This window comes from Dermacentor variabilis, chromosome 7, assembly GCF_050947875.1.
Source record: "Dermacentor variabilis isolate Ectoservices chromosome 7, ASM5094787v1, whole genome shotgun sequence".
Classification (NCBI taxonomy): Eukaryota; Metazoa; Arthropoda; class Arachnida; order Ixodida; family Ixodidae; genus Dermacentor; species Dermacentor variabilis.
The window spans coordinates 81,723,351-81,845,246 of NC_134574.1; the positions used below are offsets into that span (position 1 = coordinate 81,723,351).

The 121,896-nt window shown below is 46.2% G+C and overlaps 3 protein-coding genes across 7 annotated transcripts; 2 read left to right on the forward strand and 1 right to left on the reverse strand.

Moving 5' to 3' along the window:
• Positions 1–47,717: 47,717 nt before the first annotated feature.
• LOC142586875 (cystatin-2-like) lies at positions 47,718–67,883 on the forward strand. Of its 2 annotated transcripts, XM_075697751.1 has the most exons (4): positions 47,720–47,908; positions 49,123–49,371; positions 64,636–64,731; positions 67,728–67,883. In XM_075697751.1, the coding sequence occupies exons 2-4, from the start codon at positions 49,129–49,131 to the stop codon at positions 67,872–67,874; spliced, it is 486 nt and encodes a 161-aa protein (XP_075553866.1). In that variant the 5' UTR covers positions 47,720–47,908; positions 49,123–49,128; the 3' UTR covers positions 67,875–67,883. The 2 variants fall into 2 exon arrangements, with proteins under 2 accessions (XP_075553867.1, XP_075553866.1); XM_075697752.1 differs by lacking the exon at positions 64,636–64,731 and having other exon boundaries at positions 47,718–47,908.
• Positions 67,884–75,741: 7,858 nt separating this feature from the next.
• On the forward strand, positions 75,742–91,938 carry LOC142587569 (uncharacterized). The gene is made up of 5 exons (XM_075698675.1): positions 75,742–75,918; positions 78,546–78,679; positions 79,852–80,068; positions 86,518–86,625; positions 91,703–91,938. The coding sequence occupies exons 2-5, from the start codon at positions 78,591–78,593 to the stop codon at positions 91,904–91,906; spliced, it is 618 nt and encodes a 205-aa protein (XP_075554790.1). The 5' UTR covers positions 75,742–75,918; positions 78,546–78,590; the 3' UTR covers positions 91,907–91,938.
• A 3,834-nt stretch (positions 91,939–95,772) lies between these two features.
• LOC142587570 (uncharacterized) lies at positions 95,773–116,057 on the reverse strand. Of its 4 annotated transcripts, XM_075698677.1 has the most exons (7): positions 115,841–115,983; positions 112,388–112,500; positions 108,965–109,101; positions 108,827–108,894; positions 103,487–103,573; positions 101,191–101,319; positions 98,134–98,671 (listed from the first exon to the last, which is right to left on the reverse strand). In XM_075698677.1, exons 2-7 carry the CDS (start codon positions 112,436–112,438, stop codon positions 98,355–98,357), a joined length of 789 nt encoding a protein of 262 aa, XP_075554792.1. In that variant the 5' UTR covers positions 112,439–112,500; positions 115,841–115,983; the 3' UTR covers positions 98,134–98,354. The 4 variants fall into 4 exon arrangements, with proteins under 4 accessions (XP_075554794.1, XP_075554793.1, XP_075554792.1 ...); XM_075698679.1 differs by lacking the exons at positions 98,134–98,671; positions 112,388–112,500 and adding an exon at positions 95,773–95,907 and having other exon boundaries at positions 115,841–116,040; XM_075698676.1 differs by lacking the exon at positions 112,388–112,500 and having other exon boundaries at positions 98,248–98,671; positions 115,841–116,047.
• Between the last annotated feature and the right edge of the window lie 5,839 nt (positions 116,058–121,896).

Genomic DNA, 121,896 nt, shown 5'->3' on the forward strand with positions numbered 1-121,896 from the left:
TGCACTACTGGTGGTCATATCATTCGGCACCTTATTTCCAGGAATAGAAGGAAAAGTCGTCAAAGCATTATCCATGCTATGCTCACACTTTGCGAAGCTATAAAAGAAGATCGGTGAGTTATTCTATAATATTTACTGTTTTTTATCTCTGAATTGTTGGTGGCATCCCTAACATATCCTCAAGAATGGCTATCTCATGTGCGACACTTTCAAAAAAGCGCAAGGCACGCTTTTTGCAGAACCATTTTTTAACGTATCACACCACTGCTGTTATGTCGAGGCGCAGAGGCAATGCTTGCACTGGGAATTGTGAATACCGACGGTTTCCGGTTGGTTTCGTGGAGAGCAGCATTAACACATCATCTATCAAGAAGCGGCATTTGCAGCACTGGAGCGTGCTAACTGCGCAGGTTATTCTTCATAGGCATTCGCATGACGCCGCTGGTGCTTTTGTGCGATAGTCGCGAGTTCGTGATGCTCAACAAATTGTTCAAACAGATGCGTCCCGGTGTAGTGGATGGATGCTATGAGCGTCCCCTGTACAACGGCGCCCCGGTGGCTTGCGCCACCAAGCTCTCTTTCATTTGTCGGCAGCTCGGTTTAGCGGAGGCAAGCCATGCACGTTTTGAGAGGTTGAGAACGGAGAGCCGACTGGCTTCATTCCACAGTAAAAGCAGGTTTCCCAACTGGCTATGATGGCGCCCCGGTCGGGCAGCCACCTCACTTCCAAGAAATAGCAGGGGGAAATGACCCCGCGTGGAGGCCAGGCGAAGTAAGTGGAATTCCCAGAAGTGTGGACTACGTGTAGTGGCGGACGGCAGCTACAAGGGTTCCCACCCCTCCCCCTACAATGCCAGAGGCATGTCGGAAGGAATGAAGTGTTAGTTCATGGTAGGCTGGTTTCACGAGGTCGCACGACATTGTCTCTCCTATGCCGCGTACGTCAATCTTCAAGGTTTTCTCTGAGCGCGAATCTACACGAAAGGGGCTGACTCGTTCCTTCATTGAAGGAGTCAACGGTGGCTTGATAGAGTCGCGCTGCAGAAAGACGTGCGTGGTTGTGTTCATTGTCGGGAAACTAAACACAGGCTACCCGCGGGTGATACATGGTAGTGTAGGTCCAAACTATTCGAGCCAGGAATGTAGCCTCTCTAAGTGCTGTGCGGTCGCTGGCGGAGTGCCTTGTTGGGTGCCAAAAAACTGTCCTGTAGCACGGACTCCTGACCCATAGACCATCTCGGACGCGCTGACCCTGAGGTCATCCTTGATTGTTGTTCGCAGCCGCAGTGCTACCAGGGGTAGCCTTTCCATCCAGCGCTGTCTATCTAACGTGGGACGCCTTCAGTTGTCGGTGGAGACGCTCGACCATGCCTTTGCTCTTTGGGTGGTAAGCCGTGGTGTTATGGGGACGCGTGCAGAGCAGAGTCGCCAGGGCAGAAGGAAGTGAGCTTGAGAATTGCCGGCCTCGCTCAGGAGTTATGCACAAAGGACAACCGTACCGCGACACCCATGTGGCAACAAATGCTGTTTCGGTCGTGATGTCTTGTAGAGGCGCCGCCTCAGGCCACCTTGAGTACCGGTCGACATACGTAAGGAGGTACCTGAAACCTTGGCAGGGCGGAAGAGACCCCGCCTAGTCTGAACGCACGTGATCAAAAGGCATCTTTGGTTGTCGAAACGGCTGCACCGCTGAACGCGTGTGCCGGTCACTTTCATGGTTTGACAGGCTTGGCAGCTTCTTGCCCAACTTCGAACATCTTTGTTGATCCCTGGCCAGAGGAAGCGTTCTGTGATAAGCCACTGTGCCACTCTGATGCCGGGATGGCTTTGCCCATGCAGTGAATAGAATACTGGCCGTCGAAACTGATAGGGCACGAATGGTAGAGGAGCTGCCTGGTGATGCGTCGCACGTGACCAGTGTTGTTGTGCAGAAAGGCGGCACCTCTTCAAGCGGGAGCGACGAGCTTTTTTTCCGCAATTGGTGCAGCTCGGGGTCGTCCATCTGGGCGGAGGCTAGAGCCTGGAAATCCACAGGGCCAGCAGGCAGAGCGCGGATCCGCGACAGTGCGTCAGCTGCCTGATTTTAGTTCCTAGAAATACGTTAGATGTCTGTACAAAAGTCGGAGATAAAGGAAAGTTGTCGAAGCTCACGTTCTAAGTACGAAGAAATGTTTTTCTTTAAAAGGTAGTTTAACGGGTGGTGTTAGGTCAGAGGCTAAAAGCTATAGGCACTGGGTGGCCGTCGTGCTGGCGAACAGCGCTGCAAAGGGCAGAAGTCACAGCACTGGCATGTGAAGCAGACGATGGGACGAAGGCGCTCACGGTGCTTCCAGTGATTTTGCACTGCGGGTTTTAAGGCCTGACGTACCGGAAAACGCATTTTCGTGTGCCTGCTTTTGAGAAAGGTCGCCACTTGTACCAGGCAGGCCATGTTCATGACACTAGGTACCATACAAGGTAGAAAGCTAGTGCAAATTGCGATGCAAATGGACCCCGCCAACAGAGCTCGGCGCGGTAAGCTAAGAAGTGGAGCTCCAGAATTTAAATGCCAGATGGTATTTTGCTGCGCACGTAAACATTGTCGCGTACTTGATAATTTAAATAGGGGAAGGGTACACACACACAAAAAAAATTTCGGCGACGATGTATGAGAAATGTATAAAATACATATCATTCGCTTGTATCACGTGGCCGCTGGGTATGTGCCCCAGGGGCCAACGGGCATCTGCCGCTCTTCAATGAACCTTTTCTGACGTTAACTTGGGTCACTGCAAGTATCACAACCTCACACCCGCACGGTGACGTTCACGTAATGCGATTTTTCTGGCTAATGAGGGTCGACGTCGTGGTTATTTTTTGACTAAAAAAAACGCGTTCTTGCCAAATATGACCTTCAGCATCGTGTTTGTGCTGTTTAAAAGGTCCCTCACGAGGCCCCATAGGAAATTTTCGTTATATGCTCTAGGGAGCGTTCTGCCGCAAAAATTTTTCAAATCGGCTCATTCGTAGCCGAGATAGAAATATTTCAGTGCGCCGTACCCATGATTTCAGCAAGCGGGCTCCACTGCCAAGCAAGGCGCTCTCTCCACTCGCCTCGTCTAGCCTTCGCAAGCGAAATTGCTTCCCTGCGTTTTCCCAAACCGGATCTCGAGGGTCGCCTGACGCACACGTCACAGGCCCCGCCTTCATTTCTTTTTCGGCGCTACGCGCTTCCGCTGACGGCGTCGCGCGCGAGCTGTTGTCTGGTTCGCGAAGCGCACCATTTGGCGCGCTGTGCACAAGGAAACGTGACTAGCAATATAAGTCAGTGCTACACGAATACTAAGGCAGAACAAGCGGATCGTAGAGCATGATTACGCGCTGGAACACGGTAGAAAATGGCATAGTTTTGGTACCTGCACACGTGACCGCACAACCGTGGGAACAAGCAGACGAAGCGGCAGTACATCTGTCTTGCCTCAGTGTGAAGTAACACAAAAGAAACACGCCGATATTCCGTTTGTGTGTTTTATTATTTCTCTAAACGTCAATTCGTCAATTGAAGCAACAGATCGAAACAGATAACAGATGTTGTGTTGAAGAATTTCCGAAGTCGCGTGTCACCGCGAGCGACGTCACACTGTGGACACCAGTACGTAGGAGCAGGCACGTTAGTACGTCATCCTTCGGAGTGGAGCTCGACGGCCGCGAGGAGAAGGAATGAGCGAATAAAACCTTTGTTTTAAGCAAGGGGACGGCTCTAAAAAAAACGGCGTTCGATTTGAAATTTCAGATCTTTCCGCGGCGCGTAGCGTTGTAATACTTTGCACACACGATCGTCATCGCGCAATACATGTTCTGCGCTTTTCAGCTCAAATTGGCCAGGCCTGGTGAGAGGCCCTTTAACGGGATACTAAAGGTTACTATTAAGTCAACGTGGACTGTTGAAATACTATCCCAGAAACCTCGAAACGCCTGTTTCGTGCCAAGGAGAGACTTATTTTAAGAGAACACGCGTTCTGAAGCGTCCGCGTACCTCTAGCGCAGTTCAAATCGCCCGCCCTCCTATCGAGGAGTACTGACATCATGGTCTCATAGTGGCGTTGCGCCATCGGTGAGTAGAACGGCGTCCGCAGACGGCGCTACGGCTTTTCTGGGCAAAACGCAAACGCGCGGCCGGAAACGGAGCCAGGACAGAGCCGTCAGCAGAGCGAATGCTGGAGTATGGTGGCTAGCGGAAGGAGAGACGTGCGATCATAAGCTGGTACTTCATTCTATGACGCAAACTTCGACGCTCGTCGCAATGGACCCTGACAACGACAGATTGGCTCGCGATGGTGGGCTCAACTTCAGCGATTTGAGCACTGACGAGCGCCACCTGCTGCTGAGGGCTCGCGCTGCCGGCGTCGTTGCGTACTACGACGGCGGCATCGACACCGGCTCTCCGGAGCGGGAAAGCAACGAGGGCTTTCCATGACATCACATGGACGTGGCATTCTCGCTGCTTGTTCCAAATGAAAGTTTCGCGAGCCAGCAGAACCCTCACAGCACGACGCGATAACGAAACTACTGAAACTCCAAAGCGTGCGCGGCGCAGAGTCGAGCACGCAGAGTCGAGAGAAAACGAAACCTTTCGACCACCCATATTACTGAAGGGTAATGTCAAAATGGTATTTTTTCTTAGAATCGAATTGACGTAGACATGTAGTATTTTCTGCTCTCTTATAATCGAATGAAATAATATTTTTAATACGAGTAGTTGAGTATTAGTAACACAAATTATGAGGAGTGCTTTCGTCATCGGGCTAGTACCGGAATGTCGCTGGGGGGTCTCAAATCGCGTCATGCATTTAACTCAATTTGTCGGTTACTAAGGCTCTGTTCGCCATTATATTGACGCCTTAGACGTTCTGGAACATTGCTCTACCACTTTAACTTGAGTTTCTGGTAACGTTTAGTGTCCCTTTAAGGGGGTTTGCATGGGAAATATTGAGCTAAGAGTCTTTCCTCGCAAACGAAGTGGTACAGAAGCCTCTTGTGATTTTCTCATTAGTCATACAATGACGAAGTATTTGTCAGAAGACTACAAAGATTACTAAAGTGACTGCGGTGGTTATGAGTGATAGCACGTAGGCTTGTGAGTGTGATAGTTGGCTCCAATGGCAGTGAATGACCCGTGGGTTCCCCGGTGGGTTCGAAACCCTGACGCAACAGAGACAGCAGCACGATGTTCTAGCCGAACTAGTGCTTCTCTCATACTGACGCCGACTGCAGTCGAGCACCGTTTTTTAGAACGGAATGACCTATTCTTGTGTGAGCTGTACGCTGATCGACCTTTAGAATGTATTGACCTGTGTATAACAAAAGATTCCGAGTACAACAAGCACTTGGTCATAAAGGCGTTCGACAGTGTTACACTTGTTTTACATGACTGGAACGAATAGGTCGCGTCCCACATAGCCCGAGCTAAAGCACTTGTGTGTACTCTAGCTTCTATTCGGCCAATAGAAATTATGACTTTCTTCCTTGCATCCAGACCGGGAGCGTGCCAGTTTGTCTCATTTTCGTCAATGCTAACGCTTTGGGACAGTGTGTTAAACTACACACCCGTCTTCGGGGTTGGCTCTTATTCCCCAGTCCTCTCCTCGTAGGACGACAACACTACGAACATGCTGCGAGACATGTACCACTTCGGATTTGGCCCAGGTGGTTTTATTTACTTATGGAATAAAAAATTCGCAGACGATTACGATACTCCCTATGGCGAAATCTATACGCATTTTCATTTCATGATGTATTCGCTGGCGTGGACAATCTGTCTCATGCGGCCCATTGCAAACGGAGCAAAGTTTGGCTTGACTGCCTCGCTAATCGTGAGATCGCGAGAGGCAGCGCCTGGGTGAAGCGCGGGCGCGATTCAAGGCAGCCGCCGCAGACAGACCCCGGCTCATGCAGCACTTTATTTCCATATGTGGTATGGGTCGACGCGCTCTCCGCATGCCACCGGTGAGCAGACGACAGTGCACTACTTTGGCGCCATCTTGTAGCAGCCGTCGCCTTAGAGCCCATTTTGCGCGGTATTGCGCCTTTTTTTCTCACGCTTTCGCCATAGACGAGGCAACTTAATGTTTGCCCGCGCGGCACCAGCGCCGGATGCTCCCCTAGCGGAGCGAGGGAAGTTTCGAAGGTCGTCGCTGGGCTAGCGCGCGCCTCTGCTCTGTACGGCGGGAGCGCTCTTGCGCTTAGCTTTTGCGATGGCGAGTGCTACCTCATGAGCCAGGAAAGGTGACATGCAATACTGCGGTGTTGTTGGTTGCCACAGCAGCCTCGAAAACAAGAAAGGTCGAACGCCGCCCGTGAAGTGAAGTGGTAAGAGAAGGACAGACGACAATTATGGATAACTGCAGTGCGCCGAGTCAAGTAAGTCTCATACTTTCGCATTCGCGTGCAATATCACGGCCGCTCCATGAAAACGGATTAGTGATATGCCTGTTTCTAGCGCACGGCCGTTTGTTTAGCCGTGTCGCGTAGTTGAATTGCGGTGACAAACGCCGTTTGTTAGCGGTTAATGCATGCGTGTTGCGCCGCTAGGCTCGACGACGCGAGCTCGATTCCCGGCCACGGCGGCCGCATTTCGATAGGGGCGAAATGCAAGAACACCCTTGTTACCACGTGCTTTGATTTTTGTGCACGTTAAAGAACCCTCCAAGGGTAAAATTATTCCTGAGACTCCCCATTACGGCGTGCCTCATAATGATTTCGTGGTTTTGGCATGGTATTGGCACTTAAAACCGCCGAATTTATTTGAATGCACTGTGCCTTCCCTCGCAATCGGTATGGACGAGCTCAAGAGAATTATTTCCCTTTTCCAAACGCTGCAACTTAATTTACTAGTTGTGCAGGTAACGAAAGGGGCCGCGCCCTACTTTTCTGTGGTAGCAGGCCGTATTTAAGCAAGTTGCGGTCGTCGCGTGCGTCGGTAAGCGGCAGATCGGAAAGCAGCCGATCAAGACGTGCGCGTTATGTTTGTTGTTTGGCCATGCTTTTTAAGTTCACAATATCCAGGCATGCTTTAAGGTAATTACCACCTTTCACATTCCTCCTGGTTCACTCTCCTTGCCAAAAATCGTTTCCTGTAGTAGCCAGCCATCGGCGCGACCTTACTTCAGCTGCTCGCCCGACGATGAACTTGATTTAACTTGAATTACTGCCTTAGCTTTATAATAATGCAGTTCTCTCCGTTCCATGCAGTGATGTTATGTGACAAGAAATAGGCAGCACAAGTTACAGGCATCTCCGAATCACCATATATTAAAGGCATGTACAGTTTGCCAAAAACATCTTAATTTGTGATTTGCCTGAACCTAACGCTGAGAGGGTATAAGGAGCTATAAGCTAGGCCACGTTGCTGAAGATGGGAAGAGGGTCTTTCTTGTTAGTATAGTGCCATACTTATTGGTGCCTAATGCATGTGTTCTTTCTGTGCTCGCAGTGTTGATGACACTCTCTGGGAGCCATCAAAAAGCACGCGAATTTGCAGCATCCATTTCGTTGGCAAGTGCAAGAGTGACCTTAGTCAGCACCCATCATAGATTCCTACCATCTTCCTGCCTGTATACAGAAACAAAGCACCAGATCGAGAAAGGGCGAAAAGGTATGACTGGCAGTGTGCAAGTATCATAACTTGTAGTGGTAACACTCTTGCAGAATAATATATGCACACAATCACAGGAACGTTACCTTTGCAAACATATTATTGGGAGTAATTTAATTCCAACAATAGATACGCACACATATTGTCTCATTTCTATGCGATGTAGATGGGTGCGGCGTCTAACGCACCAATGACAATCACAGCAGTCTTCTCCGCAGTCAGCACCACCGGGACATGTGCTTTCGTACTGCAGCGACACAGCTCTTGAGCAGCAGCAAGACACATGTGAAACAGACTCCAGAACGTGCCTCTCTGAAGTGACAGAACCGTCAACAAGCAGCCCACTGGATCTGCAGTCATCGAGTAGTATGACAACAGAAGTTCCTGCTGCCAGAGTGACTTATGTTGTACTTGAAATAAAAGTGGCTAAATTTCTAAACTTGGTGCATACCTCTAACTCGACGTCGTATACGATCTTGTCGGACACCTGTGGCACGCACTTGGCTTTCACTGTCACATCACCGTCCACAATTTGTTCAACGCCGTACACGTGCGGAAGCAGACGATCCCCTTTCGTGAGGTTGCCGCCACGAAAAACGCTGTCAGTGTCGGCAACCTTCTTGAAACCGCACTGCAATCTTTGCATCTCTGTTGCGCAAGCAAGCGGTCTGCCGCCGTCGAAAACGGAGCGCCGTGAGAACGAGCAAATCCAGCTTTTCCGGACACGTACCAACTAGCGCCCCAAGCGGCCCCGGCACGAAGCTAGCGCGTTTTCAATGGAACGAGCGGGTTTTTCGCGAATAACAAAAGCTGCAGGCCGATCATTGAAAAAGGCAGGTGACACACGTGTTCTGGAAGACAATCCACACGAGCCAAATGCAGTGATCACTCTATGGCACGTAAGAATTTTGTTCCCACAGCGGTTAAAGTTTTAGCAATGGAAGCTTATGGAAACGACGAAAATTTGTGCGCCATTTTTGACGCAAGAGCGATGACTGTAATAAAACTATCCCGTCTATCGTAATACGCAGTGCAGCGTATTGTCACGAAGAGAGTGTACCGCGGCCCTCTTTGCTGTCTTTCGAGGAATTTTGTGGGGTCCTTGACGCAGGGCAAACCTTTGTTCATAAATGACCTCGACGGCGCCGCGGACAGTGCTGCCGCGCGGCCGCCGCGCCTGACGTCACACCTGCACATGTCGCGTCGTCTGCCCACGCTCGGCTGTCAAAAGCTGATCAGTTATGGTCAGAATGCTTTTGTGTAAGGAGTGTTGACGCGACCATTTCTTGACCCCTTGAACTCTGCCGCTTATTGGATGATGTCGGCTTGCCTGATTGGTCGGAGTAACGAAGTAGCCCATTGGAGGAGAAAAGTGTCTCTTGGATGCTGGGGAAACTTATTTAAGGAATAGTTTGGGGTAGTTGTAAGAGTGAGCAAGTAGACCGCAGCAGACATGGCGCAACTTCACCAGGGGAGACCAGGCCGGTCAGGCCGGCCGACGACGACGGGTATGACATCGTTCTGTTTGTAAATATTTTTGTACAGTTTAAACTTACGGCAGATGCCAAGTGAATAAACCTAGTTATTTAAATGTTACTCTTCGTCGTCGTACCTGCGGATTTGGACTTTCCCCTGTCAGAGCTCATCCCCATTCTTCTTCCGTCTGCCTGGTGAGTTGATGCGTCTGATATTTCACGGCTGCGTCACTTCGCTACAAAGTGGTGGAGGTGCGGGGTACCGAAGTCCACGCTCTAATATCATGGGCCATGGCAACAAACCCGAAGAACCTACCTCTAACAGCTCGACTATGACCAAACCCCCTACTGTCCTCGCTACCATGTCCACCCCTCCAGCGGAACCTTTCATCGGACCGCCAGTATTTAAAGGCACACCAGAAGAGTCAATATCCGAGTGGCTGCTTTGCTACGAATACGTAGCCTCCCTCAACAACTGGGATGAAGGGACGAAAGTAAAATTTTTATATTTGGCATTAGAGGGCAATGCGAAAAAGTGGCACACCACGCAAATTTTAACAGGTGCCCCTAATACATGGAAAGAGTGGACGACGCTCTTAAAAACGTCTTTCACAAGTCGCCACTCAGTTGAGATCGTATATTTGCGGCTCCAAAACCGAACGCAGCTGCCATCAGAATCTCCCGAAGATTATTATTATGATGTTGTGCAGCTGTGCGCCAGAGCCAATCCATCTATGACGGAAGAGGAGCGGATGCGGCACCTCATGCGCGGATTGCGTCCGGACGTGCTGGAAAAAATTCTTATTGCAAACCCGGACAGCTGCTCTGCTTTCCTCGAAATTTTACGCCGAATTGATTGGGCAGCTTTTTTGATGGTGCGTGCGTCGCAACCAGAAGCGACCGGCACCTATTTCTCTGCCGGCCTGCAGTCGTGCTATCCATTCGCCTTGGCACCTGCCGCCGGAGTGACACCCGCTGGAGCAACAGTGCAGCCGCCTCCAACATGTCTCGCCACCTGCGCTGCGGCAGAGCGTCACTGCCCGCGAGAGGCCACCGACCGCGACAGGGACTTGAGGACGATCGCGGACTCTATAGCCTCATTATTTGACCGCCTGAAAGGTATCGAACAAGATGTACGTCGTCCTCCAGTGCCCTGGCCAGCGAGAAATACCCGTGACGACGACGAGCGACCACGCTGCCAGCTATGCGACCGCATCGGCCACGTTGCGCCCCAGTGCCGGCAATGGCTCCAGGAAAACGGACCCCAGGGGAAGGAGCAGCGCTCTAACTTTGAGCAAAGGAACTCCCGCATGCTTTCCCGACTTCCCCATGATTCCGCGCCAGCAAGCGACGAAAATCCCTTACCGTTGCTCGTGCTGGATCATGTGGACATCGGCGAAAGGCAGAGAGAGGATTCATGGATGCGAGAACTAATACAACACCTAGAGCAGCCGAGTGCGCCCGTTGCCAGAAAAACGAAAAGAACGGCACGGAGCTTTCGCTTGATCGGTGGTGTCTTATATAGAAGAGCGAAAGGCTTTCAAGACGGTCGCACGGCACTTGTTGTCCCAGGGTGTTTGAGGTCGGAGGTGTTACGGCACTGTCATGTCGATAGCTCAGCGGGCCACCTCGACGTCAGGCGCACCTGGGGGAAAGTTCGCCGCCGTTACTTCTGGCCCAAGATGTTTTGCCACGTTAACCAGTATGTCATCTGCTGCTCTGACTGCCAGAAAGAGCCGCTCGCCCCCAGAAAGCCAGCCAGTATCGCCTCCTTTGTGACTTCCAAAAATGAGCCGCTACTTCAGGTAGGCCAAGGAACTCAACGCGAAGCCCAGGACGCCAAGAAAGTGGCCCACCGAACAGAGCCTCCTCAGATTTTGCTCGACCAAACCGGCAAAAAACGCGACGCTTTTAATGTTGCGCGATTAGAACCCTGCCACGTCAGACAGTGCTCCGATGATGACGACGCAGACGGTGAATCTGATAACGAACGTCCAAAGAACAAGAAAATGTGTTGTGTTCCTCGCGTTGTTCCCCAATGTAGTTCGCGTGGTGACCGGAGGCATGCCCCGTGTAATCGTGTGTGTGAAACGTCGACTAGTGATCGAGGACAAACCAAGAACGCGGACCTGACTGAACTTTACTCCAACTGGAGTACATTTAACTGGAGGTCATTTCATAGGGAGGCTGAACCTCTAACCATCGCTCCGTACGACACGGACACTCATGTGTATTGCAGCGCAAGCGAATAATCTTCAGTGTTAATTTTCTTGTATAGCGCGCGCGAATGAACTTTGATGTTTCTTTTCTTGTAAATTTTGTTTTCCATTTTGTTAAGACGTGTTTTGTTTTATGTGATGTTCAATTTTACTTATGGATACTTCAGTTTTTTATATGAATCCCTAATGTGCGCGTTTAAGTTCTTGAGCCATGTTTTATTTTGTAGTAATGATTTGTAACGAGTGGGACACTCTTTTTCGTAGGGGGGAGGTGTCGCGAAGAGAGTGTACCGCGGCCCTCTTTGCTGTCTTTCGAGGAATTTTGTGGGGTCCTTGACGCAGGGCAAACCTTTGTACATAAATGACCTCGACGGCGCCGCGGACAGTGCTGCCGCGCGGCCGCCGCGCCTGACGTCACACCTGCACATGTCGCGTCGTCTTCCCACGCTCGGCTGTCAAAAGCTGATCAGTTATGGTCAGAGTGCTTTTGTGTAAGGAGTGTTGACGCGACCATTTCTTGACCCCTTGAACTCTGCCGCTTATTGGATGATGTCGGCTTGCCTGATTGGTCGGAGTAACGAAGTAGCCCATTGGAGGAGAAAAGTGTCTCTTGGATGCTGGGGAAACTTATTTAAGGAATAGTTTGGGGTAGTTGTAAGAGTGAGCAAGTAGACCGCAGCAGACACGGCGCAACTTCACCAGGGGAGACCAGGCCGGTCAGGCCGGCCGACGACGACGGGTATGACATCGTTCTGTTTGTAAATATTTTTGTACAGTTTAAACTTACGGCAGATGCCAAGTGAATAAACCTAGTTATTTAAATGTTACTCTCGTCGTCGTACCTGCGGATTTGGACTTTCCCCTGCCAGAGCTCATCCCCATTCTTCTTCCGTCTGCCTGGTGAGTTGATGCGTCTGATATTTCACGGCTGCGTCACTTCGCTACAGTATGTAGTCCGGAGACTCAGCTTTCGATTGATGCCTATCTCGACTCTCCACATATGGCGTAAGACTGTTCCCGAAAGCGATTTGTGTAACACTGTCGTGAAAATTCACGTGGTATGTATAAAAACAGAAGCGTTCCTCTTGGCGAAGCCTCGGTAACCGTGGCCATTCCACTTCCGGCTTTCAAGCGAAACGGTCGCGGGATGGCTTGCTCCCATGGAGCGGTTTCGGCGGCCCAGGCGGGCCGCGGTAACAGGTTTTTTGCTTCTACTGCCGAAGATTATCAGGTTATTCTGCCCAATCTGCCATCCGGACGCATCGTCGCGAACACCGTTTTCATGCACGGCGACCCAAGAGCTCGGCTCTACCGTGTCGAAGACTACCGGGACACTTTGGCCAATTTAGGTGCGCTCCCCGACGTTTTGGCATTGGGGGCGTATCAGATGACCCACGTGTGGGCTGTAACAATGACGAGTGCTGACGCCGCTCAGAAATTGCTCACCGCTGTCAACGTGAAGGTAAAGGATCGCCCATGTTCGCTCATCGATCCAAACAACCAGGAGGTTCGCTTAAAGCTACACTGGTTGCTGCACGGCGTGACCGACGAAGACATTCGTGTGGCCCTGACACCCTACGGGAAAGTGTTGGAGGTGACGCGGGAGAAGTGGCGTGTGCAAGGCGTCACTGAAAAGGGCTCGACGACTCGCTCAGTTGGACTGCAATTGCATGGTGACGTCAAAGTCGACGACATTCCACACCAGCTCAAGATAGCCGGAGAGCTGACTCTCGTCGTTGTTCCAGGCCGCGCTCCGCTCTGTCTGCGCTGCAAGAGCACCGGGCACATACGTCGGGACGGCAAAGTGCCTCGCTGCAGTCGTTGTCGCCGCTTCGGCCATGAGGACGCGGATTGCCCAAAGACGTACGCCAGCGTGACCGGATCAGTCCAGGCAAACGATGAATTGGACCACCTTATGGATGAGGCAGACTCCGAGGAAACATCAGGAGTGTGCCGAAACCCGACTACCCAAGAGGGTACCCCGAACACTCCACAGGACGCCCTCCTTGAAGCTCCAGGTAAGCCCGAAGCCGGGCTTCTGCATGAAGCCGTGGAGGACCGGAGTAAGAAAGCTGCTCCAAGTAGTACCGGCCACACTTTTTCCGGCGGAGCTGTAGAGACTACTCCCGAGGAAGTGCCGATGACAGGCATCGATAGCGACAGTGCCAGTGCGACCGCAAAGCGGCCCCACGAAGCAGGCGAAAAGGAGAAGGGGCCCAGCGCCGTCGCAACGGACGAGCCGCCTGCGAAAACGACTCCCGTGCGGCGTCTTTCCCTTCGGCTTCGGCCGAACACTTCGACGGAGCGCAAGACGGCGGAAACGCCGCCTTTGCCTCCCTGAGGACTGCACCGGGACAAGGCACCCAAGAAAAAAGCGCAGTAGTGAGGTGAGTGACATGCCCCCGGGTTTTCACCGCCTCGCAATGATGTCTATGGATAGGTCATTTCGTGTGGCAACTTTAAACTTACGTGGGCCTGCCTTAAGGAGGAAGCAAAGTCAACTCTATCGACTAGTTAGCGAACATGACCTGGACATTCAAGCAGTACAGGAGACGAAAGTTGAGGGCGATGACGAAACCGGGGGCATGGTGCGTCAATTCTTAGCTCGATACGGTGTTATAGTGAGCCATGCTGTGGGAACTTCTTCCGGGTGCGCTTTGTTCATCCGACATAGTCTTGGAACAAAAGTAGAAGCTGTGACGTCATGCCCATCAGGTCGGCTTATTGTCTGCGATTTTTTATTATCGTCATTGGAATGGCGTGTTATTTGTTTGTACGCGCCGACTGTCGCTGAGGAAAGACGCAGATTTTTCGATCAGCTAAAACAGTATACCCAGTCTATAAGCTCCTCATTATTGCCGGTGATTTTAACTGTGTTCTTTCAGCCCGTGATAAAACTAGCGCCCGACCGTACAAGGATGCAAGCACCATTGCCCTAAGCGATATGATAAGGGACGATGGTTTGGAAGACATGGCTGAATATCTCGGTGGTGGGAGGACTACGCAGTACACCCACTTTCAGGCAGCCAGCCACGCCCGTCTTGACAGAGTGTATGTGAGCCTTGATTTGATAGCCCTTTGTAAGGAGTACCATGTGAGCGCACTTTCATTCAGTGATCACTGTTTGGTCAGCTTTTTAGTAGCAAGCACGAAAGAAAAGAAAAAGGGCTTCGAGTGGCAAATATGGAAATCTAATTCGAAATTACTAAGCGACGAAATGTTTACAGCGGATGTAACGAAGCAAGTTAAAGAAATGAATCCTGTTGATAACACGACATCTGGTGAAAAATGGGAGAACTTCAAGCAGGCGGTTAAAATCAAGGCTTTAGAGCGTGCGAGCGCTATATGCAGAGAAAAAGGAGCAGAAGAAAAACAGATGCGCAGGAATTTAGAAAAATTGATCAGTGAGGAATCTAGGATGCCCGGCATGTTCATGGACGATATTCGCGCACTGAAACATAAAATAGAACAGTTCGATATCGAAAGATACCGCGGTGCTTTGGTGCGGGCAAGGGCCGAAAGGCTGATAATGGGGGAAGTACCGTCGAAAAAAGCGTTAGGCTCAGAAAAGTGGCATGCGCGCCGCAATCAGATAGCGGAAATCGAATATTGCGGAAAAGTTAGCGACGCTGCAGAAGATATCGAGCGTGCTTTTTTCGAGCACTACAGTGGTATATTCACTTACTGCGCAATCGACATTGATCGTTTTAAAAAGGACTTTTTGTCGTTGATGCCAAGGCTAGATGAAAGTACGAAAGAAATATTGGAAGAACCAATTTCGGAAGAGGAAGTTAAAAGTGCTATTGAAAGTATGCATCCGGGAAAGTCCCCTGGCCCTGATGGTCTAACCTCAGCCTTTTATAAATATTTCAAAGGTGCGATCTCACCAGCCTTAGCGGATGTATATAACGAAGCATTCCAGCTCAAAGTACTACCCCCGTCCTTCTCATCTTCCCACACTATTCTTATACCCAAGTCAGAAGATCCTGTTGCATTGCGAAGAGTAACTTCTTACCGCCCAATTTGTCTCACTAACGGAGACTATAAGATAATGATGAAAATCTTAGCAAAGAGGTTGCACACTGTCATTGCGAAGCTTGCGGGGCCGCATCAAACGTGTGGCATTAAAGGCCGAACTATCTTCTCAAATATACACGTAGCACGCAGTATCCTCGAATGTTGCGATGCCATGGGTGCACGAGTGGCAATGCTCCAAATTGATCTCGAGAAAGCGTTTGACCGGGTGCCTCATGACAATCTTTTGTGTATTCTAGATTATGTGAATTTGGGTAGAATAATTAGAGAGGGGGTTGCCATGGCGTACCGGGACTGCTCGACGCGGCTTATTGTCAACAAGGTGGTGGGAGCGCGAATCCAAGTTAAGCGTTCGGTGCGTCAGGGCTGCCCTCTCTCGCCGCTGTTGTTTTGCTTGTATATTGAGTCTTTTTGTTTGAGTGTCATGGAGAATGACTGTGTCCGCGGGTTCAAACTGCACGAGGTTGAAGTCCGCCTGTTGGCTTATGCAGACGATATTGCTGTGTTTTGCACTGGTTCGGACAGTATAACGCAGGCTGTCAAAAGCGTTAAAAGTTTTTGTGCTGTAAGCGGCAGCGCGGTAAACTGGGGTAAGTGCCTGGGATTCTGGCACGGGGATTGGCGTGGGGCCCCAGACACTTTTGCCAACATGAGTTTCGTTACGACTCCGGTGAAATACTTGGGTGTTCCCCTTCAGTGCTACAAAGACAGTGAGTCGTACTGGAGGAGTGAAGTGGATAACCTTCGTGACAGGGTAAACAAATGGAATGGCTGGAATTGGTCTATGTTTTCCAGAGCCATAATTTGCAACATATTTTTAGTGAGCAAACTTTGGTACATCCTCCAAGTCTTGCATTGCTCAAGGGTAAACATCCAAAAAATTCACCAGGTGTTCGCAGTGTTTGTGTGGGCATCGTCTTGGGAGAGATCAAGTCGCACCAATTTGTTTCTTCGAGTTCGAAATGGAGGACTTCGACTGTCACATTTGTTTTTGAGACAGGTAGTCAATCGCTTTATTTTCTTCAGGGACGCAAAAAACCCGTTTTTATACAATGTCTGCCAACTCCGCCTGGACAAACACTTGCCCGAAATGCTTCTCTCAGCGGGCAGTTGGCCAGGGGGTGTTTATGGTTTTCTACGTGAAGTTGTGGTTTCATGCAGGTTTTTGTCAGCGCGTTTTTCACTTCAATAATTGAGTGACGTCAACCGGAAAAAACTGTACAAGGACCTGTGTGATGTTGTTCTTCCCGTGCCTTTATATCGGTCTCTCTACAGAGCTAGCCATGGGCACAATGTTATGAAGCGTGTTAAGGCGATGCTAGTACCGTCAGGCGCTAAGACGTTCTTTTTTTAAATTGCACTCCGGAACGCTGACTGTCAAACCGTGGCTGGCTGAAACAGGTTTCTTTGTTCCTTGGGGCACTCATTGTACAATTTGCAAGCAGGAGGAGGCAATTGAACATGTTTTTCTGCATTGTTTGGATGCCATTTTCCTCTGGGATGTGCTCCAGCGCACAATCAAAAAAGATTTCCCCCTAGATGCGTATGGGATTCGCTACTTGCCAATAGAAAGTGATGATGGTACCCCATTCGATGTGATCATGCATATTGCCCTGCATAGCATTTGGAAATGTAGAATGGCGGTAAGGCACACCGATCTCGATGCAAGAGCGGCTCGCCAGTATTTCAAAGAAAGCATACGGAACTTTGTAGAGGAACAAAAGTTGCTGGAGTGCATCCCAGAGTGGTTGCCGCGTGTGGAATTATTATTGGCGATAAAGGAATTTTAGCACAAGCGCAGCCGCACAAGTTCTGCGGTCGTTTTTAACGTATTGTGAGTGTGCCTTTTGATTATTTGTGAATGTGTATTTTTTATCCGGGCCAATGACCGGAAATAAAGAAAAAAAAATAACCGTGGCCGAGTGGTAGAATAGCGAGCACCTTTAGTCCCGCATCACGGTGGCCGCGGTTTGATTCCCGCTTCGCAGTTTTTTCTTAAACCGCATAGGACCTAGTTTTGTAGTCTCTCACGAGATGGCAGAATCACAAAACTCAAGATTTGCTTTCGGTTCTGGTTTTCCAGTGGTGCTCTTGAAATATTATGCTTCCTATTTTTCCTTCATAAAACGTAGCAGTATCGTGTTCATTTGCTAAGTCATCGCTTTTATGAAGGTTTTATTCATCGGACATAACTAGAAGCTTGCGCATGGCTTTATGTTATGAAAAAAAAAACTTTCGTGCTTTGTAGCGTGGAACCTGGGAGAACAAAATAGCTATTCTTATTGCGTTCTTATGGAAGGTCCGTTTTCTTCGACTTTCGGCTGTCCTTAATGGCACACACTCCGAGCGAATCACGTCCACCTGTGCCACAATGCCACCCGGTGGTCAGTGCCATTCCTATGCAACATTCGTGTGGAACAAAGGGTCTGCTAGGCTGAGTCGCTGCCCGAACGTTAATTATTTCGAAAGATTCATCCAAATAAGAAATGCACCAACTAGGAGAAGATGTGCAGCGTCTGGATTAATAGCTACTGCTAATGTGTTCCCTACAGCCAAGTGGTATCAATCCGTAGGTGTGGCTGTAAAAAACCATTGGAATAAATGTCCCGTGCTGTGTCTGCCCCGGTCGCTCTACAGAGAAGCTAGCTTGGCTAGCCCTCAGCATCTAGGATCAACATATGGTGTCCTTCGTTCGGTGCATTTGCTTTTAATGCGCAGCATTCTTTGGCGAGTACCCCAGCAGTTTGGTAGCAAAATCGTGCAAAATCTTGACTGTAACGCCAAAAGCTTGACGCATTTCCCATATAAATATATAGGTCTTCATAAAAAGGGTTGGGGTGGCCAACTTGAAATTGGAAGTGGCATCAGCATAAATTTGGGCGTGATACAGAGGTGGGTCAAGCTGAATTTGGTAGTGATATGGGAGTGGCCCTACCTAAATTTGGGGTGAAATGGCAGTGAGCCAAGCTGAATTTGAGGCTGATATGGGGGTGGCCCAACCTAAATTTGAGGTGATATAGGGCTGGGTAAGCCTAAGTTTGGGGGAATATGGGGGGTGGGCCAGCCTGGATTTGGGGATGATATGGGGGTGGGAGAACCTACATTTGAGGCTATGGGGGTGGGCCACCCTAACCATGGGCGTGATATGGGGCTGGGCCAAGCATAATAGGGGGGGGGTAGGGGGGCTAACCTAAATTTGGGAGTGATTTGTGGTGGGCCATCTTAATTTGAGGTGATAGAGGGGTGGGCCAGGCTAAGTTTGGGGCTGATATGGGGTGGGCCAACCTGGAATTTGGGGCTGATATGGGTGTGGGCCAACCTAAATTTGGAGATAACATGGGGACGGGCTAACCTAACCATGGGAGTGATGTTTGGCTGGGCCAAGCTGAATTGGGGGTGGGTGATAGGTGGACTAACCTATATTGGGGGATGATTTGCGGTGGGCCATCCTAAATTTGAGGTGATCGAGGAGTGGGCCCACGTTAGTTTGGGGCTGATATGGGGGTGGGTCAACCTCGATTTCGCAGGTGGCATTGGAGTGGGCCAATATAAATTTGGTGGTGTTGTGGAGGCGGGCCAATCTGTGTTTGGGGGTGATATGGGGTTGGTCCTACCTAAATGTGGGGGCAATCTCGGGGTCGGCCAATCTGAACTTGGGGGCGATATGGGGGTGGGCCAACCTAAATTGAGGGGTGCGCCAACTGGAAATTTGGGGGACGATTTATGGAATTTCGTGGGTGGACTAACTTGAAAATTAGGGGTGGCCCAAATAAAATTGGGGATTGGGCCAACTCCAAGTTTAAGGCTGGGCGAAAAGAAAATCGGGCTTGGCCGACTTTAAATTTGGGGGTGGGCCAATGTAAATTTGAGGGTGTGCCAACTTGAAATTTGGGCGTGGGCCAATTTAATGTTTGGGGGTGGGCCAATTGAAATTTGGGGGCCTGTTTACGAATAGCTAGACAACACCAGTGGTGTTTCTGCATCTTTTTCATCATCGAAAAGTACGTATATTAATAAGTGTTACTTAATAAGTGTTACTCCTCAAGGTGAGCTACCACTCGAGCCTTCCCAGCCCACTGGACTAATAATGTCACAGAAGTAGTCTCATCGTGATAACTGCGACGTTCAATGTGGCGATCACAAGAACAAATCGCAGACCGAGCTGACCATTTTCACACCAATGTCATCGCTAACACTACTCGCTCGTGCTAGAGGGAACACAAGCTTACAACGTTCATAATTCAACTTTCACTCGCACGCTAGTCGACACGCCCTGAGTGCACAATTTCGCCAATCATTGGATAGAACCTTGCTGGATGTTTTACTGTCATGTTGCGTCGTTTTTCACGAAGGCCGTCTCCCGAAATGAGAATACATTTTTGAGATTGACGAGGCAAGCTAGTATATAACTCATACGAAGCAAGTGTATAAACGATTATAGTGATTTTTTCAAAAATGAATATAAGTGAATAAGATTTCAGATGGTATTGTTTCGACCGGGCATGACAATGAGTTTTTCCCGCCTGTCACAGTGCTTTGACCAAAAACCTAATCATTTTGCTCAAACGTGTTGCCCCAATACTAAATGTGCTAAATGTACAAAAGTGCGGTGCGTGGCCACAGCCTCAAAGCCAGCCTATTTTGTGTACTGTTGTTAATATTGTAGTAATGTGGAGTTTTCTTCTTTATAAGAGCACAAAAAGAAAAATATAACAAATGTGAGCTAAGCGCAATTTACATTGGAAGATCTGAAATCAGCAATTATTTTTAATTTAGGGTTGGTCTTCTCCGCCGGTAGATCACTGCCCGATCACTTCAAAGAATTTTGTTTGTGTGCAACTGCAGCAAAAACGAAGATACTACCATTTCATTGCCAGAACCTTTATGCCCTCCACACACACAAGAAGGACACCAGATAATTGGCAATATCAGTTTAAAAACTGACATTCTTTTGCTAATTTCAGTGTAGCTTGGTGCCTGCGGACGGAGTATTTTCTTAGTATCAGTCCAGTGTTAGCAGTGAGAAGCAGTTCGGTCTACAATTCCCATGAGGGCATACTAGCCATTGTAGCGCTTTACTGTAGGACAAGTTAAGTGCTAAAAACTTGGTGTGCCTTGTCCTTTCCGCAGGTCGTCCATCCATTCTGTTATGGTGACGATCAACGTTGTGTCCGTCAGGCCTCCTCCTCATTTTTAGCTTCACCATCGCGAGAGTGGACAGAGAAAGGAAGCTTTCTTCACAATCAGCCCCAGCGGGATTCCACCACTCGTAACTGCTGCAATTTGCATTCAGTGGCTGGGAATGCTAACCACATCCTTAGTTTCAAAATGACTAGAGTACGCAGAAAAAGTAGAGCTTTGGTCCCTATCACTACCACGAACTCATGTCAATGCAGATATAAGTACGTGCAGGGGCTGGGTATGCTAACTTCTCTGCTACCACCTGCTTCCACCACCTTAGATTTTCCAGGCATACCTGCTTCTTGTTTTGATCGCAGACGCATGCAGGATAAACGCGGATAACTAAAAAATCTCAGTGCCCTTCCACTCTGTGAAGAAACATGACCTGCAAAGCTGTGTATGTGGGCCCCTTAATGGCGAACTGCACCTCCACCGTATGTCAGCCCCGCATTGCACTGTATTCGGGATCGGCCCACGTATGGGGAGTGCTTAACACCTGCTTCATCTCCGCCGCGGGTCTCCCCGGCATGGCGTTACATTCGGGATCAGCCCATGTATGGGGAGCGCTAAACGCATGCTTCACCACCACTGCGGGTCGGGCCGGTATTACGCTATCTTCGGGATTTGGCTCTACACGCGGACGCGATAGTGGGGAAAGTAGCCCTTAAGAGGAAGCTTTAGCTGTGGCGGTCCTGTCTAAATAAACGTAAAAAGAGAATTCGTTTTTCTCGACAGCCACTGCATATAATTTGACAAGGTTTGTTGCATTTAAAACAAAAACGTAAAATCTAGTGTCTGTTGGTTTCGAATACTTGATTTAGGTCATCATTTGTTTATTCAAAATTGTCAAAAATCGCAAATTTTAAGAAAACGAAACCATCAAGTTTACAACTCTCTTTCGGCAATGAAAACTAATATCAAAATTATGTACATTGCATCTAACAGCACATCTAAAGCAGACAAAATTGATGTATTACGCATGAATCTCAAAAAAAAATTAGTAATATGGAAATACAGCTTTTCCACAACCCTTGTTCACAACGTAACGACTTCACGTAAGATATAAATCGGCATATTGGATTTGTCCGGTTTGAATTGTCTATGGATGCTGTTTACAGAATCGCGATCTCTTCGTGCTTGTGTACTTTTCGCACTTTCGAATTTTTGAATATCTTTTGACTAAATTCAGGCCCTAAATAGAAATTCCGCTTCCGATAGTCACTAGAATTTACTTTTCTCTCCCGAATCCAACAAATTTCATTGAAATCGGCCCAGGGGTTATCTAAGAAAAGCGTTTCGGTGTTTTACATCTATTTGAACAGGCCTAGTCGGAGCTTCCTCTTAACGACTTCGCTGTAAAAAATAATAATAATAAAAGAATAAAAGAAAAAAAACGCTGCAGCCATCAATATCGCCGCCTCAGATTTCGTCATGATGGCACCGTCACTATCGGCACGGCTCCGTGAGCAGCTACCTAGCTGTTCACTTTCGTTATCTTGCTTCCCTTGGCGGTCGCGCATTGTCTTGATGCCAGCGACGCGCTTAATCTGCACCATCATTCCGTCCTGCATCGCTTCTGCGACCAAGCAAGCTTTCGGCGGCACACGTACACTGCCGCATTGAGACCAAAACTTTAAACTGCTTGCCTTCGAGAAAACAGCCCGAATAAAAATGGAACGCGGCTATAAGGCCACGGGGAACATGTTCGCGGGGCCATACTCTTGATGACAGCATCCCAAAAGGCTAGATGTGGTCAGGTTGACTTCACAGGTTTGGAAGGAATGACTGACGGTCTAGTTGCTTCATTATCACATAAAGAACAGCGCTTGAAGTTGTAGGCGCTGTTTGTGTGTGGGTTCCTCCTTTGTGTCCCGTCGTGAACTGCTGTTCTTTCTGTGGCTTTACATATGTTCCTTTTCTGCGTCAGTTACGCCTTCCAAGAGTGTTTACTTGGAAAATTTTTCTTCGCATGGCTCTTACAGAAGCATGTTTAGTCGAAAGTTTTTCGCTTGGCTGCATAATCTCGAGGACGGGCTCCAAATTGCTCATTTTCTTTAGCCACGTAAGAACCATTACTGAAAATTTAATTAGCGTAGCTTTGTTAATTACGCAAACAACTTCTCAACTTACTCCGCATCTAGAGATTACCAATCTGAACACTCGAATGATAAAATGATGTTAACATTGTTTGTATCGTTTCAATAGTTTTGTTTCGTGCAGTTAAAAGCATCCGGCATATTGATGGTGCTGTAGACTTCTTATAAAGTAAGTGTGAAAGCTTGGACAGGTTATCTTGGCACAAATCAACTTCATGAGCTTAAGCACATGTGCCCAACCTTGCACGACTGCCTTTACAACCGATTCTCATACATTATACAAGAAGCACCTCAGCGGTACGGTACATCCCACAAGATGTGCGAGAACATTGTGCGTGCTCCTGATTAGGTTTCTGAGCGTCGGTGGCATCAGGCTCTGTTTTCTGGCATCATAATGAATAAAAACAGCTGCCTGGAGGAAAGCATTGGGTACATTTTCAGTACTTTGTAACATATGGATCAGCACGGATATGTACGTTAGAACGAAAAGTACTGAAATATTGAGATCAGGATTTCGCTGGATGTATTTTAGCTGTCTAATGATAAGATCTAAAGAAAAAATATTGTGATTTTGTGACAATTAATGCTGACATGAAATATGAGCTCCGACACAGTACCCGTGGTGGAACTGGCCCCGGGACTACTGGGCTACATTGAACCACGATACGCTGGTTTGATGAATACCAGTAATTGGAAAGTGGTTCGCTCTTGAATTCCCTGTATGTCGGCACCGCTGTGCAGTGTTGGAGGCCCTTTTTAAACCACAAGCACTATTTTTCAGCTAATATTGAAAGCACCTGTATTCTTCTTCTTTTTTTTTTGGGGGGGGGCTTTCTTTAGCGTCTAACCACAGTTACAAAGTTATCAGTTAGCTCAAGATGCGCCTGCATGTGTTTCTAATATCCAGTATGTTGTCACGGATTCAATAGCGAAAGAGCGTTATCTTATCAGATTGCACGCGTGAAGCAAATACTGGCGTACATTCTCCATCTCATTTGAGGACCCTAGATTGCGCTGCAATGTACGAGCATTTGAATCTGACGAACTGACGCCTTGATCCGTAGATCGGAATCAGAGGAAGCACTTTGCGCGCAGCCATCGTTGCGCTTTGAGCGTTTTTTTTTTCCAGCGCAAGCTCACCTTATAATGAGTTATATTCGTGACTCACTCTTTTGGAAGTCTTTTGTTCTTGACATCCCTACAATGTGAGAGTATAGAGGCGCTCCATCTTCATTGAGTGAATACTGGGAAACGGACTAGGCCTTTTCTTGCGTCTGCGTTTACACATTTACCGCACCAATTTATTTTTTATAACCTAATTTGGAGGCTGTAAAGCACAGCAACCTTTTATTAACAGGAGGTTTTAATAACACAGAAAATTTAAATGCTTCTTAGTCGGGTTTCACCTCATGGTAGGGAATTTCAATAAAGATATCCTTATGATAATTAAAAGCCTATCCTCTTGACAACGTTTAATCTGAGTTCCTCTTTGCAAGCTGACACAGACCTGCAGGTGGTTCGTATAGGGGGCTATCGACATATGTCTAACTGTCAAAAAAAGAGTTATTCCGAATGTTTCATTTCAGGAAGGCGTGTTACCCTCCTGTCTTTCATTCCCGTTCGCAAACACCCATAAGACGAAAGTGCTGCATGAATAGCGTCGTTAGTCCAAACCAACGAGCAACCGTAACTCACCTCGCTTATGTCGCTGTCATTTAGGCTTATATAAGAAATATATATATTTTAAATCGACGCATCCCGAATCTAAAAAGAGCTGTCCGTGACCAGCCCAGCTAGGTTTCTTTCATTTCGTACTTCGTAGTAGCGGCTAATAGTAGCTCACGAAGCAGAGCACTGAGTGTGGATATGTCAGGGAAGGTGTTCTATATACTGTCTCGCCACCCACCGAAAATTGCCCGCCGTGCTACTGGCCATTCCTAGAAAATTGTATATGTGGCGCCCAGCCATTTGCAACACTGCAACTTTGTTTTGCGATTGGAGAGTCCAGGTGAGAGAAAGGGTGGTTATGGAGATAAAGACACGCTATTTTCTGCAGTAATTTAGGAATGCATGAATGAATGCCTTCATTTATTGAGAAAAAAGAAGAGCAAGCATCAGTGGAAGCACGTCTCAGCAGATTGGGAAAGAAGCGGGGGACAAAGAGGAAAAGCTGGAGCCCGGGTGGCAGGCGAAGTCGCAGTTTAGGGGCGAGAGAATATAAGCAAGAGTTGGTGAAACCAGTTGAATTCCAGTGTATATAGATGTGTGATGTGGCGAGTAAATGATTGGAGTCACCGCCCAGCATCCGTCCTTTGCGGTAGTATAAGCACCCGCCGTTCTTGGTTACAAACGTTTACTGAAAACCAATCTTCGCAATTAATTATTCGTCAGCCATACCTCGCCAAGTATTCCTTAGTGGCAGGGCCAGTGGATTTCAACTACGCTATCGCGACAAGTTACGACCATAACGTGACGCTTGCGGTTACGGTTGCCATACTCGTGACTCTTACTATTGAGCGAATGCTATAATCATGGGTTTACTGCACAAGTTAGTGAACAGACATTTTATAACCGCATTTCTTACCTTACATACGCTCAACGCAAGCACCATTGCAGCATGTTACGGTGCGCGTCCTTTCAAGACAGAGACGAAAACAAAAGAACGCGTTAGAAGACAGGGTACCGACTTGGGCCCGTGCCAAACATATCCAAGCCAACAATATTTATTTTATTTCAGTACCCTAAAGGCCCAATGCGGGCGTTACATAGGGGGGGATTCACCAAAGAAAACTTAACAATATACAACACAGAATATAAGCGGCTGAAGACAGGAATTAACAAGTTAATAAACCAGGTACAAAAATGGCTAGAAACAGGTACTGAAAAAATGCACATGTAGCAAATCCCACAAAACAAAACAAAAATCGCACCTTCAGAAGTTACAAAACATGTCATCTAACATTCCACGGAACGTTACGGCTCACACGCACACACTGAAAAACAAAACGAAAAAAAAACGCACATCATTCTGCAGTGGAATTCTCTAAGTATGACCAAAGAGCTGTTTGAAATGATGTTCCAGCAATAGCCGCAATGCTAGAAGGAAGCGAATTCCACTCTTCAATAGCCAGGACCAAAGGTGAGTATTTGTATTGTTCTGTCCGAGCGAAAATGGGTTTAGTCATCTTCATGTGATATACACGAGCCCATGTGTGCGGCACCGGGAGATGTGAACTTGCGAATGGTGTGTTGCTGTGGTAGAGAGTATGGAAAAAAGATAAACGGCTGAGTTTTCTGCGCATGACCACAGGCGAGAGATGGAGCGATATTTTCAGTGCTGTTACACTTTGATACCGAGAGTAACGGAAAAGGATGAATTGAGCAGCCTTCTTTTGTATAGATTCCAACATGTTAACAAGATAGGTATAATGAGGGTTTCAGATCACGGACGCGTATTCTATCACAGGCCTGATTAGCATGTTGAATGCGTGTAGTTTTGTGTCCTGGTTGGCTTGGTGTAGTCGGCGTTTAAGAAGACCAAGTTTTTTTAAGTCTTTGGTAGTAATCAGTTCAATATGAGTGCTCCAGGATAAATGCGAGTTAAAATTTACACCGAGGTATTTTACCGATGCTGAAGTTTCAATGATAGTATTAATGACTGTTTAGGCATTAGGAATCGTCTTAGCAGCGGAATTAAACTTGAGATGTATAGTTGTGTCTGCGTTAATTACCATCTGCCCTGCCGCACCAATGAGTTACCTCATCAAGATCAGTCTGGAGAGCAATGATGTTAACAATCATGCCGTCGTTTCTATGCAAAGAGGTTATGCATTTAAACTTCTGGAGTGACAGTCCAATCCGCCACGTACGGGAGCGCGTGAAGCCGCCGGCGGCCATATTGTTAGAGGAAAAGGAGCACAGCTGCAGTACGTGGCTGCGGTATACGCGCGACGCAACTGTGCTTGCGGTTCTGCGATGAAAAATAAAATGAGACCCCTTTAGAAAGTATATCAGTCCGGCATTGTGTGTCGCTGTTGTAAAAAAAAAAATGTCATGGTGGTGAGTGCCTTGTGTTCTGTGTACAATATGTTGCGAGAACTGAAAAACAGTAGTTTCCTGTTTTCTTTGTTCAATAACCTGCCGCGTGCATCGGCACTGTGATGCCCTTTCGTCGATACGTGGTGCAGGGCCGTATTGACAAAACATGACCTTGAAATATAGTATCCTTATGCCAATTCTTAAAAAAAATCACTATTTGTGTAAATGAGCGTTTTTTCTTTAAACCTAGAAAACAAGAAAAATATTCAACGGTAGGTCTCATTTTTGTCCGGCCTTTCAGTTCTAGCTGAAAAGAGCTGGTGAAAGCAAATTTACAATAAAGCTAAGGCGATCCACAGTCTGCACGAAGCCGCAAGCCTACATGCGCTCCAATGAGGGTGACCTGCCAAAGTTAAAGTCATGCGTCACTGGCTGCTCAAGCAATCTTTACTTTTTTTTCGTTTCTGCATCCGTTCTTCCTGCATCTGCGGCAAAAACGAGAAGTGAGAAGGCAGATAAACAGAAATTGGTGGAGGCAGGTGGTAGCGTAATGGTTAGACTGCCCATCTCCCAAATGCAAGATGCTGCATTTGGGAGATGGGCTCGAATTCCGGTGATTTGTTTGGGAAGACAGCTTTTTGTGCTCTCTGGTGACTGCGACGCTCAGAATTAGGCGGCAGCCTGACGATAACGGTCGCCGTCAACGTAACAGAATAAGCGGGCGTGCAAGGTCACACTTAAAGCCGAAAGTACATTCAGAGGAAATACGCTATGCTCTTGTCGACAAAAAAAAAAGTGATGAGTAACGAGCGGTGTTGTTGAGCGAAGCTGTAGCCCGATAATGTCACCATAGACAGGACCACCCTCCAATCCCGGTGCTCAATGGAAATATAAGTCGACAGCATGTCAACTATATTGATACTTCATTAAGGTCGTTGCGTGTTTGTGTTCTGTCTAGCAGGAGCGAGTAGTATAGGAGATGACATTGGAGAGAAGGCGGTGAGCGAAGTCCGCGAAAAGTAATTGAGGATAGCCATATTGAACGTCGACGCCGTGTTGAATAAAGCCTGCGACTTCAGTTGCTCAGCCGCCAGAAAGGCTTGAGTGGTAGCATACCGCTGGGCGTGTTTGGTAACCACAGCGATAAACACACACTTTGCGGAAGTAAACAGAGGAAAGGGACGTAATGAGTTGGCCGCCCTTTTCGAGCTCTGGCATAGCTTGAAAAATGAATGTGGCGAAGTATGACGCACAAAATTGTATATGTCAACCCAAATGAATCAGCGTGGTCATACCTGCGCGACACGCCATGGTGGCTTGCCACCACGACATGAAGTTGCAGCGATGAGAGTTTTCATTGGGTACTTGAGAATAAAAACGAGCACATCAGAGACGTCCGAGGGACATTTCTAGGGTTCAAGAGCACATCGCCCCCCCCCCCCCCCCCCAAGAAAAAATCACGAATATAAGCTTACGAATAGCGACATCATAAGATCCAGCACTACGGCGCTTGTTGACCTTGTTTAGGATGATGTCAGCATTTCATTCAGCGTTTATTTCTGCGAAAGTTAGTTGAAGTTCCGTTTATTTGCATCACAATGGCAGGCGTAATCCGGCAAACATTGACAGCATTTCATTAGAGTGTGCCTGTCTACTCTGTGGAGATTATGTATGACAATGACAACAAACACAGAAAGCTTTGCTTACATCGATTCGCACATACATGGGACCAGCATAATTTTTTGCTGTTTTGCTGTCAATTTATATGCTTAAGAATGGCGCTCATTAACGCATTATTTCCAATCATAGTGAGCGAAATCGGCCGTCGTATCCACAGTAGAATTGATTTAAATGGCTTTAATCCAATGGACATTATATCTTTGCCAACTTCCGTGGGATTGGAGTCGTCAAAGTGGGATACAGTTGACAGGGAAATCAGGAGGTTGATGAACGGCAAGAAGGCGGAAGCTTGCACAAGACCTCAGGGATATTAAATGGCTTTTTGAGCAGCTTGGTGAGGGGGCCACGCAATGGTTTCCACGTGTAATAAAGATCGTCCGAAATATGAACAGAGGCCGACAAAAATGCGGGCATTTTGGGAAAGGTGAAACCGCGGGAAATTTCAGGACAGCATTATTCTAAATATAAAAGACGACTTAAAAATAATAAGCCGTAACGTTGACAGGTTGGCCAAATTTTGGCACAAATACATTGACTGTTGAAGCAGTTCAGCTGAAACGCAATGGTGCGAAATAAGGCGAGAATGTCGGTAAGAGTTGAACAAAGGTCAAGTAGGTCCTGTGGCCGACGCCAGCGCTCGGCAGCTGTCAAGCGACTGCACGTATTAGCCAGATGCCTGGTCGTCAGTAGTTACAGTATGATTCGGGTCTGAAATATTGGACGCGGACTCCATCACATTGAATACAGTGCATTCTACGGTGTCACTCTTCGACAGCTGGCACCGATTCTCGAGCAATGAGGATGGGAACAAATTGTCTCACGTGCCGGCTGTCACCTTCCTCGAACTGCCAACTTTCCTTGTCCTCCGTAGTTGCTTAGCTTTTATTGGGTTCGGCTGCTAATCACGAGGTCTCGGGATTGAATCCCAACCACGGCAGCCGTATTTAAGTGGGTGTCAAATGCGAAAACACCCGTATACGTAGGGTTAGGCGCCCGTTAAAAAATCGCAAGTGGTCTAAATTATTCTCGAATCCTCAACTACGGCGTGCCTTATAATGAAATCGTGGTTTTGGCAAGTAAGACCTCATACTGTGTTATGTAACATTCGTTAAGGATATCCTGGGCAGTCGCACAACTCCTGAGTACAATTAAGTGTCAGGAGTTGTGCGCCAGGTCTTTGAGTATGTGGATAGCCTTTATGGCGTTCGATAGCTGCGAGTCTACGTTGCGGCGGAACGGTAACATGGTAGAGAATGTGGAGAACATACACATCCCGCATTTATTACTGCACAATATTTTTAAATAGCGTTCTTGCTTCACGCACGTGGATAACCGTCATTGGAGACTACTTTGGAAACTAACTGCAAGTATTGTATATGTAATACCCAAAGGTGTACCTGGCCTGGTGGCCAGTAAATGTGACGTAATATTGCGAGCAGCTTCGGCCATAGCGTGCTAACGGATGACGACACAGACTGAAGTGACTAGCGCAAGAGTGGACAGGGGACACTAAAGAGGCTAGAAGGACAAGCGCCCAGTCGGAAGTTTGCGCTTATCCTTGTCGCCTCTTTAGTGTCCCGTGTCCACTCTTGCGCTAGTCACTGCAGCATGGAATACCAACTAGCCCGGTCTCACACCCTGCGACGACACAGGGACAGTTTGCTGAATTATTGGGTCGTGACTTTTGTGCCAAGGTGAAAAACCAACATATCCATGTATATGTCTTAATACTTAAGCACATCTAGATGTGCAGCTGCGGCGGTAGCCCATGAGAGCGCGTTGCAAAGTCGCTAGTGAAATAATTGTGTGCACCTTAACGAAATCGATAGGCGAAAATCAAAATCCGTCCACGACGGCGTCTCTAGTAAACGCTGTGCGATGTTCGGACGTTCACAATGCGTGCCGACTGACGAAAGGCTGCCACTAAGAGCTTCTGACGGTTGGCCTAGCTTCTTTACTACGTAGAATCAAAAGAAAAAGAAAAAATAACAAGAAAAAAGAACCGTATCAAAAGCCCAGAATCAACCATTGCTCGGCGCGACTAAACGCTCTCAGGATGGCGAGTAATTTCCAGGCGACGAGCGGCTACGCTTTATCAAGAACAGTGATAACGCCGGCGGCACAAGCATTGTGGCGAAGTTCAATGCGCAGGGAAAGCTTTTAATTATTTTAGTTTTGTTTTGTTGACGTTATCACGCGTCACCGCGGGAAGTTTGAAAAGCTTAAGGTCAGTACGCCATGTGGTGGCACTCACGCGAACTAAACCCTTGTGTCCAGAAAAGCTGGATACGCAGTGAAGAAAAGCGCGGACGAAACAAAGCGGAGACTGCGCCACGGCACGACCGCGCTGCTTGACGTTTCCACATTGGGAGCGCTGTCAGGAGGCGCAGTAGCGCCGCCTGGCCATGGTTTTCTCGTCTATACCCTCGTCTTCCGCTTTCAACCTCGCGCTCTGTTCGCTATCGCCGTCTTTCATGCCACGCTCCGCGTTTCCTCTTTCATTCTTTAAAGCGCTCGTTCGCTCGGTTACGCTGACGCCGACGGTCAACGCAAGCGCGGGTGCTTAAGAGCTGAGCTCTAAAATTATGAACAAAAAACGGAGACATAGCTCTCCCTTTTCGTTTCTTGAGCTTCTTCGCCGATCACACATATGTCGGTAAGTTCCCGTTCTCTATCCGTTGCAATTAGTTTTATCATTGCAATGCTTCATCATTCTTAATGTCTCAGAAACTAGCTCGATCACCAGTCATGGTCCATTCATTCCACACAGCTTAGCGCCACGACAGCCACCGGTGGCGGCAGTGTGAACACGCCGGTGCGTTTTCGCTCGCCGTCAATGCACAGCAAATATTCGTGCAGCGGACGGAACTAGCGCTGGGCAGCGCGGGGAAGGAAAATATGCCCTAAAAGGAAGAATGATGCACGGATACGGCGGCAAAACGGTGACTACAAATTTGAGCATTCGCCTTAGTAGCCCAAGCTCCGGAGCTCTTACAGCTGCGGCGGCGAATTTAGGCTCCTTTAATAATGTTAGAACTACTAGAGCATGGCGAAGCGGCTTATAAAATGTACAGTGCTTCGCGATTAAAACGCAGTAGTAGTAGCGGGCGACTGCTACCGTCTTTCCTTTTTTTCTGTGCTGCGGTTGAGCTCTAGGTGATCGCCGTGGGACCAAAAGCAGTCACAATGAGGCACAAAGGTTCTCGGTCTCCTCCTATACCACGGTGCATCAGCTCGGCGTCCGCAGTGCCTGCAGACGCTGCGAAAAGCGCCGGCGACCATGTGCTTCGAGTACATGGTCGCCGCATCTCAATCGTAGCGCATCTCAATCGCTGAGCACGGCACGTACTATGGCCTACAGACCATGCGTATCCAGTTTTTCTTCGTTCCATTTGGCGAGGCCACGATGAAAAACGATTGAAGTGAATAACCTAAGCAGCTACAGTCACGTTTCAATTACTGTTCGCACACCCAAGTGCGCATGTTTGGTGAGATTTGGTTTCACGTGCTATTTCGCCAACGCAAAACCGCAAAAAAAAAAAGAAACAAACGACGGAGCATATTAAATCAACGTAGCTGGCGGCAGTGCTTGCTGAGTCCGGTCCGGCAGGCACATGGCATTCGTGGCGCCACCGCATGAAGGCGCCACCGGTCCTAACTCATCCCACGCCCAGTGCCTATAGCCTTGAAAAAAAAAAAACTGAAATGTTTGATAGCCAACATCTTCCTCCCGAAGGCGTTGTAGCGAGCTTCTGTGGCTTCGCCCAGCGTCGTCCATGGTAGTGTTCGAAAAAAAAAACGTAATTGTCCCGGGTTAACCATAATTACCTTGTTTAGCGCAAAACAATGAACACAAGAAAGCGCTAAACAAAGTAATCATGGATTCGCACAAACTAGCCCGCCAACGCATTGTGCTGAACTATTCTGGGTTACCAGTTGTTGGGAGCTCGGTTTAGCGGAGGCAAGTAATGCGCGTTTTGACAGGTTGAGAACGGAGAGCCGACGGGCTTTATGCCACAGTAAGAGCAGGTTTGCCCAGTGGCTGTGGTGGTGCCCCTGTCGGGCAGCCACCTCACTTCCAAGAAAGAGCAGGGGCAATGACCACCACGTGTAGGCTTGGCGAGGTAACTGGATTTCCCAGAAGCGGTGACACCGTGTAGGGATGGACGGTCGCTACGCATTATTTTGTCGATTGTCTCACCATCTCTTACTTTTTTACACATAAATATTCCATGCATCAAACTTCCTGAACCATTATGGTGAACTTGGTTTTTGTGCGCCTGCATTGTTTATGGTCTCCCTACATTTCTGACACCAGAACTCGAATCGCATTTACTAATCTACCACCAAACGTCGTGGGTTCAACTCCCACCACATATCGTAGGTTCGAGTGCCTTAATTATGTACATCTAAATTACATGTGTCTTAATTAACTTCGCATTAATTACCACCAAAGGTGGTAGGCTCGACTCCCACAAATAGTCTAGTGTTCGACTCCCCCCCAAAGGACGTGTGTTCGAGTGCCTTAACTATATCTTAATTAATTGTGCCTGAATTAACTTAGCCTTCATTAACACCAAAGGTTGTGAGGGTCGTGGTTCGACTCGTACCAAAGGTCGAGAGTTCGCAGCCTTAATTAACACCAAAGGTCGTGGGTTCGACCCCCACCAGAGGTTGAGGATTCCTAACCTTTTTGTACTTTTCGTGCCGTCGACGCCTTTTCGTTCAAGGACTTTGAAGATTGACTGACTGATGAGACATATAATGGTTTCGCCTTAATGAACAAAAAGAAAAGAAAGCTATGTGGGTATCTAAGCCATTCTGGTGTTGTGCAAATGTGAGAGCATTACTTGCCGCTGAGTTTAGTGCTGCGCTACGTTTCCGAGTGTAATGCTGCTGCTTGCGAGGCCGCAATAAGGCAAGACAGCAAAGCGGCCATATTGTGATCTGTCAGCTAAGTTTTTCTTGCGAAGTTTTCTTTGAAATAGCGTTTCACGCACACTGCGCGGAGTGTTCTTTCTCGATGACACCAGTTTTCAGCACGATGACAACCCTTTGCCGATCGATGACAGTACTTTTTCGAGCGGCACCATGGGGTTGACACTGCTTTTCGTCATCGGATTTGTAGGCGAACTCCCCCTTATGCTCTGGGGGGATGTCGTAGTGGTCGTCTGACGGGTACCTGAAGCGCGTTGCATCTTATTCGTTGCATTTTATTGCAGCTTATGGGATCCGGCGACGGCGTCTGCGGGCCCTCGCCAACGCGAAAGGCAGAGCGAGCGGCTGCAGCTTAAGGGGACAATAAAGGCCGATATTAAGTCAAGCTTACGTGATAGATTAGTGCTTGAGAACCTCTGAGGCGTGAATATTATTGCGTACAGGGCCTTAATTATCGAGAAACTGGGGCAAATGCAGACCGTGATTAGACACTCCCCCGGGACATTCAAGCACTTGCCCGATGACGAAAGCACTCCTCAGTTAAATTATGTCAATACCACTAAACCAATCGTCATAAGAAAATATTGTTGTATTGTATTATAAAACGAAATAAAATGCTGCTTATCCAGTTCTATTTCATTTTCAGAAGAAGGAAGTCATTGAAGTTATCCTTGACAACGACGCGGGCGGTCGAAAGGTCTCGTTTGGGCTCGACTCCGCTCCACCCATGCTTTCGCGTTCCAGCAGTTTCGTTATCGCGTAGTGCTGCGCTGGTTGTGCTGGCTCGCGAAATTTGAACAAACTCCATGTGGCAGAGAATTCAACTTCCATGTTATGTCGCGGGATGCCGGAACGGTTTACGCCACTTGATCAAAAAGGAGCTGCAGCGGCGAATCCACCGCTCTGTCTTGGCTTGGTGCCGCCGTCTGTAGGGCGCCGTTTTACTCACCGAAGGCAGCAAAGGGCGGTGATGACGTATCCAACGTCACCACTCCCTCGGTTAGGTGGCGGGAGATTTGAATTTCGAAAAATGTATTCGGACCCTTCAGATGCAATTATCTCCTAAACCAAGTCCTTTCTTGGCAAGAACCAAGCATTGCGAGGTTTCTGGAAGAATGTTTAAACAGTCCACGTCGACTTATTAGCCGCTGGGTCTGCCATCTGGTGAATCGCTCGCCAGACAGAGCCCAACCACGTGCACAGGCTCAAACATATTCCTCACTGTCGTTGTTGCACCGCTGGCGCAATGCGACGGTGGCGCAGTGGCTAGCGCGCTGGTTGCGGAGCGCCAGCTGTGGCGGTGGGGTAGACGACTCGGTCATCACCGTGGCCCCATCTTTTGTTTTAGTTAGGGGAAGATGACGTAATCTGTGTGCCGTTTTTATGCCACGGCTTTCTGATGACGGCGGGGCCGCGCACTAAGCAAAGTAATGCTCTTGCAGTAAATGATATTTAAATTTACAAGCCCTGCGGGAACCGATGTTGTATGCAACGCATGTTGACGAAAACTCTGCAAGAGCATGTGACCCTGCCCATTGAACCAGTCGGGTCAGTGGCGTTGCTCCGATCCACCAGAATTACAAGTTCGCCTGACGGCAACAAATATGCAGCACGTTTCGGTCAAGGAAATGTTGTGTACCTGGTCACCAGGGGGCCGCAGGAATCAGTGCGTAAGTAGGGTCAGCTATGTTACCTCAATGAGCTCCAGATGGATTATGAGCGTGTCCCGTTTCATGTTGGTGCGGCAAGCAGCCACCGAATAAAGGTATATTTCGCCTGGTGTGTGTCGAGCATCTAACATATTGAAGATAAGAATGACCACTTTGAACTGTTTGTTTCGATATTTATATTGTTTGTTAGCTTCTTATGACTAATAAAAATCAGGCCTCTTAGTTTCCTTTCTAATCGTTCATATACATATATATGCATCCTACAGACAGTCCTCGGTGTAATTTCGGCCGAAAGGGGACTTTTAAACACTCTCAATTCTAACCATACCAGTCGCTGATCCTCGGGAGTAAGAAAATTTATCCACAGCAGTTAATGTCAACTAACGCCAAACTGCGACTCGAAGGAAGTTCAACCGCCGTTTTGTTCCCTCGCCGTGCTCTCGTGGAATGGGAGCTGTCGTTGAAATTTTGTTGATAGCATTTGCCAGCGCCTACTCAGCAGAATCGACTTATGCCGGCTGCGTGGATCACAATCCTGCCGATGCCGCATCATTTCGGACTGCATTTCGTATTACAATAACTAAAACAAAACATGGTTTCTTAAGCACGTATTGGAAAGTGGTACGGGTCAAACTCAAGGTACGATAACAAAACTTAATGAAGGCAGTGGCAGTGGAATTGATATTGACCCCTCTTTGCTTGATTGGTCTGGGAAATTAAGGGAGTTGGATTTTGATTCCATAGGGCTGCACAATAGACGAAAGAGAACTGCACCAAAGCAACATTTATACGAGGGTAACTTGCGTAAATGTTCATGTTTTGAAGGATTTACGCGAAATAGTTCTTCAAACATTTCCGGTGATGCTGTAATAAAACTAGGTACTGATGCGCTGTCGTACCGTGTTTTGTCAATGCCCACATGATTCTTAAGTTCAGAGGACAAACCTGAACTTAAACTTTCACAATATGAAGCGTTGGAGCAAGATTGTTCTCTTCTTAAGTCTTTTTAGACGCCTCCATAATTTCAGTTTCGCCCTGGAAATGCACGGCACATGTTTGGCACAAAACGCATGCAGCTGTTCAACGCTTAAATGAGTTCGAACGGCGGAAACAAGACGCTGCACCCAGACTCACAGACTCTCGCTGTCCGATTTTAAGATTGCGGAAATTGACGACGGCTGGGCGCGGATTCCGGGCAGCAAACACGAGCGCTGAATTCGAAGTGCTTTGAGGCCCTACACTTTGTGACGCTACGGGAGAGCACGAAAGTTTCTGCTGAAAACAAAGGGAATAAAGCATAAAATAAACGTAGGCTCTGCAGATCGGGAATGTGCGCTAGGATTCAATGCCCAAGTTTACAGCGCGGTACCCACACAGTTGAACATACCCGTCGACCCAAAGTGAAATCCAAGAGGGTCATGGAAAGGTGGCACGTACCTTGTTTCACGTGCCTAATAATCCAAGTTGGCATGAACGAGGTTCATTGAACGGTGGCAGGCAAGTTGTAGCACACGCTCAGTCACATAAGTTGGCAGAAACACGGCACATATGCAATGTCAGACTCCCGTGGTCCAAGTTGCCCCGACGATCGCCTTCCAATGCGGTTCCCTGATATCACACAGCAGCGGGGTGCTGTGAACCACTAGACCATAGACTGTCCAGTGATCCAAGTTGGCGGGAAAGCGGTGGAGACACAGACAGGAAACCAGGCAGCCATACATACAGACAGCACGGGGAAAGTGGTTGAAGGGCCCTAAATAAGATAATCACAATTAAATTATAATCGCATTGAAACAGGAACGCAATGATGCCACCGACAGGCACATATACCTCCACGGACTATGATGAGATAACCAGCTTCGTGACAAGATGCGATGAACGCTTCTTCCTTCGAATATGGGAGGTGGCGGGTTCAAACACCTTGCGGTGTACATTGTGAACCCACTACCGGTGAAACCGTGATTACGTGCAGCTGTACTTGGCGTCTCTACGTGGAACGCGTAATTAGCCGCACGGCAAACTAGCCCTGTAGGCAGTTAGTGATAGTGGAGGCTGTTCGACACGGTGTCACTTTGATTCCGGCTGCGGAGCCGAATCTCGGCAGAACAACGTGCGTGGCATTAATATGGGCAGGAGAGACTTGGGGTGGGAAAAGGTGTTAAGGGTTTGGTGCCGCGCAAAGGACAAACGTCTCTGTTGAGAAAAAGAAAGACGCAACAACAAAATAATTTGGCACGCTGGTTCTCCCTAGCCCCGCCAGCGACACACAGGCCAAGTTGGTACTACAGTGTTCCAAACGCGGCCTGTTGGGGTGGTTCAACAAATGAAGAACTGCACCCTTTTGTTTTAATGCGGTAGCAGGTACATTCAGGTGGTATGTGTGTGCGCACTTCTTACTTTCTTTGTTTTGTACACTTCGGAGGCCACACGACGGTTTGGCAGCGGCAGCTTTTGTGCCAGATACCGACAACGGTTGTAGGGAAACGCGACAGAATAGTCTCGCTGCAGTACGCACCTCATCATACATAACCCGTTCAGACGATGACAATGCGTTTTGTCATTAAAGTATCCCAATGTTAACGCATTCCCATCGACCGTCATCACAGGATGGGTAGCACCGCATATTTTAATGCGAGATCATTACGTGGGTCCTTACGCGGATAATCCGGCGTTGACGTGGCTAGGCCATGCTCCAAAAAGACTACGAACCTTTGACCAATGGTGGAACTCGAACCTACGACGTTTGGCGTAATTAATGCACAGGTAATTAAAGTCGAGTAGGCTCTTGTGTCGAAGTGGGCCGCTGCTCTGCGCAGCTCCAACTTCAAGACGCAAGCGTGGGCAGTCCAGCGGGCCCGAGAGGCGGCGACGAGGCAAGGCCTCGAAGTCCCCTCATGGGAGACCTGAGCGCGGGTCGTTATACTTTGCAGGATTTAAAATAAAGTTGTTTCCATCCATCCATTAATTAAAGCACTCGCAGCCACAATCTTTGGTGGGAGTCGAACCCATGACTTTCGGTGTTCAATAAGGCGAATATAACTAAGGCACAGTTAATTAATGTAGAGTTAATAATGGCACTCGACCCATGCTCTTTGGTGGGAGCCGAAGTCGAAGAACCCCAGCTGGTCAAAATTATTCCGGAACTGTTCACTGTCCCTCAGAAACGACTATCGAATTTGGGAACATGAAACTCCACTATTTAGTCATGCATTTTTCACATGCTGCAACAAATTAAATAAAAAATAAATACTACAGTGGAATTGCTTGGCATCGATCCCAGTAACTCTCGCATACTAAGCGAGCGCTCTACCTCCTGAGCTACACCCCTGATTTTTTTTCGTTATTTTTATTTCAGGTAATCATGACAAACGCGAGCGCTTAATTCTAAATAAGTTTTTTTCCCAAGAGGGGATATGTTATATAAGGCGTCGCTGCCTACTGCAGCACCATTCGAAGACGCGTGCTTGGATCCGCATGGAAAGAAGAAAAAGAGCATGGATTAAATTAATGGAGAGGGACTGAGTAATGGCTCCATTGATATCGTACTGAGTACTATGCACGATATAACAAGAAGCACACTTAAGTACCACGAGGTTTTGGTCTCTCCCGAGAAATCTCAGTCGCCGCCAGTCCTCACCCGTCCGTCGTGACCCTACGGAGTACTACCCAACACCACGACGTGCTCCTGCCGATCCGACTGCGCCGTTCGCCATCCCCGCGCCGTCGTCGGTCGCCTTCCCCGCCGCAGCTGGGAAACTAGCTGGCGAGACCGATGGAGGTGCGGTCACGGGACAGTCAGAGTCGCCGATTCCTCTGTCTGTTTTCATGCTTACGAACACGGTGTGCGTGTGTGTGTGTGTGCGTGTGTGTGTGTGTGTGTGTGTGTGTGTGTGTGTGTGTGTGTGTGTGACAGTGTAAATACTACTGCTCTTGCAGGTTCATTAAAGACTTCGCCCAGCTAGCTTGTCCACTGACTGACCTGCTCCACAAGGACACTCCCTACGTATGGTCCGCTCAGTGCGAGATTGCTGCCCAGCGGCTGAAGTTTTTGCTCCCCTCTGGGCCACTTCTCCGCTATTTCGATCCGGAGGCGTTCACCGAACTGCGCACTGATGCAAGGGATGTGGGCATTGCTGCTGTGCTCGTCCAGTTTCATGAAGGACGCCAACAGGTAGTTGCGTACGCAAGTCGTACTATGATGAAAGCAGAGAGCAATTATACAGTCGCGGAACTGTAATGCCTTGCTGTTCTTTTCGCCATCCACAAGTATAGATCTTATTTGTATGGCCGCCATTTCAAGGTTGTCACCGACCAACATTATCTCTGGTGGCTCGTTTGACTGCGTGACCTAGTTGGGCGGTTGGCTGGCTAGACAGTTCCGGATAGTTCCGGAACAACTTTGACCAGCAGGAGTAATTGTACTCGACTTCGACTCCCACCAAAGGGCATGGGTTATTAGAGTGCCTTAATTCACTGTATCTTAATCAACTGTGTTCTAATTAAGCTCGCCTGATTGAACACTAAAGGTCGTGGGGTCAACCCCTACCAAATATCGTGGATGCCTGTGCTTTAAGAAAACTCGACTTTAATTAACCGTTGCTTAATTAACACTAAAGATTGTGGGTTCGACTTCCACAAAAAGTCAGGATCGCAGCCTTTTTGGAGCATGGCGCAGTCACGCCAACGACGGATTATCCGCCTCATGAGTCCCTTCAAGGGGTGTTCGGTAGCGCGAATAAAAGACGGGACTAAAGAAGACAAACGCGCAACTCTACACCCCTTGAAGATGCATTACCAACAAGCCCGCATAGCAAACCTCATGAGCTACGTAATAATTTGACATAAAAATATGCGGCAGAACCCATCGTGCGACGACGGTCAATAGTAATGCGTTAACATTGAGATATTTTAAGGATAAAACGAGTTATGAATGAGGCGCATACTGCAGCGGGATTACTCTATCGCCTTGCCCTATAATAGTTGTTGGCGTCTAGCACAAAGGCTGCCGCCGCCAAACCGGTGCGTCAACTCCGAAGTGCGCAAAAAAAAAAAAAAAAACAAGAACAAGCGTGCGCACATGCATACATACCACCTGTAAAGTAAATGAAGCACCTAAGAATACTACAGGGGGCAGTAAAACAAAAGGGTGTAGTTCATTTGCTCAACAACAACAAGAGGCTGGGTTTTGAACGTTTGCGTACAAACTTGGCCTGTGTGTCGCTGGCGGGGCTTGGGAGAACCAGCTGGCCAAATTATTTTGTTGTTGCGTCTTTTTTTTCTCAACAGAGACGTTTGCGATTTGCGCGGCACCAAACCCTTAACACTTTTTCCCACCCCAAGTCTCTCCTGCCCATATTAATGCCACGCACGTTGTTCTGCCGAGATTGGACTCCGCAGCCGGAATCAAAGTGACACCGTGTCGAACAGCCTCCACTATTATCAACTACCTCCAGGGATAGTTCCCCGTGCGGCTAATTACGCGCTCCGCACAGGGACGCCAAGAACAACTGCACGCCATCACGGTATCACCGGTAGTGGGTTTACAATATACACCGCAAGGTGTTTGAACCCGCCACCTCCCATATTCGAAGGAAGAAGCGTTCATCGCATCTTGTCACGAAGCTGGTTATCACATCACAGTCTGTGGAGGAATATGTGCCTGTCGGTTGCGTCAGTGCGTCGTAGATTGCGACAACCCGAATGCACTAGTAGAAATGATCGGTGACCTTTGCAGGACAACCTGTATAGTTTCGCCTGTTGTGATTAGAGACGTGGGAGGGCCGGACACAACGTGTTCCTGTTTCAATGCGGTTATAATTTTATTGTGATTAGCATTTTTAGGGCCCTTAAAGGGAAGCTGAAAGCTTTTCCAGAAAGAATGAGGGAAGAGCAGTATGTCGTGGTTTTCAACTCTCTGAATTCGAATATCGCATCGAAATTGGGCGAAACAAAGCGCAAATATACTTTATTTCGACCAAAAGTGCAGCAGCAGACACGCCCAGCTCGCGCGCCTCGTTTTCGCCTGTGATTAGTCGGGCGCCTCGTGACGTCAACAATGGTGTTCGTCCGGACCGACTGCTGCCGCTACACACGAAGCATGGTTCAAGGCAGTTTGGTGGTGTTTTGCTGAGACGGTCATGGAAAATTTCGAGAGCTTGCGTTTCTCTGAGGAGTTCGGCGTTAAGTCCAAACTCCACGAGAGCGATTTTGCGCGCGACGGTGAGGGGCGACGGCTTGTGGCGACAAAACGGGCCGTCGCTTGAACAGATTGCTCAATGCTGTTGTTCGATCGCTCGTTTCTAGAAATGTAGAACTCGTCGCTGGTCGCCCGGAAATTCTATGAGCGACTAGCCAATAATGCGAAGCCGAAAATGGATGTACATAACTCAAATACTACTGTTTGTCGCACGGAGCGAGCAAACTATTGAATTTTACACGTGCAAAAATAGGAACCCAGTGCAAGACCTTTAGAAATATTTTATGCTCCTTCTTCAGTAAAATACATCAACTTACATTGATAAAGCATGCGCCACGCTAGTTTCGGCGCGTATATTGCTGCCCTCATACCGGGAAGTCGTCGCTCAAAGCCGTCGCGCGCGTGGAGTTCGGCTTGCAGGCGACGAGTGAACGCGACAGACATCGCCTCGCTTGTCGCGCTGTCGCTGTCGCGTGCAAGATCACTTGTAATGGGTTCATATTTTACTCCCTACATGTACGAGCCGATTGCGAAGAGCCGGCCTCTCCAGGAAGCAAAAAATGCTGGTGCAAGCACAGCTTTCCACGCGAATGAAGGCGAAGTGTTAGCATCTCCCTGTGTTGTAAATGTTCTTTGGCGAGTATGTCTTTTGCTAAGCTGCATTTAGTGTTCCAGTGAGTACGTTTCCGGGCAAACAACTGTAGTGTTATGTTCCTGCATGCCTCCTCGTAGAACGTAAGTGGTTATGCGATCTTCGGCATTTGTGCGCTGCCCCAAAGATGTCGGCAATCTACACAGATGGTTTAAACGCGGGAACAGTTTACCGGCTGTTGTAGCACGTGTAGTATAGAACCTTCATCAGCGCGCCATCCGCACGCTACTCGTAACCGGCGAATTCCGTCGGCTACGTGAGATGGTCTGTTTGTTATGTGTGCGAGAGAAGGGAGAGCGCAGCGTCCTGGCGTGAGCAGGCTTTCCAACACATGCAAACTTTACGCTTGCACTGCGTTATGGTAGCTGCATGCAGGCTGTTTCACAACACACGTGCGAATAGAAAATTCGCGGCGCTGGGGGATGAAACTTGCGTCAAGGGTGGGAGATAAACATGCACCTTCCGTTCAGCGTGCTAACTTTTTTTAGGAGAAAGCAAAGCACGCATTATTGATAAACTCCGGTAGTAATCGTCACGGAAGAGGTTAGAACACAACACTTGTTCTTGAGCGCTTGAAGTTGTTTCGCTTCACAGCAGCCTCCCACTTAGCTGAAAGCTTCTTGAATTGCAGGAACTAATGGAACATCGAAACGTCGTCGCGGCCGCTGGTGTTCGTTTAAGCGTAGGCTGCACAGAACGCCGGCATGATCGGCCTACAAGTTCAATTGATGCTGCGCATGTCAACTACCACTCCTATATACACACAAACAAAAGAATGTAGGGTCGAGCGAAGCAGATTAGGACGGCACGCACGCAGAAATAAGCCCGGTCAGGCAAGGTCGCGGAGACTGCGAAGGAGCGGAACACCAATGTTGACGTCACTACGGCGCGGTGTCTGGTCTCCGCTCGCATCGTCAGCGTCAGCAGCAGCGCACGGCGCTCGACGGGGGGCGGAGCTACAGCGCAATTTTAACCGACGATTGCGTCGCTCTTAAGTGAAAAATCCCCCCCAAAATTTTACCTTCATGGTTTATAAGGTTCCCGCAACCATATATGAGCGTCTTATTGAATTCGACAGACTCTTCAGCTGCGCTTTAAAGCACTTTCCACGTGCTGTCTGTATGTATGGCTGCCTGTTTTCCTGTCTGCGTCTATACCGTTTTCCCGCCAACCTGGATCATTGGCTAGTTCATAGTCTAGTGGTTCACAGTATCCCTCAGCTGTGTGATATCAGGGATTTGAAGGCAATCTCCGGGCCAACTAGGATCATGGGAATCTGATATTGGATATGTGGTGTATTTCCGCCAACTTATGTTAGTGAGCGTGTGGTAAAATGTACATGCCGCCGTTTAATGAACCTCGTTCACACTAACTTGGATTACTAGGCACGTGAAACTAGGCATCGGCCACACTTCTGTGAGCCTCTTGGATGTGACTTTGGGTCGACTCGTATGTGCAACTGTGTGAGTGCCGCGCTGTTAATTTTGGCATTGAGTCCTATCGCACATTATCCATCCGCAGAGCCTTAGTTTATATTACGTTTTATCATCTTTGTTTTCAGCAGAAACTTTCGTGCTCCTACGTGGCGTCATAAAGTCGAGCAACTCAACGCACTTCAATTTTAGCGCTGGTGTTTGCTTCCCTCAAAGCTCGCCGAGCAGTCATCCGTTTCCACGATTTTAATATCGGACAGCGAGAGTGTGTGTGCCTGGGTGCAGCTTCTGTTTTCAGCCGTTCGAACTCATTTAAGCGCTGAACAGCTGCATGCATTTTGTGCCAGACATTGTTAAGAAAACAAAAGTAAGAATCCATAGTTTTCCACTGAGAAACTGAAATTATGGAGGTGGCTAAAGACACTTAGGAAGAGAAAAATCTTGCTTCAACGCTTCGTATTGTGAAAATATAATTTAACATTTGTCAGAATTTAAGAAACGAGTGGCCATAGACAAAATACGGGGAATCACTACCTAGTTTTATTACAGCATCACTTTCAATATTAACGGAGAACAGGTAGCTGATTTTGAAATAATATCCAACTCATTTACCGACCACTTCAAGTTTGTTTTTCCTAAAGATGATGGTGCCTTCCGTTTTGTTTATGTCTCCTTGCCAAGTATGCCATACCTCGTAATCTCAGAACAAGGTATCTTCAATATGCTGTTAAAACTGAATATAAGGAAATCACAGAAAACAACTCAAATTCGTTTCTTAAAAAATTATGTCGAGTCGGTGCCTAAGTATTTGCACGTTTTATTTAATAAATCATTATGTGACGTTGAACTATCGAATGACTGGGTTACAGCCAGAATCAAGTCGTTGCATAAAAGTTGAAGCAGAAACAACATTAACAACTACCGGCCGATTTCATTAACATCCACAACTTGCAAATTACTCGAACACATTATACTTAATAAAATACTATGTTTTCTTGCTAATAATAATTTTTTAACCAAGTATCAACATGGCTTAACAAAACGATTCCCGACGTGTACTCGGGTGATTGAAAGAATCCACAATTTTTCGATGTCAGTTAACAATGCCACACAAATTGACACTATGTTCATGGAGTATTCAAAAGGATCTGACGCAATTCCTAACAAAAAACTACTCTCTAAACTGCATAATGTTCTAAAAAATAATCAGCTAACTGAATGGACTGCTGCATGCCTAACCCGCAGCAGACAGTTTGTTTCCACTCGTAACAGCGTATCTGCATCAGTAACGGTGGATTCTGGAGTACCCCACGGTTCGGTGTTAGGGCCACTTTTGTTCCTCGTATATATCAAGGATATTGTACGAGATATTCTAGTTAATGTTAAACTTTTGCCGACGATTGTGTCTTGTACTCCGAAATTATTATCAAATCGGACCAATTATTGCTGGGCAGTGTACTTCAGAAAATTGCCTCTTGGTGTCGAGAATCGAAGATGGTGGTAAACGTTGAAAAAAGCGGTTTTGGGAAGCATAACACCTACAAAGAAATATTTACGCTCTGATTACAGTATTAATAAAACTTTCCTCTCTGAAGTCGGTAACTGTAAATATTTTCGGCTTTGGATTTCGAGCGATCCCAACTAGAACACTGATATTAATTCTGTCTCTGCAAATGCGGATCTAAACTCTGTTTCCTGAGGCGAGCACTTAAGCTTTCCTCCTCTTCTGTTCACCCCTTGACTTATAAATCAGCTGCGCTGCTCATTTTAGATTACGCTGCAATGATATGAAACTCTATTACAAAAACTAACACCGCCAAACTAGAGCAGCTACAAAGAAGAGACGAGCGTTTTTATTTATAACACATTTACGAGAACTTCCTTTACTGAGCCTTTAAAGAGGGCCAATCTTTCTTCGCTGGCACAAAAAAATTGTTGTTCGCGACTGAACTTCTTATATCTACTAATAAAGGACCATTAGAAGAATGGCATAACGGAAATCGCGTCCATCTCGTCCGGATACGCTACTCGGCAAAGACAGAATTTCACTATATCTCACTTCTCCTCACGTAGCAACTCGTTCAGGTATTCATTCTTCCTGCGTGCAATAGCGGACGGACTGGAACCAGCTAAAAAATAACGTCATCTCTGCGCCTACATTAACTGCCTTCTTATTATGTTGACAGTGACGTCATATTGTTAGTATCATGCTTCCAGTGACAGTGTTTTACTTCTTTGGTGTAAACTTGTGTGTGCCCAAGCTGTATGTTTTGTATTGATTTATGTAATAGCTTATTAACCTGTGAGTTTTCTGTACATACCATTGTATATATTAAGCTTGTATCACCCTGCTAAAATCACCGCATGGTGATTGCAGTATTCATAAAATGAAAATAAAAAGCGATGAATACACTGATCCAATTGCACTCATTTTCTGCCATACTATTTCATAGGTTTATAGTCATTGGAATGCATAGCCTATGGAAAACAAACATGTTGGATCAAAATACCGAGTCTCTAATTTCGTCAGCAAATTCCTCTGTTCAAACGATCGTCGAAATCATACGTCTAAACAAACAAATCGAATTTGGTGCAGATTGGTATTCTGTATTGGTAAGGGGCTTATCCTTAGCCCCATATTAGTGCTGCTTGTGAAGATTTACCACGACCTGAGCAGCGCATTTCAATATTGAAGGATTCAATCCTTGAAGCATTCGACCTTCTATCTGAAGGGGCGAGAACTTGAGGGTGCAGCACATGGGTTAGGGGTTGTGCAGATGGGTCGTTGTGAACAAAAGAGAGGGAGACTATGACGAGGGGGAGACGGCAGGAAGGCGAGGGAATGTTGCGTGCTGGAGGAGTAACTCAACAGAATTCTAAGGGATTTCAAGGAGGCTAGAGTTTTGTTCGACGACCGTTACCATTGTTTCTGCCAAAATTTCACAATTACCTCCTAACTATGATTTTTTTCTGTATAAAATTTAAAGCCCAAGGAATGTAGAGGTTTTGAGCAGAGAATTTTGAAAAAGAAAGAGAATAACCGTGCTGAAGACACAAGAATATGGCTTGTTTGCTTAGATTTCATTAATTAGCAAAAAGAATAAGGGGATCCCAGGCGCTGTATTTTCTTATTAGTTATGAACCATACAAAAAAAGAGACAATTAACACTTGGTTGCTTATTTTGGTATCCGGTGTATCGCTGTGCTACTTGACTATCTGCCAGGTGCCTCTATTGAAATGAACAAGTACGACGGCGACTGCCACGACGATAATAACAATTTGTCGTGAATCGAAGTAGTGGGTGGCGAACGTTCGCCTTAAATTATTTGTCTGCATGTTGAATTCTGTCGACTACAATATGAGTGAACCTTGTTTGCTAAGCTTTGGCTATGTGCGCTCTACATTTCCCGAACCTGAGAGCTTTGGTTATGCAATATTCGCTTTTAATAATAGCACCACTATATGAAAAGGAGCAGCCATCGCCCTTATAGGGCGACCCAAACTCTCTTTTACTTTAATTTTCGTTAAAACAGACTACAATGACAAATGGAAAAACGAACACGAGAAAGAGAGCAGCAGTGGCAGCAGTAACAATATTACCGGAATAACCAATTTGTTATTATTCAACGAGGCACTCTGCCTCGAGAATTCGCAAATATATATATTTTTATCACTTTCACTTCTGATTAAGTTTCACTTTATCCATTGTCTGTTGCTAATAGCAGAGTTCACAAACCACGAGATGAGGTAAGATTAGTGCAGTAACATATTGTCCGCTACTGCTGTGCTAGCTCACCAAGCATCAAAATAAACTACAAGGGATCCACAATATTTTTGAGTGCACGAAGATCATCCGCAAAGATTGAAACTCACAGGTGTGCCTCTTATCGCCACATGCACCTCAAGTAAATAATCAGGGTCACGTACGTGCGTATGCTCTCGTTCAATGTATGTTTTTCTTTTTTTATATATATGAAAAGCCGAGGCAGTTTTTAGGCCGAAAAACTGTCAAGCCCTTGAATGCGACCAACAGCATGGAGACGAATCAAAACGCCTTTTCCTCCTTTCTGAAAACGCGCTATATATTCCTGAATAATATATTCATCTGTGGTATGCGAATTGCGCATGAGGTATAGAAAAAAGATAAAGAAATACGAGACCCCTTGCTCGGCATCGCTGCCAGTCCTGTGGGGCCCGGATCTTCCGCTGAATGCAGCCACGCGTGGGTTCCCCAAATAAAGCTGGCGAGAACACGCCTGAGCGTAATAGACACGCCCGCACGTTTTCAAGTGTCCATCACGAGGCGTGAAAGTTCAGCGCCTCCAAACAGCGAATGGGTTACTTCTCGCGTCATGACTTGGAAGTGTCTTCAGAAATTGAGCTTTCTTCCCAGAATTCAGACGTACGCCGACGAGCCTTGTCGAGCTGTCGACGTAAAATTGTCGCGCACACAGCCTAGTACTTCTCGCCCCATACACGTGAGACGTACAGCTGGGGTGGAACCAAAAAATACACTGCGCCAAATTGTGCACTCAGGGCGTCGTTGGCTGCTGCACGCGATCGCTGGTTGCGCGGGCTGAATATATACACCGACGTCGGAGAGATATCGGAAGAGTGTGCATCCCAGCCTTTTTGGTGCGTTCCGGTCCAGAGCGTTCTGGGTAAGCAACATTGGAAGGACTAACTAAGGCTTAAATTGTGTCCGCGCCTAGGGTATGCTCATACTTTCAAAGTGGTATAAATGTCGTCGTAGCGCCACGGCACTAATATCTTTGTAAATCGCTTGCAGGCGTTAATTTTGTTCTTCTGCTCTAGTTAATCCATAACACTCCGAATGCTTGCGATATCAGTTTTATCTGCTGCATGAATGTTTACGTTGGGGGGTTGTTTGTGTATTGCAAGATTACACTAAAATATACTGCTTGCGAGGCTCTTCTGCGCCATGCTAAGTATCCGTAAACCTAAGGAGACAAGGCAGTTAAAATTTGCATATAGAAGACACCAAGAAAAACAGGGGTAGGGTGGGAGATGGAAATTCAAGACAATGAGGAAAACGAGAACAAGGTGAAAGTAGGCTCCTGCTTTCACGAATAATAAAATTATAATTGCCCCGTCAACAGTCGGTTAGCAAACAAGTGGGCATGTGTATACTTGTGCCTTATGTATCACGTAAATACGCGCGCTCTTTATGCGAGCGCCGCGGGACTAGCACAAGAGTGCATAAAACATGAAGGTATTTTTTGGATGGTTTCAAAGACGAATATTACGCAAGTTGAGTTTAGCTTAGCAATCACCACACCATACGCAGGAGTACTTAACGCAAGACTAGCAATAATAATGCTATTCAGTTGTCCCTGCCGTATGCTTGCTTCTCGACCTGTAATTGGGAAAGTGTTTGTTCATTAACAGACTGAGTATAACAGACACACTATTCATATGATCAAAAATTAATTAGGCAGTTTTGTGCCTCAAAAACCACGATCTCATTATAAGACACTCCGTAGTGGAGGCGGGGGGGTGGGGGTGGAGGGGCGCTACGCATTCGTTTCGACCACCTGGGGTTCCTTAACGTGCACCCATTGCACGGTACACGAGGGCTCTTGCATTCCGCCCCACCAGAATGCGACCGTCGTAGTGTGCATCGAACTCTCGACCTCGAGCGCAACTGCGCAACGCCACGGGGCTACGGTGGCGGGCGCGCACAGCGTTCGCTGCTATTACGATTTCCCTGAAAAATTACAATTACTTCCTGCGGTCTTTGAAAAGTTCCTTTCGTCGCAGTTGAAACGGGTGCACGCGTGATACTACGAATTACGTACGATGTTATTCATTTTAATACTCGCCCTCTCGTTTCTTTCTTTTTTTTTTCTTGCAGGTAGGCATGGGGAAATACGAGCATGGCCGTGGTGCACCTCAGTTCCCCACATTTCTCCTGCTTTTACTGCTGACGTTCGAAGCGACGCGTTGCGTCGGGTTCGCGGATCGATCGCTACCGGGTGGATGGGTGGAGCAGGACCCAAGAGACCCAACCTTCCTTATCGCGGCACGTTTCGCTGAACGGAAGGCTGCGGCGAAAGGCGGTCATCGATACCGCGTGCTGCGGGTCACGTCCGCGTGGACCCAGGTGAGACCACTTCTCTATGCGGCGAGCTTCTCGGAGGGCTGAGGGTTTTTGCTGCTCTTATTGAAGCGAACGGCTCTTAAGTGGGACGCAGTGAAATTCATTTTTACGAGGTGACCTGTGACCGCGGAGAGTCAACGTTTTCGTGCTGTGCAAGACGGAAAAGGAGACACAGACAACGAAATTAAGCAGACTCAACTGCAGCAGACATGTGCCCACATTGAAGCAATAACTTCTCAAGCATTCGAAACACTCGGACTAATGAGAGGACGCTTACGTCAGGCTATCCCGAACAAAAAAAAAATTACTGCATAAATCTGTCTGGTTCGCTCTGAAAATACAATATGCGTCATTGATTTGGAACCCACATCAATATACCTGATTAATAAACTGGAGTCTGTTCAGAATAAAGCGGCCCGATTTATAACAAGAAATTACTTACGTCATTCCAGCATCACTAATACTAAAGCATCACTAAACCTGCCATCACTAGAGAAGACTGCTGGCGATATTATCTAATTTTCACTAGCTTTATCATAATCACTCGTCATTCGAGGCTTCTCACATAAAGCCTACCCACCGCATTTTCTGTCGCTTAGATCACCTTTTCAAAGTTGTAAACCAGCATCCACGTACAAACCGCTTAAAAAAACTCGCCACTGTTTGGGGCCATCCGTCGTTGGAATAATCTCCCACACGGCGTCGTGTCTATAATAAGTCATACCAGATTTGTACATATGCTGAATAGTTCGCTGAGGATCCCCCAATAGTTGTGTCTGAATCCTTATGTCTACAAGCTTGTAATATTTTTGTATACGCGGGTGTCATTTAGTGTCGGTTTCATTCATGTCGCTGTGAATGACTGTTCATCTGTTTTCTGTAACCCCCTTTGTTTACTGTAGCACCCCCTTCCCACCCAGACCTATCTAACGCCCAGAAAGGCCCTTTGGGGTATTTCACGGCGGCCGCATTTCGATGGGGGCGAAATGCGAAAACACCCGTGTGCTTAGATTTAGGTGCACGTTAAAGAACCCCAGGTGGTCAAAATTTCCGGAGTCCTCCACTACGGCGTGCCTCATAATCATAAAGTGGTTTTGGCACGTAAAACCCCAAATATTATTATTATTATTTGGGGTATTTGAAAAAAAAAACAACACCCGTCACGTGGGCGCGCTGGAATTGTCCGTGCGAAAGAAATTGCCTTGTGCGAGCAACCCGAACAAAGCAGGACTATACTCGGACGGAGTCTCGGCCCTTTAAATGTGCAAACTTAAATCTAGAGCAAGGATACCGGACCTTTGATGCAACGTTGCTTCTCAAGAGGCCCATGATGTCATGGATAGCTGTGAAATTCAACACACTTGCATCCGCGGCACAAAGCTTTTAATTCGGCTAGTAGTAATGCAGGATGACTATCCAAACTGCAGTTTCGTTCTTTTTTATTGGCTGCTTTTTACAAGGCTCCTTCGCGAAACGCACCATACCCGACACACGACAAAAAAAAAAAAAAAAAGAAAGGAAGAGAAAACAGAAGAAGCTGGATTAGTGACTTGGGCAAGAATGGTTCGCAGCACAATATCGACGCTTTCGTGCAGAGGTCGAAGTGCGGAAATCGATAGTAAGGCTTAGAGCTGACGTTCGAGCTCATCGGACGATGTTACAACAGGCGCGGACGAACCAGCATGCCAGGCCCCTCCTGCTGCGCTGAGCAACGACCAGGGCCACGACAGCTACCTCGGTGGTGCACACCAGAAGCGAGGGACCATCGGCAGCAACGTTACTTCGCACGAGCGCAATTTGTGCAGCAGCAGGAACACAGATGCCGCACTGGGTTCGCTCCGGAGCCGACTTAGCGCAACGCGAGGGGTTTCGACTTTTTCACTACTAAGCACGCCGCGGGTCTCTGAGGACTTCTAACCCTCCACGTGCCGTCGATACCGCGGTACCATAGCGGCGGTGATCGCGAACAGGCTTCCGGCGTCCATATAGCCTAATAATAATAATAATAATAATAATAATAATAATAATAATAATAATAATAATAATAATAATAATAATAATACAAAAGACTTGTTGCGAAATGGTAGATTGCTGTTCAAGATCGCATAATGCATGGTTAGCATCCAGATAGAATACTACAGATATTGTATTAGATATTAGGATAGAGTTAGATAACTATTTGTTCTGTTATAAAGAAGCAATGCGAGCGAAATCAAAAAAAAATATTCTTAGGTAAAAGCTGAGTGTAAATGTTGTACAGTGTTTCCGAAGTCACTCCTTTTTTCTATACGTCCTGCGAATGTTTACATCTTGAAAGTTAGGCGTAGAATCACAATTGTGCTGTTGCATTTGGCTTACCGGACTAGGTTGTCGTGCTTATGTGCGAACTCTCTTACGGTTACTTTTGCTGCGTACGACAAAAGCAGGATATTCATCAAAATTACGAATGAACGCTTCGCACAGTCGAAACAAAGCTGTTTTGAAATATTGCTTAAAACCAGTCTAATCGTGCGATACATACGCTAGGAATATTTTCTGAAGTAAAACGGATATTGGAAATAGGTCTGTACATACGATGACCTTGATTCAGAACCACGAAAAGCCAATTGAAAGAAAGCGACGAAGAGGCTAATGTGTGACGAGTAATGATAAAGTGACGGCTTGCTGAAGACACGGTCAAAAGCACGGTCACCGGGCTCTTATTCCACGTCGCGACGTCGAAGATTGTAGCGTCGGCTGTCCGTCATTTGCGGTTTATCGATGCGCAGGCGGGTGAGTTGTGGTTCTTCGACGCGCTGAAGGTAGGCGTCGGCGTCGAGGTTGTCTTTGTCGGTGACTCGTGGCAACATTGCATCGATAGTCACCCTCGGGTTCTTTCCGTTAACAAGACTGAAAGGCCTGATCCGCGTTGTTTCTTGCTCTTGTGTGTTGTAAGAGAATGTTATGTACAGAAGAACTGCGTCCCCAAGTCTTGCGTTCGACGTGGACGTAAATCGCTAACATGTCGGCGGGGTCTTGTTTAGGCGTTTCGTAATTCCGCGGTTGGTAGGCTATGGTCCTGCGGTGTCTTGTGTGGTTACATTGCAGGATGGCTTGAGTAAGCTCTTCTGTGAACGCCGTTTCTCGGTCGGTGATGAGGATTTCTGCGGCACCATGTCGTAGCACGATATTTTCGACAAAGAATTTCTCCACTTCAGCCCCGTACCTTCGGGCAGGGCTTTGGTATCGGCGTAGCGGGTGAGGTTGTCGGTGGCTATCACAGTCCGCTTATTCCCTGATGTTAATGTCGGATAGCGCCCCAATAAGTTCATCCAGATCAGCTGAAAAGGTCCGCGAGGAGGCTTTATTGACTGTATCAATCCCACTAGCCTTGTTTGTGTTGTCTTGAGTCGCTTGCAGTCTCGGCAAGTCTTGACGTAGTGAGCGACGCTGGCAGCGAGGCGCGGCCGGTAATACTCCTCCTGCATCCTAGAGAGCGTGCAGGAGAACCCAAGGTATCCAGCAGCCGGGTCGTCGTGCAGGGCGTGGAGGACTTCCGGCCGCAGTGCTGAGGGTTGTTGGCTTGGGGTGGTGAAAAGTGGTTTTTCACAAGGACGACATTTCGCAAAGTAGTCGAAGGCAATCCTCGCCTACATACCCTTTCAACAATGTCGATTTTGCCTTCCAATTACTCATCAAGGCTTCTTAGCTCCGCTGCAGTTCGGCGTAGTCGTCAGCGCTTATTGTTCCCTAGAAGGTGTTCTCCTCTTCACCATCTTCTCGTGGCTCGTCCAAGAGGGGCAATAGGCATCACAGTGGTTCCGTTCCGACTTGAATGTCACGATGATGTTAAAGTTTTGCAGTCTTAGGCTCCATTGTGCAACCCTTCAAACTTGCCAGCCAACACAATGTGTGGTGGTACCTCAAGACTTTGAAAGGCCTACCGTATAGGCAAGGCCGAAATTTCGCAGTAGCCCAAACGATTCCAAGGTATTCCTTTTCCGAAAATAGAATAATTGGCTTCGGCTTTCGACAGCGAGCGACTAGCGTAAGCTATAACTCTTTCAAGTCCGTCTGTCCTTTCGACTAACACGGCACCGAGGCCTACGCTACTTGAGTGGGCGTGAATTTCAATATCAGCTTCTTTGTCAAAGCGTGCAACTTCTGACGGTGACTACAGGCGTCGTTTCAGTTCTTGAAATGTTTGGACTTGTGGCGTTCCCACACTTCAACTCGGTGTTATATTTCGTTAGAGTAGTAAATTTCTCGTCGATGTGCGAAAAGTCCTTGACAAAGCGTCTTCGATTGACACACATACCAAGGGATCTGCGCACTACCTCCTTGTCGATGGGCTGCTGAAACTTTGCAATGGCAACTGTCTTCTGTGGGTCGAGAGTGACGCCAGACATGCTGATGACGTGGCCCAGGAACAGCAGCTCTTCGTACTCAAAGCGGCGCTTTTCCAGTTTCAGGGTAAGTCCAGATTGCTTGATTCCGTCTAGTACTGTTTCGATGCGCTTCAGGTGTTCGAATAAAGTGGCGGAAAAATTCATGACGTCATACAGTTATAGAAGGCAGATCGGCTACATTTAGTCAGCCAACACTATGTCTATGATGCGCTAGAACGTGCGAGGTGCTGAGCAAAGCGCGAACTGTAGAACCTTGAAGTCGACGAGACCTCTCGGCGTAATAAACACCGCCTTCTCTCGATCCCTCTCGTTAACTTCAATTTGCCAGTGACCAGTCTTGAGATCGATCGACGAAAAATTACTTTGGATATCAGAGTCGATACAAGGCGTCATATACCCATGGAAGAGGATATACGTCTTTCCTCGTGATTTTTTTTCAGGAGACGATAGTAGGCGCCGAAACGCAGAGTTCATTCCTTTTTCTTCACCAACACTACAGGTCATGCCCACTGGCTTTTAGACAGCTTGATGATTTCTTCGTGCAGCAGCTCGTCGAGTTGTTGCTTTACAGCTTCATGCTCTGGGGTCGAAACTTTGTAGAGGCTCTGATGTAAGGTCGATCACATTATTTGGTTATTATGCGATGTTTTAAGACTCGTGTTCGTTGCATTCTTGAATACGACGCAAAGGTGTGCGTGTATTGCAGATGGAGACCTTTGACTTGTTCTTGTTGAGGCCTACGAAGACTCGGCTTAATATCGAAGGATGGTTCCTGAACACAGCCGTCGTTGTACGTTTGGTAGAACACAGGAGCAGAAGCATATCGCTTACTGCTGCAACATGTCCATATAAACAATCTTCATGCCCTTGTCCAAGTCCTTAAATTCAAGTTGAAGTTTGCCATCAGTAACAACGCTCTTCATCTGCGCAATTGCACGATTCCCCTTTGGACGCCAATTTTTCGGTCGAACAAAAGGTGTTGTTAACTCTCGATGATCGCTTCTATGTCGGCCGTGTCTTCTGCGCTGACGGAAATCATCACGTGGCACGAGGCGGCATAGTGACTTGATCTACCAGCGCAGTCAAGGCACGGTGACTCGGAGAGCTCTCCGGCAGTATCACTTGGTCTTCGGTAGCGTTATTGATACCGACTTCAAATTGATGAATGCACTGTCGGTTCACGAAGTCTATGCCGACAAGACGCGTCTCGTGAGCATTGTTGCAGGATAATGAAGGTCGCAGGGTAGGTGCTGTCATTAAGGGTAATTCTTGCTGCGGAGATTCGAATCGGCGTTATTAGGTGTCCTCCAGCTGTCCGAATTTGAGGGCCTTCCCGTGCAATGTTAACTTTCATCAACTGGGTGGCGAATGACCCACATGAAACGGAGTAGTCGAGATAGTTTTTTCGGTGTCTTCACCAGCTGGGGGGGGGGGGGGCAAGGGATCTTCGGCATTGCGATGAACAGCAACCGCACCTTCATCAATTGTTGATTTTAGTTTTGCGGATGTATGCTGACAGACCAGCCATGGGCTGGACCAGTGCATGGTTGGCGCTGCGGCGACAGGCAGCGTCCTGATGACGGCGAACGGGAATACTGTTGAGGTTTCCGCTTGTTGCTTCCAGATGGTGGGCGATGTCAAGAGGGCGGTCGTCTAGCAGCTGGTAAGACAAAATGACAGCGAATCCTCGTGGATCCATCTAGCGGAATGTTCAACGACTGTAGACATGGCCTTCTTCACCCCAGTGATATCAAAGCAGGCGGTGGTCGGGGATGCGCCAATGCCCGTCTTCAGTGGGAAGGTATGCGGGGCAGCAGCTGGGCGCGCTGGCTACTGCGGTGGTGGCTGGCGACAGAATGGCGGCGTTACGGGGCCTTGGCGCGGGCGCGGCGGGGAAACCTGGCGGCGTGCGACGGCGGCATAGTTCAAGGTATCTGGCTGTGGCTGCAGTGGTTGCGAAATTCTAATTGATTGCTGGATTTCGTCATGGACAATGTCTGCAATTAAGAGCACTTGAGGCTGTGTCGAAGATGACGACAATGAAGCTGCGTTGAAGGCAGCAACTTCTTTGGCTCCTGTCGCAGGATCACTCTGATCGTTTCCAGCAGGCGTTCGGTGTCTAGTGCTCCAGCTTCAGCGTAGTTTCTATTCGGCGTACGGCAGTTGTATTTCCTGTTGCGTATCTCCAGAATTAATTTGACGCCGGTGGCCTGAGAAAGAAACTCTTCGACGGTCTTCAGCGGGTTCCACATCATCCCGGCGAACCCTTCTTGCTTAGCAACTACGAAGCGAACTTTGTTCTCTTCGGACCTGCTGAGGTCGGCGTGGCGAAAGAGCCGAGTCACTTCTTCCGTAAAAATTGCAGTGCTCTCATTCGATAGCTATGATCGGGCTTATAGCAGAACTTCAGCCATTTCCATGCGTACAACGTTGGTGAACGTCTTCAGGGAGTGGTTTTGAAACATGTCCCATTTCGCTAATGTAGAATCCCAATTCTAGAACCAGGTCGTCGTGGCGTCTTGCATGTAGAAATACACGTGGTGCACCTAGTCTTCAGAGTCACAGTAGTAGTAGTAGTAGTAAACGACTTTATTGGGGTCTTGTGGAGCTAAGCGGGGGCCTGCAGGTCCCTACTCAGCCGTTGGCTAGTCCCATGTCGGTACAGAGAGGCCATACCTCCCCGCTCGTTCACGGGCCCTCTGGATAGCCAGGAGCTGGACGTCTTGTTTCGGGTCTGTGATGGCCTTCGTCCAGTCTTCTCGGTTAAAATCCTGTAACACAGGGCACTGCCAGAGCATGTGATTTAATGAGCTAAATTCAGTGCCACAATCTGGGCAGGGTGGATCAATGTCTGGGTGGAGCATGTTCAGAAAGCCCCTAGAGGGGTAGGACCCCCGTCTGGAACATGCGGAGCGTGCTAGCTTGTGACCTGTTGAGCTTATGATGGGGGAAAGGAAAACTCTGCCTATTCCCTCTGTAATGAGACGTGAGGTCCTGAAAAGTAACCAGTGGATCACTGTGCACGAGCTCTCCCGAACTCACCCGAGACACCATCCCGTCGCGGCATACGAAAACCTCGCGCACGGTCGTGAGCTATCTCATTGGGGTTCAGGTGACCCGGTAATACGTCTGGTCCCATGTGAGCTGGGAACCAGGCTATGTGGTGAACAACGTCAGAGGGCTGTTTGCCGTTCAGAATCCTGGCTGCTTCTTTGGCTATCAATCCCGATGCGAATGCTCTAACGGCTGCTGGGGAGTCTGTGTACACCGAAGTGCGTTTTGAGTCAAGTAATGCGAGAGCTATAGCAGCCTGTTCCGCCACATCGACCGAGGAGGTCTTCAGCGAGGCTGCCGAGAGGAGTTATCTCCTGTCATTGAATATGGCTACGGAGAACTTGTTGGCACTGGCGTGTCGCGCCGCGTCAACAAAGGCCTCTGTTCCGGATATGCTCTTTAAGAAAGTTCTAGCCCTCGCCAACCTTCGACCTTTATTGCGTAGGGGGGTGGACATTTCTTGGAAAAGGGTCTACGATAAAGGAGTTCCTTGTTTGAATATCAAACTGCGTGGTATTTCCCTGATTGAAGCTAGGATGGAGGCCTGCCGCATCCAGCAGTCTTCTGCCTGCTTTGGAGTTTGATAATCTAATAATTTGTGCTGATCTTTTTGTTTCTATTAATTCCGAAGTTGTGTTGTGTACTCACAATGTCATGAGTTTCTTTGTGCTAGCCGTGATTGGCGCGCCCATCACCCTTTTGATACTTTTGCGCATAAGCGTGTCTAATTTTTCCATTTCCGTTTTCGTCCAATTGAGGGCCGCGACTATGTAAATGACATGGCTGATGAGGAAAGCATGGTGAGCCCTAAGGAGTATATCTTCGCCTATGCCGTCTTTCTTGTTGGACACTCTCATAATTAACTAATAATGTTCTTAGTTTTCGTGGTCATTTGGGGTATAGTCTTAGCGTTGCATCCCTTTGAGTTTATTGGAAGCCCTAGTACTTTCATAGAGTCTACTCTCGGGATGGTGTGCCCATCTCTGGTACGAACGGTAATGGGCACCTGATCGAGTGGAGTGAGTCCCCTAGCACCTCGTCTAGCCTGTTTGTACAGCAGGAGTTCTGACTTTCCAGGTGAGAGACCAGTCTCGTACCTTCCAAGAGAGACTTTGTAACATCCAGAGCCTCCTGTAGAGCTTGTTCGACCGTAGCCTCCGATCCTCCAGGACACCAGATTGTAATATTGCCAGCATATAACGCATGATCTACGTAAAGAATTGCTGCAGGGCTTTCCGACAACTTGCACATTGCTATATTAAGCAGAAGTGGTGGGATAACTGCCCCTTGGGGAGTACCCCTTCTTCCGAGTGTGAAATATTCCGAGACTGATTGCCTCAACTTTATGGCCGCTGTCCAGCTCTCGAGGAAGGATGCAACGAAGGAGAAGAATTTAACTCCCAAGTTCAAGGCCGATATCTCCTGAAGGATATAGTCATGTGCAATTGTATCGAATCCCTTGGATAGATCCAGTGCAAGGATCCCTTTTACATCTTTGCTTTGAGAGTCGATTATATGTGTTTTGAGCAGGAGCATGACATCCTGCTTTGAAAGCAAGGGCCTGAAACCAACCATATTACACGGGAATAGTTCGTTGCGCTCCATATGTCTCGATATCCTGTTATCCACTGCATGTTCCGCTACTTTGTTAATTCAAGAAGTAAGGAAGATAGGATGGAGGTTCTCCAAGCTGGTTGATTTACCTGGCTTGGGGATTAGGACCACTGTGGCCTTCTTCCAACTCTCCGGTGCAACGCTCTCCTCCCATATCTCATTTATCTCCTTCACTAAAGCTTGAATTGCTTTGTCGTCCAAATTTCTTAAGAGTCGGTTTGTAACTCCGTCGGGGCCTGGGGCGAACTTTCCGTTTAAATTGTGCAGCACTTCCATGATCTCAGCTTCCGAGAAGGGGACATCCAGCTCTGGGACAGGCGTGCCCTCATACAGAGGGGGGGGGAGGGGGAAAGAGAACCTGGACTTTAGCCAATTGTAAGGTATTTGTTGGCTGGTTTCCGAAATATTGAGGCTTCTGAGATGCCTTCCATTTTTCCTTATTAATTAATTGGTCTATGACTAGTCTCTGATTACATTTGGATTTTCCATCGTCTAAGAGATGTTTGAAGAGGGTCCATTTGCCTCCTTTGCGCATTTTTCCATCCGCTGCCGAGCAGGCGTCTCTCCATTGCTGTTTATTAAGTACGGAGCAATGCTCCTCAATGAATTTATTTAGCTCCGCGATCTTTTTCCGTAGGCTGCGATTGAGTCTTTGTGTCTTCCATCTGTCGAGGAGAGAGCGTTTGGCTTCCAGGAGGTGCGCTAACCTTGCGACCATCCCTGGGGCATCAAAATCTGTAACTGCTTCCCTGGTGGCCTTCTCTACATCCATCCAGATCTGTACAAGCAGTTCAGTGAACGTGTCGTATACTGCCTCATCTTCACCTCTTATTTTCCTAAAGAGGTCTCACTCTGTGTATGTATAGTTTAGGGAGGAGCTGCTATTATTTCCATCCTGAGTTCTATTATGTAGTGGTCGCTCCCCAAGTTCTCCTGTAAGTTGGACCACGTGGTCACCGCATTTCTAGTGAAGCTGAGATCAGGTGTCGTGTCTCTGGCGACCGAGTTTCTCAGCCTCGTGGGGAAACGTGAGTCCGAGACCAGCGTTAGGTGTCTGTACTCACTGCAACTAGGTTGGCCCCTTTCTTTGTTCGTGTTGTATAACCCCAAGCCGGGTGGGGAGCGTTGATATCTCCTGCGACTATTAAGGGCTGCGATTTCGCAGAGGTTGCCACCCTATTTAGTAGTGAGCGGAGATTATGCTTATAAGCGGAAGGAGAGCTGTACAAGTTGAGAATGAATATGTTACGTCGGATTTTTCCGTGGGGGATGATTTCAATTAACTGTGCCTCGACACCGGATTTCTTATCCGAGTTACAAATTTTGACTTCGTGCTCCTGAAAAGAGGTGTCTTTCCTGACGAATGTGGCGATACCTCTGCCATTTTCTCCTTTTTGACTAACTAAACGGTAGCCCGACAAATTTACCTTCTCACTAAGTGTTTCTTGCAAGAGCAGGACGTGCGGCATTATCGCTTGTGCTTTGATGAGCTGCAATAGAGCAGCCTTGCGCCTTAAGAAGCTGGCGCAATTCCACTGCCAGGCAATTAGGTTTCCGGTTTGTCCTGCCATTTTGATTTCTATTGAACTAGCAGAGCTTGCAGGGAACTCGTGTTATCGGGATCCTGCTGTACTTTCTTAGCTTTTGCAATTGTGCCAGTGGTGATGCTTTTGATTTTGCTAGAGTATCATTTTCATTTTAGACTCAAGGATGCCAACTCTACGTGTTAGGTGGGAGATGTTACCGTCCATGCTCGACAGTGCTAGATTGAATGGCTAAGGCCTCTCTCATCTGCGTGAGAGATTCCTCAATTACCTTCATTGACGCGAGTATGTTTGGCTCTGGCTTAGGGCCCTGAGCGGGGGACTCGTCAGTTTGCATGGGCTCTCTTTCCGTTGTCGCGGGGGGGGGGGGAAGCTTTGCGCTTATTCGACCCTTCTGCTTGAACTGGGATGGGTAAGGCTACTTCGCGGGGTTCACGCGAGTTACGGAAGAGCTCGAACTCAGACCTCAGCGTTCGTAGGGCCTCTTCTAGCTCTGCGTTTTCTTTCTTAAGCATTAAAATCTCAGATTGCTCACTGTTATGCTCCAGCGAGATGCCCTGTGTTACCTTTTCGTCGCTTGGGATGTTCATCCTGGCCTTGTCCGCCCAGGACATTGGTTCCTGGATTCGGACCCTGGAACCCGATCGTCCTCTCGAACGGGAGCGTCTGCTGCTACTGTCGCGCCCTCTGAAGCGAGAGCGCGATCTGCTGCCGGGGCGCCCTCTGGATCGGGAGTGGGAGCGTCCTCTCGATGCCGATATGTAGCGGCGGGGGAGTAGAAGGGTTTCTCTCCCGCCATTGCTTCTCCGCCGCTAGCTGTGTCGAAGCCACGTGGTCGTGCCGCCAGCTGCGCGTGCTGTGCGCGCCGCAGGCGAGCACAGCACTTTGGCGCACGATGTATGGCACCTGAAATCCCTGTTTGCACTTGCGGTCTGCCGTTTGTCGTGCCCCACCACAGATGGCGCACTTGGGGTCACATTGATGATCCTCTGATGGTGTGAGCATGCCACATCCGCGCCATTTTTTCTGGTCTTCGCCCTTCGGGCAAACGTCGGCCCTGTGGCCCCATTCTCCACACGCATAACAAACGTCTACTTGCCTGCGATACAAGGAACAAGGGTAGCGAACACCATCTTGTGCCCGTCGAACACGATCACTGTTGGTGCCTTCTTGATTCTTCGAACCCCCAGAGCGCCGGCGTTTCTCCGGTTGACGATCATCTCCGTCAGTTCTGCGTCACTGATGTATACGTTGATTCCGCGGATCACTCCTTTGCATGTGTCGTCCGACGCAGCCACGTAGGCCACCACTTCTATGACGACACTTGCCATACAAATCTGTTGAACCTTGGCGTAGGCGCGCGCGTTCGCCTCTAACGGCGTGGCAACCACCAGAATGTTCTGTAAGGGGTTCGTGCGGAACGTGTCGTCGAACACCTGCTCGGCTGTTAGGGAAGCCGCCTTGGCGAGCGCACGTTTGAAATTAATAAGGTCCGTCTTCTTAACATCCAGCCCTCCACGAGGCCTTATAATGGTCTTAACGTGATTCCTAGGAAGGTTCGCGATTCTGGAAGCTTCCACGACTCGTCCCAATACCTTCTGTGGTGCGGCGGTGCGGGCGCCGTCATTACCGCTTCCTTTCGCTGATGTGGGCGCAGTGGGCACGTTAGGATGACACCGCTCGGCAAGTTTCTTCTTCTTGCTCACGACTTCAATCCAGCCTGAGCACTCCGCTTCCTCCGGATTGATTTCCATGTCTTCTCCAACCGAGGTATTGGGGTTGGAGGCCATTTTCTAGTTCGACGACGCGTTGGGCCTAGGCTCGACGCCTGCCCGACCGCCCGTATAGTTTGGCTGGTTAGGCGTAGCTGCGCGCCAACGTGGCTTGCGGTGGAAAAGTCTCGGAAAAGTCCAAAAAATCTACCCACCGGCAAGATTTCGGTAGCCGCTTGTTCCTTGGAGCAAACTGCGTCGATTGATGCACAGTTCCTGTGGGTTGAGGCAAGAAACCTGGCCCAAAAGGTTTGCAGAAACGGGAGCCGACGCGCTCGCACATGTGCGTTCGGAATCGTCGTCTTCTTCCCTCCAGAATCACAGTTGCTGAAGGTTGAGACCCTTTCGTATTTCTAGGGTAAGGTCTGTGCACCGTAGAACCCATGAAACGATCCATCTATGCTCCGGAGAACACAGGTGTTTCCCTGGGTTGCTGCAGTGCGATGGGTGGAGGCGATGCTCGGTTCTTCATTGTTGTGGTTGACTTGGCCGCGATCTTCCTGGTCGTCTCATGTAGAAGTCTGCGCTTCTGGGACAGGTTCTGTAGCCTGCGGTTAGCTCGAATAGTTAAGGGCGAAGTTGGTGTGATCTTAAGGGTTTGCGCTTGACGGGGGCGTCCAAATTAAGAAGGCGAAAGCAGCTCTGCCAGATGTCCCCGTTGTAGTGACGGTGTACAACAAAAGTGGCACAACGCTATTCACGAAACTAACTGTTTGTTTGCCGGACCTGTGGCCAGAAAACCAAGTAACACTCAACACATTGAGACCGGTATGCAAAATCACCAATCGTCGAAATCTCATCTGCGGACAGAATGCATTAGCCATAAAGTTTCCCACAGTAGTTACTAGAGGGTACTTCGGCGCTGCGATTGTTCAGCCGCTACGGAAATAATGGGAAGTGCATGGATTTGTATGGTCTTCGCGGTTGTGGCTTCAGACGGTCTTACGCCTTCGTTTATACTCAGAGCAACAAACAGACAGACAGACAAACAGACAGACAGACGGACAGACGGACGGACAGACGGACAGACGGACAGACAGACAGACGGACAGACGGACGGACAGACAGACAGACGGACAGACGGACAGACGGACAGACGGACAGACGGACAGACGGACAGACGGACAGACGGACAGACGGACAGACGGACAGACGGACAGACGGACAGACGGACAGACGGACAGACGGACAGACGGACAGACGGACAGACAGACGGACAGACGGACAGACGGACAGACAGACGGACGGACAGACGGACAGACAGACGGACAGACGGACGGACGGACGGACGGACTGAAGTAGCACTCCTCAGTATTTGATCCTGAGGAGCTTCCGCGGGGGCCCCTATCGCGGACCCGCGGAAAGTGCTGGCCGCGTCTAAGTTGGGGCAGGAATACCGTGATGTTCCGCCCTTTCTTGGGCCTTGTGGATTGCCTATAGTTGTATGTGGAGCGATGGGCTCCGGAGTGTCTCTTCCTAGTTGGCTTCGCTGGATAGAGGGCCGTTAAGTAACGCGGGGCATTGCTAGAACATGTGCATTTCCTTAACGGCAGAAAACTCTGCAAACACACACAGCCACTACTAATCGCAGATGTACAGGCTGTTAAGGTAGCCAAATCGAAACGTACCAAGCGGCTCCATGTGCTGACTTGCCCACGAGATATTCATAAGGGCGTTTCTGGGGCTATTGTAGGTGTACGCGTCCGTGGTGTAATGGTTTCAATATCAGCTTCTGTGCTATAGAAGACCTGTGTTTGAATCCGGCCATCGGACAATCAATGTTTCTTTAATCATTTATTACAGAGTACTTTGCGGAAAATTATGAGTTTACAAAGTCACGAAGCCGTTTGAAACCAGTAGGACGAAGTTTAGGCAAATCCACGTACTTTCCAGAATTCCTATGCTGGCTGTACCACTCCTACTGCAGCTCCCGTAGACACTAGTGCCAGAGTTTCTTCTAGTAATTATTGTACGAGATTCCATGGCATTGGCTACCCATACATGGCTCGATGAATTTTCCAGCGTAATCACTAGTGCGCGCTGAAGTTATAGAATGTACACAAGTATTAGCGGCGTGCACAGAATCTGATTGCACAAGGCTCGGCGACAACAAAGGCAGCAGACATAATCATCGGTAACATTCGAGAAACTACTGATGAAGAAAAGCGCTGAGCGATAACCTTTGACATCTTGTATCCGAAGAACAACGGTCACTGAAAAAAAAGTCGCAGTTTCACCCGAGAGGCGAAGCATTGATTGCGATAGCAAATCAGTCGACAGTTATAGGAAGTCAGGATAGTAGTTTAATCGGCCGCATAAATTTGTAAACACAGGCATAGTAACTAAATTAACGAGCATGGTGTCACGCGCGCACGAGCAAACATGAACACATCTTACTTGATGACCGCGGAAACTCTCTGTCAAAACGCTGGAGCGAGGAAACGCTGCAGCAGCAGCGAGCGAATTGACCTTTGTGCTGCGCCTCTGGTCAACGCGAACTAAGCAGCAGAAGCACAGCGCGTGGTGGACTGTGTCGCCGTCGCAGATGGCTTTCACGACACAGCGGCTCGGGTGGGTGCGCGGCTGAGTAGAAGACGCCCGCCCCTCCTTCCCCCCCCCCCCCCTCTGCCCTGAGTCTCGCGCGACGGAAGGCGGCGCGCTTCCACCCCGCCTCGCTCCCTTGCGTGCGCGAGAATGAGCCGTGATCGCTAGCTCACCCTCGCACGCTGTCACTCGCTTTCACCCTTTAGCTTGTACTAAACCTCACGGCGACGCCGACGGCAGAAGTGCGCCTCGAGTGTCCATATAATTGCTCTCGCAATAAAAATAGATGCACATTCGTGGCACTATCACTAAATTTCAAGTCTAGACGCCATCATTTTCTTCTGGTCGCAGGTTGTGAATGGCATCAACTACAGAATGTTTTACACGAGGGGACTCAAGTGCGGACCAGGTCAAAGTTGGAAGATCTGCAACGGCAATCCGGTTGAGGTACAGTATAACCAACTAGGCGCCACGCCCAGGAGTGTAGGCCTTGCCAAAGGTATCAACAGTGATGGACATGTGTTTGCAGCTCTATTATGGTTGTCCACTGTCAACGACGGGTGATGTGTTAAGACAGAAGAGTTTTCACATGTCAACAATATGCACTGAACTAGAGGGCAGTTGGTGTATTTCGCATTGACGAGCAGGCTCTACAGAAGGCAACGCCGAAAAAAAATCCCATAAGGACAGTCCAGCCCGCTGGACTCTCTTCCGAGGTTGAAAGAAAAAAGCAGAAAAAAGAAAGAGTAAGTAATATGAGTACGCGCCTGGCCAGCAGGACCCACCACAATTTTTAGTGTTTGTAGCAGCACTGTTGGCTTTTCATCAAAGACAGCCTACAAAAACTGAACTACACTTGAGTCTGATATTTTGAAACTGTAGTTGCAATTTGAATGGCGGATGGTTGAAAGAGTGTAAGGCCACTTTTGTGCTTTCATGTATTCGAGCTTCCCTAAGAAATAGATGTGAAAATGAGCGTGGTTGACCTATTGAATACAAGAACAATTACTAGAAGGGGAGGAGTCCGACCGTTGACAACGCACGAAACGAACTAGAAAAGTACTGCTGCCTGTTTATCAAGAGCTTTATGGGTAGACTATGGGTAGAATTTCAGGTTCATTGCCCGGGTGTAGAGAAACATGGCTTAGAGGGCGGAATAAATGAGTGGTGTGGTTTCTTGTTTGAACCCATCTTTACACCTAAGTGACTGAGCGAGGCAAAGACTTTCGCCCCCTCGTCCCTTGCCTCTAACGAAAAGCTTTCTTTTTTGGGCGAGCTTGCAGTGGCAAGGACGGAGAACCTAACAACATTCACGATATGTGGTTTTGCTTTAATAGCGCAAATTATTTTTTCAGCAAGGTTGCAGGCACTTCGTCAAAGCAAGAAAACAATGGAATCGAGGTGGACAGTACATTATCATACTCATTTTAGATTTTAAAATATTCAACCACTTGTGTGCTACCCTATCATTATTCTGAAGGCGCTGTCAATATCTTAAACGCGATGCCAAGAAAAAAAGAAAGTCTTCGCTTGGCTAAATATTGCATTGAAGAAGTCTAAATGACAGCGAATTCAGTGTTCTGTTAAATACAAATGCCATGCGTTAAGTTCCATCAATGACTTTCACGTTCTATTGTGATCGGAACTCATCCAAATCAATATACAATGTCCCTGCATATGCACTGCATGCCTCTGGATGGGCGAACCTACTCGGGGAGACATCTTAGTTTCTCCCGCTTCAGCTTTGGAAGTAGCACATTAATGCTTCCTTAATATAACCTGGATTATTATTCGCAAGATATGGGCTCTTATTGTACTTCTACTGTTCGTTGCATCAAATGTAAGCATAAACAATTCAGCATCGCTAACAAGCGCTTTCTCGAATTGTCGCATTAGGCGACAGATGCAGGACGACATGACTTTCACAAAGTGCATCACCGTTTCCAAATCTCATCATGGCTGGCTTTCGCGTCGAGTTGTAGTAGAGAACCATATCACTGCTGGTATAGATATCACGCTACTCATTTCTACTTGCTGAAAATTTAGGTACTTTTTTGTGTGCGGGTGCTGAGAAGGGCATGAGAGCTTGTCCTTCCCAACTATCGCTTAGCCTAACCTGAAGAAATTCATAACACCTTTAACAGCCCATCTGAGTTAATCGACGGTTCTCATGTGCCGCATTAGAAATTCACTGCTTTATTCAAGAAATCACAATTAGCAAACGTGTTCTTTTGGGCGATCCTTTTCAGAGGTAAGCTCACTTTCGCGAAATTTCGCGTGACTCGTCACCGAAAAGCATCCTCGACAAGTGTTTTTGGCGCTGTGCAAGCTCCCTGTTGGTGGCAAGAGCGCTGTCAGCCATACACTCTGAAGGGATTGGTGCCGGGACGAGTCAAGCCTCGCGAAAGCGGAACAATCTCCGAAAGCGACCGCCCGAATTTCACAATCTCCGAGCTTGTTCGATATCAAGTGCTTTTTAAGAGGCCGCAAAAAACCATTTCATTTGGGGACACTGCCAGGTAACTACGAGGTCCACAGCCCTTCCGGCCGGCCTCGGATTTAAAGAGGGCCTTTCGTTGGTCTTGCCATCCGCGAAGCGTTGGCGTCGAGCCCCCGAGTCACGGCGGAATTCGCCGCCCTCTCGGCCATCAAAATTGCTCGCCATCGAAGCGGGCGTCACGCCGAATGTGCTACGTTGCCATGACGTCACGAATGAACGGAGTCGAAGCGCGAAAGTCTGAAGGGTGCTGCAGCACTGTAACCGCAACACCAGTCACAAGCAGAGCGAAAATGGCGTAGATTCCAAAAAAAAAGAAACAAGTTTTGACCTTGATCGACTTGCTTACAGATTGGATGGGGACGTTCAGGTTGCCAACATAACGACAAAAACCGCGAGATTTATTATTTGCTTGGAAATGATCAGTTTTGCCGTTATTCGAATGTAACGCGAGGGTCGAGTTCAAGCAACGAAAATCATGAAAAAAAAAGAAACTCGCGTTACAATCGAGTAAATACGGTAAGCCTTTATTTTTGCAACATTGCTTTGTCGTGTGTGAAGCAATGCAGTTGTTGTCTGCCTTTCTTATTTGCTTGGATTTTGCTTTGCGGTGACTTATTAATTGGTATCGCCTTGTTTACGGGCCTATCGTAGTACAACAGTTTTCGCGCAACATCTACTAACCTTCTATGGTGCGTGCTTTAATGCTTACATTTTTTTCATTTCACAGTTTTTGTAGCCCCCCTTTTTTGATGTTGCTTGCTATTTCATTGTGCGTATAATGCTATTTTATCCAGCTGTAGGGCCCCCTTCCCCTCTTCCACATTTCCATCTTGGAGGCCTGTAATGAATTCATAAACACATTAATAATAATTGAAACAGTCAATGAATTCTGAGTATGCGGACACTGTGTCCACTACGAGACATCTCTGTCGCTCCTTTTCAGCCTACGGAAAATTGCATGGCCATCGTCTACGCACCGTTCCACAGCTCTCGAAGGCAACTTGTTGCGCATTCGTGTTACCAGTGGGACGGGGTCGGCAGCGTCCCTGTGGATGCGCAAACCTTGGCGCCACCCGATTACGGAAAGTAGATCCGAATAAAAAAAAACCTTTACTGAAGAAAACGAGCCTCTGCCCATTGCTTGAAACAGTGATAACACCTTTGTTAGTAGCGCTTGATGCTCAGTAGTACAAAATTTATTTCTCTCCCACCTCGGACGATTTTACCGTCGGCTCACTTCTACTAATAAAGTTTATTCCTCCTCCTCCTCGGTGGTTTAGGGCGGTGGGGCGCTCCTCAGTGAGCAGACGTAATTGAGCTGCAAGTTTCAGAGTTAGGAAGGAAATAAAGAAAAAAATGGTAATTCAGAGTCAGAATTATAACAAGATCGTCGAATACACATTCAGCGGAATAACCATGATTTAATAAGCTGTCGAGAATAAGCATGACGATCAACTACGTCAATAAAAATACACGATTGTTATGCTACACACGCGATATACACGTTCTCGGCCTCGTCATAGTGCTCGGATTAGGGATGCATACTTTCAAGATAACCGTATTCCCTCCAAAGCTTCAAAGCTGTAAATATACTTATGATAGTTTAGAAAACAACGCTTTATCTCTTAGTAAGCCCTCATGGCAAAAAGGCTTTCACTGGAGTAGCACTTTTCGTGTATGTGTAACACAAGGAAGGACGAACAAAGTCTCAGTGAAGATTTTAGGAGGTTATGAAAAGCTACCGATCGAAATCATTACATGCTAGATACACTGCATACTGCATACGCTTCTTCGAACTTCCTAGTTCACGATCACAACTGTACGGCGAATGGTTACACTTTATATAATATTTTTTGTGTGCAACTTCGGCCGAGCGAAGCGTGCTTTTTGGAGCTAGCTCACGTCGTGAGGTAAAGTCATGCTGCACGAGCTTAGTATCATTGCAAATGTCGTACGGCCAGAAAAGGTTGATGCAAGGAAATGGTTTGTGCGAACTAAATTTACAATACCATGCAATTCATGGACGCCCGTAAACGAATGCATTGACATCGGGCTCCGTGCCTACCATGAGAGGGCTCTGAACTTTAACATCTTCAAGTGTATACGTTTTCTAACTGACTGATTCCTACGATATGCACCATAATTGCGGAGCTTTGCCTACATGCGCGCTTCGACGACTTTTTCAGCGCAACACATATTCATATGCAACACAAGTGAGTGTACGACATATTTGTGTGAATGACATAGCTTCCATGAAAACGTGGTCACTTACTGCAATGTAACTAGTTGGACGCGAAAAATATTTGCCTCCACTCGATACAGAAACAATGCAAATGCAATGATTTACATTTAACAACGAGCACCACTTACTAGTTCATTAGGCACACAATAGACAACAGTGACATAGCCTTCGTTGATTATCCATTGACTACCAAAAGGATCTGGACTGAAAGCACTGCGTTGTACCACACTGTCATGGTGCGGCATTATTCGATTCAGCGAAGCACCGATCAACTGGTGCCAAAAGGTCGTGGAAATAGCCGGCGAGCAAGACGGGTATTGCCAGCGACTCGGGCAAGCGGCCGAAAGAAGTCGAAGGCAGGTTTAGAAATTATTGTCTGTTTGTCGTCGGCGCGACCGTGACGCTCCGACGGTTTATTTATTTTTGTAGGAATCCCTGTGTATTCCCTGCCCGGCGCGTACGTTGAGAAGCTCGCTATGAAAGCAGGGGTGCGAATACTGCGAAATATGTGGTGTCTCTGTGCGATCCTGTGTCCACGAATTGGTGACATCGTATGTGCGCCGACAGCGCCGTATGGCCGGCTGCCGTCGTTTCTCCTGCATTTGTGAGCGAACAATAGAGGGCCGCCACGGACTCAAGGGCGGGGGTGTGTGCTGCAATAAAAGTGTGCGACCTTTAACAGCGCGGGGGGTGGGGGGATCACCCATTTCCTCGCCCCTAAATAAAAGGTGCGCGGCCGACACCTTGGGAGGAGCCGGGATACAATTGGGTGAACTTGATCGGATCGTCACCACTATATGCCGTTCCCCAAAACAGGGAACTAGGGAAAGGAGATGTTACATAAACGCAGGTTTTTAGACCGAGCTAAGCAGTCTAGAAGCTGAGCCTACAATCTTCTGAGAAGCGTCAAGGAGCTAGTGCCGTGCAGTATCGCCTGGGCCGCCTAGCCGCGTCTTAACTGCGAGTTACTAGTTGACGTAATAGAGGACCAACCAACGTCTGCAACGAAGCGCACGGTAATTCCCCTCAAGTTAGCTCAACTTGCTCGAAGGACGACGTCCGACCTTGATTCCCGGGAAACCCAGTCCAGTAATCGCATCCACCTCAACGAGAGTGCCAGCGTTTTTCGGGAAAGCTCTGCCGTCAAGTCCTCGCTCTATGGACTGGCTGCTGCTGCCCGACCATGCGTGTGCTGTCATTTATTTTCTTTTGAACTCCGTTTAGTTGACCACCGTTAAGTATGTTTTGTGTAGTGTTAATGTCTATAATTACTGCAAACTGTTCGCTGTATTCCTTTTGTACTCATCATTGATCTAGATTAAGTGCTAGTGTATTAGTGTTCCTGTGTTTTTTGTGTTTCGTTTAAATTGTGCGTCGTTGTCAGTCTATAAATACTTTTTTTCTTTCTTTCTCCCTACTCTGACCCCTTCACTGTGTTCGCTTGAGTACCGAAGGACCAACGGGCTTGTATACCCCGTCGACGCCTTCGCGCCGACTGCGAACGGGTGACAAGCCGTCACACACACAAATTAGGGCGCCGGTGGTGTCGCACGGATTTCTCATTCGAAGTACTGCTAAATTTCTGCAGTTACGTGGCAGGAGGTTTAGAACCGACAAACCCACCGTTTTTAGTGGTACGTGCGTCAGGCACGAACACTCAGTGTAAAAGTTTAGATGGCGCTCAAAGGCGCGTTTCACTTAATCCACATTTATCTCTTTCCATACTAATCTCTTTCGGGCGCCGCAACGTCGCCTTGTGATCAGTAAATGAACAAACAGCAAAACAATAAAGAAGGCAAAACACACACACACACACACGACACAAACACACACTCTTACACAAATACACACATCCGCACGCACGCACACACAAGCAGAGTATGCTTGTGTGTGCCTGCGAAAAATAGTAATTAAGCCTTGCCATGCTAATACCAGGGACACACCGGCACTGCAAAGTCATTTGAACTAAAGAACATCCACCGTAAAGGCGTTCACGCGAGGTGACAAAGGAGAAAGGATGATCTCCTTTCTGATAAGGATCCCTTGCGAACAGGGAGACATCCTAACTACTTTACGGGCTTAGAGGCGTAGTCTCATGCGCAGCCACTAAGAAGATAAGCTGTCGTATTCATTGTCTTGGTGATAATTTTATAATTTTATTGCTTACGAAGGCTGTTTTACAGTTAGCAGACTAGGGCTAACAGCGAACTCTTATTCCAGTCATAATTTGAAACACATGCAACTGGACCTGCCGATGACGTCGCCAGCGTCTAGTCGCCATATTCGCCTCGGATAGCTTCATCCGCATAAAAGAGACCACGCTGTACCATGTGTCACAGCCAAGACTCCTTTTCATAAGGGCTCCTTCAGCGCCAGATAAAGGATTTTATGTCAAAGGAGCTTAGTTCACCCGTGTGTGAGCCCTGCTTTCCGCAAAACTCACTGCGGACAGTTGTACATGTAGTTGAATACAGCCCGTCCTTTCACCTGCTTTTCATGCCTTTTAAGATGACCTGTTTCGCGTGCCCCCGTCGCTGCATTAACTTTGCATTAGGTGCTTTCCAAAATATAGAACTTTTCAAAAGCCCTAAGAATGCCGAGACATGAAGACTCGCCTCATTTCAACATGTGCCACAATTAAAGTAGGCTTAGATATCCTTTTTTTTTTAGACGAGGCTTGAAAGGATTTCGGCGCCAGAGAGACGCTATTGCGCCTTCGTGAAAACAACCGAACACCTGTTTTCGGGCGTACGCTCATGTGAATAACATTCACTGCGAACTGGAATGAATAAGCGCATTAGCGACCTCCTTATAAGAAATAAAAAATCAGGATTACGGAAAAACAGCATATATATATATATATATATATATATATATATATATATATATATATATATATATATATATATATATATATATATATATATATATATATATATATGCTTCTGCAAGAACTGATGTTTAGTTTATTCTGCTCTAAAAGATGTAAAGCTAAACTAATAATATTAGCTCAGGCAAATAGGCACACTTGACTGTTTTTTTCTTCACGTTTGCAGAGAAAAACAAATGCTACATACAACGAGGTACGTGCGGATGTGACGGGTCGGTCTGCGCAGTTATCGCGTCTTTCGACAGTGCCCCAGTCCTAAAACATCTGGTCTGCAGGTCGCAGAACATTTTAAGCAACCAGATATGTTTCAGCTAACAAATTAAGAGGCCAAGGGCAAGCTAAGCCTTCAGGTATGCGGCTCAGGAAGCCTGGGATAGAGGAGGGCTGCGATGGAGCTTTCAAGCGCTGATTTCTTAGCCGAAGAGTTGTTGACATCTCCCGGAGCGGCATCGGTGGGCGAAAGGCGAATTGTGGGGACAGTGTTCAGGGAAAGCATGCATATTTCATTCCTACGAGTACTTCAGCGCGGTGCGAAAAGTCATGCCAACGATGCTGTGCCTTTGTTCTACAATGTCATCAGGTTATCAGGCTATTGAGGAACAAGAACGGTTTATTATTTAGAGACCTGTCGTGATTTTAAAATTTACTATGTGCCGGAATCAGCAACGGCCTAATTTGCTGTGATGGTCGACTCTTTAAGAAGCCATGTCAAATTGCAGCATTGAACGTTTTGTTTTAAGCTATTTTTGCAGATGCCTTGAAAAATTTCAGCAGATATTGCTGGACTTATAGATTTAGTTCTTATTGTGGTAGTTTCTCTGATGGCGATTTTTAAGCATTCTGCGGCGGTATGACGTGATACGTATTATGCTAGAAGAACTAGGCAATACCAGACCTCTTTGGAGGAAAATAAGATATTCTTCGAGTGTTTCATTGAATCCCAGGTATGAACGCCTGATAAATTATGGCGCAAAAGGACTCATGTTCCCCTTCGCAGTGCTTATTCATAACATTTACTCGCATTCGAGTAGGCAGCATACTGTTCGTTCATGCATTTGCTGGGGACCCACGATGACTACTACAGACATCAGCTTCGTAAAAGGTAGCGGAGTCACTACCTGCACCCGGTGCATGGGAAAATAAAGCCAGAATATGCTTGCCCTGCTGGACTAGGACGCGCACTCGACGATTAAACTATCCTTGTGGCATCCATAGATGGATGGATGAATGTTACGGGCATCCCCTTTGGAACGGGGCGGTGGGTTGTGCCACCAAACTCTTGTTATTTTATCGCCGAATGTCCTTCCTATGTACAAAAACAAAAGAAAAGAAAAAGGAAGAAAAAGAAGAAAAGAAAAGGCGCACCTGAACGTGATAGATGGTTAGGTGTGAAGCGTTTAGATTTGCGTCGGCGCAAATTTCTTTTGGATGAGCGTGCAAAGTAGGACTCGTGGTCGCACTGCGGTGCAGTAAACGCTTCTCGCCAAGTAAACGTCAAGGTGTGAATGTCCTGGGCTCGTCAGCTAAGCACAGCTATGTTGCGAATATATGCGCCCTTTCAACAAAATATTGGTCTGAAACAGGCCAACGTAAAAACAAAGAAAGCAAAAACGTATGCTGAACTGCGAAACAAGGCAGCACATGCATTTCCGCGCATTAGCGGATGCAGATACTTTGCGCTGAGCACGACAACGCGGTTGGGGCGCTACGTAGCTCGCTATGCAGGCATATTTACCCGGAACCGTCCAATACGCAGAGAAACTTTGTGCAGCGTTGCATTGAAGAGTTCCCGCTCATGATCACGTGTTTAGGTGAGTTTTGCCACTGAGGAGCGAAAGAAGCTTTGACGCATATGCGCGTGCCTCGCAGCCAGTGACTTGTAAGCGCATGTGTGTGGTGGTACGTCATAGCGTCACGGCAGTCAAGAAAACTTTATTGCGCATACTTTGTATTCGAATCGTAAAGTGGCACACTGTTTTAGCACTGCTACATACTTCAAGGGTCGTCCGGTAGCAGCTTCCTTACAATTCGAATGAGGTTCTTAGTCAATCTTGGCGTCTTGTTGCAGGTGTCCAAGTCTCTTTTGCATGTCGAGTGGAGTATAAACGGTGCTGACGTCTCCTGTGAATATGGTTCCCAACAGGTGCCTGTGTTGTTAGCACGGTGTCCACTCGAATTAGCACAACTTGCCCTACAACATCGTTTCACATTGAGTTCTGCGACCCCATTATTTGAAATATAAACGAGACAGAAAATAAATTGCAACAATAAATTTGCATTATTTGTTCTTATGATAATATGAAAAGTGTAGATTTACAAATACCCATATTGAAGAACTGAACAACGGTAACTTAAACAACAATTTGGGGAAATCTATGGAAATTCGCTTGTCCAATTTAGCGGAAAACAGGCTTTGAAAGGGACAACGCTACCGGCAAAGCGCATGGGAGACAGCGCACAAGAGCATAATTTGGCAAGAACAACAAAAACAAAACCCCGTGGATATTAAGGGCGTTACCATAAGAAGAGCTAATAGCGATCGCAGTGATGACCACTGGCAAAGCACAGCTTTTGTGGAGGTAGTGTTGCTGAAATGTAGTCCGAATTTTTAAAGTATTTGCAACAGCACGAACGAGTTCCGCAAAACACCTAAGTAGCTGAAGTGAGGAGTGAGACCACATGCATCAACTTCGTGCGCACGGTCACGCAACGAAAGGTACAATTGTGGGCGATAAGTGCATTCACAGTCGAGAAAGAATATTATATTGTGAGCATTGTTTTACCCCTTCATCTTCTTCAGCTGTGTATATTCATCATCATGGCCAGCGTCATCGTCTTTAGAGCGCGAGCTGCGAAATAAACCGTTGAGGCGGAACAGCTGTCTCGCAGTATATATATTTATATATATTTTCACTTCACAATTGCCTATATTACAATGCGTTGGTGACCCATGTAGCATTTTGTCTCGTTGACAAGCAAGCTATAACGAGAAGCCCCTTCTCTGCTGACACCTCTAATCTTGAGCTGACATGGATGGAGGTTGGCGTTCTGATAGGGACTAGAGCTTCGCCGGAAAAATTAACAAGAATAAAAAAAACACAATGATGTTTAAAGAACGCTGCTTATGCTTGAAAATACTTTTGCGTAAACGACTTTCATGGTGGATATGAGGAACAACACTGTGGAGCCCTATCTCGGCTGTGTCGATGGTTCTAATCCATGGACCCTTAATAAAACAAACAAAAAGAGCAAGTTGTTGCGCTTAAATTGTTCAGAAAAGCGGATGCGAGCCAAATGAGATGGCGGACATATTATCAGCGAAGGTGGCGGACCAATGGCGAAAAGCACTTGCGAACAAAGAGCTTCGGTAATTCTGCCGCTGAATCCTGGTCCAAGACAGATAGTGAAACCGCCTTTTCTAACCGCATACGCACCGCCCTAAACGTTTCACTTCCAATCAGGGCTAATTAATTCCTTGCGTGAGCGGAGCATCAGTTCGCCAGTGAAATTTGTTTCATATCCGTTGTTTGAGCGGCCCTTCGACTAAACTATCGTTAGCTAGGTTTTGTCAGACGTCGCTTTCTCTTTTCAAACGAAGCTTTCAATGTGTAACACTTACTCCCCCCTACCTTTAATATAGCATATAAAACTACAAGTGCAACAATCAGCCATATAAATCATACCCGTCGTCAATTCCCGGTAAGGGCATTCAAGCACAGCTGGCGCAATAAAAATGCACGCAAGTCGAATGCACTTTCAAAACGGGGACGTAAAAGAATGAGTAATTACGGCACATAATAATAGTCGAAAGACTGCCTAAAAGGGCAATATCTTAAGAAGGGAAATTTCAGGCAGAGCAACAACAAGCGCTGGCCATCTGCTACGGAACCTGTCGGTGCGGTACCACGGGATAAACATTCTCTGGTGCAAACGTCACTCTCCCCTCTCCAACAAGCGGTGAACCAGTACTCCCTGCAACGCGTCTTCTCCACGCTACAAACAGTCAGTATCCTTTGCACTACCACGCACTCGCGGTGAGGCCAGGGAAGGAATAGCGCTTGTTTGAAATTACGAGGATGACGCGTGCGCCAGCTGTGTTCAGGAGGCACAGTGTCCGCGTCGTAATCGCCGCTTGGCCCAACGCCCTTAATGCTGCGCTCCAGATCGGCCGTACTATGGTCGGCACGGTGCCTTGACTCACGTGTTGTGCACATAGCCTGATCCACCGAATGGGCTCAACGTGGCTGGGACAATCTTTTCGCAGCACCATCTCTGTGGACTCAGCCAACGTGTCGAGTTAGCACTAGTTGTGCTGAGCCGCAAGCTGTCCGTGTTGCCACTATTCACCTGTTGGTATCTGCGCCTATAACTTGTTCTTCAGAAACATGCGCGACGTTTTCTTTAAGCTCCCGGAATGTCCAGAACTGGTGAAAAGTTTGATAAAAGGCGGTCGTAAGTGGCCATATACGCAACATATCTATTGTTACAATACCCTCCGTATCCGTCTAAACAGACAGCTGAAAGGACTGTGACTATTTGAAATCTCGTTCCTCCCATGACGAAGCTGGGAAGAAATTTAGCCTCGTGAAAATAGCATCGCAGTAAAAAAACGACGGAGGCTACTTTGCTGTCCAAACAAGATGGTGGCTTAGCAGAAGTATTGAGAATACAACGAGAACGTAATCTGCTCTTAGGAAAACGTAGTCAGGCTGCCTTACGAACTTAACTTAAATTATGTATTTTGTTAGGATCGGACAGGGTGCAAAGGGTTAAAACACAGGGATAATATGTGTTTCTTATCTTTTTCTTCTCGACGCGAAATGGCGTCATGTCGCAAAAACGGGAAAAAAAATTTGAGGTGGTGTTTGTTGAGGACGGACGTGTTTTCCCGGCGGCGACGAAACATGTGCATGCCTTGAGCTTGCTTCTGTTTTTGATTCCGCAGATTTTTTAGCTTTTCAGTAATAATGGGTTACTTTTTTTTCTTTCCTTGGTATGCACGGGTATGTTTGGCTTACATTTAGTTTTGGCAGAACAGAGCGTCTTTTCGCGCCACGCGTTTCCACACGTGCAACCATGCCAGATGTTAAGCCTTTATAGCTTTTAAATATCAGTTTGGAAGTGGTAAACTATTATCTGTTAGTGGTTTTAGTGTGTGTGCATTGGTATCGGGGATATTGCTTTGGTAGGAAAGTGAGAGCGTGCCCGCGTGCTTCTACACGTGCGAACACGTGTCATACCTCGTCTGTGCGGCATTGATGATGCAGCATTGATGATGATTACTTTGTCACCTTTTAAGGATTTACATTCTGCACGTTTTGCTAGAAGGCACCTGCTCTGAAAGCTTCAGCGTTTGCATTAAAAAAGAAGCTAAATGCAACACATGGTAAGAAAGACGGTGAGCGGAAAGTGTGCGGGAAGTGCCTGAAGCTAGACGAGAATGGAGAGGAAGTCGAGTCAATCTGCAGAAACCGTGCTGTCGATACTAGGCTAAAGAAAATGGAAGATTTCCAAGATTAGCTTGTGTAACAGGTCGAACAGCTCAAAAATGAGCTAAATATGGAGCGCGATGTACGTAAGGCGGTGCAAAAAGGTCTTCAGACAGCCGAGGAAAGGCGGAACAGGGCCGCCATCATGAACGAGAATGGTCGTGACGATAAAACACAGCCTCCCGATGTGAGAGGACGGGGAGTGTGGAAGCACGTGGAATACGTACAACATGTAGAGGGGGTAGTAGGAAAGAGCTGCACTCACCTTGATGCGGCCACAAAGGAAAAGCAGAAACGCCGGGGTCAATTCCCCTTGTCATGTCCGAATCACGCAGAAAAGGATGACAAAGGGAACCAGGAAGAGGCCTCGGCAGTAGCAGAGAGTGAAAGGGTGATTATAGCCGGTGACTCAAACCTGGCTAGGTGCCCAGAAGCAATTGTGGATAGGATGAAAGGTGACAAAAGAGTGGCGGTAGGAACATTTCCAGGACGGACATTGGGCTCTATCATGAAGCGAGCAAACGGAAAGCTCGCGGGAAATGCCCACGGACGCAACCTTGTCGTAGCAGCAGGAATACTAAATGACGTCCTAAACAGAAAAACGGCAGGACTAGTACAGCGTTTAGAGAAGGGGGTGGACGACTTGTGCAAGCTGTTCCCTCAGGTGCAGATCATGGTGTGCACGGTGCCGGAGGTGCCTGTAGGTGAGAGCAATGTACAAAGAGCCGTAGTGGTTGCTAATGAGGCTATATGGACAATGAGCTAAGAGAAAAATTTCGAGGTTGTAGAATTAAACAGGGAAGTGAGAAGGTGCGGTGGTTTTCTACGAGACGGAATCCACTTCAATCACAGGCTTGGACGAAATGTAGGCTGGAGACTTACTGGTCGTGCGGTTGCATTATTGGGGGGCGGGGGGGGGGCGCGGGCGCTCGGGTGGCAAGTGTAGATAGTATTGAAGGAGGTGCCCAGAGAAACCTCCCAATAAAATCACCGTCAATGACAGAAAAGAGACGAAAACAACGAAGAAAGCTCGCCATGAAATAGGATACATAAACATGCAGTGCGGCAGAAGAAATGAAAAGTGGGTAGAGATTCAGGAGGAGTTAAATAGAGAACAAATAGGGATTTATGTGGTTACAGAAATGCGCCTTGGAGACGCGGAAGGACCGCCAGTTATTGGGAATTATGATTGGGAAAGGTGCAACAGAACTAAATAGGAAAGAAATGGAAGGGGAGTCGCAATGCTTATCCATCAGGGAGCCAAATGGAAAAAGGTAAACTTAATATGTCAAGAGCACTTTTGGTTATCATGTACAATGAGTAGAGAGAAAACTTGGCTGGGCGTGACGTATTTGTGGATCGGAAATGATTGCATAGAGAAGAATGAAGATTTAGTGGAATTCCTAAGTGCTGATATTAAGGGTTTCGGGAATGATGCCGAAATTATCCTATTAGGTGACATGAGTGCTCACATGTAGGATCTAGATCTTTATACCGAGAACAGCGAGAAGTCAATGCTAGATCTCTGTGAGCAACATAACCTCGTTATCGTTAATATAGCGCACGTGCTGTGTATTTGCTCTAATGTATACATTTTATGACAGGAGGTCCCCTTTCCGCCACATGCTCTGGGACCTCCTTCTGTATACTTGTGCAAGCATGTGTATCTACTTATTAAAGAAATAAACTGAAACTAAAAAAAAAGTTTGATGTGCAGAGCACGTGGGATGTGGGAAACTGGCAATCGACCATTGGTTACTATCTGATGGCAGAAGGAATTCCTGATTAGTTGAGAGAAATGGTCATCGATGAGGATGGGTATAGCAGCATAGAGAGTGACCATAAACGCATCAATTTGAAAATTTGATACGCAGTTTGGAAAGAAAGCAAGGAGCACCAAATGGCAAATCCAGATTTGATCGCTGAGCAAATAACAAGTGTAGTCACAAGAGTCGAGGAAGAAATTGGCATATGGCTAGGCTAGCTGTGGGATTATAGTGAGCTTGTAAGTGTAATAACGACAGAAATATGGAAAGAGAAGCAACATGCACGTCGGAAAGGAAAAACAAACAAACAGAAAAGCTTGTTCAAAAGAGAGAAACGAGAAGCAATCGCCGAAAGACAGAAAACATCCCGAGAACACCAGGCAGACAAAACACAAACCGCAGTTTCTGCAGGATGAAGTAGTAGTAGTGAGCAGTCGGTGGGCAAAACTCTGGTGTCGGTGATTGCCTACGTTGTACATACATGACGAGGGCCGAGTTCGGCCAACGAGTGGTGGCAGACTTTGCTCGGGACTTACGCGAAACCACTGTGTCTAATGATCGTGCTCACGCTCGCTATATTTGCGCCCGTGAATCACTTCTCACGCTATTAGCAAAGCAAGCGATACTGCAAGTCGAGTGTAACGCAGCGTTTATTTGTACATTTTTCTCCCACTTCCCAGAAGAATGAAATTCTCTGCTGACCTTGGAGCAATTGTGAGCCCATTGCTCGTGCTGTTACTTCTTGCCCGGATCCAGTTGAGCCGAGCGAAGCATCACAATACAATAGACCCGGACAGCCCAGAAGCCTACCAGATGGCTGAGTACGCCGAAATAACGATGTCAGAAGACGGTGACGTTGTCAACCGAGTGGCCAAAGTTCGACTAGCATTTTGGGACGTGAGTAAATCTATAAGTACACCCGGTTTCTTTTGCCACCTTAGCTTGTTACTCTATTCAACATTGCAAATTTGGAACACACACACGACGAAATTTCAATACAAGTACTACTAGCAAGATTTGGAGCTGCCGCTGCACGTTTTTGAAGCTGTGCAACACGGCTTCGAATATGGATGGATGGATGCTACGAGCGACCCTCTTGAATCGGGTCGGTGGTTTGCGCCATAAAGGTGTTTTTTCTACTCTGCGAAATGTCTTACCTATCTTACCTTTTTAACGGACGAACATTTCCCGGCATCAAACTTTGCTTTTGTGCACGCCCGTTCTTTGTCATTTTTTTATCTGCCACCAAACCTGCAATCATCTTTTACTGAACTGTGTGGCGGACATGCTTACTTTCCCCCTGCTACCTATGAACTCAGGGGCTTCAAGTAGGCCAGCGTAGCGTAAACCGAAGGCCGTGTATATTATACCTTTACACTCTAATACACATGTTTCACCGTTTCCTTAGCAACCACATGTTTCTTCTTGCTTTGTATACCTCGCTTTACAGCTACGCCTTCTAAGGCATCCTCATCTCTCTTGGACAAATAAGAAAGCTTCCCTTAGAGTTATCATGTATTGTTTCTTTCCTGATTTAGTTTTTTTCCTCTTAGGTAGTTACTGATAGCAGGTTTCTTTTGCATTTCCGACGCCCATGATATTGTCTCAGCCTTTCTGACTGCGTTTTACCTTCTTTGCTTCCATGTTGCTCGCTAAACTGACGCATACTTGTTGATAAATATTCCTAGTTTTTTTGATTCACTGGGATTCAGTGTTTGTTCCTCTACGAACACCTGAACACTCTCGCCATTTAATTCCTTTAAAATTCCTCAGTACGTTTTCTAAAGCAATATTACTCTGAGCTTCGCTCACTTCGAAACTTGTCCAGCCTATATTACCCTGCGCAGCTTCATTTGTAGCGTTCCCGTGGGCGCCCAATGCAAGGCGACTGCATTTCAAAATGTAAGTACAAGAACCGTTACCCCTTTCCACATACCGCGGAGCACCTCGTGCCTATTGCATCCTCATAAAGCTTTGTGTTTCATTAGGACCGCAGTTGTGTTCCTCTTTCCTACCATTGTTATGTCTGGTGTTTCCATATATGTATTTCCCTCGTTAATTGATGTACCGAGTACCGAGGTGTTTGTCGTCTTTTTGTCTGAGCTATTTGCTCACCCTATATTGTCACTCTTCGTTGTTTTTATTCAATACCATAAGATGCCATTTTTTAATGCTAAATTTCTAACCTAAAATCTCATCTTCTGTCCGCAGAGATTACCCGAATGTTGCATACCACTTTACCTTTCAGCAAGCAACTGAATGATACCCGCATAAAACAAATCTGGGAATTATTTCTCCACTTTCGTTCCCCCGTGTTTGTATGACAGATTGTACATTATGACGATTCCTTCTAGCGCCCTTTCCGTCCTTACCATGTAAGTCCCAAACAACTGCGGGGATAAAGGCAACCCTCTCTTGGTTCCTTGATGATATCAACACAAACGGTATCTTCTGGGTAAATTTCCATGAAAAGATGTATAGAGTCATTGCCTAAGCCTTTCCCTTCTAGAATATCCCACACAATGTTGCAGTCAAACCTGTCACATGGTTCGCTAAAGTCCGAAGGACCTAATGCTCTGGCATCTTCTCCAGATATTTCAGTACACTCAGCAAGAGAAAAAAGTTTTCGTCTAGATCCCTACCGACTGTGAGGTCATTCAAAGTTCTCCTAATATTCATGCGCGTTCTTTTAATGCTTACAGCTTTACTTTATTTGCCGGTATTCCTAACCCGTATATTACTGATTTAATGGTCAACAGTCTACACGAGTGAATTCTGTATTTCGTTCTCGTCCCTTTATAAAATAAATTAATTGTACTTCTTCACCCACTTTTTGGTATGTGCTTAACTTCTAAGCGTGTTTCTAATGCTTCCGACAGAGCTTCCTTACTTTTTGGTCCTGTTTCATTAATAAGCCTGACGGGAAGCTCGTCTAAACCTGTGGCTGTGCACTTAAGAATTTTCTCTGCGGCTTTCCGCCACTCGAAATTTCCGACCACAAGATCCTTTTCTCTGTGTTTCTCGTTCATGCTGATTCTTCTCCCAGAATCGACACCGTCATTACCTTCAACTAATTTGACGGGTATTTTTGGATTTAATTTAATGCCGCGTCCCATTAGGGTTTCTTTCAATCTTTGTCTAGGATAGCTTTCTGCCTGATAGTCAATGCGGTTTCAAAATATTCTTGGCTTAACCCTCTTTTTCTTTTCTATTTCTGACAAAAGGCTAAAAAGAATGCCAGCAAGATTGAAGTTATAGGCAAGGTCAAATCATGCACAATGAAATGTATGTTTTCTTCGCTGCCATGAAGTCCTAAAAAACACGCCCGTCCGCCGAAAACATCTCGGAGGACATTAGTAAGTGCTGCCATCTACACTAAAGTGGCAAAAGCTAAACTCCGGAAAGCGCGGCGGGTACCTCACGTGAGCGCTGTCACCAATCCAGGTAAGCTATCGCGGGTTTAAGTCAGTTTGACGCCACAACGAAGCAAAACAAAATGTCGCAAGCTGTTGGCCGCAACTTTCTTATTCAGTAGCCACTAGGCAGCATTTATACCTTAGGATTTTAGTTTGCACTTGCGACAAAGTTGCTATGCCGCAGAAATACAACCATGTGCACCGGAGTGTATTTTAGTCGAAAAAGGGTGAAGTGCACCCTATACCATGTCATAGCCTCACAATTACATACGAAAGTCAAGACAGAAAACTGTTCGATAGCGACGATGACCTTAACTGTGTGTACCCTTTTGTATTGACATAGAAGTATTTTGAGGGAACCAGTGTTCGCCCTATCTAAAGGTACGCATTTCGGATATCTAAAGGCGTACTTTTGTGTGTAAAAGCGGTGCCAATGAGATTAAAACACATATTTTCGTGTAGGATGCATAAAATCACCAATTAATAGGGATATCTACTTGTCCTGAATTATTTTTGCCGTTTGTTGAAGCTGGCGTTGTTGTCTTGACACGTTGAACTACGTGCCAAGCAGAAGAAGGATATTGCTTGCTAGTGAGTCTAGCGCAGGCTCTCAAGAAGGGGAACGTTCTGTGTATGAGACAGATGATGAGCACTCTAAACGCGCGGAGCGAATAATTTAAAAGAAGCCGAGTCTCAAACGTTAGAGACACTGAATTTCATTTTCCTAACAGGGCGAGCTTCCATATTATATTGCAGGTCTTCGCGGCTGCTTCAGTATTTCCAATGTCCTTTTCCCAAACCCTTTAATTTCGATCACTGAAAATGAACGCAACCCGTGAAAGCCGCTCCGTTCGAGCGCACAAGGCATCCAAGTGCTTAGAGGAACGTGCAGGCGGATGTCAAATATTGGAATGAGAGACACAAGGTGGTACTTGGCTTAAGCGGCCAGTATTATTCAAGGAGAGATAGGAAAAAAGTCAGGCTTCTGCGCGGGTATATACTGGTATATAATATGCCCGATTGCCTCAGGCTATGTATAGTCGGATACACCTTTAGTCTGCAGTGATAAGCCTCACCCGCCAGCCAGTAATACTACGCGAGGCTTCAGATAGTTCGTAATTCAAACTTTCCCCGTTACCTTAGTGAGGTGGTAACCACAAGAAATAAAGTTATAAGCGCGTAATTTTATACGTTTTATTTATTATAAGTTATGCATACACGGATCCGTACCTCATGAATATCTGTTCCCGATAACTCTCTCCTCGTATGTGTCGCCGCTGGGGGACTGGAATAGAGGCTGGAAAGCGAGCGGTATTTATGGAGGGAGGCGACGGGACGCATTGGCAACGAGAACTGTGGAGAGGAAAGTAAAAAAAGAAATTAAATTGTGGTGTCTTACGGGCCAAAACCACGATATGATTATAAGGCACGCCGTAAAGGGAGGGACTCCGAAATAATTTCGACCATCTGAGGTATTGTTAGGTGCAGCAAAACCTAAGTACACGGTCATTTTCGCATTTCGCCCCCATCGAAATGAAGCCACCGTGGCCGGGATTTGATCCCGCGACCTCGTGCGTAGCAGCCCGCGGCGTGTGAAGGGGTAGTTACGAGAACGGAATGATGCTACTCTGTAGCATCAAGTAACGTCATGCTCGATTGCATCGCCCCCCAATGTATGTAAATTAGGAAATACAAAAGAAAAATATACTCAGGCAGTAGACGTGTACGACAATACAGGATCGCAGCTCAATTTGAACCCCACACTCTAAAATAATTTACACCCTGAAATGTGAAAAAGGGCGTAAATATGTCTATAACTCACACCCTTAGGGCGTCAGTTATATATATCACACCCTAGGGTGTGAGTAATATATACATTTACACTCTTGTTACTTTTAAGGATGTAAATTATTTCACAGTGAAACTCTACTATCATCTGTCCGGGTGTATTGCGCACTTCTCCTTCCTTCGCCTTCGACCTTGTTTATAAAGATGCCCTCTGAATACATGCGTAGTCTAACCGAGACAGAAAAGGAGAAACTTCGTGCAAAAGCTGCTCGTCGTCGTTACACTGGCAATCTAGGTATGTCGGGCAGCGAAGCTGAAAAGAAACGCGCCCGCGAGTGAAGAAAAAAAAAGAACGCATTATGCAGTATACGTCGACATCATCGTGGTCGACAAGCTAGAATCATCGGAGAAAATTACGGAAGTAACTGAGCAATTTTACTCGGAAATCGGTGAAATATGTGCACGTTAGGAATCTAATCGACCAATCGTCCCGTATTATTTTTTTTGAGGGTTCACTGGAGCACTTATTTCATGCCTCATTGTGCAGATTTTCATATTCTTGTGAAATTTCTCACCTGATTTCAGTGGCTCCCTTTTAAAATATTTTTGTTGTGATAATTTCTTTACAAATGGCAGTGAGCCTCTGCGATCTGAGTGGTACCTGTAAGTCAAATGCTCATAGGGGATCCTGAATATGAGAAAGAAATTTTTACATGCATAAAGACGGGTTGGAGCTCAGAAGTCACGCATTACCGAATAAATAAAGGGAGCTTACCGCGATTGCTAAAAAATAAGTCTTCAATTATTGAATTCTGCCGGTACCACCTGAAGGGGCAGAGACTTGGAGGCTAACAAAGGAGCATGATAACAGGTTAAGGACGGCGGAAAGATCGATGGAACGAATTATTTGAGACCTAAAATTAAGATAGAGGAGGGCAGTGGTGTGCATCAGAGATCAAACGGAGATAGCCGATATTCTAGATGACATTAAGAGAAAAAATGGAGCTGACTAGGCTGTGTAATGCGTAGAGCAGCGAAATACTTCACCCTTAGAGTTGAAGAACGGGTGCCAAGGGAAGCGAAGCGCAGTCTGGGAGGCATAAAATAAAGTAGGGTGATGAAATTAGAATATTTGCCGGCGGAACATGGAATCCGCAATGGTAAAACAGGGGTAATTGGAGATCGCAGAGAGATACGTTCGTCCTGGCGTCTACATAAAATAGGCTGATGATGATGTTGAATTGGTCTATGACGAAAACTGCTAAAAAAAGTTGTGCAAAAGGCAAATAATAGTAAGAATAGAAAATAATCGAGCATTCGGCGGACGAATAACATAGCAGAAGGTAAGCACTCGCGAAAAAGAAAGTTATTTGTCGGGTTATTTCGAGACGAAAGGTGAACTTGAACTACAGTAAATTTGTTACTCGTAAAGTAGATTGAGCAGAAACGAATAGTAAAACAGATTGCAGCATATTGGAAATATAAAATAAAGGTTAATCGGTTAAGCCATTTGTCTGTGGAAAAAGAGTTCGACGATAGAATATTTATGTCACACGAACTAGTCGTGATTATTCTCCCGTCAATTAGGAGGCCGTGGAAATGGTGGGGAGACGCGGGTCGGGCAGTTTGCGCGGAGCGACTGTGTCATTTGTAATATTTCTTTCTTATTGTTTCCCACGTGTAATGCCGAATGACAGTAGCGCATCAAAAAAAAAAAAAAAAGAAGGAGAAGAAGAGAGAGAGAGAGAGAGAGAGAGAGAGAGAGAGAGAGAGAGAGAGAGAGAGAGAGAGAGAGAGAGAGAGAGAACACGTTTACATCGATTTTAGCACATGCAACTTGCATCTTTGAAAAAGAAAGAACAATCAAATAATTTTGAGCACGGAGTGGATCAGCATAGTAAATTGGCATTCGTTGGGCATTTGGTTTGTTGAACTATCTACAACAGAAAATTCAAACAAAGCAATCGAAAATGCTACTGTACGCTATGAAATAAGTTTTCCGTGCTTGAATAATAATTTTCGGCTTTTAAACTCAACGTAGCAACAATGATATGGAAGGCATTGGAGGTTTATATTGCCATCGCCGTCCTTTTTTCGGATACGACTCGCAGGTGCTATAACGAAACTTGTTTGTCTGCGCAGGAAGTGGACGCTGGAAAAGCGTACACACTGGGGTACCTGACGAGGCCGACGGTCTGCACATATCCCGTGCGTGCCGAGATAGAGAGATGTACCATAACTGACCCGACGGTAGGCTACGAAATTTTTTGTGTTGCATTAAGTGCTGCTATTTAGCGTGCAGAGGCAACGCAGGGCCTGTGAGGGCCGATGCAACTAACAGCTCTGGAATAAAAGGGAGCATGAACTCGACGCCAACTCCCATGCCGCTGGTCTTATACACGGGAAAGGAAAAAAAAAAGAGAAACGTTTTTATTAGACAACCGCTGCATCAATTTGAGAGAGAAAGAAACGTTCTAGTGAGCTTGCCACCGCTAGGATCATGTCTTGGATTGCGCTTGCGTCTACTTCATTCTTCTTATAATCACAGCTAGGCGATCACGGTTGTTCGCATTAGTCGGAGCCACATACTAGCGCGCATTTTGGGCCGCGCTCAAGCAATGCGCAGTTCTTGCGCCACAATGGTCCTACGGAAGTGCCTCCCAGATCGTATTCATTGGCACACGTACAGACCGCGAGAAGCGCCGAGAATTTCAAACGCCATTTCGCGTAACAATACGCGATACATACCGAAATACTATCGAAGGTGTACTGTGCAAATGCGTCCGATCCCTTTTAAATTGTGCCTTGTCTTTAATGGCGCCAGTATGCCCTACGGCATGAACTAAATGAAAAAGATGTAGGCATGCTTCTTGGATGAGGTCCAGGAGCGGCCGCTGGAAAAGTCTAAGCGTCCAGCGCGTTAGGTCAGGTGGTCGACCTGGGTGGTAGCCAAGGCCACGCAGGTGGCGGGTGGGGACCTCGTGAAAGATCGGACACGTCCAGGAAGTGATCAAGCGCTGCTTGTGTGGCTGGGGCAGTGCAGAAGGGGCAGATCAGGGGTGGAGGCTGTCCTCTGGACGTGGCTCGGATGGCACGAGTCAAGGCGGCGCCAACGTAGATCCTCCTCAGCGCAACCTCCTCACGACGAGTTAAACCACCGGGAAGGTCGGATACCCGCGGAGTGATAAATGCACTGGTGGAGTGCTGCGATGATTCTCTGTTCCGGAAGCAGCTGTCCTTTGGCAACAGACGATATAGAGGCAATGGGCTGTAAATTATTCACTGTACAATTTTTTGGCGGTTATTAATACTACAATCAAATAAACATTATGTATGTCTATCTGGCACTAGTAATGTATAATTACCTTGAAGCTGCATTTTTCCATTTCCGACTGTTGCCTTTGTTGTTTTACTTTTTTGTTAACTTTCCAAGCTGCTAAAAACACCTGAATTTCTTCCCCTATGCAATGCCTTCGGTCACTTAAGGTGGAAAGAAATCAAAGTGTCATACTGTGGGCATTACCAGTGCAACCACCACCACCGGCATTTCTACCGCGATTTCTCCCAGCCCGAGGCTGGTATAGAAACGGCCCCAAACGAGCGATACTACGACGCCGTCATCATTCTCCCATCAGTACACCTCAGTGAAGTGCCTGCTCCGAGTGGGTGGCACTACGCCGAAACAAAGGCTTCTCTCCTTGAATGATTTTCCGCAGACAGCCAAGGAGTACAGGATGAAACTTACAATTGTTCCGCGCACCCCTTCACTACCCGTACCGTAGGCAGTCTCAGGTCACCGGCGCAAGGCCTCGAAGCCTCTTTCTATGTCATCGTCATCCCTCATCACACATTTATGTCCTCTTTCCCCCTCACCCTCTGCAGAGTAGCAGCCTAGAGCGCGTTAGTTCGGGCTGACGTTCCTTCCTTCTTTCAAATAAATTCTCTCTGTCTCTCTACAGCTTCACTTGGTAGTTTTTGTGCCTGTAATAATAGTTACTCTTCGTCCTCACCCTCTGTAACCGCCACAGGTGTCATGGCGACGTTTGCGCCCCAACAACCTGACGAGCGATTAAAGGAGTCAGTGCGTATAGACTGTCGGCTGCCACCGCGGAAGCCAAAGAGGCGCAGCGCAGCAGCGTTCTGGTGGCGCAGCGCGTCGTGTGTGCCACCAGCGCGTCCAGACTGGTGCGCTCGCCTGCAGCGGGCTCTGACGTCGACATCTGGCGCGTCCAGTCCACCAAGGCGCGCCAAGCTGTGCATTCCTCCAGCCCTGTGCTAGTCAGCCCGAACTCGATGACGCAAATGCGCCGGAGTCTTCCTTTTCCTGTCCAGAGTGACGTCTTCAGAGGACAACCTGCACACTGCTATGTTGAAGCGCGAACGCCAACCAGTTTCACGCGTCGCTCCTTTCGCATTTTACGCAGCTCTTGGAGCCGTCCGCCTTAGATTTTGTAGCCTCATCCGGTTTCTCTGATGTTCACCACATATCCTCTCCAGTGACCAATGTCGTCTGCGTCTAAACCCCTGTGCACTCCTTGGGTTTCATCTTTGCGGGAGAGTAATCCGTAGGGTCATAGTCATCGCAGTGGATCATCATCAGATGTCATAATCACTCCTGCTATAACCGAGAATCTCGCCGAGCCACGATCATCAGAACACACGCTTTCGATTTTGGCCGGACAGAATCGAGCAACTGCCCCTGCCCGCACCGCTCACCGCTCCGCTCACCGCTTGACTCGCCGCTTCGGCTCGACAGCCCGTCTTGATGGCCGCCGTCACGTCATCCTACAGTGATGTACTCAGAGCGTTCTCATTACGTTAGCCTGCTCCCAAATGCATTGCATTTTCGCCGTCGGATATAAAGTAATTGTTATATAAGCTGGTTGCTATTGAACTCATTTGTCATAGCACGCGTTCTAGAGACATCGCATTCTTAACACCTGCTTGGCTGCATGTGTGTTGTAGGGCTCACTCTGCCCGAATAAACCTAGGTGCGGGGCCAAGTTCAGACTCGCAATCTCACATCGACCTCGCTTCTGCAGAGCTGGCGGTGACCTTTGGGTACTAATTAAGAATTCGCCGTCTCAAGGGCCCTATAACGTAAAACTATTCCAATTTGTTTTTGTTACAATCTCCTGTCATCAAATTTACGTAATCACCGACGCAAGCATCGGCGGTAACCCGCAGTGTTGTTTGAAAACCGTAATCAAACGCGAAAGATAATAATTCGCTTTTGTTCAGCATATTAATGCGTCTTGAACGCATTCACGTCACTTTGACGCTGTGAGTTTTCGTCGTTTTGTGACGCTTCGTTACAGACAGGCAAAGTGGGCCCAGCCCGAAAAGGTTTGATCAATGACAGTGTTACGGCGGAGAAGTAGTCGAATCAGAAATAATTATTTTTCTTTCGTTTGGTCTAATCATGCATAATCAGTGTGCACACTTCATATCAGATGGGGCATTATCGCGGATACGTGACGTCGCGTGAGGTACAGGCGAAGTGGGTGTAGCCCGAACGAGAGAGAGAGACAGAATAAGCGTTTATGGTAGTAGAGTGGGGGGTTTCCCGCAAATTTTTTTACCAATCATGGAGGACTGACTGCAGGGGCCGTATAATGTAAAACTATACCAACCTCTTTTTATTCCAATCTACTGACGTCCAATTTACGTAACCCCCGACGCAAGCATCGGGCGGCGACCCGTAGCATTGCCTGAACAGACCAATCAAACGCTCTCCTCTTTTATAGTAGGTCACCTTTGTATGCTTTCAAAACCAATAACATTGCCTACATTCAGCGTTTATTTCATCTAATTGGCTGACAAGAGGAGAGGAGCACGCTCAAGTGGAGACGGTTTCGATGGGGCCGAGCCAGCGCACTGAAAATAGTTAACCGGATGAAGAGCGCGATGCCGGCATTTGTGATTGTTCCCTTTTCCTTAATTAGCTTTCGGTGGCTTGCCTAAATTGCGGTGGCGTGCAGCGCAAGGTTAAGAATGCCGCTAAAATGGATGCTCAGGAAAGAAGAGTTGGCAGAATGATGTATACGTTCCGAAAGGGCTCGATAATGTTATTCGGCCGCGCAAAAAGTTTTGCTATACGCAAATAACCCATGCCCTCCGGCAGGTGCGAGTAGCCAGTGCTTGAGCGATCGGTCGCAGCTATCTACTGTTCCTTTCGGAACGGGCCAGTCTCCCGCTATCCAGAAAAAAATCGAGTTTTGTTCGGCATATTAATGCATCTTTAACGTGTAAACGTCACTTTGACGCAACGAGCTTTCGTGGTCTTGTGACGTCGATTGACAGGCAGGTGATATGGGTGCAGTCTGAAACCTTTTTTTTTTGACAAATAGCAGGAGGTTAATGGTGAAAAGGCGTCGAATCAGAAATAATAATTTTTCTTATGTTCGGTCGAATCATGCATAATCAGTGTGCTCACGTCATATCAGAGTGGGAGCTATCATGGTTTTCGCGACGTCGCGTGACAGACAGGCGAAGAATGGGCGGCACAAAAATGTTTTTGACCGATCACGGAGGGCTGACTGCAAAATTGGAATAGAAAATTTTAGAATAGCTTTACGTTATTGCGCCCCAGAATTGGAATAGAAAATTTAGAATAGCTTTACGTTATAGAACCCCTGTTTTGAGGCGTGGCAGGGTGCGCTATTGGAAGTACATGAAAAGGCATAAAAACATAAAAATACAGAAAAAAGCCTTACCTGAAAAATTGAACCATATGCACGGAGTTTGCAAAACTGAGACGTAAACCGAAACAAGCTATTAAAAGAAAACTAAGGCTTCATTCACATCGTCGCCATTCACACCGCCCCGTCACCATCAGAACGCGGCTTACGTCCGGAGGCTTCGTTCCGTAAGTGTTTTTTTTTTTCAAAAAAGAGACGCCGGCGACATGTGCCATCTATCTTGTGTTAAGTAGAAAATGGAGAGAAAACGCTCTTTCCTAATGGACGCCGCCACCCTGGCGTTGTGGATGGCGACTGCGTGATTCAGGCTGAACCCTACATTGCAGGAAACGCTACCTACTGGCTTCGGAGAGAGAATAGAAGTATAGAAAATTAAACAGAAGAAATAGTGCGTTTTCTTTAGAGAAAATCCACCTTCTACGTTAACTTCAACGGAAGAACATTTTGAAAACTAAATAGTACTTTCTAGCATTGACATTTTCTGTGGGTAGCAAATCAAAACGCTAGGCTCTGGTAAGTGTGCTTGCGTCGAGCAACGTTCTTCGCCGTATCACAGTTTGAAACAGCCATTTTTATTGTCGGTCACTGAAATAATGACAAGTTATGCTCTCCTCCTTTTCTCGCAGCCAAGCAGAGACTGCTTAGCTGTCGTAACGCAGCCTTACATAGGAAGCCAAGGAAATATATGGACTGTAGACCACTACGAGTGCTGGCCTCCCTATAGTATGGATGAATATCAAAAGCGGAACGCCGAATTTTTCGAGCACGCTCAAAACGGAACCACAAGTCGGGCCACCAACAACGCTTCTCTCGAACATCAAGTCAAATAAGATGAAATAAACTTCTGAGTTACAACCTTGAATGTTGCCTAGTCTTTGTTTGGGGCCTTAGAGAGCGCTATTATAAACAAGAAGTTGAATTGAACTGGTTCGAAATAAAACAAACCGCCACCTTTCATCTTAACGTCCAATTGCAGAAATAAATGATATAACACGTGGCTTTCTGATACCATCTCTCACATCTCTTTACACGAGTTTCTGTTGCTATGTCATAGCTTTTAGAAAGGAGTTGCTTTCTCTTCCAGATTTAGTTTCATTGCGTATGTACCGCAAATTTAACGTCCTGATGTCATTGTGCAAGACTTCTGCGTTGTTCAACACATTTCTATAGAGAACATTCAAGCAGGCGAGCCATTTTCGTACGAATACAGCAACGATAGTTTGGCACCATTCAGCTTTTAAGCAGCACTAACTATATATACCGAAATGGTAAGCGTTGGTTCTCGTGGAAATGTTGAATTTCGTTCCCTTTGTGCTCCCAATGATTACTTACTACTCTAATTATATGGACAGTCAGGCGTAGTTTTACCGTCGGCGTCACCGTGATGTTTTGTATAAAGTCCAACGGCGTAAACACCGTCTCCGCGCTCCGTAAAGTGCATGTGGGAGTGAATCCAAGCGTGGGGAGCCGACAATCGCGGCTCTAACTGGCACTCACGGAGTAGGGAAGCGGTGAGAAAACGCCCCACCTTCTGTAGCACGAAAGGCAGTGAGGGGGATGGGAAGGAGGGTGGGAGGGGGGCGACGTTGTTTCGGGAAGCAACTGTGTCTTTCGCGACCGGGTGCTAGGCTCATTGACGGTCGCGGTTCAGTCTTGCGCGCGAAGGGGAGGAAATTGGGGAGGCAGCGCAGGAGGGAGGGGTGGGGGGTGCTTCTACTCTGCCAGCAACGCTGTACTGCCGCTACTTTTGCGTTGAAGTGATACACAGCGCAAGGTCACTTCGCTCGCTGCTGCTTCCGCGCTTGTTCCCGCCACCGTTATGACAGCAAGTATCTGCGGTCATCGAGTGTGAGGTGTTTATGTTTGCCTGAGCGCGCTGACACTATACAATTAGTAAGCCGATGTTTCCAGCTTTAAACGGCCGATAAAACAACTATCGTTGCTTCGTATAGCTGTCTACTAATTTGCTGTTCGAACTGATGTTTCATATTTCGGGCGAAACTGTGACTTTTTTATTTATTATCCCAACAGCTATAGAGGGGCATGATAGTGTTGTCTATGTGTATGTGTGCTCAAAGTGTGCTATACCCGTCAAAAACATGCGCGGCTTCAACGTGACCGATATCAAGGCATGAACTTTCATTTATTTGATATAACCTTGAATGCACCTTTACATACAGCATTCGCTACCTCAGAAGCAAGCACGTGACTGATAACTTTTTAAGACCATCTCTATGATGCAATTTATTGCTACGATTCGCGTGGATGCCAATTTTCCCCTTTCACGTACTTCCCTCTTGCCCCACCTTGCAGGCTTCTGCAGAACTGATTTGCTATATTCAGTGTCTCAGTGCCTCGAGTTGTCAAATAATTAGCCCTCGCTCTACAACCCGCTAGCATCCTTGTTAGCTCAGATGGTAGAGCGACTGTCCCGGAAAGGCATTGGTCCCGGCTCCGAGACCATGACTAATTTTTCTTCAACTGCAAGGCTTTCTTTCTGAGAAACCCACATGTATTTGCTTTCTACCTTCTTGCTACAATGAGGGAGGATGCCAATCTTTTCCGTTTCATGTACTTTCTTCCGTTCTGCGGGCTTAGGCAGAATTGATTTGCCCTATCTGTTGAGTTTTCTTTTACGTAGCGTTTATCCTTTGTCTGTTGTCTAACATCTGTGGGGATGCGCGACTCATGCGTCCCCTGATATGTTGTTTTCTCGCATAACTCCCGTCTCCTGTAATCTGGCTTCGCCGCATGACTTTACTCCGGCGGTCGGTATGCTTGCAGGGTAGTACGAGAGATGACGCGAGTGTTGCTCTGCTAAGGCCAGCTAACGGCGGGGTTACATGGGCACAAAAAAGGAGAAAGCTCTTCCTCTTTCGCTCGAGTTCGGCAGGCGGCGCGGACCTTCTGCGCGTGCGTGGATCCATGCTTCTGCGAGACCGTCTCGCGAGGCCCACCCCGGAATGGACGAACCACGGGACGAACACGATCGTTCGAACGCATCACCGTTCGCGTGACCGTGCGCGCGAAAGACCAGGCGTTGGTGTCCAGTATGGGGCGAACATATTCGCTCGTTATCCGGTCGCGGTGAGTCGGACTTCCGCGATTTGTCGCGCGCCCATCAGCATGTTTTATGGATAGCAACTCGGCTAGCAGGCAATAGTCTATGAAAGGTGCAATAAATGCCCTTGTGACTGTTTGCACGACTGTGTTGTTGTTCCTTTGTCCCAAGAGCATGGGTGAGAACCCCGCACATCTTCCTAATGAAACATGAATTCATCTCTTTAATCGTTTTGAGGTGATGGTTACAACCATCCTAAGTAACAGGAAATCAAGCTAGAGACAACATAGAGGAAGATAACTATTATGCTTAGTTTAACTACAGAAATATAAAGTATATTAACTTGTCGATAGCTTAGATTTAGATAACTTGTCGCAGGTGAAAGCCGATCCTATGTCATCAGCATAACACGTGCGATGCTTTTGTCAATTACGCAGGCACAGCGACCACCCTGCGGCCCAATTCCTTGAAATAATAATTTGCATGCGTACAGCATTAGCACCGGGAGTGTTAGCCAGCGCCGTTCCCAACCAAGACGGCGGACGTGGAACGTCCTTTCAGTCGCACACGATAAGTAGCACGTGAGCGTAGGAGCACGCAACTTGTTACTAAGCCAAGACAATTTGCCATTTGCGTGCTCCTAAGCTCTTGCTGAAGCGACTACAAGTAAACGTAGTCGACGTGTAAGATGCTCTTATTGCTATGCATGCATCTTGATAAAACGAAGTGCTTTGCACTTCACCGCCTGTAAATGTTGTAGTTAGACTTCAATCTTCAAGGAACCTCGCCTAATGTCTCCTACGTACTTACCATGCTAAAAGTCATCGAAGGTACCATATAGGACGGAGAAGTGAACTTGTTTACAAATGCAATGCAGCATAACCTGGCATTACGCTGTCGAAGTTTGTGGTATAAGTTCCAACAAATGCATTCAGCATTTCGCTTGAATAACACAGTGCTGTGGCGCCTCGGCATAGCGTTTCGGCCAGAAATTCTCCAGGCACAGGGACGAGTAGGTCCAGGAGTAGGAGCAAAAAAATAAATAAATATTTATTTTACCTGTTTACACTGGATCCAGATATAGGAGCCCACTATACGTAGGAGCTCACAACATGCCTGCTTACACACACAGTTCATCAGCAAAGGTGAGGGCGCAATCGCTGCACCAAAGGTGTCCGCTTTTAGAACAGTCGCCTTGCCTAGGTTACTAGAAGAGGCGATGGTGTGCCTCGGCGAATCATATTCGCCGAATCGTTCCCAAAAATCCGCCAATGACGCAGCACGATTCCGCCGGACTTCGCCTCCAATATGGCGCGATACGAGGCAACGACTTGACAATTTGGGAACCTGAATCCGACGCAGATGCGATGGATGTCCTCGACGTTGTCTCTTGCATAAGATAGTGGGCTCTCCGTGACGGTCAAGTTGTAGCGATCCGGCAAGCCTGGCCTTTGTAGTTGTTACCGCGCTTACAGAGTTCGGGGCTCGTTGACCCACACGCAGTCAGCGTCGATGCTACGTAGTCGTTTGGTTGGGTGCTGAAGAAGGGGCTGCCTTGTGGGAACCACCCAAAGAATACGCACTGCAGATTTGGAGCGTAGCAATGTGCAGAGCAATAATCGGTAATTTTGATATAAAAAAAGTAAGGTTTGCTTAGCTAATAAAAAAGCAAAAAAACCTTCAAGGCTTTCTACACTTCTTGCGGAAGAACAGCAGGAAATCAACTAGGCCAGGTCGTCGCTTCACCGCTGCCATTGCGTATCTCGAATCCTGAAACCAAGAAATTATATTTCTAATATTTCGGTGGCCACGCAGTGTTTTTCCTCTCTTTTGTTCCAGTATTAATATAACGAAAATGCTGTCTTTCCAGAGAATTTCTTTTAAAGGAAAGAATACAACAGAAAGGCAAACTTCGTGGTGTCCATTTTGCCGTAGCAGTGGATCAGCTTCAGCAGCGAAGTACAACCAAAATGTCTCAGATTTGAAATTGATTATTTCCGTTATTCAAAAGCTTGCGCGTCTCCTGCTTTTGACAAAGAGGTTAAAAAAAGGGGGCGCAGTCTCTAGTTCTTGACAAAAGCGATTTGGTGATTGTGAAAAAAAATTGCTGGAAAATAAGAAAAAAATTCTGAGAAGGAAGGCTGCAGAACTACAGACAAAGACTCCGGTTAAGACTCGTGCGCTCGCAAGTAGTGGCCTTCAAGGACAGATGAATGAGCTGGAAGTTAGAAGCGGAAGGCTTATTTTGAAAATAGATGGGGTCGCTGTAGGTGCCGCACGAGAAGCTGATCGCATCGCTCAACTCATTCTCTAAAGAACGTCATGTTCATTATGCAGTCGAATTTGGCAAGGTGCCTGGACAAATGCAACCAGAAAACCGGAGACAACACAGGAATCACTGTTCTCTTCCGTCGGCAACAGAATAGAGACGTGTGGTCAAAAACAAAAGTACCTTGAAACAGTTTGACCCGCTTGTCTTCATTCACGAGAATCTAACGCGGCGCTGTAGGGAACGTCTAAAGGAAACACGGAAGTGAGCTGATGATAAAGGTTAGGAATATGTCTGTTATAGGCACAGTATAGAACGGTAATGTTCTCACCTAAAACAGGAAAAGTTCCCAAGCTGTCCACATTAGAACGTGATGAGTTCATTTGACTCGACAACTTAAAAACACGAATATTATATGCGATAATAGCAACTAGAATGACTAATCAACGCTACTACCTGCTGAATGATGTGAAACATTGTATCACAGTTTGCTCGTAATTCATGTATATATGTTTACCTGAATAGCGGGTCGGTTAAATTGGGACTAAATAAATTTTTTTACTGAATATTCGTTACAATATTCTGCCATAATGCTGACTGAAACTTGGAGCACTAATGAATGGGATATCTTTAGGTACTCTGATTACAACATATTTTATTTCAATAGAATGATTGGACGTGCTAGGGGTCCTGCCTTGTTAATTTGCGAAAATACTGAATGTGAGATGCTTGAATACAATACCCAAAGTACAGCTAATTATGAAAAGCTTTGTGTGTGTGCAAGCGATACCGCATTTTAGATTTCCTATCCACCCCCTCATGGCAGTTAGCCGCGTTTGTTATCTTGTATGATCAATTCCCAATGTTTGTTATAGATAAAATATATACATAATTCTTAGAGGGCAGTTTACCATCGACATTGATGGTACCAGTTCTTTCAGCAGTAACTTCAATGCTATCATACTCTCCAGCTGTTTCATAAACACAATTGACATAATCGTGAGAGTAACACTTGAATGCGACTCCGTCCTTTACATGTTTTACACATGTCTCTGAGGCGGATATTAACGCCAGTGCTTTCTCTTGCTCTAATGGTGACTACCTTCCAATATTCTTATGCGCGGAGTTAATGACATAAGGTAGAACAAAGCATCGAATAATTAAGTTGTGATATGGCGTTCAATGTTTTCGTAACAGTGTATTGCAGACAGATTAGAGCGACAAAAAAAAAAACATGCGGGCACAAATAGTGCTTACAAGATTTTTTTTCAGATTTCGCATGTCTATAAATTTTCTTGCGTCGCTAAAAGAGAAGAGACTTCGCGGTAACAAAGGAAACCTAGGATAATTTCAGTGCTGCGTCATGAAATGGAAACAGGAGATAAACACTATCAGTAGTTCCTGCCCACCTGTTTACCATCGGGCTGCGAGACCTTTATGTGCCATCGCCACAAACTTGGAAAAGCTTGTGGTCCGCAAGAACACACTATCCAACCCCATATCTTCAAACTCCTGGAAATTGTTTCGACGTGCTGTGCTTTAGACTAAACATGCTTCTCTATCGCGGTGACTTTTATACTCCTAATTTAAATATGAAACCAAATGGAAAAGAAATGTTTCAGAGTAGGCTAGCATATTTATTATTATATTCACTGATTTTATAACTACCCGGGTGTGAGCTGAAGCTTGCGAGTATACGAGTGTTCCTCGGAGATGTACTGTGAGGACTTCCACACAGTAGGCTCGAGAGGGCCTGGTGAGTGGTGCCCGGTGTTCCAGTGAAATCGCGGCGCTCGAGGCCTGTTGTCAATTGTAGTGGAAGCAGCACTCTTCGAGAAACGATTATGATAGCGTGCAGTCTTCCCATGCCGTTATCTGTGCACCTGCGGTGGCTGACGCTGGTCTCCGTGTGGTGGCGTGACAGTAAGCATGTGGCTGCACCTTCAGGCTACCTACTGCGTGCACTCCCCAGAACGAGGTTGGGGAAGAGGACCGTACTATGTTTGCGTCCGGGAATGGTATGGGCTTTCGGGTTCCTGCAAGACGTCAACATCGCAGAGACTCCACCAACTAGTCTGCCACATCTTCGCGAAGAGTACGTCCGGGAAGCCAGCCAGGTGTACGGCCTTCGGGTTCCTGGAGGACCTTGGTGACTCGGACGTTGCTTGCTCCGCTGGTCCTCGTTCGGGGCAGCAGTCTGCAAGATTTGCCCGCCGCCGGGGGTGCCATGCTGTCGCTGAAAGCTGCCGTGGGAGAGAGCCTTCGCTGAAAGAGGGGCATTATGGGAACTCCGTCATCATCATCATCGGAGTCACTGGCATCATCGGAACTCCGACATGGGAGCCAGGAATCAAAGAGGGAGAGGATGAAGGGACTTGGGAGCACGAGTGGTGGTTGAAGGCTCCGCTGGGCGCTCTTGGGCGCAACCGGTCAGGACTGGGGCCTACTGGTGTGGACTGAGGGACCGCGCCGTTCCCAAAAAGTATAACATTATATAAAGCACTTGTAAGCTCAAAGCTATAATATGCATGTGCTTTGTGGGATCCTAGTAAGAAATTTCTAATACATCAACTAGAATTCGTGCAAAATTTTAGTTTGCGCTTAATTTTGTCAAATCATTCCCACTTTTTCAGTGTATCATCCATGCAACTCACTTTTCAGCTTCCCTGACCTGCCTTGTTCCGCGAAATTTTTCCTAATGCCCATCTGAAAATTGAACTTCTAGTGAACCGACTTATTCGTCATGTCGTACTAACCACATCCTGAAGACAGCGAAAGAAATTTTTCACTTACCCGCCTCTGTTGTGACCCTTCTCAACGTCCCCAAGTTGAAATACACCGCTTAAGATCACTGCTTGCACGAACCGCTTATCACATGTACTTTACCCAGGTGGGCCTCATAATCACGGGTGGTCGCCCGCTATGGCGTGCCTCATAATCACAATGTGGTTTTGGCACGTAAAACACCATAATTTAATTTTTTTAACATGTATCTTTTTCTCTCACTACTCCCTTGTGTAACACCTTCGGCATTGAAGGTATTGAAATAAATATATATATAACACAAATACAGAAACAGATCCTTTAGGTTACTATGCAGGAAGCTAAAAGCAACACGTGTTATAGATAAATAGATATGAAGTGAATGCCATACGTGCACTCACTTCCGGTGCTGCTTGTAAAGCTTTGTTGGGAAAAGGCAATGCTAAGCCACCAAAAGCTGGTTTAGGATTGCGAGATCTTTTGTACAGCTAATTTCCGCCATGCTTTCCCAATTCGGTGAAGCATACTAGAAGGACGCGGCTAGGTCACCGTTGTTGGCTACCTTATGGGAAAAGTCCCTCTACTTTCTCTGAGCTATCATCTCAGCAATCGTCTGAGTAATCGTCAAGATTTCATAACCAACACCGTGAGTAATAATCTTAAAACAAAGCGTGCATTCCGGAAGTTGTAGAGCGTTTTAGAAAGCACACGTCTCAAGTGCTTCCACTTTCCTCCTTGTTAGATAATTATTTTGTCTTTGTCCAAAAAAAAAACACCCTCGAAAGTTATTGAAAGAAAAACATCACGCTTGACATATCCGCTTGCGTACCGCGAGTGCAGTACTTTCAGGCGTTTTGCGCGTGTGTTCGAAGAGCGAATTTGGCATTGCGCGCTGCCGCTAAAAAAAACTGACAGGGATGGAGATTCAGAAGGAGCAGTTGCCCGCGCGATTTATGCTAGTGGCGAGTTTCCCTCGTGGTTCTCGATAGCGATGAGCAAAACAGGAGGCCCTTTAGGCTAAATGCGCTGTTAGTTCAAAGGTCACACATTTGAGAGCTCTTCTATTGCGGGCTTTTTTTTTTTCATAATTCAGGGACTAATTTTCAGACGCAGAAAAAGAAAAAAAGATGACGTCACATGCAGGAGGTTAGACGATGCTGAATTAGGTGCCACCTGAAACATTTCCCAACGTTTCCATTCCTAGTTTGGCTCTAGAGCTGCTACTTGCAAATTTGGTCAATTCACGTTGAATATTACGCAATTAGGCCGAAACACAAACTGTGTTTCTCGCTCAATAGAATAGTTCACAAAACTCATTTGGTGGCGTCCTCCTAGAGCGCTTTAGCATACTTTTAAGCCTTAGCTAAAAATAGCTCGATCATCCTTTACAGAAGATTGACCTTCAATATTTGTAAGAAAAAAGCTGGGGAGCAATTATTTCAAATATTCGTTTCACATTTAAAGGCAGGTGTACGGCAAACTTTAAGGCAGTGGGCTGATCATGTGTTGCCATTAGATATATCGAAATGGATGATATTTTGAACTAGATGTAGAGGCAAAATGCCGACCAGCTACGCGATGTTACAAATTATTGCATGTGTTTTTGGCAAATAAATGTTGTTTGTACCATAATAAACGCGGGGAAATCGTTACATTCATCCCGTATAAATGGTGATGTTGGTTTGACTGTCCCACCGCGATTTATTTTAAAGAAAATGTACTGAGATTTGTAGTATACCACTATATAAAAAGGGTCTTGAAGACCTTGTACAGCCGTTACTCTCTTCAGGCATCAGGATGGTTAAGGACGGGTCGATATTATAGACGACTTAGAATTTATAGTCATAGAAAGTTCACAGAAAATTGTAACTTTTTATTGGTGATTGCTTATGAAAGTACAAAGGGCTACTGGGAAAGTTCGTGTGAAGACGGATCGCTTTTTGACTTTTCTATCGGCGGTGATGTCATACCCACGTGTGAAATTGTGAACCGTTTATATTAACTGTTGGTTCGAATTATACCTTGGCAGTCCGGCGTGTAAAGAAGCTGTCCTTGTTGCCCAATCTGATTGAAACGTACTACACAATCAATGTCAGGACCGAATTCAGTGGAAGAGTTTTTAATCCGGAGGTCAAACCACGGGTCGAAGTCTAGAAATAAAGAGAGCATAACAAAGGACACTTTAGATTATGTAACTTGAATAACGCCCAATGTAAAAGTTTTCTAGTGAACGTTAGTATGCCAGAATTATAATTTTTATAAGTAAGAAATGATACGGCAGACTAAAAAATAATGCAAAAATTAGGTACGTTAACTTGCTTGAGCTATATCATCAGCAGTAGTGTAGAACGTAATTTACTGCATAAACTGGTGATTTGCAATATCAGGTCTATGTTGAATATTTACTATATCACTTCCATATACAACATGCCTTTATTTTTTCCCCATATCTCACGTGATAAGGTGTTCAGCATATTAGTTATGCTCGTCTTATTTACTGTTGACAAGGAGCTAATGAACATAGCAAAACACGGGATCTTAATTGTGCATTATAAAATGCACTTGTTTTAGCACCAAACAGATATCCATGTTGGCAATGAAATATTACGACCGAATATTTTACCTATTTTATCACTGCGACTTCGATTATCGTTCACCAAATTAGAACGACGCTATATGTAGCTTGAGGATGCAGCAAGTGATCCATGATAGAAGGGTAAATTTAGAAAGGTACTTTCTGAAAAAGATGTCTAGGATGCAAAGAACAATCTTAGCTGCTTTCCGCATTTGTAACTTATGGTTCCGTGAAATGATCTGCTTTCGAAACTCTGTAGTTTGGAAATGCAGGACTATAGGCGCCGTTTATGGCGGGATAATAATACTAAATACTTACTTCGTGAGCTGAATTCTACTTAAGAAGAAAAAAAAGCAAGCCTTTCTTTATATACAGCGTAATAAATTGCGCGGAAAGAAGTGTAAAGTCAAGTACGAGGTTTAACTGAAGCAATACTTTGCAGTGTATTAACGTATTCCTCACGTTCCTCTCTATAGGTTGGACAGTACTTACAGCGGCACGACAGAGAATATGTAAGAAATTCCTGCTTGTGATCGAGCTTTCCTTTCATCCCACGTTCATTATAAATATGTCTCAGTGCGAAGCAGTGTAAAGATAATTATTCAGCAGAAGTTCGATAAAAGGCCATGTCTGCATGTGGAGCGATGTCAACATCTGGATCTTCGTAATTCTGATAAGCCGTCAACGGCGTAGTGAGAACGCGCATTTCGAGCACGGCTGGTTTATTCGTGGTGTCGATTGCACCGGCATTCAACTACCAGTTTCTCGTGAACACGACTAGATGTTGGGTCAGCTGCAACCATTCACCATGGAAGAGTACTATACGACGGATGGTTACAACGTTGTGTCCTGCTCCGCGCTGTTCGCTTCTTTATTTACCAAGAATGCTTTTCGGTTTCCGAAAATCGGTTTCGTCAGAAAATTTTATAACCTCGAAGAATTTATTGAAGGTTAACTTTATCTTTTGGGGGGCAGAGGCTGCAGTCTTAAAATTTTTGTAAAAACAAGATAAGCAACCTGAAAATCGGCCCTTTAGAGATTCAAACTGCTGATTACACCACTAAGCTTTCATTAAGCGCGCTTTTACGGTGAAATGCGTCTGCGAAGGCAACACGGAAGCAGCTATGTGAGGAATGGCCCCAAATGTACACAGAGAATATGTAGAGCGTTCACTATCCGCTTACAATCGAGGACGATAACATCGAATTAAAATTTGGACGTGACAATTTCGTTGCAGGCGTCATGGGACGCATGTCCATTCAACGTGTGGCAACACGATTAGGGAATCCTCGACATGTCCAAATTGTTGGAAGCGCTACTTCACTTAAGAGTTTAGAACTGAACTGGTGGTGCCGTTGATGAATTCGAGTTGTAACATTAAAAGCAGCAACTCACAGATAGCCAGACTTCGTCTTGTTCGTATTTTGCTAGAATAAGTGGCACGAGGCAAAAGTGCAGACGTGGCGAAAATTTTGGCCTATTTCTAGTCACCCGGTGCCATCACTTACGGTGGTCGCGAAGAGAGCGCCTAGGTCAGCAACCGCGTCCTACGGCTTTTTTTTTCTTGCGCTTATGGTAACGGAACAGAGGTTTCAAATGTCTCTCCGAAAATAGTAGTTGCAGCATCAGCGTCAGTTGTGTGAATATAAGCATACAGAAAATACGTGACTTCGGAGTATGGCCCCTTTGTCAGTGCTTTTCAAAATAGCGTTCCGCTCTCATGAAGTTAAAGACGGACGCACCGTCATACAAGGGTCTGACCATAACGATTCCACAGCTTCCGTTTATGCTCGTGTACATGAGCTGTTCCACAGTGTAGAAGACGATATCTGGAACAAGAGATGGTCAATAGGTGAGAAAATACTGAACACGGCTAACGAGCGCTGCTGTTTAATTGCTCAAATAAAGTCGACAGAAGATGAAGCCAAATAAAGTATAAGGCAGCATAAACGTTTTATTATTGGAATTACAACTTAGTTATTAGAAAATTGCAAATACAAAGTGATTTTGATACTTTTTGCTGAGGACAAGAGCAAAAAAAAAAAGAAGGGGAGGAAAGAAAATCTTGAGTTCTGGATGAAACGAATCTACAACTTCCGCAGGACGTATGTGGTGCTCTAAAATTAGCAGACGGTGACAGCTGTCCTGACGTCGACTTTCTTAAGTATTTGGGTGCATGTAGTAAGCGTACGCCTGACAGTATTGCCCAACACCATTCAGAATTTGACGGAGTTTGTGCAAGGGTAATTCAGCCGTAGGTTTTATACATTTAGTGTTCTTCAAGAGCAGACAAGGAACTTCCTGTAACCTTTCATTGGTTTCATTTTCGGTTGGCTTCATTAGCATCCAACAATTGAGTACGTCCGTGTAACATTTCGCGGCAACGAGAGAGAGAGAGAGAGAGAGAGAGAGAGAGAGAGAGAGAGAGAAATAAACTTTATTGCTAGACCAGGCTTCTTGAGCCCAAAGGCGGGTGGCCTCCTCAGTCCAGGTAGCCATGGCTCGCTGCCGCCGCCCAAGCCCTATTCACCAACCACAGCTGGTTGTCAGGGTCTTGCGTCACCAGTAGAGCGTCCCACTGGTCTTCCGATTCTTCCTCTGAATCCGCTTCTTCCTGCATGTTATCTCCTGATGGTGATGATGACGGTGGTACTTCGTGGTTATTCCTGCACTCTAGCACCATATGGCGCAAGGTGTTGGGTGGTTCGGCGGGCAGAACTTGCAGTCTCGCCCGTAGGTGCCTGGATACATGGCGTGCAGCAGTGTTCCATGCGGGTAGCTTCCAGCCTGCAGTCTTCTCCAGGTTACCGCTTGTTCCGTACTCATCGTCTTAAGCGCGGGCGGGTAGCGACGCCCCTGCTTCCTGTAGTGCGCCAGGATATCCGAGTATTTCTTGGATATTCGTTCATCATCCTTGTCACAGTCGTTGGTCCATGTTCGCTGCGTGTCGGAAATGGCTCGGCGTGCATAATCTCGAGCCGCGGCGTTCGCCGCCTGGTTCCCCGCGAGAGACTCGTGTCCCGGCGCCCAGAGGATTTGTGCAGTTTTCATCTCGGTGTTGGTCAAGACCTGAAGTGCTGCCTTTCCGATCTGCGGAATGCAATCAAACTCCCTGTGCGGCCTTCATGCAAGAGATGCTGACATCAAATCTGACTTTTTGCCCCAGATTAAGAAGCATGTTTAGGCATGTGGAAGTCACAAAATGTGTCGAGGTAATCCGCCTTGAAACAGACGCACTAATCCAAGATTTTTTGCAGCGCATGGTTGCTTGCAGCAGCAAATGCTTTCTCTTTGGGCCGCAGCCATCAATGGACAGCCTGCTTGACCTCATTGAAACTGCTGAAGTGGTGGCCTCCCAAATAGTCTTCTTGTGGTCCAAACAAATGATAGTTACATGAATAACGGAGATGATCACCATGTCGTCACTGCGTTGAGCTTGAAGTCTAAGTGAATTTCTGTCCCTTTTAGACCATCGTTAATGAGACACTCAGTAAGCGTTGTTAAGCAATTGCAATCACAGGCTCTGGCGTCATCTTGTTTAACACGTCACTTACGGTGCCAAGCAACATCACGCCCCACGGCCTGCAGTCTCCCGTCAAAGCATCATCAGCAGATGGCGCTAGTGTGTCTTTGTGTGGCCGTACTGAGACAAATCCTCATTTTACTTAAGCGACTCTCGTCGTAGAAGTGAAAGATGCAGTAGAAATATCAACAGCCATAGATGCATTGAGAAACCTGAGTGCAAGAAGGATTCGTAAATGCCTGAGATGTCCACACAGCATTGCACAGCTACACTATTATTTGACAATAAAGAGAAAAAACGCCGATTTAGATGTCTCCAAAGCGAGACTTAATTTTTCCGGTGCTATCGCTGGTTGCCTGAAGACCGAGAGAAAAAGAAAAAAAAAATTAAGGGGTTAACCATGTTGCAGGTCGTTTTCTGCCCTACACAGGGGTACACGAGTAGGAGAATAAAACGAAAAAGAACAGGAATTGACACGCGAACGTGCACACCCACATTCACTGTGCATTCAAAGGCTGCCACACCGCCCTATTCTTTGGAATGTGCAGCAGTGCACTGGTTGCTTCCTGTATGAATGACAGTCTCGTCTATGCTCTCCAGATTTTTTGTGAGCGCTCTGTCCTCCGGTATGCCTAAAACAGCAAAATAGTCTGCCTGATGCTGTATTCGTCATTAAGAATAAGAAAGGAAGATGGCGAGTTACAGTAATACTTTGGCGAAGTATCGAAGCTGCTAGATAGGAAGAGATAGGTAGCAGGGTCAACCCGGACCGTCTCAACGTGCAGTAAGTTTTGTCTTGTTAAAATAGGAACTGAAGACAATATATAAAATATATAATAAATACCTGAAGACGTTAACCAAGAAGCTCTCAGAGTAGTTCTGAGGATTTGCACGGAGGAAATTATGCTAAAATAAATGTGCTAGAAAGAGTACGAGGTAGTGATTCGTATACAGCCTGTAGAAACTTTGCAAGATACGAGAAGCAGTAAAGTTTTTGGTCACTGACCAAGTAAAACTGTACATGACTTTTAGGAACCCATATGGGTTACTTCTTAGCACTGCTTCTGTGAACGAAGAATGGTTGCCTTTCAATAGGACCAGTTCAGTAGTTGGGAACGTGACAATTCGAACTACGAAGGATGCTGTTCGAGAAGTGCAGTTAACAACGCCAAGGCACTGGTCCAAGACACTGTGAAGGAGAAACTGTGGATGCCATTCTACTGTGAATAAGGAACGGCGCAGTTTAGAATGCGAGGTTTAATATGTGCAAGCAAAAGTTCACGTCAAGGAACTATGAAGATAGAATTGGGAAGGCACTGTGACCAAGGAAAAATGCCAAGGGACTGGGAACCACAGACTGTGCAGATCGAATTGCGCAGCTAACCCACCAATGCTTTGTTCGCTGGCACAAAGAATGAAGTGTGGCGGAATGGTGAACAAGGAACTGCGAAGGCATCGTGAACAAGAAACGGTGCAGTTCATAATGTGCGGTTCAACAGGCCACGGCAACGCACCAAGGCGCTGTAAATGAAAATAACACTGAAAAGCACGGTGTAGAAGGAACTAAGGAAATAAGGAATGACGCTGTTCCTAATGTGCATTCAAATTATTAACGCTTCGCGCAAAAGCAGTGTTAAGAACAAACTCGGAAGGCATTGTGCTCTAGGAATAGTGCCAATGCACTGCGGGCGAGTAACTCTGCAGTTCACAATGCCCTGTTAAAAATATACCGTTCAGAATGCCAAGGCATTGCGCCAAAGCAGTGTCAACAAGGAACAGTTTTGGGCCCTGTGAACAAGGAAGAGTGCTGTCTCATTGTGCAATTGTTTCTCCCATTATCACCTCCTGACACTTTGCGTTGTTTCTGTTCGAGTGTGGTGTTGTATTCGACACATTGTATTCGACACATTGTCTACAGGGCGCATGCCGGCGTCACATGCAAAATACAGATGAACATCATTCTACAGAAGCTTTTAACTAGCGTGAGCACTGAAATGCGCTCCTGTAAAGCGTCCCTGCAGGAGAGCGTCGTTTCAAAGCCGAGAGGACCCATTCATCTGAAGCGACTGGCTCGCACCGTCATTGTAAACGTCGTCTTCCGTGGCCTACACCTCTGGCAACGTAATTTAGAGCAGTTCTTCATATAACAAAGACGGCGAGATGATCCCCAGGACTGTTACATAAAATTCATTAACAGAGGAGCAGCATAAATCAATTGTACAACCACTGCAGGCAGCAAAGTCAACTCCTTGGAGAGCTAGGTAATTGCTAATACATTGAACAAAGCTAAATTCAAAGATAGCAGGAGTGCCGATCCTTCAAGCGGACGTGCTGTACCATTCACTTCTTTCCTCCTCTGGCACAATGAGCATTGTGGTACAATATGTCTTTTCTGACTTCTTGCTCGAGGAATGAACGCACATGGGTTGTCATGCTGTTTCGTCACACAAGAGAAAATGACGCTTTCGGTCCACCTGACTGCGGCGTGACGTCACCGGTTTGCCTGGTGTGTAGAATTGGGGAAGGCCAATGATATTTAAGCAGACATCTTTTGTGCTGTGTGTTCTGTGAGCTGACAATTAGTGTACTGCGTAATCCTGCCGCATTGAGTACCTGCAGATATACCTACTCTAATTCCTCCTGTTAGCAAATAAATAAAGCAATTTTCTCTTTTGTAAACCTCCTAACCTCTCTACTTCGCACCAACAAGCCACTTTCAGTATGAACATACTGGTGACCACGATGGCCAGTTTAGCCTCTGGGTACACCATAATAATTTCAATTCACTAAATGAAAAGATAGCTACCGCCTATCCAGATCATCAGACGGTGTCTAACATCTCTGACAGGTGCGATTTCTTACCGCGCACTCCAAGTTTGGAATAGAAGTTGTGAAGCACTGTTGGCAGTGTTTCACAATGCCAAGATATTGTTCACAAGGAACCTCCGTATGGGTTCCAAAACCTCAAATAATGCTGTGGTGTTTTATCTGAAATGCTATCCCAGCAAACGAGCTTTCATGCGAAGCTAAATTATGGGAAGATGTGCAATTATGTAATTGTCAAGAACAGTTCTTCGGTAAGCATCATAATTACGAGAAGCAAACTAACTGGCAGCTAATTATTAGCTTTGCAAAGTTTGATACTGTTGCATACTACGACTGACAATGTCTGGGTCTGAAACTTGACAGCTGCCGAGAATTTTGAGAAGGTAATGCTTAACAGTGAGACAAGAAGGCAGCGGTCTGCATTGCAGAGGAAACTGGATTTGGCGATATTGCACTTGATAATAAAATAGTGAAATCGAGATGGGCCGGCAAGGTAATGTGAGAATCATCTGCCTTTGTTCTTTTCAAACAACAGTACTGGTGCAGAAAAAAGAAAGCGCAGTCGAAAAGGGATTTTTGTTTACTGTGACCGCAAGTTATTGCTAGACATCTGGTGTCACTCATAAACTGTTTATATTTTAGCCACATCTTAATAAATTTTGAATATATTGCTTAAATAAAGTAGCAGTAGCAAACACAAAATTGGAAACAGTCAGTGCGTGTAATGACTTGCCTTGAGGGCCGACGAACATTCTATTTTCATGCTCCGGGCTAAACGCTCCCATCATTTCCTCTGTCATTCTGTCCAGGCATAAAAGACAACACATATAATCACGTGCGAAATGTTGTTTACTAAATTAAAACGTCTTACTTGGTGATGCCCGAGAAATATGACCTGTGGAACAGGATGAACGGGTCCGTCAAATTGTACATTACGTCAACTCTACAGGGAAGCATGGCGTATGAGGTCGTATTGTATGCCCAGATGGGCTCCGGCGTGTGCACAAACTGGAGTAAGAAAGGAGTCAATGATATTAAAATTTTCTTCTCAGTAGTACAGCTTAACTCGTCATGTGAAATCCTGAACGTTTGTGAAGATCTATCGTTTTCATAGAAGGGCTTAGTCTTGTTATTCAGGCTTGTTATGACATCACTGCTGCTAAATGATTCATCTATATATATAAGAAAAATGGTCCATTTTCACTCAAGGTCTCTTCTTAGAGATTGTTTGGTCATTAGTAGGCATTCGGGAGCGCGATGCATACTCCATAAAATGTCTTCGTGATAAAATTGACATCTATGGCAACTGCTAATCTCGGACAGCCTTCTCTCAGGACAATATCTTTGTGTTACGGACCAAATATTTTCGTTCATATAGGCTGGCTGGCTTTAGATGCAAAATATATGAACTCTTAAACTGATTGTAGGCGACACTGAGTACTTTTTGATGTTAGGCTAAAGAAAACACACTCTTTTTTGTAGACTATGCGCCAGCTTGCGGTCATTGTATAACCAAGACTTCTAAACTGAATTAGAAAATAAAGACATAGTTGAAATTGAACTGGAAATCGAAAGCACCCGGATCCAGTAAATAGGGAGTCTTGTGATATTTATAGACACACCGTTGGTTCGTGTAAATGAGTGTTCGTAACTTAGCACAAGCTGAAACATTAGGACACTGATTGCTTGAGAGCAACGATGTCAAACAAGCAACCAGTTGGTGCAAGTTCTCTACTCCTGATGCGGCCTTCTCTGTGTACGTGCGCACACACCCACACACACCCACACACACACACACACACACACACACACACACACACACACACACACACACACACACACACACACACACACACACACACACACACACACACACACACACACACACACACACACACACACACACACACACACACACACACACACACACACACACACACACACACACACACACACACACACACACACACACACACACACACACACACACACACACACACACACACACACACACACACACACACACACACACGCACGCACAGTAAGATATGTGACATTTTCATACTACCCTATAAGGAAGTGAAGAGTGAAAGCACCTGTTTTGTGCATTCGGATCTCTTGATACATTCGAATTTTGACAAACTTCACTGATGCAAACTTTCTGATCCTCGGCGCTATGCTCGCCATCCACGAGCTGCGGCTTTGTGACGTCGTCTTTCAGCATGCTGTTTGGTATGTACTTATACGGTGCTCCATATTGTATTGACGCGGCATCGCGAGGTCTTGCCTGTGTGTGTATAATCAGCAGCGTGAAGGGGCACTTTGACGAGCGAACAGAAACAAAGGCTTATTTGCATACTTAGGCAAATATCGAAATCAAATTAAACACATTGGCAAGAACTTTCGATTAGAGAATGAAGTCACAGGGTCACCCGTCAAGACTTGACGCATCTGTTTACATCAGTCATTGGCCATTTCTTCCCGCGGTTGTAAATCAATGACCGGAAGTCCTCTTCTAGAGGTTCTCAGAAGCTTACGGTATAGCAAGCATAGAGATAGGAAGCCCACTGAGCCTCGTGGTTTATTTTCTTGAAAGCGCCACTGTGCATCAAGTAGTTTGAGCGCATTGCCTACCACTACCGACCACGACCACCATAAGTGATTCATCGTAGTACAATTAGCCTTCCTAGAAAAGTTCACCCAGTTTCGGTATGCTTGTTTGTCTCAGCACTAAGTGGTGCAAACTGCCACAAGTGTAGACGCGCATTCGAACATCACCATTTGCAGTCATTCTCAGTGAACATCAGCACCAAACACCTTCGCCTGAATGCAACATTGCCGACGCTAAATGAAGGCATCATGCTACGTTCCTTCTAGACATTGTTACAGAGAAACAAGAAAAGGAAAGGGTTGAGAGAGCGAGCGCTTGGACAAACGGTTGTTAAAGTGGCTAAACAGCGTTGACGCCGTACCTCTGGTCGAGTCGAACCTTGGAAGCAAGGTCGAAGCAGTTCAACGCTCCAGTAAACTTAACATATGGGGGCGAACCACTGAAAATCTCTGATCACATTAAAATCCCTGGCATAACTTTTTCCAATAATATGCTTTGGAATAACCACACTGGCACTGTTTTGACAAAGTTAACACGTGTAGTTGGCGTCTTATCTCGCCTAAGAACATATCCGCCATTGAAGGTCAAACTTCTTTATAATTCGCTTTTTTACTCTCATCTAAATTACTGTTTATTGGTTTGGGGCACAACTACTCAACTCAGTTACGGAAACTTTTTGTCCTCCAGAAAAAAAATTCTCAGACTGCTTTATGACTTACCATAGAACAGCCATACACACAGTTTTGTTCAAAAAACAAACATTATACCAGTAAAAAATCTTTATGACTATAAGCTAACACTAGCCTTCAAACGTGAAGTACTTGAAAATAGAATGTTTCTACGCGACTTATCATCCCTAAAGGAGAACATATCCGTACACAGTACCCGTCACAAAGAAAAACGGAATGTTATAACCCCTCGGGCTAACTGCTCGACAGAAAACCTGTCCTTCACCCTGCCCAGTCTACTGAATAATTACAACAAAAGTACCACTGACATTTTAAAAGTAAGTAATGCTGAAATACGGCAACACTATGTATAAGGTATTTAGTCTTTCTTATTGGATGATTTTTCTGCTCATTGCAAGTGTCCATTTCGGTGCCTATGTATGTTTTCGATGTTCCTTCCTGTAACCTTTTTACTGCCGCCTTGTAGAGAGGGCTGCGGCCCCTGTCAAGCTGCCGTTTATTCAAGCAGCTTTTACCTGCAGCCTCCTCCATCTTTCTTGATGGGAAATAAACATTATTATTATTATTATTATTATTATTATTATTATTATTATTATTATTATTATTATTATTGTTGTTGTTGTTGTTATTAAAGCTGAAAGGAAATTTATGTAAACTATGGCAATATGCTATTGACGCTTAGCTATATCCGCCGACACTTCTGTACAAACACTTCTTGAACCTAATGCTATGGTGCGAAGAGCGGACAAGAAGTAGAGGAGAACCAGAGGTGCGAGACGACGGAGGGTGCCATGTAACACTGTGAATTTCATCAAAGTATTTGCAGTTGAGCTTGTTAGGTTCAAATAACTCTTGCCCTATTGCAATATCTATTTGCTCCACAACTACCACATCCACTATTCCGATATGGCACATATAGGATCATATTCAAAAACCCTCTTTTCCCATACATCATATCATTTATCGGATGTAGGAATTATGGGGAATAAGTTACCTTTTCTTTAGTAGAGTGATTACAAACAATGTTGCGCATGGTGTCGTGCATGGAACTCCGCTTGTAGACAAGGGATCCGGGGACAGTTACGCCTGTGCTGTCATTATCATTCCCTGGTACGTAGTCCGGCCGTAAAGGAACAGATATATTTGTTTAACAACGAAAAGTAAAATAAGATACCGACAAAAAATTGGACAAGAGATATGCATATCCAAGGCACATGTTGGAATCTGTGCGGAGTGAAGCTTTTCTGAAGCGAATAATGAAAGGCTATAAATGTGTAAGGAACTGCTGAACTTTTTTCATGCGTCTTATGATTGCGCATTCGATGCCGTTTGGGAAACATAGATCAGGAAGACAGAGACAGAGAGGAGAACAACGGATACGTAGACATGGGAACCATACGACGCGTCACATTTCGTATTCTACTGAAGAGAAATGTGTTCTGACTAAAAAATATAAACGCAAGCATTTGGGCAGAACAAAAACGGGGACATTCGCGTATGGTGGACGAATTCTCGATAACAAAAGTTCGTCGAAAGCTTCTCGTGATGAACCCCTTGATTTAAATTTGATAGGAGCTCTGTGGCCGCTTATTGCTGACCTAACATCAAAACCTAGGAATCTATCTATCTATCTATCTATCTATCTATCTATCTATCTATCTATCTATCTATCTATCTATCTATCTATCTATCTATCTATCTATCTATCTATCTATCTATCTATCTATCTATCTATCTATCTATCTATCTATCTATCTATCTATCTATCTATCTATCTATCTATCTATCTATCTATCTATCTATCTATCTATCTATCTATCTATCTATCTATCTATCTATCTATCTATCTATCTATCTATCTATCTATCTATCTATCTATCTATCTATCTATCTATCTATCTATCTATCTATCTATCTATCTATCTATCTATCTATCTATCTATCTATCTATCTATCTATCTATCTATCTATCTATCTATCTATCTATCTATCTATCTATCTATCTATCTATCTATCTATCTATCTATCTATCTATCTATCTATCTATCTATCTATCTATCTATCTATCTATCTATCTATCTATCTATCTATCTATCTATCTATCTATCTATCTATCTATCTATCTATCTATCTATCTATCTATAAACATCTGTGTCTATAATAAGCTTGCTTCCCACATTTCAAACACATACAGTGGTTTCTACTTTAAAACTCCGAATGCTAAACTATATAGTATAACTGTGTGGGTATATTTACAACAGGAAGAAGGAACTGATAGACGTGGGTTTGAGATTATAGCAAGCCTGACCGAGTGCCACACTCATTTAATTGAGACCAGTCGAACATGCGTGGGCCCCTCTTTTTTGCTATGCTTAAACAGTGCAAAACGCCGTGCAGTTCCCGTGACGAAGGGGTACTCTTCTGCCCAAAGTGGAAAGACACCAAATTGTAAATAACGTCTTCAAGGGATGCACGGTAGCGCCATTAAAAGACAGGACAAAAGAAGACACACACGGACACACACAGCGCTTGTCTCTTCTTTTGTCCCGTCTTTCAATCGCGCTACGGTACACCCCTTGAAGATGCATTACCAACAAGCCCACATTGCAACCCTCGTGTAAATTACGCTCTGGATATTTTTTGCGAATATTAAACTCGTCGACACAAGTCGCACTTGCAAGTTGAACGATAGTAAAGCTGTTTTGACTTCATTTTGATAACAATCTACATAAAAAATGAAATTGACTCGTCATCCCGGCCCCGCCAAATTGGATGCCCAGTCAAGCTGCTGAAAACCAACACAACTGGTGAGGGGGATATGCAAAGCTTCGTTGGTCAATTCCTCCTCTTGCTCATTATTCAGCCACAGGGAAATGGTGACGGGTGCTTTTTCCTTGTGGTGGAATTCCGCGTCAGTACGACCAATAGTAGCACGCCGCTGCTGGTCGTGTGGCTGTTTCTTTTCTCTCTGCTGCTCCTCGTATTCACACTGCTTCTCGGGAAGCTTGTCTAGGCGTTGCCTACCAGTACCGGTGCAGCAACAATGAAATAAGTTGCTAGGCTGGTCCTTTTATGTATGAAAGGGTAGTGATGTCATTCTCCACGTCACAAGCTGCCGTCGCCATGGCACCTTGTGCAACTGCAATCGTTACCGGGAAACGTATGTGGCGAGCGTTACATGCTTTCCATAGTTAGCAGCAGCACCTTATTATCGACTATGTGATTTGGAAACAGGTTTTGTGCTTGTTTTTGAAACGAATGCTATATGTCGCAAGCGTGATATCAAAGAACATATGCACTTTTTGCTTCAATCGCTGAAGGTTTCTTACTTTCCGTGAGCACAATGCCGAGAAAAATTCGGACCTACTAGAAGTTGAGAGCTTCGCTGTAAGATATCCTCAACATATTACAGCAAGAAGACGTCTTGTTTTTGTTGACAATACGAAGTGCTTACGATATCAGTTGAGGCTGGAATTTGGGTAATGGTAGAACTTCAGGAATGAGCAATCCAGGATGTTACCGATTGTACAACGGAGAAGGAGACGGAGTTATAGCACTGAACGTGATCTACACATAGCACCGAAAAGCGTTCGTGGACAATTAGTAATCGGCCGTTATCGCCCCTTACCAGGAGACGGAGATTTTAGATGGCGTCGAAATTACATCTGCCTGTGAGGACTCCTTGGCTATAATGCAAGGCAATCTCGAAGGTAATGATGCAGTTCATTGAAAGAGCCGAAGCAACTGCAAGAGTCGGAAAGACTTCATGGTCACCATGTCTTGATCCTTACTTTTGGCATGGTTCTTCGAAATACAATTTTGGTGTTTCCGGCAGTCAGATGACGGGCGCTCATAACATTCCCCAAATGCAGTGGTATGAATATGGCCTTATGCGCTTGATGTGAAATCCTCCACAACAAAGAATGCGCCAAACGGATTTAATTGTATGTATAAACTGAATTATGTAAAAGCCCTAACCAGTTGATCTCAAAGCTGGCATTCAAAAGAAAATAAAGAAAATCAAGGAAGCTGTCCACTATCACGTGGTATCCTTTTATGAGGTCGGCGTGTTTTAGAAATACATACAAGCGAAACATGTCCACAGGTCCCATGCCGCGATTTACTCAATTACGCGGAACAGGGGTGTGCTGACTTGTACTAGTTTGCTGGTCTATTCGGTGAGACAGGCCTGTTATATACACAAGATGCCCGAGTGGTTAGGTAAAGGAAGCCTCGCTTTAATATTTGACATCCCTAATTAGAAGCACGTTATGACATATATGGTTAAACACAGACTAAAAACTTATAATACCAGTTTGGATGTGAATCAGAATATAATTAGCGAGGGCGTCGTAATGACGATATTTCGGGCTAGAAACGCCCGTGTCTCTGCCCGCTCAGTGCTGAAAGTGACGTGCATTAATCATTGCGACAGGAAATCGATTACCTTCTTAATATCATAGTCTTCGCTTTCATATGGTGACCGACCAACGCTCTGGCACTGCAGGACTGTAATAAGAATTGGAAAGATCAGTAGTGCAAGACAGTGCATTTGCGTTTCACTTTCTCCAACGGCGATTGTATTACTGGGTTTGTTGCTACTGCTTCAGACGCCACCTGTTGCTAACCGACGCTTCCTTCTGACACATTTGAAAGCCACGACGCGTTTATGTGTGTTGCATTTAACGAGGCTACTGAGGAAGAATGCTCCATTGTAGGACTTATAGGCTTGCGTATCACGTCGCGATGCCGAGGTGTTTTTTACGATCTTTAATCTTGAATATTATGATACTTGGAAGGATCTTGTGAACAAAGAGAATTGCTTTAGATTTCCTTCACGATTGTGCGCGCAGATATCTTTGTGCGACTATGACCGCATGGCTATATCTCTTGAGCTTACGTAGGTTTTGCAGGTATCGCACGCACGTTGTCTATAGCAAAGGTGACAGATCCGCTCAGCCTCCTTTTCTACGAAATGACAAAAGAAATTTAAGCAGAAATACTAATTGATAGAAAATTTACGGTGACTCGGATAGCTTAGGCAATAAAAAACGACAGCGAGATGTGTTTCTAACATGGCGAAGTGAGGGATGGAGCGAGACTGTTGTCAAGCCCAGTTTTTCATTAACTATTTGATGCATGACGGAGACGGTGTTGTATGTTGTCAAATCGTAAATGTTGAGAATGTTAAGGCTTTTAAATAAATCTTCACTCTTAATATGCAAACCGTTGGGTGCTATAATGCGAAGAGCTCTTTTTTGAAGTGTAAAAACTGGTGACAGATGAGTTTTGTATGTGCAGCCCTAGCTCGCTAAGCAGTAATTAATGTTAGAGTGAACAAACGCGTAGTAAAGATTGATAAGTATGTGGGGAGGGAAATAGTTTCGACATTTCGACAGCACATGCAAGCCATATGAAGCCTTTTGAACTACGGAACGCAGATGAAGGCGGAATTTTCAATGGTTATCGATAGTAACACCAAGAAATTTTGTCTCACTAGATTGTTTTATCGGATGGTTATTGTAGACGACATCCGAATGAATAGCCGTTTTCCTTTTTTTCAGAGTGAAATAAGATAAAAACTGCCTTAGTTGGGTTAAGGTGAAGGGCAGTCATTGTACACCAAGGGTGCAAAATTTGTAATTCAGAGTTAAGCTTATTAATTAGGTTGTATTCTTCATAATCTGGGCTATAATAAGGTTAGTATCGCCTGCATAGAGTACAGGGGTAGCACACACAAGCTGTGAAGGCAAGTACTTTGTATAAAGTAAAAAATATAAAGTACGGATCCCTGGGGAACGCCAAGGTTAATAACGGTGCTGTTGGACTGAAAATCACCTAGTTGAACAATTTGTTGACGATTTTCTAAGTAACTGCGAATTAAGGTTAAAAGTATTCCATTAATTCCGTAACGAAGCAATTTATCGCTGAATATGAAATGATTAAGGGAATCGAAAGCTTTCGCAATAACTATGAACAATCCCGCGACCAGATAACCACTGCCTATTGATCTTCTAATTAAGTCTGTAAATGTTGAGACTGCAGTTTGTGTAGAAAGGCCGTTTCTAAAACCAAATTGGTGCCGAGAAAGAATCTTGGGCTTGTGCAGGTGGTCATTAAGGCGCCTCGCTAATATTTTTTCGTGTATTTTGCTGAAGAACGGTAGCACTGAAATTGGACGGTAGTTTTCTATTCTATGCTTGTCCTTTGACTTGTACAGTGGCAGCACCTTGGCAATTTTCATCCGTTCTGGAAGCACACCTGTGACGAATATTGTATTGACAATATGCGCGAGAACTGGTGACACGATGTCAGTTACAAGTTTAACGAACGTTTTGTGTGGTTAATTGGCTGAATGTTAAGCCAAACTTACTCAGAGTATATTTCAAAACGTTTTTTGGAATTGTTGCCTGTTTGAGAAGTGTGGAGTAGGGTGACTGTGTGAACATATGTTTTATAGCTATTTCTTGCGTTGCAGGGCTAGCCAAGTTATTGATTTCATGCGAACTGTAGATGAACAATTTGCAACTAACAAATGCAGAACAATGCGTGTACCCATATCTAATTCTAATAGTAGCCCTTGTCATTTGAACAAGATTCCCTTAGATTTCCTCATGTCATATCTTGCTGTACACATTACAAATAACTAAAAGGGGACCCTTATTATAGATACGGCATTAGCAACGCTAATAATTTGCTCGGGTACTTGCTGCGCAACTTTTCCAAAACACCGCCTAGTTTTAAAGTACAGCTTCACAAGACTCTACTCTGCTTCAAACTTGAATATGCATCTTAAATGCGGGATCCCAGTCGAGTTAATTTTATTACTTCGATTGAACTAATAAAAACAACTTTACTCGTTTCATTCTTTCCAATTATAGCTGTACTGCGAGTATAACCTTGGTCAAAACTAACCTATAGCACTTATTCCACCAGCTAACCACCGAAAAGTCGCCTCTCTCCTCCCTTTTTCGCTATTTCATAAAATTTTCCATCATACCACACTTCACGACGACTTCATGCTGCGGCCTCAGCACATTCAAAACGCGTCCATCATCGCAGTAAGTTAGGAATTGAGTCATGTTACACAAAATCTTTCTTTCAGTCTTTCTTCCCCCGTACATCTCCGGAATGGAACTACCTTCCCTCAAGTATCGTAGCCATCACCGATAACAAGCTTTTTTGCAAAACATTATCTAAGATTGTATATTCAGAAGAAATATTAAATTACCAGAACTCACCGGACTTGTTTGTTTGCATTACTCCGCTACTTTGTAACCCCTTCCCTCTTTAATGCTATATGGCCCAGATGGTATTGAAATAAAAAATAAAATAATAAAGTGAACACTGACTGCAAGAGTTTCAGTCAACATCAATTATAGCGTCCTAAAGATTGCAGTGAGCACGTTTGAACGCTTTAAAATTATTTTTATTTTCATGTAACAAATTATTGTTGTGAAAGAGAATGTGGTACTTGGTGGTAATGCTCATTAAGCTGATTTGGAAGAACCAGATGACAGACTTGTGCATTAGCATAAAGGAGCTTGCTATATTGTTTTTGTTCTGGTCATCATGGTTATAATGACTAGAAGACAAACAAGTTGGGACTCAACATGTTACTTCTCCGTTTGTCGTAAAACGCGCTTAAAAGCAAGTAGGCTGGTACGCAAAATTTTAGCATTCCCATTCGGTATGATACAAAACTGTAGACAGTTGCTTTCCTGATAGGGCTCACACCTCTCTATCTGGTAAGCTTGCAAACATATCATGGTGGGGCGCATAGTTCAAGAGGACCTGTTGTCATTATTGTGACCATTTATTTTCTTATGGCTTGGCGTGGCGAGCTCGCTGACCAATAACATAACTTTTGTGCATCTTTCTGAAAAGAAAAATGGTGAAGCCATGACAGAAATGCAAACAAAAAATGGTGAAACAAAAGTTAATCTAATAAATGAACAAAGCGCGGTTCTAGTAGTTGTTCAGAAACATACCTTGTGAGGATTTTTGCCCTTCATGTTGCTGCCACTGGTGACAAATTCACTGTTGACTTGTACGTCCAGAGACAATAGAATTCAAAGTGGTGAACAAGTATGAGCAACATCTCTCTCTCTCTCTCTCTCTCTCTCTCACACACACACACACACACACACACACACACACACACACACACACACACACACACACACACACACACACACACACACACACACACACACACACACACACACGCGCACACGCACACGCACACACACGCACACGCACACGCACACACACGCACACGCACACGCACACGAACACACACACACACACACGCACACACACACGCACACACACACGCACACACAACACTGCTTTTGCATATGTATTTCTTTCAATTGTGGCTTTGTGTGGGCTGTGCTTAGTGAAGCCTCGATTAGATGACAATTTTTTTCTGCCAGGTACTAGGTAATAAACACTGGTCATTTCATTATGTCTCAAATGCATTAATTCTACCTGAATCACAGGACGTAACTTTGTCACTAATGTGCAGGGAACTTATCATCGTAGTGTATCATTCATGCAGAAACAGCAAAAACTATTTATTATTGGTGCTGTACTCCATGTTAGGAACTTCAGGAGCGTGACAAAATTACATAATTACATGAACCTGGTTTGAATTGCCTTTGAAGAACAATACCTTTATCATAATTATTATTTTCCACTTTGACGAAATGACTACAGGAATCTGTGTTATCCACCTCACACGCAAAGAAATTCAAAATTGAGAATGCGAAGCAATGCCTTTTTACTCACCGGTGCACGAGGCCAGAGGCCGCAAGGTTAATACACATTCGTGGCCTGGTCTCCAAGCAGACTGTACTTGGTTCCAGCGATGCATTTTCACGCTAGCTAGCACATTTTTTAAAGCAACACGTCGTTACGCGGCCAGACAAGGCAGATCACTAATGAAGGAAGCCATGCAGCCATTATGCCAGTAAAACGCCGTAGCTGATGAAGTTCACCGTCATTAAACAGGTTCGCTTGCTGCAAGCTATCAAATCTTGGACGTATATACTGGCTGATAGATTATTGTTATTTAATTAAAACAAACCTGCGTGGTTTGCGTTAACGACAACCTCGTTCGCAAAAATTACCACCCCACAATCAGAATCGATAAATGGTAGCGACTGCAATCGATACCACTGGGCTGCTGCTTGTCACACGTCAGTGAGGTCTCAAAACATTTAATGAAGTTTTAAAACATGGACTTTAATAACAGAAGTCCCATAAAACAATCATCTGTTTATTTTGTAAAACAATGACATGTTTGTCGTTTTATGTTTGTCGGTTGTTATTTACTTGTCGGCTGCATATTTGTTTGCAAGTACGCGCCTGAATTTGTCTGCTTTTACCCTTACTTCCTCAAGATTGACCTGTTTCTTCCTGACCAATTTAGCTCTTTCCTTCTTCAAATTAAGGTGAATCCTAGCCCTCACTAACCTGTGATCACTGAAGTTTACCGTACCTATCACTTCTATATCCTGCACTATGCCGGGATCAGGAGAAAGTATGAAGTCACTTTCATTTCTTGTTTCACCATAAGGGCTTTTCCAGGTACACTTCCTGTTGCTACGCTTCCTGAAACAGGTGTTCATTAGTCGAAGCTTATTCTTTTCTGTGAATTCTACCAGTATCTCTCCTCTAGCGTTCCTAGAATTGAGGCCGTAGCTGACAATTGCTTGTTCACCAGCCAGCTTTTTCTCCACGTTTGTATTGAAGTCGCCAATTACTACAGTATACTAAGTTTTCTATTTGTCAATATCTAATTCAAGATGTTTATAATATTGATCTACTTCATCATCATCGTGACTCGATGGAATTAAAGTATACGACCAAATTACAGTAGCTACACTCACATGATTCATGTTGGAACGCGCCGCGGTTGATTTTTCGCCCTCTGTGGCGATCGCTGGAACTTGAGTGTGCGGGGCCTGGCGTATCGTAGATACCACGGCTGCCGCGCAGTGCCACGGCGAGCGCGCTCGTTGTGCTCATGCTGCTCACTGAGGAAAATAGCGAACCACCATGATTTCTTAGTGGCTATGGTATTGGCCTGCTAGGCACGAGGTCGTGGGAAGGAATCCCGGCCACGGCGGCCGCATTTCGATGGGGGCGAAATGAGAAAAGACCCGTGTACTTAGATTTAGGTGCACGTTAAAGAACCCCTGGTGGTCTGAATTTCCGGAGTCCACTACTACGGCGTGCCTCATAATCAGACCGTGGTTCAAACCCCCCAACATAATTTTTTGAAGCTAGTACCGGGCTCTCACTTGTATCTGTGAGTGACGCGACTTTAGCAAACAATTAATGTAACCAAATCTGGAGGAACAGCTCCCTATACCGCCCAAGTATTCAGATCGGCAACCGCAAATCCACTGCCTAATCACTACTACTTGCACGCGTGCAGGCGCAGACGACGAGATGCGATTCGGGCAAAAAGCGCAATCAACGCGATCCCGTGCG

Coding starts and splice junctions, on each gene's coding strand:
- LOC142587569 (XM_075698675.1), top strand. CDS start 78,591: ATGATTGGGAAAGGTGCAACAGAACTAAATAGGAAAGAAATGGAAGGG. Junction 78,680..79,851: donor AGGGAGCCAAATGGAAAAAG/GTAAACTTAATA, acceptor CCCACTTCCCAG/AAGAATGAAATTCTCTGCTG. Junction 80,069..86,517: donor TTCGACTAGCATTTTGGGAC/GTGAGTAAATCT, acceptor TTGTCTGCGCAG/GAAGTGGACGCTGGAAAAGC.
- LOC142586875 (XM_075697751.1), top strand. CDS start 49,129: ATGGGGAAATACGAGCATGGCCGTGGTGCACCTCAGTTCCCCACATTT. Junction 49,372..64,635: donor TCACGTCCGCGTGGACCCAG/GTGAGACCACTT, acceptor TTCTGGTCGCAG/GTTGTGAATGGCATCAACTA. Junction 64,732..67,727: donor GCAACGGCAATCCGGTTGAG/GTACAGTATAAC, acceptor GCTCCTTTTCAG/CCTACGGAAAATTGCATGGC.
- LOC142587570 (XM_075698676.1), bottom strand. CDS start 115,945: ATGCACTGTCTTGCACTACTGATCTTTCCAATTCTTATTACAGTCCTG. Junction 103,574..108,826: donor AATGTTCGTCGGCCCTCAAG/GCAAGTCATTAC, acceptor CTCTTGTTCCAG/ATATCGTCTTCTACACTGTG. Junction 101,320..103,486: donor GGTCAGACCCTTGTATGACG/GTGCGTCCGTCT, acceptor CTTTATTTCTAG/ACTTCGACCCGTGGTTTGAC.